Source organism: Marmota monax, unplaced genomic scaffold, assembly GCF_021218885.2.
Source record: "Marmota monax isolate L192 unplaced genomic scaffold, Marmota_monax_Labrador192_F-V1.1 WCK01_AAM20220418_F8-fsc00173, whole genome shotgun sequence".
Lineage (NCBI taxonomy): Eukaryota > Metazoa > Chordata > Mammalia > Rodentia > Sciuridae > Marmota > Marmota monax.
The window spans coordinates 1,128,516-1,272,694 of record NW_026694620.1 but is presented as its reverse complement, the minus strand read 5'-3'; the positions used below and the strand labels follow the sequence as shown (position 1 = coordinate 1,272,694).

Sequence of the window (144,179 nt, the reverse complement as noted above, 5' to 3'; positions counted from 1 at the left end):
AACATCTATCCTGAGAACTGAAGGCTCTGATTTTTCCTAATTTAAAAATTGCATGGGGAGAGTTGAAGATGAGGAAGAAAATTCTGGGCAAAGGGAACAGCACATAGAAAGAAAAGAAGGAATGCAGTACATTAGAGAAGAGAAAAGAGCTCCTTGCACAGAAGCTAATAAATAGAGCACAGGTGGGGCTGGAGAATTAAACCCCTTCCATAGTTCTGGCAAGAGATGATTATGGTGTGGGTTCGTTTCGGTGGTAGAGCTAAAGAGAAGTATACAGATTTGAGCTTACAGTTAAGAGGCTGGATGATAGTTTAGATGTGAGGATTGAGCATAAAATATTCATTGTTTGCCCTTTCCAGGAAAAATTTTCCAGTCTACTGGTTGAAGTAGAGTTATTAGAATTATTAGCATATAAATTATAACTAAAATTATGAAAATGAATAAGAATGTCTGAGGAAGGTTATAAGATTGAAAGAGACAGCCAGGATAGAAACTTGCAGAACTACAGATAAAAAGAAGTGGGAAGGTATAGTTGGATAGGCTGGCAACAAGACTGAGAAGGAATGATTGGAAAAGTTTAGGGAAACCTAGAGAATCCTATGTTATTTAACTGAAAGATCAAGTAAGACAGAAATAAAAAAAATGACAGTAACTAATTGACACAAAAATTACTACATAACTGAGTTTTACAATTTAAATCACTCATCAGGGGGCTGGGGATGTGGCTCAAGAGGTAGCGCGCTCGCCTGGCATGTGTGCGGCCCGGGTTCGATCCTCAGCACCACATACAAACAAAGATGTTGTGTCCGCGGAAAACTAAAATAAATATTTAAAAAAACACAAAAACGTGCAGATTTAAATAAATAAATAAATAAATCGCTCATCAGAACTACAATTTAAAACACAGAATAATCTAGAAAATCAGATTAGTATAATAATTTGAATAAGGTTGATCAAGCATATAGCACTGGCTATATATCTTACTTCTTAGTTAACAATACAAAGGAAAGGTAAAATCAAATTTTGACTTACCACAAGAAAATAAAAAAATGCTTAGAAGGATCTTTGATTCACTGGTCTTTTTGTCCAAGCATTCCTCTAGAAATATTTGCTTCCTTTAAATATGTTTTTACTCAGTTTGGTTCTGAAGAAGTCATGGTCCATCTGTAGAAAGTCTACCTCCACATTCTTCACCTGATAATTGTTCAGTGTGGGTTTTTCCCATGTCCTTCTTCTTGTCCAATTACTCTTCAGGGAGTGGAATGGGTGATTGGCTAAAAGTGTCGTGCAGTATTTTTTTGTTGTTCTTTCTTTCTGACATAAACAACAACAACAAAGGCAACAAAATGATCAAATTTAAAAAGAAAAACCCACAGTCCTGAATAGCTACACATCAGCTTTCAATAATCAAAAATTTGAAAGCCCAGCCAAACAAAGAGTAGATTAAAAAGAAACTTGAATTAACAGAGGGAGGAGAAAATGAGGTTCATTCATCTCAGAGGTCAGAATAATTCATAGGAGAAAGTTTCAGCTACTTGCTCTTCAGTTAAATGGCTTCTTATACTAATTGATTCCTATGTATTAAAAAGTATCCATGAAGTGCTTGCCTCACATACACAAGGCCCTGGGTTCAATCCCCAGCACCATGTGGGTATACACACACACACACACACACACACACACACACAAAGTATCCAAAGTGTGGGGGAAAAGACACACTCATACATTGTTGGTGGGACAGCAAATTGGTGCAGCCAATCTGGAAAGTAGTATGGTGATTCCTTTAAAAACTTGGAATGGAACTACCATTTGACACAGCTATCCCAGTCCTCTATCTATATCCAAAGGACATAAAAATAGCATACTACAGTGATGCAGCCACATCAATGTTTATAGCAGCACAATTCACAATAGCCAAACTGTGGAACCAACCTAGGTGCCCTTCAATAAATGAAGAATAAAGAAATAAAGAAACTGTGGTATGTACACACAATGGAATATTACTCAGCAATAAATTATAAAATAAAATTATAGCATTTGCAGGTAAATGGATGGAATTAGAGAATATCATGCTAAGTGAAGTAAGCCAATCCCAGAAAACCAAAGACTGAATGTTTTCTCTGACAAGTGACAGGGAATGGGATGAGTGGAGGAACTTTGGATTGGCCAAAGGAGAGAGAGGAGAGGAGAGGGCAAGGGAATAGGAAAGATTGTGGAATGAGATGAACATTATTACCCTAAATACATGATGATTGCACAAATGGTGAGACCATACTTTGTGTACAACCAGAGAAGTGAAAAATTGTGCTCCATTTGTGTACAATAATTGAAGCGCTGTCTGTTGTCATGTATAACTGATTAGAACAAATAATTGAAAAAAAATTTAACAAAAGTATTCAAAGGGTTTAAAATAAACTTTCCAATTTGGTGCTCAGAGTAAACTTATGTAATTGGTACTATATTTACAGCCATTTTACAGATTTGAAAGATGAGACTCAAAGGCAAAGTCATTAGCAGGGCAGAGCCAACAGGTGAATTCAGACAAGCACCTGGATCCAATCCCCCTTATTCTTACCACTATGAAAATCATGTCTATCAAAACAATAATACCTAATGACCATTTTAATAGTTTAATAGTTTAGATGGGCAGAACTTTATTTGATTGTGTTACTTTTCTCAGCTGTAGCTACATTGGATATTCTCAGAATGGTAAATAACCACTTTTTATCAATCCTAAAATACTCACTACATTATTTTAACTATAATCAATACATTTCTGGGGATACATACAGAAGTTAATATCCATTCATAAAAGTGGAGGACAAAAAAATGGGTAAAGGACTCAGACTATTCAAATAATTACCATTTGCATTAAGCATATGGAATGAACATTTTCTATGACTTTAATTGTATTCTTTCCTTTGTTGTTAGTGACATTTGTTGTCTGTTCTGCTAAAATCAATGCTAAAACAAAATCCATGAACTGAAAAACACCAAAGATTTAATCTAGTTTAATTCCAGATATTAGTAATAACATTTGTGTTAATGGGTGGAAAAAACAACTAAAATCACATAACACAGACATATACTATTTATAGTTACTAAAGAATAATCTTCTATTTCCATAATTTTAAGGATTTCAGTCTCTAATATGATACTTTTAGAAGTCTGAGACCCACATTGCAAACCTATCATTCATTGGCTTTATCCCAGGAACCAGGCTGCATAAAATCTCCAGGTCTCTGTGCCTCCTTGATAATAGAATGTGGATCTTTCCAATTCTGAGCCTCTGTACATTGATAATTGTGCTGTTCTGTTATAGGATCAGAGTGCTGAAATTCTTCACACTTGGATTCACACACAGCCAGGCCAGATTATGTGAGCCCAGCCCTTTATCAAACTCTTGCTACTCTCTATGAGTCCTTGACCCCACTTCTGCAATTTGCTTTCAGCAGATAAGAGTACTGAATTAATGAAAACTCTGAGACCATTTGGTGGGAGCTTTCTTCCACATGTCTCTATGTCATCTTAATTTCCCAAAGAAAATGTTTTCTAAACTCAACCCCATAGCTCAACCCTTCAATCAGATCCCATCACCTAACCTAAAATCTGGCTCTCCCTGATATCCCACTTAATTTTATTAACTTCTAATATAATCATTTCTCTCTTCCTGCCTTTTTTCAGACATGCCTACTAATTACCTATGAGGAAGTATTTGTCACTGTCTTCCTAAGCTACCTTATCTTAGAAACTAGCTCATTTCACATTCACTGCCCAAATCACCACTGTACTAGTTTCCTAGGGCTACATAACAAAGTGATACAAACTGAGCACCTTGAAACAACAGAAATTTATTCTCTCCCAGTTCCAGAGGCCATAAGTCCAAAGTTGAATTGCATATAGAGCCATTCTCTCTCTCCTGTCTCCTGGTGGTTGCTGGCAATCCTGGGCATCCCTTGGGTTGGCTCCATAATTCTAATTTCTGGGTGGTAATCACAGGGCATCTTATGAGTCATTGAGGTTGCAAAGAGTTTTTCACTCTTACACCCAAGCTGTTGCACCATCCTGACCCATTTCTTTATGCATGTGTGTATGGATTCCTCTATGTTGGTGGCCAAAGGACACCTAGAAAGTTAATTAAGGTGCATAAGGAAATATTAGAACTTCTATTTATACTTCTTTTTCACCAAAGACACTGATGGACTAATGTATAGTACATGGAATGAAAAGCTATTTAGTACAAGAAAAGGTACACACATGTAATGATTTAGATGTGTACTTCTTTAGTTTTGTTAATACTGTCCATCTGTTATCAAAACATGTTTTCATGTAGCTTTAAGAAACAACATAACAGAGTTCCCATTTCCAAAAGTTTTTGCAAATACTTTCCATTACAAGAATTAAAACTTTAAAATTTGTATTACAAAATGTAAGTTTTGCATTTAATAATTGGAAAATTCACATTTTATATATTGAATCTTCTCTTTCTTAACAGGAAAATGCTTCATTTATTTGAGCCACTTTTATATCCTTCAATAAAATGTTTATATTTTACCCTTAAAGTCTCCCATGACTTTTGCAGGATTTATTTCTAGATACCTTTGAGTTTCTATTACTAACTCAATAGGATCTATTTTTAACATATTTCCTAATGAATGTTTGCTTGTATTTAGGAGCAGTATAATTTTATGTTAATTTGAATTTGACTGAACTCTCATTAATTCTAATTTATTTGGAATTTTTAAACAAGAAATTCATATATAAACAATGATAGCTTTATGATTACTGTTTCCAAATTTTTAAAACTCTACCAAAGTGGGATTCCTGGTGCAAGCTTGACTTGTTTTAGTCTGATCCTTGGACTGTTCTTTAATTTAGCATCCAGTTCTTCTCATGGTGCTATATTATCTTTTGTAGTTTGTATTTTTTCACATCGTACCCCTTTCCTCCAAATGGTTTTTTGTTTGTTTCATTTTATTTTGGCTTTTATCTTTTCTTCTTAATCTTTTTTAAGAGACATTGTCTCCCTGTGTTGCCCAGGTTGGCCCCAAACTCCTGGGTTCAAGTGATTCTCCTGCCTCAGCCTCCCAAGAAGCTGGGACCACAGGCACATGCTACAACATCCAGCTTGTCATTACTTTAAGAAGCACACAGCTAAGCTATGCTCAGATTCCTGATTCACAGAAATTGGGAAACGATTATTGTATTTTAAGATGCAAAAGTTTTGGGGTAATTGGTTTGTTCTAAGCTCACTTTCCCAGCACTCCCTCACATCCCATTTCAGAATTAACAGCTTCCAATAAAGGGCTCTTCTCAAATGTCTTTTCTAAACTGAATGTTCATTTTCAGAAGACCTTCTGGAAAGGACTTCTAAAAAGTTTTCCAAAGTCTGTTCATGAAGAATCTTTCCAATCCTTAGGCCACACACAGCTTCCATTCAGAGGGCTCAGCCTTCTCTGATCCTTGGACTTCTCTGATCCCAGGCCAGGCAATTCTGATGGCTGTTTACATTTGAAAAATCACTGCTCTCACTAATGCTGATTCTCATTTTCCCATTCACTTCCCAACTGATCACATGACAAGACTAATAACAAATAGCCACCTCTAAGCACTTTTGGCAACATACACTCTCACATGTACATGGAGGCACATGCATCCAAGAGAGCTACCTATCATACATGTTGTGTTTAACGAGGGTATTTAATATTTAACAAGTACCAAGGGACAGAATTCAAATGCCATAAAAAACTAAGTGGTACTCTCTGTGAGATGAAATGGTCAACAATACAGGATGTGTAATACATAAAATAATATTGCCTGAGTTCATATCCTAGCTCTATCACTCAGAAACTCAGTGTTCCCAGGTAAGTCATTTAACCTTAATGGTCTCTGATTATCCAGCTATACATTTTTTTTTTTATTGTTGGCTGTTCGAAACATTACATAGTTCTTGATATATCATATTTCACACTTTGATTCAAGTGGGTTATGAGCTCCCATTTTTACCCCATATACAGATTGCAGAATCACATCAGTTACACATCCATTGATTTACATATTGCCATACTAGTGTCTGTTGTATTCTGCTTCCTTTCCTATCCTCTACTATCCCCCCTCCCCTCCCCTCCCCTCCCCTCCCCTCTTCTCTCTCTGCTCCCTCTACTGACATTCGTTTGTCCCCCTTATATTATTTTTCCCCTTCCCCTCACTTCCTCTTGTATGTACTTTTGTATAACTCTGAGGGTCTCCTTCCATTTCCATGCATTTTCCCTTCTCTCTCCCTTTCCCTCCCACCTCTCATCCCTGTTTAATGTTAATCTTCTTCTCATGCTCTTCGACCCTACTCTGTTCTTAGTTACTCTCCTTATATCAAAGAAGACATTTGGCATTTGTTTTTTAGGGATTGGCTAGCTTCACTTAGCATAATCTGCTCTAATGCCATCCACTTCCCTGTAAATTCTATAATTTTGTCATTTTTTAATGCAGAGTAATATACCAGACTTCAAACTATACTACAGAGCAATAGTAACAAAAACAGCATGGTACTGGTACCAAAACAGGTGGGTGGACCAATGGTACAGAATAGAGGACACAGAAACCAATCCACAAAACTACAACTACCTTATATTTGATAAAGGGGCTAAAAGCATGCAATGGAGGAAGGATAGCATCTTCAACAAATGGTGCTGGGAAAACTGGAAATCCATATGCAACAAAATGAAACTGAATCCCTATCTCTCGCCATGCACAAAAGTGAATTCAAAATGGATCAAGGAGCTTGATATCAAATCAGAGACACGCCGTCTGATAGAAGAAAAAGTTGGCTACGATCTACATACTGTGGGGTCGGGCTCCAAATTCCTCAATAGGACACCCATAGCACAAAAGTTAATAACTAGAATCAACAAATGGGACTTACTCAAACTAAAAAGTTTTTTCTCAGCAAAAGATACAATAAGAGAGGTAAATAGAGAGCCTACATCCTGGGAACAAATCTTTACTCCTCACACTTCAGATAGAGCCCTAATATCCAGAGTATACAAAGAACTCAAAAAATTAGACAATAAGAGAACAAACAACCCAATCAACAAATGGGCCAAGGACCTGAACAGACACTTCTCAGAGGAGGACATACAATCAATCAACAAGTACATGAAAAAATGCTCACCATCTCTAGCTGTCAGAGAAATGCAAATCAAAACCACCCTAAGATACCATCTCACTCCAGTTAGATTGGCAGCCATTATGAAGTCAAACAACAACAAGTGCTGGCGAGGATGTGGGGAAAAGGGTACACTTGTACATTGCTGGTGGGACTGCAAATTGGTGCAGCCAATTTGGAAAGCAGTATGGAGATTTCTTGGAAAGCTGGGAATGGAGCCACCATTTGACCCAGCTATTCCCCTTCTCGGTCTATTCCCTAAAGACCTAAAAAGAGCATGCTACAGGGACACTGCTACATCGATGTTCATAGCAGCACAATTCACAATAGCTAGACTGTGGAACCAACCTAGATGCTCTTCAATGGATGAATGGATAAAAAAAATGTGGCATTTATCCAGCTATACATTAAAAGGCTGAAAAAAGAAAAATTCTTAACTTTTATGGTGGTTATAAGATTAAATGCAATATTCAATACCAGTGGTTCTCAAATTTGAGCATGCACAAGAATCACCAGGAGGAGTTGTTAAAATGCAGAGGGCTGAACCACATCCTTGGAGTTTCTGATGTGGTAGATCTGGGGAGAGCTGAGAATCTGCAGTGTCGACAAATGCTCAGTTCATTTTGTTGCTGCTGGTTAGTGAACTGCAAGAGTACAAAAGGTACATAGAGTAATGGAATAATGCCTTGCACAGAGTAACTCTCAGTGAATGAAGTTAGTGATTATTCCTAAAGCTTAGTTCTTGCACACTGATTCTCTTCTAACAGTAGGAGGAGCTGTTTTAGTTTTTAAATATTCCAATAAAATGGCACTCTTATTTTGATTCACCTTGACACTCCTGGGGGGAATTAGCAATGAAATTCTTAATGATTTATGCAGAAAAAATGAATTATCTCAAGTATGTCAGTTCCACTAGTTTTATTATTTGAAGCAAAAGAAGTGAGGAAAAAAAATCAGGCTGGAGAATGTGGCTATACCTTAATTAATAAAGATGATACCCAGCATCACCTTTTGGTGCCAGATTGGAGAGAAAGGGTCCTTTTACCATCTTTGCCAATCCCTGCCCAGTTATTTCAGTTGTCAATAAAATTTGTTTTAGGGAGAAGAGCTGATAACAGACAACAGGATTCCATGACTACCTATCATTCAAAGCACTGAGAAGTTTCAGATTCCATTTCTCCTTAAAGTTACCAAAGAAGACTGATGATATAGAAACCCACCTCAGCTGTTGTCCATTGACAATAGCTGGGGCTGTCTTCTGCCTCACCCTACATTTCTTGCTCTTCAAATGTTGAGAATGTTTTTCAACTGTCACTTCTTATTTCCCAAGTAAACTAGCACTTGGGTGACATTTTAGCTCAGGGGAGCTTAATCTCTAACTTCTCTGACTACCTCCCTGGCTCTGCCATTGCTCAGACAGCCTTACCGCCCTCTTACCCTTACTGGGTCAAGACTGGGAAGGGGCCCTTTTGACATAGCCCTCTGCTGTCATCTAGTGGTCAAAGAGTTTCGCTCCCTTGTCTGCCCCATCTCTCCAAGGGCATAGAAGGCACCTGCAGCTTAGCTGCTTCACCTGACAGGATTAGAAACTCTGTCTCCAGGCTACTGAGACATTAAGGAGTGGGCGTGAGTAGACTTTAAGTGTAAGTTAGAAATAAAATATTTTCAAATAAATAACTTTGTCATTATCACATTTCCAATGTGGGATTCATTCTCACCTTGCACAGAGCTCTGAATTTAAATTGTAAACTTTATTGTAAATTCTTTTGACTTATAACTAGACAAGAAGACCAAAATAGTTCCAGTGGCTTTCTACACAAATCAGTTCACAACTTTTCTCACACTAATTTGCCAGGAAGTTTTGTATCCTCAGCTGCATGGGAATGTCCGTGAATGCTAACATTCTTGGTTTGCATCTTCCAATAACAATATGTATTATTTTAATGGCTGTAACATAAATAATACAAGTGGAATTCTTAAAATTTTCTTTATTTGAACTTCAAAGTGTAAGGAAGTTGTACACACATAGATCTGCCACACAGTCTTTATGAACCTCTCATGTTCATCTTGGGCACCTTCTTATAATATTCAGAATGTAGACTTTTAAATAGTGATTGCTCCCACCAAAAATAAATACTCCCAAATTGGGAACCTCATTAAGAAACTACTTTAAAACAGTAGGCAGAAACAAGACAGGCACAGAAAGACAAGTATCACCTTTTCTCACTCATTTGTTGACCATCAAATATGTTGATCTCATAGATGCTAAAGTGAAATGATGCTTACCACAGGCTGGGAAGAGTAGAGGGAAGGGATAGGTGGGGAGGGGTTGATCAACGAGGTCTAACTAAGTTCAGTTAAATAGGAACAAGAAGTTTTGGTGTGCTATTGCATATTAGGGTGACTATAGATAACAATAATGCATTTTACACTTAAAAAAAGCTTTAAAGGGATTTTTATAATATTTATTAGCACAAAGTAACTGTACAAATTAACTTTCTTTTGCAGCATTTTTATACATGCCTATACCATACTTCGATGGTATTCACCCTCCTTATTGCCTTTATCCCTCCTTCCCCTCTGTTTGGTTTCCTTCCCCTTCCCTAATAGTCTTCCTTCTATTTTTCATAATACATTCCCAATTTGGGAGTATTCAATTTTGGTGGGAGCAATCACTACTTACAAATCTACATTTTGAATATTAGAAGTAGGTGCCCAAGATGAACATGAGCTGTTCATAAAATTTTCTAGATTCCCCATTTGAGTGAAATATGTGATTTTTGAGTATGACTTATCTCTATAACATGTTGATCTCCAGTTCCATCCACTTTCCTGCAAATGACATTCTTCTTTAGGAACTAATTCCACTATTAATGGGCATTTAGGCTGAACTTGGCTTCTATGAATAGTGCTACAATAAGCATGGGTATTAATTTTGATTACCTTAGATTATAGCTGGACCATACGACAGTTCTATTTTTCCTTTTTGTTGTTGTTGTTGTATTTGCAGTACTGGGGATTGAACCCAGGGGTTCTCTACCACTGCCTACTTTCCAAGATCTTTGTATTTTGAGACAGGGTCTCACTAAATTATAGATGCTGGTCTAGAAGTTAGTGATCGTCCTGCTGCAAACTCCTGAGCAACTGGGATTAACAGTGTGCGCCACCATGTCCAACTACTTTTTCCACATTGTTTTCCATAGTAGCTGTACTAGTTTACATTCCCACCAACAATGTATAAGGGTTCCTTTCCCCCTGCATCCTTGTTAGCATTTGTTATTTGTCTGATTTCTGGATAATAGCCATTTGGATTGAAGTGAGATGAATTCTCAATGCAGTATTGTTATTTCCCTGATGACTACAGGTATTATGAATTTTTTATATAATTATTGCCCATTTGTACTACCTTTTCAGAATTATCTGTTCAGATCATGTCCAATTAATTCATTGATTGAATTATTAGTTCCTTTTGGTGTTCAATTTTTTTAGTTCTTTATATATCCTGGATAGTAATCCTCTGGTACATGAAGAGCTAGCTAGCAAAAATTTCTCACATTCTGTAGTTTCTCTCTTCATTCTGTTGAGTGTTTCCTTTGCTTTGCAGAAGCTTTTTACTTTGATGTAATCCCATTTGTCAATACTTGCCTGAGTTCTGTAATCCTGTTCAGGAAATCACTGCTTATATCAATATCTTGAAGTGATTCCCCTATGTTTTCATCTAGTATATTCAGAGTTTCAAGTCTAACTTTAAGGTCCTTGGTCCCTTTTGAAGTTTTACACACAGTTAACAGATAGCAATCCAGTTTCAATGTTCTAAATGCAGTTCTCCCAGTACCATTTGCTAAAAAGGTAGTCTTTCCTCCAACATGTTTCTGGCTTCTTTGCCAAGAATCAGACTACTATAGATGTGTGAGGTTATTCCTGGATCTTCTATTCCATTCTATCGATGTATTTTTTTTATGACAATACCACACTGTTTTTGTTACAGTGAGTATTATTTATTTTGAAATCAGGTATTGTGATCCCTCCAGCATTGTTGTTCTTCGTGCTCAGGATTGCTTTGGCTATTTAGGGTCTTTGGTGCATCCATGAGCTTTTTCTTTCCCTCTAATTCTGTGAATAATTAAATTGGATTTTTTATGGGATTTCATTGAAACTGTTTATCACTTTTGATAGAAGGCCATTTTAACAATATCAGTTCTCCCAATTCATAAACACAGGATTTTTTTCCCCATGTCTAGTGCCTTAGGATAAAAAAGATTTTAAAACTCTTCACCATAAAGAAATGCTAAATGTTTGAGAAAATAGGTATGCTTAACTTGATTTAAACATTATACAATATATCCATCTATTCAAATATCACAGAGTACCCTGTTAATAATCTTTGTTTTTATATATCAGCTAAAAATAAATTGAATTTTGAAAGTAATAACTTCTCATAAAAAGAGATCACAAAATATTCAAAAGTAACCCAGATTAACTCAAAACACCACTAAAAATATTCACATATGTACACACAAACCTCCAATCTTTGTAGATATAGTCTATCAAGTTCTAATAGAATATATTTATTTAAAAATCAGAATGGAAGCACACCTGTAATTCCAGTGGCTGGGAGGCTCAGGCAGGAGGATCATGAGTTCAAAGCCAGCCTTAGCAACTTAGAGAGACCCTATCTCAAAAAATAAAAAGGGATGGGGATGCAGCTTAGTGGTTAAGCACCCTTGGGTTCAATACTCAGCACCCCCCCCCAAAAAAAATATAATTGAAATATGTTTATCAGTTCATACGAACTGTCATGGTTTGGATCTGGAATGTCCCCAAAAGTTCATCTGCGGAAGATTTGTTGCTCAGTGTAAGAATGTTCAGATGTGGGGCTTCTGGGAAATGTTTGGATTATGAGGGCTCTGACCACATCAATGGACTAATCCACTCATAGATTCACAGCTGAATGGCCCATTGGGAGGTGATGGAAACTGGAAGAGGTGGCAGCCTGTTGAAGGGAGTGGGTCCTTGGGGGTATCCCTTTGAGGACAATATTTTATCCCTGGCCCCTTTCTCTCACTTTCTGCTTCCTAGCTTCCATGAGGTGAGCAATCTGCTCTGCCATATACTCCACACCATGATGTTCTTCCTCATCGCAAGCTGACAGTGATGGGACCAAACAACTATGCATGAAAACCTTAGAAACTGTGAGCCAAAAGAAATCTTTCCTCCTTTACCCTAGTTTTTCTTAGTTTTTTATCATGCAATAAAAAGCTACTATGATTGAAGCAAAACCAAGAGCTCACCTCCATTTGAGCACAGAGTATAAAACATTATTGTGCATGGGGGGGGTAGTGTTAAAGATACATTTACCCTGGCACTTTTGGGTAAATGAATCTATTTTTAACAAAACTATATGCATTAAATTAGTGACATCAAATGGGGATGATGCTGGGTATGTAGCTCAGTGGTAGAGCACTTGCCTAGCATGTGCAAGGCCCCAGGAATTCATCTCCAGTATCACACACACACACACACACACACACACATAACAAATGGGGGTGATTTTTGTCCCTATTGCCTACACAAGATATCTGACAGTTTAGAGACCTTTTGGTTGTCATTTGGGGAAGGGTGCTACTGACATCCAGTGGGAAGAGACCAGTAAATATTCTACAATGAACAAGAGGCCACAATATAGTATCCAGGCCAAAATAAATAATTTTGCTGAAAATAAGATTTTCAAAGAAGAAATCCAGGATACTTTGTAAAGGAGACATGTTAAAATATTATTTTCAAGCAGAGTATTATTTGTGTTAGATTTCGATATATCTCTTCTATAGCACTATGTCTTACCAAAGCCTTCAATCTTGCCGCAGTCTGGCTGGGCACAATCAGGAGCCACTTGTCAAAAGAAACTAACTTTATTTTTAGAACCACACACGCCAAACAAAACAGCCTCTCAGGAAAAACCCTCAGAGCCTCAACTGCCACCACCAGCTTTCCACAAGCCTCTCTCTCCCACACAAGCTTCTCTCCACCTCCCACAATCCTCCTGCTCTTGAGGCCGATTGGCTGGGTCACGTGGGCGGAGCCAAAAAAGTCCCCCAATGAGCAGCTCCGTGGTCTGAAAGGGCAGGGAAACAGCCCAATGAGCATCACCGCAGAGGAGCCAATCAGCTAGATGTTGCTGGGGCCGAGGAGCCAATCAGCTAGATGTTGCTGGGGCCGCTGTGAGCCAATCATCAGCCAGCAGCTGGAAGTTTGCTGGCAGCTGGAAGTTTGCTGGGGCCCCTTTGGCTGTGGCTCTCAACAACTTTTTGCTCATGAAATCCATGATGTCCTCAGCAGAGTGGATGATGGTCATATTCTGAAATATCCAGTTGATTCAAATCTCTTTGGAATATATTGACAAGGGTAGAAAACCTTAATATGTAACTTTAGGACAAGAAGTAAATGTATACTTTCGTTACATTTTTTTTTCTTTTTTTATTGATTTTTTTTAAAAAAAATAAATGACAGTGGAATGCATTGCAATTCTTATTACATGTATACAGCACCATTTTTCATCTCTGGTTGTAAATAAAGTATGTTGACACCAATTTGTGTTTTCATACATGTACTTTGGATGATGATGTCTTTCACATTCCACCATCCTTGCTAATCCCCTGCCCCCTTCCCTTTTTCTCCCACCCCTATGCCTTATCTAGAATTCATCATTTCCTCCGATGCTCCCCATTCCTACCCCACTAGTCAGCCTCCTAACATCAGAGAAAACATTTAGCATCTGTTGGGGATTGGCTAACGTCACTTAGCATAATCTTCTCCAACGCCATCCATTTACCTGCAAATGCCATGGTTTTATTATCTTTTATTTCTGAGTAAAATTCCATTGTGTATATACGCCACATTTTTTTTTATCCATTCATCCACTGAAGGACATCTAGGTTGGCTCCACAGTTTAGCTGTTGTGAATTGTGCTGCTATCAACATAGATGTGGCTGTGTCCCTGTAGTATGATGTTTTTAAGTCTTTTGGGTATAAACCAAGGAGAGGGATAGCTGGGTCAAATGGTGGTTCCATTCCCAGGAACCTCCATACTGGTTTCCATATTGGCTGCACCAATTTGCAGTCCCACCACATCCTCGCCAACACTTATTGTTTGTCTTCATAATAACTGCCATTCTGACTAAAGTGAGATGATATCTTAGAGTAGTTTTGAACTGCATTTCTCTAATTGCTAGCGAAGATGAACACTTTTTCATTTGATTGATTGACTGTATATCTTCTTCAGAGAAGTGTCTATTCAGGTCCTTGGCCCATTTGTTGATTTTTTTTTTTATGCTTAGCTTTTTGAGTTCTTTACATATCCTAGAGATTAGTGCTCTATCTGATGTGTGAGGGGTAAAGATTTGCTCCCAAGATGTAGGCTCTCTGTTCATCTCACAGATTGTTTCTTTTGCTGAGAAGAAACTTTTTAGTTTGATTCCATCCCTGTGGGAGGCCATCCTCACACGTGATTTGAGTTACCTCCCTGGTTGGGTGAGAGGCACTTTGTCAGAGCTTTCCCCACCCTTCTCCAGGTCCAAGGGTTTGTCTGTGCAGAGGAGTGTCTGGCCACTGCCCTGAAGACCCAATCGTTGCCCCTGACCTTGGGATGCTGCCCCCCTTAATCTTCATGGGATGGGATTTTCCCTGGAATTTTTTGTTCCCCAATAAAAGTCCACTCCTTGGCGTGTTCTCTCTCGCTAGCCTCTTCAGTAAACCTCGCTACCATATTAGGTAGCTGGAGGCTGGAGCTAGGAGAAGCCATCTTGGAGCTGGTTTTAAAGGTAATTAGAGTCTTGTCTCTTTAATTTAAAACTTCCTAGCATTTTGCTCATGATTCGAACCTTCTTTCATGAAGCCAGCGTGGGTCGCTGGCTAGACATCCCATTTATTGATTCTTGGTTTTAATTCTTGTGCTATAGGAATCTTGTTAAGGAAGACGGAGCCTAATCCCACATGATGAAGATTAGGGCCTATTTTTTCTTCTATTAGACGCAGAGTCTCTGATTTAATTCCTAAGTCCTTGATCCACTTTGAGTTTTGTGCCTGGTGAGAGATAGGGTTTAATTTCATTTTGTTGCATATAGATTTCCAGTTTTCCTAGCACCATTTGTTGAAGAGGCTATCTTTTCTCCAATGCATGTTTTTGGCATCTTTATCTAATATAATTGTAGTTTGGGGGGTTAGTGTCTGTGTCCTCTATTCTGTACCTTTGGTCTACCAGTCTGTTTTGGTGCCAATATCATGTTGTTTTTGTTACTATTACTCTGTAATATAGTTTAAGGTCTAGTATAGTGATGCCACCTGCTTCACTCTTCCTGCTAAGGATTGCTTTAGCTATCCTGGGTCTCTTATATTTCCAGATGAATTTCATGATTGCTTTTTCTACTTCTAATGAGGAATGGCATTGGGATTTTGATCGGACTTGCAGTAAATCTGTATAGTGCTTTTGGTAGAATAGTCATTTTGATAATATTAATTCTGCCTATCCAAGAGCAAGGTAGATCTTTCCATCTTCTAAGGTCTTCTTTAATGCAAAATGTTTGATTCTCTTTCTGCTTGGAGTAGAAAGTAAATCATTTCTAAGTCAGTGTTCCATGAGACAGAAGCTCTTGCAAAGATAAAGACAGGCAGACACCTATAAGGTGCTCATCTAGAGCTACTAGTTGAGTTTACAGATAATCATCCTCCAAAATGTGATTTTTACAAGGACAAGATCAGTATATTAAAATGGAAATATGATTAAGAACACACCCCCACCTCCAGCGTCATTAGGTCTTTAAGGGCAGGACTGATTTCTTCCCATTTTTCCTATTCCTTCTCCCAAAATGAAAGTTTTCATTTCCACTCTTTGCTGGGAAGAGAACAGTTTCCTGTCTGTACTGGGTTGAATAGTGTTTGCTCAAGAGTTACCATCCTGTTAGTCAATTCAAACTAGGATGGACTGATTAGGTTACAGCTCTCCTAATCGTTTCACCTGTGAACATTCCTGTATTAACAGGAGCTTTTGCAGCACACCTCACATCTAAACCATAACACACACGCACCATGACAATTCTTACCCCACAAGACAAAGAAACAATGTGGGGGCCATGCCAATCCCCAAGTGTGTCTCCCAAATAAAAATTCAGGGAATAGAGATGTGAAGATGAGTCCAGAGACCACTAGCATTCATTTACTCTGAATCTATGCTACGATTTTTAGTTACCTAGTCCTCAAATGTCTCCACTCTGACAGAGATGCCATGATGATGCTTTAAGTCCGAGTCTATGTTGTCTTTGACACTGTGTACAACAGACCTAAAATGTGTAAGCATTCTGCCTTCTCCATTGTATAGTAACCTGAGTCAATGCCACAATTCCTTTGAAGGAGGTCTGAGGGAATGCTATGTACTTTCCAAGATAATGCAGGGCTCTCTTCTTAGGGACCCAACTTCTTTTTCTTTGAATGGGTTGTAGGCACAAAACATTGGCTCAGATCCAGGAACTGGACAAGGGCTCCTGACCTTTTATTGAGACAGTTTTGAGGCCCTCAACTTCCTGATCCTCCATCATGGATCTAAATGCAAAAACTAGTTACAACCCTATTGATAACAGACATTTGATAGTATGGTCCCCAGGATGCAGTACTCTTTTTACTGTCCTGGTAATTCTACAGGTCACTATCTCCACCCTTCCCACCAAGTTGCCAAGAAAAACATGGCCTGACATTAAAGTAGTCAAAACAGACTTTATTTAGTAACTACTGACATCAGAGAAAAAGGTAAATTTCCCTCTCATTTGTGTAGAGGTTGATTTAGGTGCTTTAAATGGAACAAAAAAAGGAAAAAAGGGGAAATGGAGGCATAGCAGTCAAAGGAGTGAAAAACTACCAAATCACATTGCATATGTAATTAGGACAATTGTGTGTTGGCTGGCAGTTGTTGAAGTTAGGTTTCTATCCTTCAGAGCCTGGAAGATAGAGGCCTTATAACCTTTTGATGATTACATTTAAAGGGAATGGACAGAGAAGCTTCAGAGTTGCATGATATATTTTACTGACAGGAATAGCTTTCTGAGAGGTTTTCTACACCCTACAGTAGCCTTATGCTGCTAGAAGCCACACTGCTTTGGTCAAGTTTCTCTGAGCAGGTGTTTCAACAGAGCTGTTTTATGCCAGAAGTTCTGCACTTCTCCTTGTTCACTACAATAATTATGTCCATATGGTTTCTGATTCTTAATCACTGCTAGCTAAGCTGTTATTCTGGATTTTATTGTCCCGATTGCCATCATGAGCATAGTTCTATAACAGCATTACTTTCCATCAGCTCATAGGACAGCCACCACTAGGTTAGAGTGATGCTGGTGTGCTCTGACTAATTGCTCCTCACTGCTTTGAATTTAGTCATCTACTTTGTTTTCCAGTCTCATACAGTCCACCCACTCAAGCATGCCAAGTTTTCCAAGTCTTTTCATCCTTTGTTCCCTAACAAAACACAGCTTTTCAACATTTATTTGTGGTACTGTAGAATCACATACGAACATTGCTTTTTCCATGCTTGTAGCAGTGTTTTCACACTATTTCCTGGGGTTCTTGCCAGGGTATTAAAAGATGCTGCATGCCAGAAGAGTGCTACCCAACAAACTGGTCCAACTTTATGTTCTTCAGCACCTTATCAAACACCCTCAAAATCCAGTCCTGTGAACATTCTCCAAGCTACCCTGGGTAGATGTGCCTAGGTCCCGTAGCTGCTGAGTGGCACATTATTCCTAATGGCCAGAAAGGGATGTAGAAGCAGATTCTGGAGTCGATCTTACATGAGATACCTAAGACTGCCCTAGAGAACTGAAAGCAGAACACTATTTTCTGATAGCACCCTCTGTGGCTGGAGAAAAATGCTCTTTATTCATGAAGACAATATAGATGATTCTTTACAGCATCCATTATAGCCAGAAACAGGCCATTCTATGGACCTGGTACAGGAAGCAGAGGGTTTCAAGCAGTTAATGCAGTTTCCAAACTAGAGCTCTCTTCTGATGGTACACTGAAATAAACATTCTTTAGTAAACAGGTCGGAGAACTTGATGATCCATTTTCTGACTCTGTGGTACTATGAATTTCTGGTTACCTGTATTATTTTCTTATGTTACCAACCCTTCAGGGATGGCTCTCTTCAAAGTTGTCTTTCTATTCCTCACCAGGACTTTCAAGGAAATCAGCCAGCTCAGTGCACCTTACAACTTCCTTATGTTCAGTCCTTCAGTAGCTAATGTTTTGATCCACTAGGTCCCAGATCTGTTCTCAAGACTTCCTTACTTGGGCTCAGGACCCCAACCTTTTGGCAGTGTCTGTCAGTTAGTGTTAGCTGTGTCTTGCTGTCAGGACCTTTTTGCATTTTAATCTACTGCTTAATACTTGTTGACTCTCAGCTTTTGAGTAGACTCAGAGGTACCATTGCTTCTGAGGTTTCTTTCTTTTGCCCACTAGACACCACCACTTGGGTGAACGTCTCAAATTTAATAAGTCTCAAACTGGATTCCTGATCCTTTCCTGACTTCCTCAAAGTCAACGTCTTCTTCATCTACTTGATAATCTACTTGAGAAAATAATTGCTGATAATTCTATTTTTTTCGTAGCTCAAGGGATAAAAACAAAACAAAAAAACCCAAAACCTTGCAGTCCTTGATCCTTCTCCCACACCCCATTGCCCTAAAATCTCTGCCCTCAGAACATCCAGAATCCAACCACTTTGTACCACATCCCTGACTCAACTTAGCATCTCTTGCCAAATCAAATGCAGTAGCCTCCCAATGGATCTCCCTTCTTCCACCCCTTCAAGTCTTGTTTATTTTCAACCTAGCAGTAAAGTTTTCCTGTTCAGATACGGCAAATGACGTCACACATTTATTCAGAGTCCTCCAATGACCTCTGACCTCACTCATAGTTCATAACAGGTCCATAGGGCCCCTCTGCTATCTCTCTCTGACCCTTCTTCTATTAGCTTCCCCCTTCATGAGTTGGCTCATATCACTAGTCCCATTTGTTCTCAGATATGCACGTGCTTTGCCTCAGGGCCTTTGTACCTGTGTTCCCTCTGCCTATAATTCTGTTTTCCTGTGTGCTCTCACATGAGACCGGGTTGCTCTCACCTGCAACACCCAATCTGACTCCCAGAGTCTTGATGTGCCTTTTTATTTCACCATCTAACACAACATATATTCTATCTAGGTAGGGAGTTTGTTTCACTCTACTTAATAAAAACTCAGAGCAAAATTTTTTGTACAGCATTTTTGAATAATGTACAGTCCCTGGTGCTTAGAACAGTGTTGATGTATATCAGGCACAGAATATAACATCTAAGAACACATGAACGACAATGAAAAGAATTTGGTTCTGATGATTAAATGCTGCTATGGGTGGGCTTCAAGGACTACCTAGTGCCTTAATTTGGGGAAGATAAATTCTAAAGCTAGTGTATTCAGTACCCACAGTCACACATTTTAGGTTGTATTTCTTTTACCAGCTAAATAAAACCTGCATTTTCATGTTTAAAGACCAGAAGTTCCATTTGGGCTTTGCAGGTAGTTTATTCTTACCCTAGCAGATCAGGATGACTTAGTTTTTATTCTTGAATACTTTCAAATTTTCAACTGTGCCACATGTATTACCTACTTATTAAAAAATTAAAGCATAAAAATAATATCTTTTAAAATTAACAGTGCTAACACTAGAGTTAGGGTTTCCCACCAATTTGTAAAGCCTGAGTAAGAATAACTTTAATCTTGTTCAATTATAAACTTAAGTATACATATATTTATGTGAGTTTTTAAATGCAGTCAACAGAAAATGACCAAAAAAATCACCTTTAAAATAATTACATAAAAACATAAGTAGTATAATTGGGCCAAAGAAATTACTCATCATTATATAAGCAAGATAAGTAGTACTCAGTAACTTTTCTTCCAACTATATGACAAAAATATATTAATACATAACAATTAGATAAGATCATCCAAAACAATAATGGTATCATTCTGTCAGTAAAATGACCATAATATTGTGGTTAAAGATGTTACAAGTATATAGTTCAGCAGTAGGGTGTATGCTTAGCATGTGCAAGGCCCCAGTTTGAATCCCAGTCACTGAAAGAATAAATTATACAACAATTGTCACACTGTACATAAACAGGTAAAAATGTTGTATGTGCTAGTGAAAAGTAAATTTCAAAGAAAGAATTATAAAATAGAAAGGGAAGTAAAATTGCAACCCAGGTGAGGGATTCATTTAGCTAGTATTTAAGAAGATAATGCTGTGGTCAGAACAGAGAAGTCAGAAAGTCCCATTATCATGAGTTTTGAGAAATATAACAATGGAATGAAGTGATACCCTGTGTTAAGGTAAAATAGTGGGTTACAAAAACCTGAACTAGACTGAATTAAGATATACTGCAATTTCAAAAACCAAAGTCTGAACCTAAAAACAGCACTACCTCAACAGCTGTCAGGTCAGTCCTGGAAAGGGACCCAGGCTCTACATCTGGGTGAGCACTGAATTTACAGACAGGCCTTGATCAGTGCCACATTATTTAAGCTACCTAATTAGCATCCATATTTTGGTTTCCAGTTATTAAAGGAGAAAATTGTGGTACCTCATAGACTTTTTATTAGCATGTGTACTCTAGGAAGGCACATTGTAGGTATGAAGAAAGAAAATATTATACTGATATTTTATTAATGCAAGAATCCTTTATGCAACTGTGCTAGCAAGTCTTGCAATTAGATAGTTCTATATATGTTGTCTAGATTTGAGATGCTTACAGTTTGAGAACTTGATATGCTTATTTTAAAAAGCAGTTTATTAATTTGCAGGAGTTGTTTAGGTGCCTGGGAAGAAAATCTATTCTTTAAATTTAAAATATTGCCTAAATGTTTAAAACAATCAAATTTATTTTTAAAATTCTAAGAAAATAGATAAATTTGTACATAGTGTTAAATAATTGGGAATAACTTAGTATGTTAAATGTTATAAAGTAAATGAATGATTCCTTTATATTTGTACAAAATAGTTGAGATAAAAATATCAATAAATAAACCTAATTTATGTTTAAAGTCTAAATGTGAGTTAAAACCAGCCCAGGGGCCCATTAACCAATAAAGTGATAAAAAAAATGTGGTATACATTTACATAATAGAGTTTTACTCAAGATTAATGAAAAATGAAATTATGTTATTTGCAGGTAAGTGGATGGAACTGGATACCATCATGCTAAGTGACCAAATTATGCTATGTACATATATGAATATACTACAGTGCATTTCACCTTTATGTAAATCTTTAAGCACCAATTAAAAAATACATATAGATATAGAAAGAAGACCAGTAGAGTAAAGAAAGCAGAACATGAGAAGGAAGGGAGGGAAAGAAAAGTACTTAGGACTGAAGTGGAGTAAATTATATTCCATGCATGTAAAAATAAACCTCAGTATTTTGTATAAGTATATAATGCACTAATAAAAAATTTCCAACTTAAAAAAACATAATTACCTCAATGTTCCTACTTGAAAACTCCCCTTAATACTTAAAAAATAACTAACAATTTAAGTGCCAGGTTTTTACTTTAATTTTAATATGATCCTCTCATTCACTTATCAATACTGAATAACAAAGAATTCATTTCAATACACAAAATGAAGAGTGTGACTTATATTTTCAGCTTCTTAAAGCTTATTAATAATATAAGCATTTCACTTTTCTTAAAGGACAACATTGAGAATTACATATAATTACATATAATAAATAAAAAAATAAGTAAACTTTTACCTTATAAGAATAGCTGATATAAAAATAATTCACCTGAGATAAACTCTCATTTTATGTGATGCTACTTCAAAACAGAAAATGAAAAGTTCATGTTAGCAATATTCAAAATATATTAAGAATAAGCATTTCTAGTTTTCAAAAACTTAATGCCTATTTATATGTTACATGAGAATACAGGATGATATTTTAACAAATCTGAAGCACAATCAGAATAAAATGTTGAGTGACCAACAGAATAAGAATAAAAACAAAAAGCACCCTTAGTGTAAGAATTGTGCTCCTACAAAACATTGTTAGTACTATTAGCAAAGCATTTGGCATATCACTGCTAGTTATATAAAGATCTATCTTCCTACTAGATTACCACAAGATCTCACAGGGTGAAAATTGATAGTCACCCCTCTATTGGAAGAACCATTGCTAGAAACATAGCTGCTAAAAATGTTCATTGAATTAAATTACTCTCAAAATGTTTAATGATGAAAACCAAAATATTAACTTAATATTCCTTGATTTTAAAAGAAAAAAAAACTATTTGAGAAAACCTACAGCCTTTTGTTAAAAATGAGCTGGAAAGAAAATAAATAAAAAGCCGGCAAAGTGAAAGGTAAATGATATTCATAGTGCTTCTCTTTGCTACCAAGTGCTGGGCTCCTTAGGGCTCCAGGCAGAGGTCTGCCTTCTCAGTGACCACTCTGTAAAGCTCAGCCTTTCCTCCACTTTTAGAAGCTGATCATGGATGGAAAATAGGCAGGTTATAGTATTTTTTCCATCTTCTACTTAACAAATGTATTTATTGACTTACTTGTATTGATGCAAAAAAGTTTTGAAATCAGTTAAAGACATTTAAAAATACATACATGGACAAAACTATGATTTGTACACTTGTTACTTGACTCTCCTTTTTTTCCCAACTCACTTATCCTTTCTTTCCAAATAATTAGTTTAGTTAAATATCTACTGCATCAGAGATTGTTACTATGAACAAAGGAAAAACACATTGCTACAAATAATTTAATTTTGACCAAGATATATTCCCTCTGACTACATAAAAACTAAAAAAAAATTAAAATTAAAATAATAATAGTAATAAAGTTAATTCTAATGTCTCAGGAGCAGTTTTTTATATACAATAATAGTAAATGAACACAATAGAGAAGACTATGGTTAGCGTAATATCAATTTTCATTTGCCAAGAAAAAAAATTTTACTTTGCATTGATCGCACGGTCACAAGCATAAAGTTAAAGTGATCAACTCTGTGAAAGAGTAGTTAATGTTCTGTTAGTCATGCTCTATTTTAAAATAACACTTTTTTTTTTTTTAGGGTAGTCAGGTTATTAAACCAAAACTACCTTTTACAGTGACTGCCTCAGAAAATGATATGTAATTTTGTTTCTTATATTGAATGTAAAGTTCAACACTACACATAGTTACAAAATCACATCCCATAAGAAAGGCCTCTGGGTACTTACATAAGTATTAAATAATAGAAAGTTTCTCTTTAAATTTATGGCACCATTTAGCAATGACTTGCTTAGAAAATGCAACATGCTATTTTATCCACAAATGTAAAGATTTTCTTTCAAATGTATCTTGATCGTATGCATTGTGTAGTCATTAGCCAAATATAAAAGTGAGATTCTCAGGTAAATAATCCAAAACTATAGTTTGGTAGCAGGAGGCAACCTACTACCAACTAAGTCTTACAAGAACAACTTAGTTGTGGGTTATAAAATCTAAGCAGAAGCTTGTAAGATGGCTCAGTTAGATTAGTTAGAGGATCTCTGAGATAGCTGGTCAAATAGATATTTGTAGGATTATGTACAGCAACTGCCAAAGCAATAGAAGAAAGTATCAATCATGTACCTTATACTAAAAAAGGAACACTATTTTAAATCAGTTGCTAGAGCCTAAAATTACAGATGTCTTATTACATAAAAGAGCTAGAAGTTTACCAACTCTTACCTACACTAAAGAATTAATAATAACTTCATTATAGGATTTGGCTACTTAAAGTAAATCAGTACCAAATCTTTCTGTTGTTTTCTTTAAGTCTCTGTAATGCATTAATCACACTCCAAATATATTTGTTTTTGCAAAGCACATATTTTCACACATGTAGTTGGAATCTAATGCCAACTATTAGTATTTAAACTATTTTATATCTATAATATCTATAGTCCATACGTGGGTTATATAACTATTTCTAAGATCATATTACCCATACCTTACTTCAACTGTGTCATAGAGTAAATTTCTGGTTCTTACTGAAAAAATTATGTACACTCAACTTCTAATCCTTAATTTAACCCCTAAAGGAGTTTATTTATATTCCACCATGTTTCAAACTGATTTTGAGTTACTACATACATCTATACATTGTTCTACTTAAAACTCTGTAAAGAAGAGAGAGAGAGAGAGAGGTTCAAAACATAGTTTACCAATAGAAATGGTTATCCAACAAATAAGAATACCCAAGAATAAAATTGGGGACGAGGGATGTATCAATGATAGCATTTGCCTAGTATATGTGAGGCCCTAGGTTCAATCCCTAGCACCACAAAATAACAACAAATGTGCTTTTTGCAAGAAAGACAATAAAAAATTATATCTTCCATTAGATATTGGGAAGAAGGTATGGGTTAATTCTTTCACCTCTAGGGGTGTCTGTCATTCTAGCCACAGAGTTTTTTTTAAAAAAAAAAAAAAAAAAAAGCAGATTATTATAATTAGACTCTAGCCATAGTCGTCCTTTAATTATAACTAAAACACCTTTGAAAGAGCAAATAATAATAATAATAATAATTTAAATACCAACTTTTTTCAATTACCTGTGTCTAAAATTGCCAGTTGAAATAAAGTCTCCTTTCCTTTTTTATGATTGATGACTGCCACCTAGTGGATAGACACCACTTCCCTCCATTTCTACAGTGAGGCTTTCTAGGGTTTACCCAAGCTTTTATGGATACCAACCTCCACTGAAAGCTTCTTTTAGAAACTGAAAAGGAGAAGCAAGAAGCTTTCACATTGCCTTATATATGTATATTAGTTATATATTCATTTTTTTAATTTAGAATGGGACATTACATAGCTATGTAATTAGATGGTATGACCTTTAAAAATAAACACAGCTAGTCAAAATAGTTATTCTATCACTATTTCTTTAGAATCTCTTTTTGCAAGTGAGAAATATAGCATACATACTACAGTTCAAAATTCTTCAGATACAAACATGCAAGTTGACTTAATTACATATTAATTTTATTTAAAGTAAAGCAAAACAACAACCACAGCATTTCAATTAAGGAGCACAGGAAAATCGCAATGCCTTCACATTTCTCTAGTTGCCATTCAAATAATAAAGTTTTAATGGCAGAGTTAAATGAAGTGAAGAACAAATAAGTTCAGCAAACAGACTGAGCAATACAGATTCAAAATACTACTCTGTCTTCCTGTGTTCTTTCCCACCAAAGTGTGCTGTTTAAAGTTCCACAGCTATTATCTTCTTCCTCTTGTTCTTTGGTGAGTTCTACAAAAACCTGAATGAAAGGAAATAAATGAATGAAGTACCACACAGCTCCAAGACCTTTTAACAAAATGAGAAATGGGATAAGGCCACATCTAATTATATTAACCAGTATTGAAAGAGGCTTACTGATATTAATACTATTTAAACAAAATAAGTTATCTCCATTAATTACATGCAAAGATGAATGCCTGTTCAAAGGATTAATAAACTGTTGATTAATATGTTAAGTAGCACTGTCATAAAAATAATTATAAATATTTAAATAATTTAAGATATTTTAATATGAAACACCTTTCTTTACCAAACAGAAAAAATTGAGCTATTCAAAATAAGCAAATGGAAATTAGCTTGATTTAACTATTCCATGTTATATACATGTATCAAAATATCACATTGTTCCCCATAAAGGTATACAAATATGATTTGTAAATTAAACTTTTGAAAAAATTGAAAACAATAAGCAAATAATTATAAAGTTCCCTATAACTATACAAAGTTTAAGATTATTCTACAATGATTTTATAATATCACAGTATCTCTTTCTTCAATCTAAACCTAAATAATTGCTATTAGATACTTTGTACTTTAAAATATTTTTTTTAAATTAACTTTAAAGTACCTGTTCCAATGTTGCTTGAGAAAAGCTATATTCCTCAATGGCAAAAGTCTGTTTAGCTATTAAAATATAAAAATAGGATTTTAATTATCAGTATTTTAAAAGGATAAAATGGCAATCACTAGTAAGATAGCTAACAATCTATTTTAAAAACTCATGTAAACAACTCATTTAAAATTGAAGATGTCAAAATCTGTTACTTTCCTTTCAAGTCTTCTTTTCTCTTCAGATGCCAATTCCTCTACAACCTTAAGAACTTAATGTTTATTACTTGTCTTATTTCACCTTTTCTAATCTCCTCTTTCCCTCCTGTATCCCCTTCGTCTTTATTCCTTTCTTGTAATATCTGCTATGTCCCTTTCCCCAACTCCCCTGTAACCTGTTCTTTGCTTCTGGGACTAGATTCTGAATATTAAGAATTTTTTTTTTTTTTGTACCAAGGATTAAGCTCAGGGGCATTTAAAAACTGAGCCACGTCCCCAGTCCTTTTTAAAAATATTTTATTTTGAGACAGGGTCTCACTGAGTTGTTTAGGGCCTCACTAAGTTGCTGAGCATGGCTTTGAACTCGAAATCCTCCTGCCTCAGCCTCCCAAGCTGTTGGGATTACAGGCATGTGCCACCACACCTGGCTCCAGAAGATATTCTATATTTATTTCAGATGCTTTTGCAATCTAATCCAATGCCATGTCTGCTATCATACTGAATTCTTTAATTCTTCCTAAGCAGTTCAGGTTACTTTTTTTTTATTATAAAGAAATCATCAGAAAAACAGAATTTACCTTTATACTCTTAAGGCTAAAAAACATTGATCCATAGATGTTATATAGGGTATAAGAAAACCTTTTATTCAGCATTCACATAATAATAACCACAAAAATCCCATTATTTGTATTGAAAGATATTAATAATAACCCTTATTCATAGGTAATGCTATAAACTAACCTGTGTCTGAACATTTGCCCAATCCAGGGCATTTAACCTCTCTTAACTGCCACCAGCACATATTTTTGTACTTTCACTTATTTTTTAAATGCACAAATTCAATACCAAGTACCTCCAAAGGAAAAAAAAGTTTAAAAATAGACTTTTTTTTGTTTGTTTGCTTTGTTTTCTAAGAATCCAGATTCTTTCAATAACCTTCTTTAAAACTTAGAAGAATGCCCACCCTCTTGCACCATGAATTCTCCTGTCATTTGCTGCTACCACTAGAGTAGGAAGTAAGGATTCAAGAAATACAATGCCGCTGGATGCTGGACAAAACCACTGAGAGACAAGCTAGCTGATCATTTATACAGATGTAATATAATAAACTATGCTGTTTGGTGTCCACTGACAATTCTAAAAGGTTTACATTGTGATAGTTGTTCTACAAAATCCCTAAAGCATTTATATTTATCTATATCTTACATTACATGAATAAAAGATTATGTTCTTATTTGCCATAGTTTCAACAATAGGTTGCCTCCAGTTCTGAACTTTTTAAATAAAATTCTTTCATAATTTGAGAACTACCTTACAAAATTTTAGAATACTACTAACCTTCTTCCAGCTTAGAAAAAGATTGTGAAAGAGACTGAACATCTTCCTTAGGAATTTTATAAGCCAGAATAGAAGAAAAACTGAAAACAAAGATAAAATGCAGAAAAATTTAAAAATTACTACAACTGTGCTCTAATGCTCAAGTTTAAACATTTTTTATATTCAGAATTAAACTCTAATAAGTTTATTTGAAATTTATTTGGATAAAAATTGTTTGAAATGATAAAAGAACTCCATCCATAGTAAAATAATTATCATTACTACCAAGTAAGAACTTTAAAAATTTTAAGTACTATTAAATATTGAAAGACATTACACTGAACAGACATAAAATTCCATCAGATTTTATTAGCCCAGTATTGGTGATAATACAGAAGTATTAATGTGAGATACAGATATAATCAATGACTAAAGATTTTTTGGCTAATCCTTAATATAACCTTTTATGATTATTGCACTATAATGAAATATAACTAAGTTAAAAATATTTTACCTTTCCTGGCGGCTTGCATTTGGAAAAATATACTGAATTTCTCTGTGAAGGCGGTCTATTTCTAGATTTTCTATCCAGTCCTTTAATTTAATTTCCAAAAAGTAGCCTTTTCCAAATTTACTCTTTAAATGTTGTACTGTTCCAATACATCTAAAGTAATTTTTAAAAGAAAGAACAGGGAAAAAAATGGCTTGACAATTTCAAAGAATGATTGCTCACTTAAATCTTTATAATTTTTTTTTTGAATAAAATTACGCTGGAGTACTTTTACATTTACAGGAAATGAAAATGGCAAAGATGCAAATGGCTTTCCAGTTCTCCCAGCACCATTTGTTGAAGACGCTATCCTTTCTCCATTGCATGCTTTTATCACCTTTGTCTAATATAAGGTAGTTGTAATTTTGTGGATTGGTTTCTGTGTCCTCTATTCTGTACCATTGGTCTACCTGCCTATTTTGGTACTAGTACCATGCTGTTTTTGTTACTATTGCTCTGTAGTATAGTTTAAAATCTGGTATCGCTATACCGCCTGATTCACTCTTCCTGCTTAGTATTGCTTTTGCTATTCTGGGTCTTCTGTTTTTCCAGATGAATTTCATGATTGCCTTTTCTATTTCTTCGAGAAATACCGTTGGGATTTTGATTGGCATTGCATTAAACCTGTAGAGTACTTTTGGTAATATCACCATTTTAATGATGTTGGTTCTGCCTATCCATGAACAAGGTATATCTTTCCATCTTCTAAGGTCTTCTTCTATTTCTCTCTTTAGGGTTCTGTAGTTTTCATTGTATAGGTCCTTCACCTCTTTTGTTAGGTTGATTCCCAAGTATTTCATTTTTTTTGAGGATATTGTGAATAGGGTGGTTGTCTTCATTTCCATTTCAGTGGATTTGTCACTGATATACAGGAATGCCTTTGATTTATGCGTGCTGATTTTATATCCTGCCACTTTGCTGAATTCATTTACTAGCTCTAGAAGTTTCTGGGTAGAACCTTTTGGGTCTGCTAGGTATAGGATCATGTCATACGCAAACAGTGCTAATTTAAGTTCCTCTTTTCCTATCTTTATGCCTTTAATTTCTTTCGTCTGTATAATTGCTCCGGCCAGTGTTTCGAGAACTATGTTGAATAGAAGTGGTGAGAGAGGGCATCCCTGTCTTGTTCCAGATTTTAGAGGGAATGCCTTCAGTTTTTCACCGTTTAGAATGATGTTTGCCTGAGGCTTAGCATAGATAGCTTTTACAATGTTGAGATAAGTTCCTGTTATCCCTAATTTTTCTAGTGTTTTGAACATAAAGGGATGCTGTACTTTGTCGAATGCTTTCTCTGCACAAAAGTTAACTCAAAATGGATTAAGGAGCTAGGAATCAAACAAGAAACTCTGCGTCTAATTGAAGAAAAAGTTGGCTCTAATCTCCACCTCATGGGGACGGGCCCCAAATTCCTTAATAGGACACCTGTAGCTCAGAGTTAAAATCAAGAATCAACAAATGGGACTTACTCAAACTAAAGAGTTTTTTCTCAGCAAGAGAAACAATAAGAGAGGTAAATAGGGAGCCTACATCCTGGGAACAAATTTTTACCCCTCACACCTCAGAGAGAGCCCTAATCTCCAGAGTATACAAAGAACTCAAAAAATTGAACAATAAGAAAACAAACAACCCAATCAACAAATGGGCCAAGGATTTGAACAGACACTTCTCAGAGGAGGATATACAATCAATCAGCAAATACATGAAAAAATGCTCACTATCGCTAGCAATCAGAGAAATGCAAATTAAAACCACCCTAAGGTACCATCTCACCCCAGTAAGAAAGGCAGCAATTATGAAGTCAAACAACAACAAGTGCTGGCGAGGATGTAGGGAAAAGGGTACACTGGTGCATTGCTGGTGGGACTGCAAACTGATGTGACCAATTTGGAAATCAGTATGGAGATTCCTCGAAAAGTTGGGAATGGAACCACTATTCGACCCAGCTATTCCCCTTCTTGGACTATTCCCAAAAGACCTAAAAAGAGCATACTACAGGGATACAGCATCATCAATGTTCATAGCAGCAAATTCACAATAGCTAGATTGTGGAACCAACCTAGATGCCCTTCAACAGATGAATGGATTAAAAAAAATGTGGCATGTATACACAATGGAGTATTACTTAGCAATAAAAAACAACAAAATCATGGCATTTGCAGGGAAATGGATGGCATTAGAGCAGATTATGCTAAGTGAAGTTAGCCAATCCCTAAACAAATGCCGAATGTCTTCTTTATATAAGGGGGGTGACTTAAAACAGAGCAGGGAGGAAGAGCATGAGAAGAAGGTTACCATCTAACAGGGATGAGAGGTGGAAGGGAATGGGAGAGAGAGGGGGAATTACACGGAAAAGGGAAGGACACCCGCATTGTTATACAAAAATACATATAAGAGGATGTGAGGCAAAGGGGAGGAAAAAAATAAATATAAAAATAAGAGAGAGTGAGAGAAATGAGTTATGGTAGTTGGGGTAGAGGGAGGGGAGGGGAGGGGGAATAGGAAGGGGATAGGAAGGGCAACAGAATACAACAGACACTTGTTTGGCAGTATGTATAAACGTGGCTGTATAATCAACGTGATTCTGCAATCTGTACACGGGGGAATAATAAGAATTCATACCCCATTTGAAACAAATGTATGATATATGATGTGTCAAGATGAATGTAATGTTTTGAGCAACCAATAAATTTCTGATGCTTAAAAAAATAAATAAATAAAAATAAAAATAAAAAAAGAAAATGGCAAAGATGATAAATACAGCATCCCCTTATCCTTTATCCAGTTTCCGCTCCCATGATATTTTCATGTTATTTCCCATGGTACATTTGTCAAAATCAAGAAATCATATTATTACACTAGCATAAAAACTGAACTCCAGATTTCATTTGGATTTTACCAGTTTTCCACTTCTGTCTGTCTTATTTATGGGATTCTGTTCCACAATGCACTCAACTGTCACATCTCCTTAATCTCCAATGGTCAGTGGCAATTTCTTATTCTTACCTTCTTTTTCATGATTTGGATGGTTTTCACAAGTACTAGTTAGATGTTTTTTGTTAGCATGTCCTTCAGTTTGAATTGCCTGATAATTTTCTCATGATTAGATTAGAATGTGGGGTTTGGGACATAATAGCACACTGTTGAAGTGCCCTTCACATCACATCACATCACATCAGGGGGTATGTGATATCTACACAATATTGCTTTAGTTAAGGTATATGTCAGGTTTCTCAACTGTAAAGTTACTATTTTTCCCTTTCCACATTTTAGTTTTTTAGAAGAGACTAGCTAAATCCAGCCTAAACTTGGGTATGAGATAGTGGAATATTCAGCTCCCCTTTTGCAAAGGGTTAATATCTACATATATTGTTTGGAATCATTCCAAAAGTAAAATTTTCTTCTCTACCCACAGTTACTTATTTAATTATTTATTTATGCATTAACTCATTTATTTTATACTGTGTTATATAATACAATATAATGCCTAACAATTTGTTAAAATAACAAATATCCTAACCTTAAAATAACATTTGAAACTACTGAATAATTGAGCCAATTCCTAATGCAAGTAGCTAGTCATATCTGAAGGAAGATAACATTTCCAACTAATTCTATAGAAAACTGAATCAAAAATTCAAACAAAGAAACATTTTTTTAACATTTAAACTAATGTATCTGACTATATGTTTTTGAAAGAATGACTTTCAAAACCCACCACCCAACTCTCCTTTCCCAAAAGGCCTACTGTGTAAACATGTACCTTAACTGCCCAGACACCATAATAGCCACTCGGTCACAGACAGCTTCTGCCTCCTCCATGTAATGAGTGGTCAGAATTGCAGCCCGCTTTTTGTTTTTAAATGCAGTTCGAATTGCTCGCCTGTTAAATAAAATACAAAGAGGAATATCTTTTAATGAAAATAATGGGTATTTTAATTTAACTATTTGGTTACTTTGGTTAATTAAAACTTATTGAATATCAATTGCTATCGCTATTATTTTCTGCCCAACTATGATGTATTTGAATTTATTTTCTCTTCATTTTGAAAGCTAATCAGATAAAGAGATATTTCATGATTTCAAATGTTCATGTGGGATAAAAGTTTAAGAAACAATTAATTATACAGATAGATGGGGATGGGAATGTGGCTCAAGCGGTAGCGCGCTCGCCTGGCAAGCGTTCGGCCCGGGTTCGATCCTTAGCACCACATACAAACAAAGATGTTGTGTCCGCCGAAAACTACAAAAAAATAAATATTAAAAAACTCTCTCTCTCTCTCTTTAAAAATAAATAAATAAAATAAAGATATTGTGTCCATCTACAACTAAAAAATAAAATAAATTTTTTAAAAAAATTTAAAAAAAAAAAGATCGATGCTTTTTCATGTTTTAAGAAAAGTAACCATAAAATCCAACTTATATTTTATCAATATGGAAATCAAGGTTCAGAGAAGTATTCAACTAATTAGTACTTTAAATTACCAGGCAGAGTTACAACATAAGTTTAAGACAATCGATAACTTAATGTTACATGATTAGGAAAAACCTTTCTACAAACTATTCAAATACCAGAATAGTTTATTTTAATAATTACTCATATGCTTATTTCCATTCTGGAATATATATATTATATATAGTATATATGTCATATATAACATATATAAAATACATATACTATATATACTGTATATATATATATATAATATAGTATACTTCACAAAAAAATAGATAAAATTTTAAAAGAATAAGGTGATCTCTGGAAATCTAAATATTTAGCTATTTTATTATTTACATAGGATTTTAAATCAAGATATACACATAACTATTATTATAACTAAAAGTTACAGTAAAATAAACTGCTTTTTTTCTTCCAGCATCAGGCAGTACAGTGTGTCTCAAGAGTTGTTTGAGTCGTACTCACCACATATGCTGTTTGGCTTTAGGATCCATACCTGTGGATGGTTCATCTAGCAGAGTAATCAGAGGATTCCCCAGCATACTTAGAGCAAAACATAACTAGATGGAAGGAAAAAAAGAGGAGATAGACTGTTAAGGCTTTACTGTGAGGAATTTTATCAAGACAGCCATGAGCATTAAACTATCAATAGATATATCTATTGTTTCATCAAAGTACCTTTCGCTTGATTCCCGCAGGTAGTTTCTTTATAGTTTTTTGAAGATGTTCTTTTAAATCAAGGGCATTTGTTATTCTGAAAAGTGAACAACATCAAATGAGTGTACCAAGATATGAATAAATAAATGTAAATTGTCTGTGATCAGACATTGCTTTCTCTAAAACAGTTAACTCAGTTGGAGCTTAGTATAATTATGTAAGAACAAGAATCTTTAATTTATATCATTTTAAACAAATTAATGTCTTGATAAAATGATTCACTTTAAATGAAAATGTTTCATGACATTCAGAGGTACATTCATTCTATTAGGAAAAGAGCCTTTTATTTTCATAGCTAACACAATTTTGTTAAGAAAACATGAACAAGTATTTATCATTTTCTGTGAAAACAATGATCCACAGAAATGCTTGATAAGGAATTTTTAAAATGTAAAATATAAATCTCCCCAAGTAACAAAAGAAACCTAAGGACATTTTACCGATTTATTATTTCTTTCATGTCACTTGCATTCATTCCTTTCACAGCTCCATAAATTTCAAAATGTTCTTGTAATGTAATATCTGGCCACAGTGGGTTTATCTGAGGACAGTAACCCAAATACTTAATGGAGTCATCATCTTCAGTTGTGTCTGAAGTATAATCTCCTAGAAATACCTACAGAAATACAAACCAATTATTAGGAAGTATTTTTCGGTCAGTATCTATTGTGAGGGAAGTAAGTTGATTATTTCAAATCCCTTCCTATGACCAGAATAATATAAGGTTAGAATTTTATTGCTTTTTTTTAATCTTAATTTTGTTTATTTATTTTTATGTGGTGTTGAGGATCAAACCCAATTTTATTGCTTTTTGATGATGGAAGGACATACATACCTAACCAAGATGAAGGTTAGTGACGAGGACAGAAAGGTGATTACAGTGAATAGCCAGGTAGGAAAGTAAGGCACAATTTTAACTAGGATAACCAGGGGGCTGCATCAGAAGGTAATATTTGAGCTAAAGTGAATTTAGCTGTTCGAATTTGTGGGAGATAAGGTATAGCCAACACAGGAACAGCTCCAGTAAAAACCCAAAGAAAAGAGTATACCTGGGGGCTAGGGTTGTGGCTCAGTGGTAAAGTGCTTGCCTAGCACTCATGAGGCATTGGGCTCAATCCTCAGCATCACATAAAAATAAATAAAATAAAGGTATATTTTAAAAGAGTGTACCTGTTTTTTTCCAGGAAAGCAATGAATTACTTACTGGAGCTGGTGTGAAGTCAGCAAGTGGGGAAGACACAGGAAATAGGAGCAGGAGAGTATTGTGAAGTTTCTACCAAGTGGTGAGTAACTTGCTAATAATCAAAGACTAATCAATGGCAGAGCCAAGACTAGCTCCCTATCTCCTGAAATTAATAAAACTATCTTCCATTAAGTAGATAAATCACTCATGCATGTAAAAATCATAAAAGTAGAAATACCATATATGCATGTCTGCATCTATGTATGAAAATGTTCATCAATTTCATCAAAATCCCAATTTGTCATTAATTATCTTAATTAAAAATAAAAATCCTACTTGACAAATTCCACACCACTGATACATACCTGGCCTGAAGTTGGTTCAATATCACCAACCAGAATATTAATAATTGTACTTTTTCCTGCACCATTTGGACCCAACAATCCCAAGATCTCTCCTACAGGAATTGAAAGAAAAATAATCATCATATTCAAATGAAATGAAATGGAAATTACTCTTCTGGAAAAGATATTTATAGAAAAGTAATTAAATACCAACCTTTTTTCACAGAAAAAGAAACGTATTTAGCTGCCACTTTCTTTACTTTTCTTGAATGAAGAAAATCTTTCTTGTCATCATATTCTTTATATAAATTGCTGACCATAATGGCTGGTTTCTAATAACAAAAACAGGATTCAAAAAGCGAGTTATAAAACAGATATGTGTCATTTCGTTTCATGACAGGCTGCACTATCAGTTATGCCTATATTATAAGAATAAATTGCTAATAAGTATGCATTATGAGTAGTATACAAGTAAACTTCCACTCATGACTGAAATCATGGCTTATTCAAAAGTTAGTTGACAAAAATACTTTTTCCATGAAAAACTTTTTTCAGACTGATACATATTCAAAGAAAAATATTTTTCAGATTAAATTTTATGCATTGGTAACTTACATTTCACATTTAATATGACTTAGGCATAAAGTCTAAATTACCTCCTCACAACACTGGCAACTCATCAGCTCTTTGACCTTTAGTCTCTCAGCCTTGACATCTTCATCTTCATCCTCATTGTTTGGTGGTTCTGGAAACTTCCTAGTTTTGAACTTTGTTGAAAGGGTCCTAAGAATATAAATATAGTAAATTTTCAAATAATTAAGATACTAAGAAATTTTGGCAGTACATTGAGAAAAGATTTTTTTAAGAACATTCACATGAAATCTAAGATTATTTCTGAAAGCTGGAATTACAAGTATATTTTTAAAAAATTTTAAATATTTTTAAAAATAAATTTAAAAAATAAAAGCATATTTTTCATCGATGGCTGGCATTTAAATAATATTATCTACATCACTTCATTTATCTTTTCAACATTATTATTTATGACTAGTATCTGTCAGGTATTCTCCACAAGGAGATAAAAAACATGAACCATTTCCTCAAAGAACTTAGAACTTAGGTATAAAGTGAAATTGCCCACAAAGAGTAGATAAGGGCTGAAGTCAGAACCCACAGAAACCTCACTCTTGTGGGTAGACAGAGGAAGTGCTTACAAAGGAAATTCTGATCAGGAACAGAAGAGGCAAAAAGATGATACCAACGTGGAAAACAGAAAAATATGAGGCAGGGGGAGTCAACAATGTTAAAAGCTTCAGACAAATAAGTTGGGCTGACCAGACAAGACAATGATAAAACCATTAGTTGCCTTACTGGAAATTAAAAAAATATATATCAATGGAGAGGTAAGGGAGAAAACCAGATTGTAGGAAGTTAAGGAGTGAATGGGAGGTCAATACCTGAAGATGAAAGATTTCTGGCTATGAGAGAAAAAAATTCAGAAGTAACCATCCAAACATTATGCTAAGTGTAAAACTGTATACTCAATACTAATTTATTATCTAAATCCTACAATTTAATAAAGGTGCTTTCTGGTGAGTCAGAATTTTCCAACATTAAAATACAGTGCCCACTATGGTGAAAAGTAAATAAATATGAGAGTTAATACATTTAATGTACTTAAGAGAATCATTGGTCTTTTTTGGCTTAAGTTTTTCAAAATTCATTTCATTATTTCTTTTCTTAAAAATGTTTTAAAATGTACTATATAAATATTTAAAATACTAGGCATGCAGTAAGCACAATGGGAAGGACATATGCATCAATTCTAATTATATATATTAATGTTAATTTTGCAAAAATAAGTATAGAAAATTTTTAAAAAAAGAAAAATATGCTAAATGAAAGAAGCTAGACCAACATAGACTAAATATTATATAATTCCTGTTATATAAAAAGTTTGCAACAGGCACACCTCACAGAGACAGAAAGTAGCTTAGTGATTACCTAGGGCTAGAGCCATGAGAGGACAGACAGGAAAGCAATTGTTAATCCCTCAATGGGCCTAAAGATTGTTTTGGGAGTACTAATACTGGAACTGTTTCAAAATTATGTAAATGGTGATGGCTGCATAATTTCATAAACTTAGTAGAAATGTTAAAAACTTAAATACAAAAATTAACTGACCTGAAAAAGGGATCCTTCCTTATTGATCTCCCTCCATGCTTTTTTTCATAGTACTGTAAGAGGAAAATCCATAGTACACACTGCAGATAAGGCTAAAAGAAGAACATGAACAGCTCAGGATTGAATCTGATGAAGTCATTCTTTCTTTTTTTCTTTGCCAACACAACCAAGACCACATGCATCAGGTTCATTAATAGCACCATCCCCAGCAAAAAAAAAAAGCCAGGCTCAGTGACACATGCCTGTAATCCCAGTGGCTTGAGTGTCTCAGGCAGGAGGGTCGCAAGGCACTAAGCAATTCAGTGAGACTCTGTCTCTAAATATAAAAATAGGGCTGGGGATGTGGTTCAGTGGTCGAGTACCCCTGAGTTTTATCTCCAGAACGCCCCACATTTGACTTCCTGTGCACCTTGTTTTTTATGCAACAGGATAAAAACTAAACATAGTTAATTTACAGAGATGGAAATTACATAATACTGAGAAAATGGATTTCTAAAATTCAGGTTTTATGCTGGGCACAGTAGCATATGCCTATAACCCAACATGCCCATAAACCAGCAGCTCTGGAGGTTAAGACAGGAGGATCGCCAAGTTTAGGGCCAGCCTCAGCAACTTAGCAACTTAGTGAGACCTTGTATCAGAATAGAAACCAAAAAGGGCTGGGGATGTAGCTCAGTGGTAAAGTGCCCCTGGGTTAAAATCTCCAGTACACAACAAAAACAAAACAAAAAAAAAAAACAGTTAAAACCAGACAACCACACCATTGTTAGGGTAACAAGCTGACACACAGAAACACTTTTGTTATTTCTTACCATTATAACAGCCACTAAAAGTCTGTCCCATGGATTGTCAGTATTCTCATTTTTTTGTAAATTCTTCCAAGAAACCTAAGACAAAAAAATTTTTAAATGTATATTCTGAACATGTAATATTTGAATTAAAATTAAAAAAAACATATAAGTTAGCTTTTCATATTCATAGGCTATGCTCTATACTTAAACTCTTCCTTGACCCCAAAAATTTCTGAGAGTAGATATAAATTAAACATATTAAACTTAAAAGAGGAGAGGGTAGTAGCGTATAGAATTAACAGCAATTCTAAATCAATAATTCATAATAATTTTTTCTAATAAATGGAAAATTCTTTCAATTATTTAGACTTAATAAAACTAATGTGCTTTTGGAAATTAACACTTTATTTTCTCTCATCCCTTTCTAGTATAATATGCTACTTAATCCTTGAAAAACTCCTAAAAACAAATACTGATTGAAACCACATCTTACTTCAAATTATGTACATTATTTTGAGCATCAAAGAACATGTAATGGGCACAGTCCTTTTCCTCTGACAATTTATATTTAGACATGCTTAAAGATTTCATACTTCATTTCAAATTGCTGTATTAATAACTTAATCAAATAGTAGCAGTTAATTTGATGTATCCTGCTATTTTCAGTACAAAAGCTAAGATTCCAAAGATTAGGCAATATATATATATTTATAGAATTAAAATATTAAAATATCTAAGAGACTTACTTACCTTTATGAAAGATATCAGGCAACCTAGAAGCGGATAGATTGGAACAGCTATGCAAAAGGTATAATGAAAAATAGCTGTAACTGTGTATCCCATAAAGAAAGTTATTTCAGTGATTGCAATACAAGCTAATGCTGTCTGAAGGAAAAAAAAATGAGAAAATAAGTGACAAGGTATTTAAATCTTTCATATAACTTACTTACAGATGGGTGCCTTAGTACATTAACTATGTTTTCAAACCTCTAATAAATCATGGAGCCACGCATGACACTTAGCCAGAAAGCATCAATATGCTGATACCAGTTGTTTGCAGCTGGTATGTTTGCCATACTAGTTGTTAAGTGCTTTTAATATCATCCTTTCATGGAATGGATTATATGGAAGATAAATATACAGGCAAAAAGATGCATCCAGTTCTCTATCTAAATTCTGACATGATTTTTTTTAGTATAATCATGAAAGAATTTATGACTTTTAAATAAGCTGTTACAAAAAATATAAAATGTGACTTACCACTGAATAGATAAATGACCAAAATTCTTTGGTATTTATAATTTTCTTATAAGTGAAAGAAGCAACATAGGTAAACAGAATAACTGATGGAACATAACCAATGAGGCAAAACACCTGCAAATCAGAAATGTTTATGTTTATGTAAAACTACGAATAGCCAGTAATACATACAATGTAAAACACCACAATCATAGTAAAATATTAATAATTATTCTGCTGGGAGCCATTAGCCAAATAGGTATGACAATTTCCTTGCCAGCGTACCCCATGTTGCTGACATTTTGCAGTGACATTGAATGTAGGTGACCTTGCTCAAGGACCAAGGCGGATTAGGGTGTTCCTGGTTTAAGATAATCGTGTTTAGGGCGTTCCCAGTTTAGGTTCCAGGTTTAAGGTTTAAGATTATTCCTGCTGGGAATAGGGCGTATCCTGCTGCCTGAGTTCCCCCTGAGTTCTCACGGGATTCAGACAGTATTTTTTGGGAGACAGATGCCCAGTGGAGGTGGATTTGTGCAGAGAACTGATTTGGGCAGAGAACGTGGATTTCCCCAGAACGTGTGTGTAGAGTGCTGGTGTGAGTTCGGGAATAAAGAATTGCTGTTTGAATCTACAAAGCTGTGAGTGGTTCGTGATTTTGTGCCCAGCATCTGTCTCCCAAAAAATACTGTCTGAATCCCGTGAGAACTCAAGGGGAACTCAGGCAGCAGGATACGCCCTATTCCCAGCAGGAATAATCTTAAACCTTAAACCTGGAACCTAAACTGGGAACACCCTAAACACGATTATCTTAAACCAGGAACACCCTAATCCGCCTTGGTCCTTGAGCAAGGTCACCTACATTCAATGTCACTGCAAAATGTCAGCAACATGGGGTACGCTGGCAAGGAAATTGTCATACCTATTTGGCTAATGGCTCCCAGCATTATTCTTTAAATTTTATTCAACAAATCTTTCCCAAACTGAAAGTGTGTGATTTAAATGAAGAGTTATTATCCATAATTTCTACTAAATCAATAAAAACATGCTTTTAATTTATTGCTAACACTATCCTGAACAATCACTTAAACAGAACACAACTTGCAGTTTTTTATACCAAGTAAAATGTTGTCTTATTTTATTAGAGGGAGTAAATATAGCTGTTTGAAACTTTATTTCACTCACTCAACTATTAGCTACTATTTAATATTGCATTTAATAAATTAACATGTTTTAAGAAAAGCATTATTTTATTTGGCAGACTTATATATAAGGCCACAATGGTCTCTGGTTAAAAAAAAAAATCTTTACTTTTCACCTCAGTGTTTCCCCTTTTTTCTAATAAAAACCATTTAATGAAAAGGTCTATTATCAAGTCATTTACATGTGAACATGAATGCGAATTAAGAGTTTTTCTTTGTATTTTAAGCCATGTTATAAATTATGGAAAAAAAGAGCTTTCTCCTTGTGAAATTATGGTCTGGCATAAGAAAAAACAAGAAAGACACTTTACAGAAGGAATACATTTAAATATTCCAGATTACACAAAGTATGTGGTCTGTGTAAAAAGCCACCTTGATCTTAAAAAATTATTTTAAAATGGTGATAAGTTATTGTTTTTAAAAATCACTTGTAGTAATACAAACTGAATTAATTAAATGTATCATATACAATAATTAAACACTGGTTCCATTTTCTTGTTTAACAAACTAATTTCCACATTACTCAATGCGGTCATGTATATAATTAATTTTTTAAAATAACATTTTATCTATAGGTAGCATGAGAACAACTGATGTTAACTTACCACGGCAAGGAACTTTACAGCATAAAAATATAATTCATAATGAAATGCGAATAAACTTCCTAGCATCAAAAAAAGAATAACAAAAAATAAGGGAATATCAACAATTGCTTGTCCAATCCAATATGCAGATGGCAAAAGCCCTGAAAGTTTAAGTTGAGTATAAGCTTTGATCTAAAAAGGAGAAAAAAAGAAAGTTTTATTGTAATTTCATTTTACAAACAAAAACTAGTAAATTATTATAGAACTCCTAAATTTATATCAAGAGAAAAACTCCATATTCCAGGCCGACAGGTAAGTACTCCTGACATTAAATACTGAGTCCATTTAGCCCTTAATGTGGCTTACTATTTGTGAAATATAATAACTTCAATGAGATTTTTAAGAATCAGAATAAAACAAAGCAAAAGAGGTTATGTCATGGGAGTTATGGCTGTGCAAACAATGAGGAGCCAAAGTACTTACTTCTGAAAATTTGTGGAAATGAATGGAAATCTGTGTAAACAGAAAAAGGAGTCTCATTTTTTAAAACTGACCTTTAATAAAAACACTAACAAACTGCCAAATACCCTCTGGATTTGAATAGAGCTTCAGATTAAATGTTTAACTTAGTACACAGAAAATTTGAGACTCTTACATTAAGATGGTGTAGTATATAACTGTAAGGTGCTATTATAATACATGTAAATAGCATTTTCATGCATGAGAACAGTTTTTCTCTCATGCTCTCATTACTTAAATTTTTTTAGATTTTTTACAAATTCAAATACCTAATAATCTTATTCATTTCTATCATCTATAAAAATATCTATTCTTAATAATTAATATATTATATGAACAGGCCAACGGGTAAGACAAAGGATCCAAGAAATATAAAAATCAGTTAAAGAGGAAAAGGGGATATAACAGCTCAGTGGTAGATGCTTGCTTAGCATTTTTGATGCCATGGGTTCAATCCTCAGAACAAAGAAGAAGAAAAGGGGGAAAATGGACAAATGCTATGTTCAATAAATCAGAAGCAAATTTAAGTATAGGAGTAAATTAAAATATAAATACAAAAAAAGTCAAATACAGTCATTTTGTACAATTCTAACTTTAGTTATTCATTATTTTTGGTTGGAATATAAAAAGGTATATCCACTTTTGAAAATAATTGGTAATTTCTAGTGAAATTAAACATCAGAATACAATCTTTTGGGCATTTATCCTAGAGAAATGAAAATATGTTCATACGAAAACCTGCATGTAAATGTTCACAGCAACTTTATTGATAGGAGTGAAAACTGTTATCATTTCAGATGTGGAATACTAAGCAATTATGAAGGCATGGACTATTGATACACACGCATTTGGTGAACTTCAAAAAGCAATGGGGAGTTATGCTGAGTGAAATAAGCCATTTGAAAAAGAAAACATACTGTGATTCCATTTATACATTCTTGAAATATCAAAATTATAAACATGGGGAACAGACAAATGATTTGACAGAAGCCACAGGGGGAATGCAGGGAAGTGGTATGTGACTAGAAAAGAGCAATAGAAGTACTCTCTGTATTTTGACTTGAACAATGTCAATACTTGTAAAATTTTACTATGTTTTTTTTAGGATGCTACCACTGAGATAAAATGAATAAAGAGTATACAGGATCTCAGTGTATCATATCTTACAAGTGAAATGAATCTATAATTACTAAAAAATTAAAAGTTTAATATTAAGTTGAGTTGGGTACATTGGTTCATGCCTATAATTCCAGCTATTCAGGAGGCTGAGGCAGGAGGATCCTAAATTCCAGGCCAGCCTGGGCAATTTAGTAAGACTCTGTCTCAAAATAAAATAAAAAGGTATAGGGATATGGTTCAGTGGTAGAGCACTTGCCCAGCATGTGCAAGGTCCTAGCTTCAATCTCCAGAACAAAATTTAAGAACCAAAAAACCCCTCAAAGTCAAAGGTCAAATGTTCTCTTTCATAAGTGAAAACCAGAAAGAAAAAAAGAAATAATAAAAGGGGAATCTCATAAAACAGAAGGAAGAACAGTACAGTAGAAGTAGGGAACCAAGGGGGGGGGGGCAAGAGGAAGAACTGGGGAATAAATCTGACCAAATTATGCCATGTGCATGTATTAATATATTACAATGCATTCCAATCTGATATCTAACCAAATGTACCAATTAAATAAATAAGAGATGGAAGACCAATAGGGATGAGGAAGGAAATAAAGGCAGAGAGAAAAGGAGAAAAGATGGAAGGAAAAAGAGATGGTACTGGGTTTAAAATGGAGAAAACTATGTTATATGCATTTAAGAATATGTCAAAATGAACCCCACACAATAGTGGTGTTATTATAACTACAATGCACTAAAAATAAAATCTTTTAAGAAATGTAACTGTCTGGTAAATTTTAGAATGGTTGTAGATTTTATCTTTGTTAACTTTTCTATATTTTCTAGGGAGGGGGAGCATGGGAGGAATAGAGGAATTCTAGATAGAGCAGAGGGGTGGGAGGGAAAGGGAGGAGGCAAAGGATTAGCAAGGATGGTGGAATGTGATATCTATCACATCATTATCCAAAGTACATATATGAAGACACGAGTTGATGTCAACATACTTTATATACAACCAGAAATATGAAAAATTATATTGTATATGTGTAATAAGAATTGTAATGCATTCTGCTGTCATTTATTTTTTTAAAAATCAATAAAATTTTTTAAAAAAATAATAAAGATACATATCATAATATAAAACTTGAATATTGGGACTGGGGTTGTGGCTCAGTGGTAGAGCACTTGCCTGGCATGTGTAAGGCCCTGGGTTTGATCCTCAGCACTGCATATTAATTAATTAATTCAAAGATCCATTTACAACTAAAAAATATTTTAAAAAACTTGAATACTATTTTTTAAATTGCCTAAAGAATCATGTTATATTTATACTAAAGAAATTTACTTTCAATAAAATTTTTATTAAAATTTATTAGACTATATTTTTATTAAATTTTTAAAGATGAGTCTAAACTTATTTGTCATCATAGTCTGTAAACTAATAAACTTGTTTCAAAATTAAGATCATCCATTGAGAGAATAAAAATTTTTATCAGAGAATTAAGATACAATTTCAACACAGAGGAGTTGAGAAATTCAAACAGCCAAAAAAACTACAAAAGATAGGTAGTTGCCTGGTGGACAAAAGAAAAAGGTGGAGAAGAAAGTGAAGAATTCCGAAGAACTTGTGTATACTTAGCAGTTTTTCCCGGGCCCCAGTTATGACAATCAATTTCACCATTTTTTTTCATTTAACAAGAATGAAATGCCTGTGTATTCAACACACTCTACTAAAGGTAAAGAGAGGAAGGGTGGTGTTCCAGTTAGGATCATGAAGATCACAGTCAGTTTTCACATTCACAATGTAAATGAGCTGAGTCAACCTGAGCAACTTACATGAACACTCCCATCTTTGATTTACCGATTTGTAAAGTAGAAAAATAAAACTTAGCTCAAAACTTTATAAAGATTAGAGGATGCAATTTTGAAAGCACAAAGCAAGTACTTAAGTAACAACTATTATCACAATTATTATAATAATAAATTTATTTATTCTTTACTTCTGAAATAATTCTATATAAGATTTGCAACCATACAAATAGGTTAGTTTTGGACAATTCTTATTGGAATACCATACCTGTAATTTTTTAAAAACTGAGTCATACCTTATGATTCTCTGAATTTTCCATGGCAAAATAAGGTGGCATCGCAGTAACAATGATTCCAAGCAAAGCAGCTTGGAAATACAGCTCAATTTTAAAAACTATGTCAGTAATTTCCTGAAAGACATCCACAGAATAAGAAATGGAACTCAGTATCACTTTATACCACCTTAGTACATTCTAAAAGAGTATCACAGAATATCAAAACCTCTGAGGGAACACATTTGGATATCTATCCCAGGCTTAGTCTCTATGAGAGACTGGGTAGTAGGTTTATTAACAGGTGTTAGACTAGTACTAACCCTGATACTAATTCATTAAATAGCTATATGACACTGCACAAATCATTGTACACTATTTTTTTTACCTACAGCACAGAATAATCCAGCATACAAATTAACTTTCACCATGTAATAAAATAATAAGTCTGAAAATAAATTGGCATGTCCACCAGTGGTCCTATGCAATGATAAGAAATATATAAGGATGATCTTTGGTGCTCTTCATTGGTTGTGTGGAATATATGCTAACTGGGATCTTAGGTGCTCCTTTTCCCTTTGGAAAAACTTATCTAAACTCAGCTTTCTATAGAACTAGGAACTTCTCCAAAGCAAGGGAGATTTTAACTTCTACTGATCCCAATGTCCAAGTAGAGTTAACTAACTTTCCCAGACAGTTCAGTAAATAAAGTGCAGATCACACAGGACCAAAGGTGCTATGTCATCCTCCATCCCCAACAAGGCCACTTTCCTATCCACATTGTTTAAGAACATACTCTCATGAGGTAGAGAAGGCACCTTGCACTAGTGCAGGACCCACACTGTGTCTGGCAGATACTGAGGCCCTGGCACCTACTCCCTTGATGTGGAAACAGTGTATCACCCTCTTATTGACCCAAGCCTTCTGAATTTTACCATGTAGCAGTAAAGCTATTTTTTAAATTCATGCCATGTGACACTGCAGAATTTGCCTCAAACTCATATATGTGACAGTGGAAGGGCTGGACAGAATCCACAAACATGTGAACTAAGTAGTTCTACAAGAAGTGGAAATTAATGATTCTATAGTTGGATTCAATCACACAAAACCTGATTAAAGAAGAATTTAGAACATAAGTAAGACATCTATGAAGAGTAACCTTTAAAAAATCCTATGTCTTTCTCTCTGGTTTCAAAAATGGCTATGAGACCATGTTTGATGAAAAAAGTGCAAGATCTTTGGAATAGTTCTATATATATATATATATATATATATATATATATGCAGTAATATATGCAGTAATATCATAAAAACATGTATGATTATTTCAAAATTTTGAATTGTGATTACTTCTATGGAGGAGAGGAGGAAATGAGACTGGGGAGAGATAACATGGAATCTTAACTGTGTATTCAAAGTTGTATTAATTAAAAACAAGCATGATAAGGTATTAACATTTGAAACATTTTGGGTGCAGATATATATGGCTATTCTTTTTTTGTAGGTTTGAAATATTTCACAATTAAAAAAAACCCCACAGGTGAGATTTATAAGTTTGGTGAATTCTATATCATGTATGTGCTGGTGACTTACAAATATTTACTTTCGATTCAGAAATCACTCTAGATTCAGATATTCAAAATGCTTTCTAAAACTTTCTCAGGAAAATGCCACAAGAACAACCAATTTAGTAGGTTAAAAGTGAAATGTTTTTCCATCTCAACAAAACATTTAAAAATCACTCTTCTTCCTGTATTCTCCAAATCAGTGAATACTAGTACCAAGTACCACATTACTGAAAACTGTAAAATGCAAGACTCTCCTTCTCCTCACTTCACAAATGCAACAATAAGCAACAGTGTAAGAAAGTTAGGCCACTTGTTTTTAACATACATCTAGCACTAGAATCTAGAATCTGAAGTCTTTACCTTTCTTCTTCTAAACCCCAAACTCTCCATAGAATCCCTTTTCACTGCAGTGTCAGTGATCATCTAAAAATGAAAATTTTATATTTGTCTACATGTCTAAATATAACAAGAAGAGTAGGCACTGGCATATGCCTATAATCTCTGCAACTGAGGAGGCTGAGGCAGGAAGACCCTAAGTTCAAGGGCAGCATCAGCAATTTAGCAAAACCCTCAGCAACTTAGTGAGCTCTTGCCTCAAAATAAAAAATAAGAAGGACTGGGGATGTGGCTCAATGGTAAAGCACCCCTAGGTTCAATACCTGGTACAAAAAAAAAAAAAAAAAAGAAGAGTACCAAATTAATCTTCAATATGATTTCCAATTTAAAATATCAAAAGGTTATAGCAAATTAAAAGAAGTTTGGGGTATGGATTACCTAGCCATGATCATCTACATAAGTGAATGTGTTATTTCAAGTAAAAAATCTTCGACTTCACAAAGAAACCGGATTGTCATATTTAAAAATGTGTCTTCATCCACAATCCATGTTTTCCTTTCCTTTTGTCACAATGTAAGAGGTGCTTTGCCTCTGTCTACGCTCGCCATCTTAGATCTAATTTTTCTCTATCCCAAATCCTATTCTCATCAGGATACAAATGAACACAAAAGAAATGGAGGAGAAGAGAAGGAAGAAAGAAACAAAGGGAAAGAGTTCCCTGATCCTCCACCAACTGCTTGCTGCTCCACACCCCTGCTCTGCTTCTCTCAACCCTTCACAGGTAAACTCGAAAGTTGTCTCCCCTTGATCATCCTACTTCACATCTCAGTCCTCTATAATTTGGATAACATTCCAACCTTTCACTGCTTTAACCAAGGCCATCAATGATTTCCTTGTTGATAAAGTCACAGATACTTGTTCTTGCCTTGTACCTACCTCATCTGCTATCGATATTGATGAATAGCCCTGGCACTACCAGCACCCATTTCCAAGTAAAAAGTATGGCTGTCATCCTCATTTGCGATAGCTAAATAACCATCAATTCCTGACTTATTTTTCTTTTTGGTAGCACTGGGGATTGCACCCAGGGGCTCACAAATATTAGGCAAGCACTCCACCACCAAGCTACATGCCCTGTCCTTATTTATTTGTTTGTTTTGAGACTGAGTTTTGCTAAGCTGCCCAGGCTGGCCTTGAACTTGGTGATCATTCCTCCTCAGCCTCATAAGTAGATGAAATTACAAACATGCCTGGGTTAAGTCCTAACATTTTCACTTTCTGATCTATTCACATCTCACATAACCAGTATTAGTACCTAATTCAAGCTACTATAATCTCTCACTCAAATTGCTTCCAAAGCCCACTAAATGGTGGGCTCTCACTAGTCTTGACCTTCTACAACATACCCCGTAATATAGCTCAGGCAGTTTTTTAAAGCATTACTCTCTTAAATAATTAATCTTCTTTGTTTAAAGACCTTTTAGTAGCTTCTACAATCTATGTCAGAATGGAGTATAAATTTCTTAAGACAACACTCAAGGCCCTTCTTATCCTGGGACCTGCTAAGTCCTTATTTCATGCCTTATCATTCTTTGTCCCTAAACTGATGTCCCTTAGGACACACAATATATTTCTTGTGTACTTTTGCTTTCACACTTCTCGGTTTTTGAACTTCCTATTACCTCTGTCTAGAATACTATTCCCACTTTAGTTTTCAGGTACCAGTTGCTCTTCAAATCTTCCCTGATTGCTTCACCACCTGATCCCTATCCTATAATCACAATGGTTTGAGCTTAAAATTCTTCCCATAAATGCTACCAAAAACTCTGTCATTAACTATGATATTGTAAAATGTTTGTTCTCTTCCCCCAGTTCCTGAGGCAAAGCTTCTAAAACCCTTATAGACAGGAGCACTATGAGAATATTCTGTTTTAATATTTAATTTTCATCCCGGTTCCTGACATAAAGCTCTTAAATCCTTTGGAATTTTCTGTGTCATAAGAGAATCTTTTATTCTAATAAGGCAGCCTTGGTGAGTTCCTGATAAACCTCAGGATTGAGGCTGATTGCCAGGGCATGGACCATGTGATTACAGGGTTGGAATTTTCAGCCCTACTCCTTATATTTAGGCAGGCAAGAGAGGTTGAAAGTTGACTTGATCACTAGTGGCCAGTGATTTGACTGACAAGGCCTAAGTAATGAAGCTGCCATAGAAATTCAAAAGTAAAGCATCCAATGGCTTGCAAGTTGATGAATATATCCATGTGCCAAGAGGGTGGTACACCCCAACTCTATGGGAACTGTGTATCTCTTGACACAATATCTTAATATCTAAATTCCAAATAAATAATATTTTTAGGTAACCTTAATTTTTCTTCTATAATTAATGTAAAATATAATTATGCTTTATAAAAATATCAGTACCAGCAGGGCACAGTGACGCACACCTGTAATCCCAGCCGCTTGGGAGGCTGAGACAGAAGGATCTTGAGTTCAAAGCCAGCCTCAGCAAAAAGCAAGGTGCTAAGCAACTCAGTGAGACCCTGTCTCTAAATAAAATACAAAATAGGGCTGGAGATGTGGCTGAGTTCAATCCCTGGTACTACTTCCCCTACCCCCCCCAAAAAAACACAAAACAAACAAATATCTACACACACACACACACACACACACACACACATATATCTATGTATATCAGTAGCAAAATAATCTCCTTAATCCTTAAGCAAACTAATCCTGGGACTCTCAAATCTTGATTTAAACCATCCCCTACTTGAGTTTTAAAACTAGGAGATAGCACAGGATAAATTTCTACAAATTTTTGTCTACTATAATTGCTTGGTTTTTAATTTATATTTTATACACACAAACAATACACTTAAGAAATTTTATCTATATATGTGGTTGCTTACTTGAAAGAATGGGGTACTCCAGATCTGGATGGTTTCAGTCACATTTAAATGATAAAGATAGTAGTTACTAATGATATTCATCAATACAGGTAGAGAATAAACCATAGTACTGTTGAAAACAGCTGTAAAAACATAGTCCTATAATTTAAACAAAAAGTTATTGCATACTTTATATAAGTGGATAAATTATTGCTATGTGTCAAGCTTTTCTCACCAAGTAACCTAATTCTAATTAACTGTATAGAATGGATGCTTCAATAAATCATAGAAATAATACTCCATGATAGATACAGATAATAGAGCTGTGAATACAGCTAGGAATGGGCAGATATTTTGATATTTTAAATAAAAATAAAATTCCTTATTCCTTTTCATGTTAATCAGTCATCACAGCATAAAATATATCATAAACAAACAGCCAGTTATTTCTAAAAGTACATTCTAATTTCCAACTAAAGAAGTCAATTTAACAAATAACTAATTTTAGGACTAATTTAATCCTTTATAACTTTTAAATGAGTAACGTTCACATGCATTAATCTTACCTTTTCTGAATACACCACATTTAAAGCTGCACTATGAGGAGCAGCAGAAACATAGTCACTGTCATTAAACATCGTCACCATTATGTTCCGGTAGGCAAAAAAGTTAGTAAGATCACTGATATCTGAGTCTGGTATTAGAAAACAAATAATAAGGAATCAGTTTAAAGAAGAAACAGCCACAGACTTTTAATAACATTGGAAACATCCCTGTCTTTTTAGAGAACTTTTTATCTTTATCAGCTAAGACATGATTAAGAACAGTAACTCTGGAGCCAGTTACTTGGATTCAAACCCCAATTGTACCACTTGCACTATTCTTAAAACAATTTACCGAATGCGCTGGACCTTAATTTCCTTTTTTGTAAAGTAAGGATAAAAAGCATATCAAACCCTCGCGTCCTGTGGTCATAGGAATTAAAGGACTGAAAATAAGCATAGGGCTTAGAACAGAACCTGGCACTTAGTAACTGCAAATTTAACCTATAGCTGCTGCTACAATTATTAAAAATAACAATGAAAAGCTACCTGGAATGCTCATATGAAATATGGTTAAACAGTAAAAATGACAATCTATTTGGCAATTATAGGCAACAAGATAACCTGCTAAGGTTAGAAAGGTATAAGATAGGGTATGGTAGCATTGTTCCCTTTGGAAATTTTGTGTGTTCTGGGCAGCCAGACAAGTTTTATAAATGCCAATTGACTTAACAATGTCAAAATATTCAAATCCATAATCAGCTCTCTATCTACATTCTCTAGGTGGCCTGGAACCAAGGGAAATATTTTAATCCTGTTTAGGGTTTAAATCTATGTTGACATGTCTGATGAATACAGGTAACATCTGCTCTATCATCACAAAAACCAGGATCCAAGGAAGGACAAATGTGACTCTGAGAGAAATTCATATCATTCAAAGCAAAATACAATTTGTAAGTGAATAGTGTAATAAGGTGGATCAGATTCGACACCAAACCGCAAAGTCATACTGAATGGTGTTTGGGGGTATAAAGTGACACTACCTTTACTCCTAACCTAGTGCCTTAATGCAACTCTTCTCTAAAGCTTGTCAGCAGGACTACATGTGTTGCAAAGAGAGCTATGCTGTAACTGAAGTAGCTTCAGTAGTTCCACCTGTGCTTTGCAAGGAGGTAAGAAATCATCCAATGACACAGACAATGCCCAGTGATTCCTAAAGGAAAAAGGTTTTTATTTTGGATCATCAATAGGACCTAGGAAAATACTGGATACATAGGCAAGAAACTCTCAAAATACTAAATGATGATGATGATATAATAATAATGGAAGAATGAAAGAAACAAACCTTGATAAAACTAGAATTTCTAAACATCAGTGAAAATGAACTCAAAAAGAAAGCTAGTAACTGCAATTTACAATTCCCCAAACTTCAAAAAAATCATAATAATGGGGCTTCATGCAGTAGTAGATTTTAGCTACAGAAAATTTATACTAAAATTGAAAACAAGAATTCTAAATGAAAGAAAAAAATTGCAAAACATAACATTTTCTATTTAAGAATAACTGTCTATCCTAAATACATCTTCCCAAGAAAGAATAAAACTTATGTAGTATACTTAGCACCAGATTATATTAGTACATGATTTAAAAAGTAATTTATACTCTTTTGAAGACCCTTAGGACTATGTACACAGGAGATGTTGTAGGAACAACTGATCATACATGAATAAAATTTTGTATTAGGTTGTCATATTTTGAAGATCAGAATCCTATGTCAGTTTCGTTCTTATTTAAGCAACAACGTATACTCATACACTGCTGGTGGGACTGCAAATTGGTGTAGCCAATTTGAAAAGCAGTATGGAGATTCCTTAGAAAGCTGGGAATAGAACCACCATTTGATGAGCTATTCCTCTTCTCGGACTATACCCAAAAGACCTAAAAACAGCATACTACAGGGACACAGCCACATCAATGTTTATAGCAGCACAATTCACAATAGCTAAACTATGGAGCCAACCTAGATGCCCTTCAATGGATGAATGGATAAAAAAAAAATGTGGCATATATACACAATGGATATTACTCAGCACTAAAAAATAATAAGATCATGTCATTTGCAGGGAAATGGATGGCATTAGAGCAGATTATGCTAAGTGAAGTTAGCCAATCCAAAAAAAACCAAATGCCAAATGTCTTCACTGATATAAGGAGGGTGACTCAAAATGGGGAAGAGAGGAAGAGCATGGGAAGAAGATTACCTTTACATAGGGAAGAGAGGTGGGAAGGAAAGGGAGAGAGAAAGGGAATTGCATGGATGGTGGAAGGAGACCTTCATTGTTATACAAAACACATGTATGAAGATGTGAGGGAAAAAAAAAAAAAGAATAGTGTTACCCTAGATTAGGTAGAGAGAAGTGAAGGGAGGGGAGGGGTTGGGGAGATAGGAAGGATAGTAGAATGAAACAGACATTATTATTACTGTGTTTATATATGTGACTGCATAACCAATGTGATTCTGCAACCTGTATACTCAGAAAAATGAGAAATTATATCCCATCTGATTCAAATGTATGATATGTCAAGGTCATTGTACTGTCATGTGTAACTAGTTAAAAATTTAAAAAAACTTTTCATTTTCAACAATTATGAAAGAATACCAACAGCAAATTCAAAAAACTCAACTACAACTACAAATTCAAAAAACTCCCACATATTTATATTTATGATTATTTGTCTTAACTAATTCTTCAAATAGTCCTCAAAGGATTGCTTAACATTCATAAGCAGCATAATACTGTAACTCTTTCTAAAGAAAATTTCATCACTTCTCACCTTTAATTAGTTCACCATGAACTCTGAGGTAAAACACGATACTGAGAACAATGTTGCTACTCTTAAAACAAAACAACAACAACAAAAAAAAAACAAAGGAATTTAATGATCATAAGCGGTATAGACTATTTTTAAAACTTTCAATTTAAAATTTCATTTTAAGTATAATTGTAGTACATCACTCAGCATCTATAAAGTACTTTTATTTCTTGTGGATTCTGTGTAGATCGTGCCTATACCTTAATTATATTTCTAAAATCCAAATCTCAATTGATCCACCCCTCAATTCCCGTTCCCTGGCCAACACACATTCACAGACCTTCACACACTCTCACCAGTGGAATTCTGAAGAAGGAGACTTGTTTTATATTTATGAGGTTTATCTCCAGGTTTTAGGAAATATAAGTCTGGAACAAGTTTGATGGGAACCACAGCATTTTTGAAAGAGTGATGTACAAAAAACATAAAAAGCTGAACTGCAAAAAAAATTAAAAGCAGAAGTAACCTGAAAGAGGAAAAAAAAAAAAAGAAAACAGCTTAAGGTATATTAATATGTAAATCTATTAAAAACTTCTTTAACATTTGTATTGATTTAAACCCCAGATGGTTAAAAATGAATCATTGAAAAAATGAATAAAAGAAAACAAGAACAAAGAAAGAAATCTTTAAAAAAAATTCTACTACCAAAAATTACCTTATGATAATGTTGTAGAGAAAGCTAATATTGAATGAAAAAATTACAAGTTATAAAAGTAGAAGCAAAGAGAGGACCAGAGTCACCCTTAAATTATTATAGGGTATGTAAACCTGTAGTTTTTTTTCCCCACAATATCTTCTGTTTTTATTTATTTATCTATCTATCTATCTATCTATCTATATTTTATGTGGTGCTGAGAGTTGAACCCAGTGCCTCATGCATGCTAGTAGGCAAGCACTCTACCTCTGAGCCACAATCCGAGGCCTAAACCTATAATTTTAATTGTTAAAGAATCTGACATTGCCACAAACATTTATGTTTCTATACTCCTGAAGGAACTACTTCCTGCCCTCTCTCTATCCTATCCATTTACTTTTCATATACTGGCAAAAATATTTAGGTATAAGGAAAAAAAAGTACAATGAAACTTTGATATCTTTTAATTTCCATTCTAATCACAATTTAATCACATTAACTGCTATTGTGTCTCTCAGGTGGCAAAGCAAGATACAATCTACTATAACACCCTCCTACCTGGAAGATGAGCTCCTTCTCTGCAAAGCATCTCTGTCTTAGCTAAGTGTCACTAGTGGCTGGAGAACTTAGATCATCACACTTAAATAAATTTATAATTTATAATTTTTAGATACCTCATAATTGTTTTTTAAAAATCATTCTTAAGTTGTCACAATTCTGCTTTTAAATCCAGCCCTATAAGTTAATAGATATTTTAGATAAGAAAATAATTCATGAGAAAAAAATTCATGATCAAATACTATTTAGAATCTCCAGACTAAACAAAATTAAAGAAAACTTTTTTTTTTAACCAAAGAACATCTCATATGTTCTTATACGCTGATGAACAACTTAGTTGAGCAAATACAAGGCACAATATTTCCTAAATGTACTTGAGCATAGAACCCTGTTTTGAAATGAATGTTTGTGTCCCCTCAAATTTATATGCTGAAGCTCTAGCCCCTGAAGACAGGAACTCTGGAAGGTAATTCAGATTAGATGAAGTCATGAGAGGGTGTGTGCCTTATGACGGAATTAGTGTCTTATTGAAAAAAAAAAAAAAACAGCAAGAATAAGATCATTATGTGTTTGAAATAAGAGAGTTCATGCTAATGTGCTCACTTGCTTATTCTCTCCCCACAACCCCTCCACAAAAAGAAGTCATATGAGCACACAGTGAAATGGTGGCCTTGAAGAGAGTCTTCACCACACTGGCACTCTGTCTGGTCTCAGACATCCAGCCTCTAGAACTGTGAGGAAAAATAAAGTTCTGCTTTTTAAGCCACCCAGTCTAAGGTTTTTAATTATAACAATCTGAGCTAAGACTCTTATTGTTTTCCCAGGGGTATTTCATGAAAGTGGTGTTCAACTTAATAAATGGAAATGTGCTGATTTAAATAAATATTTTCTTTCAGTAACAGTAACAGGAATAAATCAGATACTTAATTGACATTTGCTTATTTTTTCAGTCAAAAAGGCAAATAAGGTCAGCATATTTCAAACACATAATAATCTTATTCTTGATGATTAAGTTTTATTCCTACTACCATTTTGGATCTAACATGATAGAAGTACAGTATATGAAAAAAGTTGATATTATTCCAAATAAGCCAATTTTTAGTACCCTTGAAAGAGGGTGCTGGGAGAGGTTAAAACTAAGCTGAGAAGATCTCATTTTGATCCCAGATCCACCAGTTACATAGCCTTTTTTACATTTCAGTTTCTTTATCTGATATATAACTATAAATCTTTTTACTTTTCCTAATGGGCTCAGTGGTGTACACCTGTAGTCCCAGCACTCATGAGGCTGATGTAAGAGGATTACTTGGGCCTAAGAATTTAAGATTCATTTTACACACAAAAAAACATTTCCTGCTATTTACAAAATAAGCATAAAAATGAACTAATGGACGAAACAAAAATGAAAAACATTTTTGTAAGCTAAAACGGAAGATACAATGACAATAATTCAAAGATTATATAATTACATAGGGTTACTTGTTACTTCCTCATTATTTAGAGGTGACAATAAATGTTAGTGCTAAAAAAAAAAAAAAAAGTAAACCTCTGGGTGTTTTTCAAGAAATTACTGTAAAGTACATTTTTCTTCTCTGAAATTGTAAAATTATTTTAATCTTTCAAAACTATGTCTTACTTACAAATGTCAACATACAAAAACTTAATATTGTAAATCCAATTTGTATCCTTAAACAGACAATTTCTCAGGCAGAAGATTGGTAATCATACTTACACTGATCTCAGTGATTTACTCTCACGCTTCAAGGTAAGAAAATGAAACTTTGCTATTGTAGACACTTGTTGTTTCCAAAGGCTCATGGTGCTCACTAGGGAAGCTTTGGTTTCAGAAAGAATAAGCAAGCTTTGTTCCATTTCATCAAAAGATTTTGAGTCCATTTCTTCCTCTGGTGGTTGCTGTGTAAAAACACTATAATCTATTTGCCAAACAAAAAGAAAATTTTGGTATATTCCTTTAATAAGATGTAAACTCTTTTGAAGCATATCAATTTAAAGAAGCACACATCTGGCAGTAAAATGGAATGCTCTTATATTTCGGCTCTATCTATTAAAGCTAAACATATGTGAATATCTTATTACCCAGGAAGACTCCTTTAGGTATAAATTCAACAGAGGTATATATAGAGGAGGAGTCACCAAAACACATGCAGAAGATTTTTATTAATGCCCTATCAAGAATATCCTAAAACTAGAAAGTAGCCAATGTCTATCAACAAGTGAAGGAACAGTTGTAAATCATGCCTAGCACAAAATGGTGTAAAACAACAAAAGCAAGCAAACAACAGTAAACCATGTGCCATGGCTGACTCTTGCAGAAGTGATACTGAGTAGAAGAACGAGTTCAGAGTTGATTTCAACTTATGAACTTCTCTGATTTCCATAGTTCAAAACTAGACTGTATGCATGCTCATTCTTAAGATCATAGATATTTGAACTATTATGTGAACTTTTCCTTTCCTGACTACAACTTAACATCAAGCCCCCATCAAACCCTTGACTTCTCTCTTTTCTCTTTAACAGTCCTCTTCTGGCTTGGCTTTACTTTGCTATTAGTTTCATACCCAGTTGATAGCCAAAATCTGCCCTTGAAATTCATTTTCAGTCTTTGGAGAGTTATAAATACAGTACTTCAATATCATTTCCTAAAGCTCTGTGTAATTACAGCTGATAATAATCTGATATAACAGACATAATAAACTCAATAATGTGAATGAAGTATGCCATTTGGATTTACTTTTAATATTTACTTGCAATTACATTTAAACATTCTAAATACATTTGGAATAAAAATTTCTTTATGTATTTTATGTTGGAATCCTACCAATTAAATATAATTGTATACTAATTTAATGGCAAGAATAAAATGCCACATAACTGATAATTGTTTATTTTAAATTCAAAAACACATTCAGGAGTTCAAATGTAGAAAGCCACTGATAACTAATGCAAATATTAAATAGTGTATACAAGTTAGAAACTACTTTGGGCAAATATATACATTTTTAAATTTAAACAATAATACAAAAAATGACATTAAATTACATCATACTAATTTTTTATATAATTGTTCAGCATACTAGCATTTATAATATTAATCAAAAAATTTCAGAGGATTTGTTTCATTTTTAGTTATTTCATTCCATTAAGGCCATTAGACTTTCAGTAAAAAAGTTTTATCTGAACTCTTCCACAATTTGTGAAGATAAATAAAAAGAATGCCAACTATATCATTTCAAATGTTCAAAAGAAGGAAAAACTACAAAATCCATATAATAACATTGCACATCACTCTTGGACGTGAACATAAAAACATTCGTAATAGGGAGATGGGAAGATGGCGGCGAATGGAGTGCATCACCCCCATGTACTGCGTCACTGCGTGGGTGAATGACGAGTTAGCATGGCCAAATGCTATCTTGTTAGGAATTTCCAGCAAAATTGGGGTGCACCGAAACCTACAGGAAGGATTTCCATCACCCAAGGATGGGTTACTGGGGCCCAACCGCGAGTGAACTGTCAGCCCGGAGATTCAAGCTGTTTATTCAGCTGCCCACCCTGCTGCTAGAGACTGCGGCGCGATGGGAAACGGTGTCCCTAGAAACGGCGAGCTAGCAACGCAGAGAAACGGTGCTGCAGATTCTGTGGGCTCCTGCTGGCTGTGCCCTCACTGTGCTCCGGGCTGAGTTCTGTGTTTGAGACGGGGAAGGAAGGGGTCCAATCTGTCCTCCACACCGGTCAGCCCACCGAGGAAGCCAGCGGCCACCATCTTGGAGAGCTGACGTCACCATCAACAGTTATCGACAGATTGCAGCTCATTCAGCGATAGAACAGGTCAGGTCTGTGTCATTTAGACCATCTTCCATACAGCGGGGAAATCACATAAAATCTCTCCCTGGCTTTCCGCGTGATTAATAGAGTGAGCGTGAATAGAGGCGTGGGGAAAGGTAAAGGCACCTGACCTCCAACTCCCCCCCTCCCACCAGCAGCGAAAACCAAACCTATCTCGCCAGCTCTCGGAGGAGGGGCTAGTGGAGGGAATCAAAACAATAAGGTGTCGGTTCCCAAAAGCCGCCCTCCACATCCAGGAAACTGCAGGCACAGAGTGTAGCTTGAACTTCTGAGAGGTATCACACTGGGAAAGGCCTGGCTGACAGGAGAAGCCAGGGGACTAGAAACCAGGAATAAACCTAAGCTAACAGGTGTTGAGAGACACGGGGCGGGGGGTGGTGGTGGGGGGAGCGGCCTCACACGATTGTTTCCTACAGCCGGAGGGCAAAATCTTGGCCCGGAAGGCACAGCACCACCTACTGGAAGCGAAGAAAATAGAAGCCGAACAGTGTCCCTTTTTTCTTTTTTTTTAAATTTTTTTAAAATTTTTTTAATTTTAATTTTTTTTCTTTTCTATAATTATATTATTATTTTTTAAATGTAATTTTTATTTTACTGCATTTTATTATTATTTTTTTATTATCATTTCTTTTTCTTTTCTATTCTTTTCTCTTTCTTTCCTCTCTCCCTCTCTCTTTCTTGGTTTGCTTCCTTACCTTTTCTCCATTATTCCTCTTAAGCATGACCACCCATATTACGTACAACTTACTAAATACAAATAGATGAATACTACGAATTGGTCCATAGTCCGCCTAAGCCCTTAACTACCCCCAAGTACTCCTGCCTATTCTCTTGTTAATATCCGCCTGCATTTAACCCCCCAAAGAAGCTAACATATACTAACCTCCATACCATCAAATCGCCCGACCTCAACTTAAAATCCTAAGTTCAAACCTCAATTCTATATATGCCATCAAATTCTGTAGGCCTTTAATGAAACTAATGCATTTACCTTAAATCACAATTAAATCCAACATCTCTAAACATTGTCTCCCAACACAAAGGAGAGATATTGGAACTATAAAAACCAAAACAAATTTAAAGAAGAAAACAGAAACACAGCAGTCAAACAGAGTTGGAAAGTAACGTGAGCACCATGAAAAAACAAGGGAAAAAGGGATTACAAACAATGCAGGACAACTTAAATCCACAGGAGAACCTAGAGGCATCAGAAAAGTGGACAGAGAAAGAACTCAAGGCATACCTAACTCAGATGGAACGGAATCTTAGACAGCAAGTCCAAACAATGAAAGTATACTTTGAAAACGAATAACACAGGCAAATTCAAATGGCAAAGAACGAGCTCTACTAGGAGATAGAGATTTAAAAAAAAAATCAACCAGTAATCCTAGAAATGCAGGAAACCATAAACCAAACTAAAAACTCAAACGAGAATATTATAAATAGACTAGATCAAATAGAAGTCAGAACATCAGATAATGAAGACAAAGTTTATCAACTTGAAAAGAATATAGTCAACACAGAAAGGATGCTAAGAAATCACCAGCAATCTATCCAAGAGATATGGGATGTCATAAAAAAACCAAACCTGAGAGTCGTCGGGATAGAAGAAGGTATAGAGGTTCAAACCAAAGGAATGAACAATCTATTGAATGAAATAATCCTAGAAAACTTCCCAGATATGAAAGATGGAATGGATTGCCAAATCCTGGAAGCCTACAGGACCCCAAACATACAAAACCGTAATAGACCAACTCCAAGACACATAATTATGAAGATATCCAACATACAGAACAAGGAGAGAATATTAAAAGCTACAAGAGAAAGGAGGCAGATTACACTCAGGGGTAAACCAATTAGGTTAACGGCTGATTTTTTATCACAGACGTTGAAAGCAAGAAGATCCTGGTACAATGTATTTCAAACGCTGAAAAATAATGGATTCCAACCAAGAATACTGTATCCAGCAAAATTAAGCTTCAGATTTGACAATGAAATATAAATATTTTACGATAAACAAAAGTTAAAAGAATTCGCAGCCAGAAAACCAGCACTACAAGGCATTTTGAGCAAAACAATACAAGAAGAGGAATTGAAAAACAGCACCCAAAACTAACAGTGGGAGGTAACTCAGTAAAGGGAAGAAAAAAAAGAACCGAAAAGTAAAAATGAGCCATATTAAAATAAATAAATAAATAAGCATGACTGGAAGTACAAACAATATATCAATAGTAACCTTAAGCGTTAATGGCTTAAATTCACCAATCAAGAGACAAAGGCTAGTAACCTGGATTAAAAAAACAAATCCAACAATATGCTGCCTTCAGGAGACTCATATGATAGGAAAAGACATACACAGGTTGAAAGTGAAAGGTTGGGAAAAATCACACCACTCACATGGTCCTCAGAAGCAAGCAGGAGTGGCCATACTCATATCGAATAAAATCAACTTCAAACCTAAGTTAATCAAAAGGGATAAAGAAGGACACTATATACTGTCAAAAGGAACCATCCAACAACAAGACATAACAATTATCAATATGTATGCACCAAACAATGGTGCTGCAATGTTCATAAAACAAACTCTCCTCAAGTTCAAGAGTCAAATAGACCACAACACAATAATTATGGGTGACTTCAACACACCGCTCTCTCCATTGGACAGATCCACCAGACAAAAGCTGAATAAAGAAACTATAGAACTCAATAACACAATCAATAACCTAGACTTAACCGACATTATATAATATATCAACCATCATCAAGTGGATACACGTTCTTCTCAGCAGCACATGGATCCTTCTCAAAGATAGACCATATAGTATGCCATAGGGCAACTCTTAGTAAATGTAAAGGTGTGGAGATAATACCATGCATCTTATCTGATCATAATGGAATGAAACTGGAAATCAATGATAAAAGAAGGAAGGAAAAATCCTGTATCACCTGGAAAATGAAAAATATGTTACTGAATGATCAACGGGTTACAGAAGACATAAAGGAGGAAATCAAAAAATTCTTAGAGATAAATGAAAATATAGACACAACATATCGGAATCTATGGGACACAATGAAAGCAGTTCTAAGAGGTAAATTCATTGCCTGGATTTCATTCCTCAATAAAAGAAAAAAACAACAAATAAATGAACTCACACTTCATCTCAAAACCCTAGAAAAGGAAGAGCAAAACAACAGCAAATGTAGTAGAAGGCAAGAAATAATTAAAATCAGAGCGGAAATCAACGAAATTGAAACAAAAAAAAAAAAAACCACTGAAAAAACTGATAAGACTAAAAGTTGGTTCTTCGAAAAAATAAACAAGATCGACAGACCCTGAGCCATGCTAATGAAGAGAAGAAGAGAGAGAACTCAAATTACTAACATACGGGATGAAAAAGGCAATATCACAACACACACTACAGAAATACAGAAGATAATTAGAAATTATATTGAAACCCTATATTCCAATAAAATAGAAGATAGTGAAGATATCGATAAATTTCTTAAGTTATATGATTTGCCCAGATTGAGTCAGGAAGATACACACAATTTAAACAGACCAATAACAAAGGCGGAAACAGAAGAAGCCATCAAAAGACTACCAACTAAGAAAAGCCCTGGACCGGATGGATATACAGTGGAGTTTTACAAAACCTTCAAAGAAGAATTAATACCAATACTTTTCAAGTTATTTCAAGAAATAGAAAAAGAAGGAGATCTTCCAAATTCATTCTATGAGGCCAACATCACCCTGATCCCGAAACCAGACAAAGACACTTCAAAGAAAGAAAACTACAGACCAATATCTCCAATGAACTTAGATGCAAAAATCCTCAATAAAATCCCGGCGAATCGAATACAAAAGCATATCAAAAAAATTGTGCACCATGATCAAGTAAGATTCATCCCTGGGATGCAAGGCTGGTTCAATATATGGAAATCAATAAATGTTATTCACCACATCAATAGACTTCACGATAAGAACCACATGATCATCTCGATAGATGCAGAAAAAGCATTCGACAAAGTACAACATCCCATTATGTTCAAAACACTAGAAAAACTAGGGATAACAGGAACTTACCTCAACATTGTAAAAGCTATATATGCTAAGCCTCAGGCTAGCATCATTCTGAATGGAGAAAAACTGAAGGAATTCCCTCTAAAATCTGGAACAAGACAGGGATGCCCTCTCTCACCACCTCTATTCAATTTAGTTCTTGAAATACTAGCCAGAGCAATTAGACAGACAAAAGAAATTAAAGGCATAAAAATAGGAAAAGAAGACCTTAAATTATCACTATTTGCGGGTGATATGATACTATATCTAACAGACCCAAAAGGGTCTACAAAGAAACTACTAGAGTTAATAAATGAATTCAGCAAAGTGGCGGGATATAAAATCAGCACGCATAAATCAAAGGCATTCCTGTATATCAGCGACAAAACTTCTGAAATGGAAATGAGGAGAAACACCCCATTCACAATATCCTCAAAAAAAATAAAAATACTTGGGAATCAACCTAACAAAAGAGGTGAAAGATTTATACAATGAAAACTACAGAACCCTAAAGAGAGAAATAGAAGAAGATCTTAGAAGATGGAAAAATATACCCTGTTCATGGATAGGCAGAACTAACATCATCAAAATGGCGATATTACCAAAAGTTCTCTATAGGTTCAATGCAATGACAATCAAAATCCCAACGACATTTCTTGTAGAAATAGATAAAGAAATCATGAAATTCATATGGAAAAACAAAAGACCCAGAATAGCAAAAGCAATTTTAAGCAGGAAGTGTGAGTCAGGTGGTATAGCGATACCAGATTTTGAACTATACTACAGAGCAATAGTAACAAAAACAGCATGGTACTGGTACCAAACCAGGCGGGTGGATCAATGGTACAGAATAGAGGACACAGAGACCAATCCACAAAATTACAACTTTCTTATATTTGATAAAGGGGCTAAAAGCATGCAATGGAGGAAGGATAGTATCTTCAACAAATGGTGCTGGGAAAACTGGAAATCCATATGCAACAAAATGAAACTGAATCCCTTTCTCTCGCCATGCACAAAAGTTAACTCAAAATGGATCAAAGAGCTTGATATCAAATCAGAGACTCTGCGTCTGATAGAAGAAAAAGTTGGCTCCGATCTACATATTGTTGGGTCGGGCTCCAAATTCCTTAATAGGACGCCCATAGCACAAGAGTTAATAACTAGAATCAACAAATGGGACTTACTCAAACTAAAATTTTTTTCTCAGCAAGAGAAACAATAAGAGAGGTAAATAGGGAGCCTACATCCTGGGAACAAATTTTTACTCCTCACACTTCAGATAGAGCCCTAATATCCAGAGTATACAAAGAACTCAAAAAATAAGAAAACAAATAACCCAATCAACAAATGGGCCAAAGACCTGAACAGACACTTCTCAGAGGAGGACATACAGTCATTCAACAAGTACTTGAAAAAATGCTCACCATCTCTAGCAGTCAGAGAAATGCAAATCAAAACCACCCTAAGATACCATCTCACTCCAGTAAGATTGGCAGCCATTATGAAGTCAAACAACAACAAGTGCTGGTGAGGATGTGGGGAAAAGGGTACTCTTGTACATTGCTGGTGGGACTGCAAATTGGGGCGGCCAATTTGGAAAGCAGTATGGAGATTCCTGGGAAAGCTGGGAATGGAACCACCATTTGACCCAGCTATTGCCCTTCTCGGACTATTCCCTGAAGACCTTAAAAGATCGTACTACAGGGATACTGCCACATCGATGTTCATAGCAGCACAATTCACAATAGCTAGACTGTGGAACCAACCCAGATGCCCTTCAGTAGATGAATAGATAAAAAAAAATGTGGCATTTATACACAATGGAGTATTACGCATCACTAAAAAATGACAAAATCATGGAATTTGCAGGGAAATGGATGGCATTAGAGCAGATTATGCTAAGTGAAGCTAGCCAATCCCTAAAAAACAAATGCCAAATGTCTTCTTTGATATAATGAGAGCAACTAAGAACAGAGCAGGGAGGAAGAGCAGAAGGCAAAGATTAAAATTAAACAGAGACATGAGGTGGGAGGGAAAGGGAGAGAAAAGGGAAATTGCATGGAAATGGAAGGAGACCCTCACTGTTATACAAAATTACACATAAGAGGTTATGAGGGGAATGGGAAAAAAAACAAGGAGAGAAATGAATTACATTAGATGGGGTAGAGAGAGCAGATGGGAGGGGAGGGGAGGGGGGATAGTAGAGGATAGGAAAGGTAGCAGAATACAACAGTCGCTAATATGGCATCATGTAAAAATGTGGATGTGTAACCGATGTGATTCTGCAATGCGTATTTGGGGTAAAAATGGGAGTTTATAACCCACTTGAATCTAATGTATGAAATATGATATGTCAAGAGCTTTGTAATGTTTTGAACAACCAATAAAAAAAATAAAAATAAAAACATTCGTAATAAAATACTAGCAAATCATATACAAAAACATTAAAAATACAGTGCACAATGATCAAGTGGGGTTCATTCCAGGGATGCAAGGTTGGTTCAACACATGGAAATCCATAAATGTAATTCCCACATCAATAGACTTAAAGACAAGAATCACATGATTATCTCAATAGATGCAGAGAAAGCATTTAACAAAATATAGCATACATTCATGTTCAAAACACTGGAAGAACTAGGGATAGTAGAAACATACCTTAACATTGTAAAAGCTATATACTTTAAACCAAGGCCAAGATCATTCTAAATGGAGAAAACCTGAAAGCATTCCCTCTAAAACTCAAATAAAACAGTGATGCCCTCTTTCACCACTTCTATTCAATAGTCCTTTAAACTCTAGTCAGAGAAATTAGGCAAAATTGAAGGGATACAAACAGAAAAAAAAAAAAAAGAAAATGAAAAAGAAAAAAAGAGCTCAAACTATCCCTATTTATTGACAACATGATTGTATATTTTGAAGACCCCCCCAAAATGCACTAGATAGCTTCTAGAATTCATAAACAAATTCAGCAAAGTAGCAAGATATAATATAAACACCTATAAATCAATTATATTCCTATATACCAATGATGAATCAGCTGAAAGACAAATTAACAAAATTATCCCACTCACAATAGCCTCAAGATAAAATAAAATAAAATACATGGAAATCAATCTAACAAAAGAGGTAAAAGACCTCTACAATGAAAACTACAGAATACTAAAAAAAGAAATTGAAGACCTTAGTAGATGGAAAGTTCTCACTTGTTCTTGTAGAGGTAGAATGAATATTGTCCAAATGGCCATACTACCAAAAGCATTACACAGATTAATGCAATTCCCATTAAAATTCCAATGATGTTCTTCATAGAAATAGAAAAAGCAGCCTTGAAATTAATTTTGAAAAATAAGAGGCCCAGAATAGCCAAAGCAATCCTTAGCGAGAAGAGCAAGGCAGGAGGCATCATAATACCAGACCTTAAATTATACTAGAGAGCTATACAAACATAAATAGCATCGTACTGACATCAAAACAGACACGAAGACCAATGAAACAGAATAGAAGACACAGAGACAAACCCACATAGATTTAGTTATCTCATCCTGGACAAACACAACATAAGCATACACTGGAGGAAAGATAGCCTATTAAACATATAGTGCTGGGAAAATTGGAAATCCATATGTAGCAGAATGAAATTGAATCCTATCTCTTACCCTGCATAAAACTCAATTTAAAATGGATCAAGGGCCTAAGCATTAGACCAGAGACCCGGCACCTACTAGAAGAAAATGTAGGCCCAACTCTCCATCATGTCAGCTTAGGAACCAACTTCCTCCACAAAACTCCTAAGTGCAAAAAAAGTAAAATCAAGAATCAATAAATGGGATGGCATCAAACTAAGAAGCTTCTTCACAGCAAGGAAATGATCAAGAAAGAACATGAACAGAGAGCCTACAGAATGGAAGAAGATCTTTTCTACCTGCACCTCAGATAGAAGATTAATCTTCAGTACACCAAAAAAATCCAATCAACAAATGGGAAAAGGAACTAAACAGACACCTCACAGAAGAAGAAATACTAATGATCAACAAATATACGAAAAAATGTTCAACTACCCTAGCAATTAGAGAACTGCAAATTAAAACTACATTGAGATTTCATCTCACTCTAGTCATAATGCTCATTAAAAAAGAATTCAAGTAACAATAAATGTTGGTGAGAATGTGGGGGGGGGGGTTGAGTTATACATTGCTGGTGGGATTACAAACTGGTGCAATTACTCTGGAAAGCAGGATAGAGATTCCTTGGAATGGAACCACCATTTGACCCAGTGATCCTATTCCTTAGTATATATCCAAAGGACTTTTTAAAAAGGCATACTGTAGTGACACAGTCACATCAATGTTTAAAGAAGCTCAATTCACACTAACTAAATTATGGAACCAACCTAGGTGTACTTCAACAGAGGAATGGATAAAGAAAATGTGATACATTTATACAATGAAATATTACTACACCATAAAAATGAATGACTTTATGACTTTTGCTGGTAAATATATACATCTGGAGACTATAATGCTAACTGAAATAAGCCAATCCCCAAAAATCAAAGGCTGAATGTTCTCTCTGATATAAGAATGATAATACACAATAAGGCAGTGAGGAACAGAAGTTCACTAGACAAAAGGGAATGAAGGAAAGGGAGAAGGATGGGAATAGGAAAGACAGTGGAATGAATCTGACATAACTTTCCTATGTTCGTGTATGAATACACCACCAGTAAAATGCCACATTGCACACGACCACAAGAAAGGGGTCCTAATTAGAATAGACTTATCCTAATAAGTCTTATTAGAATATACACTCTACTGTCATGTATAGCTGAAAAGAAAAAAAAAGAAAAAAAACTCTTGCTAGTTTCACATTATACTAAGAAAACAATATTCTTTTCCAGATGTTCAAAGGCAAAATATAATTTGATTAACTGCATTAGTGTGACTTCACTGTGTGTCACCCTCCATGGCTCCAGCCAAGGTGGTTCTTTTTTCTCTCAAAGACATTCAACTCATTACTCAGTTAATATCTCTGCAGTAGGAATTTTCTTTATCTGCAAAGTTTGGTCCAAAAATTTTTGCATACCTGATTTGTCATGATATCCAGGCTTCAACTCAAATATCTTCTCAACTAAGTCTTCCTAATGCAATCTAAGTTCACTACTTCCCTCATAACTACTATTACCACCAGTAAATACTTCAATTACTTACCCTTTTCTGTCCTTCCTTCCCTAAAATAGTATAAACTTCACATGCTTATATAATTATTTGCTTTATTAACAATCTACCTGGCTCATTATCTGAAATGTTTTTTTAGTTCTGCTTTTACCTGCTTGGTCAATTTCTGCTTCAACTTCCAGCTTTAAGAATACATCTTCCAAAGTTGTCATGGATACACCATAAGAAATAACACCCAAATCTGAATGAATGTCGAGAGCAGAAAACAAACCTAAAAGAAAACCAATGATATAATGGAATATACTTAAGTATACTATCATGAGTTATTCTAAAATATCATTTAAACATAGAACATGACTAAGTTTACTCAGCTACCACAGCAGTTCTCAAACTTTTGGGTGTCAGGACACTTAAATTGCTATAGACCTCAAAGAAATTTTGTTTATGGGCTACAGGCATTAGATACTTACCATAAGTTAAAACAAAGAATTATTTTATACTACTTAAAATTGAGAATGTTAACTATATTAAAATTGAAACAAATATATAAAAACAAATAATTTAAATATTCATTATAATAAAATAAGAAAAAAATTATATGCTAATATAATTTTATTTTAAAAACTATTTTGGGTTGGGAATGTGGCTCAAGCGGTAGGTAACATGCTCGCCTGACATGTGCGGGGTACTGGGTTCAATCCTCAGCACCACATAAAAATAAAATAAAGATGTTGTGTCCACTGAAAACTGAAAATAAATATTAAGAATTTCTCTCTCTAAAAAAAAAAAAAAAAAAAAAACTATTTTTTCAGGAAAAAAGATCAGTGAAAAGAGGACATTGTCTTCTCCCTTAAATGTATGTCATAGCAGAAGCAGATGGGTTCTTATATGTTTTTACATTCAATCTTCTATGATAGCATACGTCATAATGTCTCTGCAAAACACTATACAGGAGAATCTGAGGGTCAAAAAGGAAAATATCACCTTAGTATTATTAGAAAAAAGGGTTGACTGCATAAAGTGCCTCAAGAGGTCTTCTAGTCCATCCCCTTGGAGTTCCCAGAAGAGACTTTTGAAATAGTGTGATAATTTATTAAAGAAAATCGAGAGGCAACAAAGTGAAAGACATGAGTCCTGGAACCAGTCAGCCTTGGGTTTATAAATAAGCTCCACCACTTTCCATCTGGGTTACTCTGGGCAAGTTCAATAAATCTCTCTGTGCTTCAGTTTCCTTGTTTGTGAAATGGAAGCAACAGCAGTATTAATCTCATGAACTTCTTAAAATATCGGGATGACTAAACAGATTGTAAAAGGCACAGATTGACATCTGACACAGACAAGCTCTATATAAATGTTATTAAAGAATAGGAAATAGGTTTAAAAGGACAGGTTGTTATGCAAAACACACTAAACTGGCACATTTTCATCAATAAAGTTAATTAGTGATTTATTTTGGTTTTAAAAGAAATCAAACTATTATAGAAAATGTTTTTTCTAATTATGAAATGAATACTATGGGAATTTTGTATAACATACCTATATCAGTAAGATACTTTTGGCCATAAAAATGTCTCTTAAACAGAATAAGAAGACTGAGTTTAAGTTCTTTATTATAAAGTTGAAAAATAATGCCTAAATTAAAATAATTATAATGTTAATACTTCATTAAATAATTACCATATCATTCATTATGAAATTAGAAAATGATTTGAGAACATATACAAAGAAATCCACATACACACCATGCACATACATGCACATATGCCTTACTCCCACCCAGGAAGCAAATAAGCAAACTTTGAGCAATTCATTTTTTTCTTGACAATAAAGTAAATATAATTATTTTTATATTTTTCTTACATTAAGTATTTTAAATTAACATTAGTTATGGTTTCCCACATACAGTTTGTAAAACACATACATATGAGCAAGCGCACATAAATTAACATGTAGTATTTCATGATTTCAAAAACAATATAACTTTGGCTACCTGGGAACATGGAAATATTATACAAATAATTAAATAAAAACAGGAAATCAGGAAAAAACTATTCCCAATACAAAATCTCTGTTCAACAAGCAAGAAACTGAGAGAAATACCTGAAAATTTGTCCATGTCTTTGAAAGGCAAGCTGAACATAAGCTGTTGGTCATTCTGTTGTAGTAAAGTAGCCCCAGGGATATGCTGTCTAACCAATGAAGTAAGAGACTCTGTGGCACAATATCTGTCTATGTACATGCTAGAAAACCAAAAGTCACAGTTTTTATGGTTGTTCAATAAACAGCCAAAAATAAAATCTGAAGACTTTAAATTTAGTCTTATAAAAGATAGTTAAGGCACACTATGGCAATCCCTAAAAATAATAACAGTAGATGAAGAGCAAATATAAATAGTAATGTCAATAAAGAATGAATGGTACCTGAGGCGGTAGCCAATCCCCCATTTACTTTTAAGGAAAATTGAAGAACCAACACATTTCAGCATTCCCTGTGATATGACAGCTTTCCTATCTGCAAATAGAGATTTATATTTCAATTACTAAGTTAATAACAGGATTAATAGTTGGCATTTATATATTATAGATTATTATGAGAGACACCCAAGTATTACCTCATTAATCATAACCACCACCTATGAAGAGAGTACTAGATTATTATCACCTATTTTTCAGATGAAAATAGAGGCAGTAAGAAAATACATTGCTTACACATTTCACATAACTATTCCATAACAAAGCCAGTAGTTGCACCCAAGCAGTCAGACTCCAGGGTACACTTTAGAGTAGTCCAAATAGATCAGACTCTTTCTCAAAGGCTTGCTAATATAGGAATTTTCATGGGTTTCCTTTATAACCAAATGCACAAAAAAAGCAACAGCAGTACCAAAAACAAACTATTAGTTTGTTAGACATTTTAAAGAAAAAGATACTGTTGAAGAGATGAATAACATCTAATTTATTTGATGATGCAAGCTGAAAGAGGTTGCTTTCGAATTTCAAACTCCTGAATCTTATCATAGATATTAAAAATGATATGCTAAGCCAGTATGTTTACTATAATAAATCACATGAGAGGCAGAAGGATCACAAGTTCAAGGCCAGCCTTAGCAACTTTGCAAGATCCTATCTCAAATTAAAAAATAAAAAGGCGCTGGGGATGTGGCTCATTCATAAAACAATCCTAGGTTCAATTCCTAGTACCCCTCCAAAACAAACAAACAACAACAACAAAAAAAAAAATTCAAGACAATTTTTCACATGAGTGGCTACCACTCAATGCATACTGTGTGACTCCATGGGAAGGGACTATGCCTGGTTTCCTCCAGACTTGGCCCCATGTAATTTATTCTTTGCTGATTTCACTTTTTATCTTTTTGCTATAGTAAATTATAGCCCTGAATATGACTATATGCTGAGTCCTGTGAGTTATCCTAGAAAATCACTGAACTGAGTGGTCTGAGGAACATCCAACACAGAAATATATAGTTCTTACAGTTTTAAAAACTTTTTTGAATAGAATGTACACAACCACATTATAGCTTCTCTATTTATTCCTCAGGATTTAGGGTTTTTATGTCTATCTCTCTTTTGATCCATGACCTTATCTTTTAAAAATAAAGCAAAAACTCACCAGCAAGAATGTCAGCTTCATCCATGAAGTGAGTACTAAACACTGTCACCCGATTGGCTTTTCTGTATTTTAAAAGATTCCAAACAATATGACGGGAACAAGGGTCCATTCCAGCTGTTGGTTCATCCAGCAATAGTATCTAAATGACAGAGATGCGGAAGAGCAAGAAACTAAAATATTTAAAATTTATGTAGACAATCAAACAGTTCCCATTTTCAAGTTGTTTTCAATTAGTTTTTCACTCATCTTTGGGTTTGTGAAATCTTAAAAAATTATGATAAATACTTTCCTTGACACAAAAGACTAGTGTCTATAATATTTAAAACATTACTGTAACAATCAGGTAAACCAAACAAACAAAAATTAAGTTATACTGCTATTATACTTAATAATTAAATTTGTAGACATAACAATTACTTTTTAGAAAAGTATGACAAAAAATAGCACAAAACAAACACATGCAAAATCAAAGTAGCAGTATAGTGACAAACTAACCTACTCCCTTGATTTTTTCCTATTTTATTATGAACACTTAGAAATGTATAATAAAAGCATAATAAATAACACAACAAAATTTTAATAGCTACAATTCAAGTTTAACAAATACTATTTTAGCCATATTCAGTTTTTTGGTTTTTTTTTTAGATATTGAGTCTCATTCTATTGCGGAGGTTAGTGAACTTATGGGCTAAGTGATTGTCCTGTCTTAGTTTCTTAAGTAACTAGGACCAAAGGCATGAGCCACTATACCCAGACAGTTCTTTTTTAAAAAAATAAAATACTGCAAACATTAATGGAGTCTGTTCTATTCTCCAGTATAATGATACTTAATATCATTCTCATAAACCCATGACAATGCACAGTATTTTGGGTGTGTTTAAACTTTACATAAGATATATCTTTCTACAACCTGCTTTTTATCTAACATAATTTAAAGCAATCTCATTTGTGAAACTAATATTTATTTACCTTTGGATTCCCAAGAACAGCAATTCCTAAAGACAATTTTCTTTTTTGGCCACCACTTAGTTTTTTAGCTGGGTTATCTTTGATAGGCTGCATGTCTAAATCTAGTAAAACCTTTTGCACCTGTGAAAATACAGTATAAATAATGTTATTTTTAAAATCACATCATTTAAATAATTATTAACGTTAGTCTGTATTTTAAGTTTTGAAGTACTATTTTTTAAATTATTAAATATTTGAGTAATATGTTTTTAAATAATTCTAACATCGACATTTAAAATATTTATTGTGGAATTTTGTTTACAATTTTGAAAACAACAAGTAAGATGATTCTTGAAGAAATGATCTGGTTTTACTTTTGCGCATTCCTGGGTAATGGGAAAGGAAAAAGAAGAGATCAGTGCAAAGGTGCTGGGTATGTGGGGGTTGGAGATATGAATGTGGAGAAGAAAAGGGAAAAGAGGCACAGAGATGAGGGGAAAAGAGAAACAAGTGTCCTCGAAATGAAACAGGACTATTTTACACGTATTAAAACATTTACTCCAAATTATGTCTAATTCTTTCTAATAACTTTGTCTACTAGCTTAGGATATTTTTTTTCAGAACAGGTTTTATATTTAGATTCGCAAACATGAGTTTATTGTATCAGTTATTATAAAAGGTTATTAATTTACAGAAAACATAATGAATATTTATACATGAATAATATAACATACTTCTTGTATTATATTGTTGGCTGGTATTCCTTTGATTGAAGCCAAGATAGATAAATTTTCTTCAACTGTCAAAACATCAAAGTGTATATCTAACTGTGGACAAATGCCAATCATTCTTCTTGCTTCAAACATTTCATCTATTTCTGAGACTCTGTGTCCATATATAGATGCAAACCCTAAAAGCAAAATATATATTTAAATTTATCTTAAAAAAAAGAAGTATTAAAAATGCATATGCTTTGATATATCCTAATAACTTAGGTATGTGGTCTCAATAGATAAGAACAAGTATAAATTTGCAAGATACACCACACCCTTATTTCCATATTACTGTAATATGCTTCCACTTATATTTGCCTTCACTTGCAGGTCATATTACATAGTCGAAAGTATAAGGAACTATAAGCTGAACACAAAATACACATATCTACTGGTGCACTAGTTATATTCTAGTAATAATTTTCCTTCATTTTCAGATATTATGTATTCCAGATATAATGCAATAGTGAAAAGATCAAAGAACTAAAAGTTTTATACTACTGTGTGGTCTTGAACAAATTATTTAATGTCTCTGAATCCCAGTTTTTTTTTCCGTCTATAAACTGAATACTAACATATCCCACTTAAGAACTGCTAAATTAATGTGATGATGTATGGAGAACTGTAACAAAAATCATGTATCCTTAAATGAATGTAAGATATTATGACTAACATTGAAAAGTTGTACAATTAAGAATAAAAATAAAACCAAACTAACTATAAAAGTTACACTACATTTAAAAGATTTATAGATTAAACATACTTTGGCCATTCTGTAAAGTAATATGTGCATTTCACTGCCAAGCTATCTGGTTACTGTGGAAACATGGTGCTTCCATATTGAATTCCCACTGCTACATGCCAATCTCACATTCACAGATCAAAACTATACCTTTGAAGTACTGCTCTTAAATTTTTTATTTTAGAAGATGACATTGATATTTATCATTATTTCCTTATGAACTGTTACTATATATTTAGAAATTTGTGTTTATTTTCTCAACCTGAATCAGTCTATAGATCTGACTTAAATTTCAGTTAGTTATGAATTTATCCTCCCTTAAAAATAAAGAATATACATGTATATACCTATAAATGTGATAAAAATAGGTACAAAATTAGATCCTTTTGACTTTATTAAACATGGACTCATTTATAATTTCTATTGAAAAACAAATGTATGTTATAAAGAAAAAGAGAAAACACCTACACAAAAGTGGGTCCTACATCACTTAAAGGGTAAATAATTACAGTATATTGTGATATCTTGGTTAAATACAATGAAGTAAGAAACTTTTTTAAAATTAGAAAACTCTCACCATCAGAAGGGGGGCATAATCCACAGAGAATATTCATCAAGGTACTCTTTCCTGTTCCACTGTGGCCAAGAAGTGCAGTAATCTGACCTTCATAGATGTCAAAGGACAAATCTAGGTTAAGAAGAAAGAAGACTCAAATGTGATTTTTATTTCTGTTCAACTATACAAGGTAATTCATAATACTTGAACAATCTTATAATAAGGCAATAAAGACATATTTAAAATTGCCAGCATATTTCACAGTAAGTTAAACTGCTTCTTTGTTATAATCAAGGGTATAAACAGTAAGAAAAGTAAATAAAAACAAACATTATTTTGTTATATACAGTGATACTTAGGGTGAACACAAATATTGAGAGTTTTTTTGTATACTGACTTTTAAAAATTCCCAAGGGAATGAAACAAAAATTTATCCCTAGAGGTATTTATATACATGTTAAATACACTGGCAGAAAAAAAAAAACACTAGAAATTAACCAAAAGTACAGAAGTGACTAATTAAAACTTAAAAGGTTCAATTTAATGAACAGGTATCGCTGTGAGGAGGTATAGATGACTTCAGGAAAAGAAGGATGGGGATCTAAAACGATGAAGCAGAAACGCGTCGGCCAGCGAATAAGGCTGAAACACAGAACAAAGAGAAAAAGAGCTCATATCCAAATCAGTAACCCAACTTAAAAAGGAAGGGAAACAGCAGACAAAATACATTGTATCTGAAAGTACAGTGTAGGAACTGAGGATGTGGTAAGAAACTCACCACAAGACCATGAATATGATTTCCCTCAGCGGAGCAGAAAGAGACACTGATAAGCTACATACACACACACACATACACACACACATACATGTTGTGTATACACATTAATTCAAATTGAAACAGCTTAATAAAATATCCTATTGAGGTATTATAATTACTTCATAGAAAATTAAAGTCAGGTTAATATTATGTTTATATATAAATAAACCTAGATGAGTTCTATTATCCAGATAAATACAAGGTCCATTATCTGACCATCTTCTTGTGTAAGAAAAAGAAAAAAAAGTAGTAAGTCAATGAGGTATTGTGATACAGTTACAAATCCTCAGAAATCATAGTGCATATTAAATTAGGAAGAAAACTATACATGAGCTGAGCATAGAGGCATAACCACTATGTTTACAGGGTTCACTACCTCTGTTTTGGAAGATTCCCTTCTCTCCCTCAGTTAGGTAGTGAGTGTTTTAAACAGTTATTCCTCCAGCACCACAATAACCCACACACTAGTTTAGAATCTGTCACTCTGAATACTGAAGACAGTAGGCTCCTATGTCCTTTACCTGAGTAACTCTAACTTTGTAACTCAGAATGAATACTGAGTTCCCTTTAGAGACATTATGGTGCGCATCCCAGCCAATGGTTGAGTTTCCCCCAGACATTCTTGGGTTTCAAAATACACTAACACTTGGAACTCACTTACTTCCCTTCATGGAGTTCTGATATGAGAGAGAGATCAGTGAGGCCCAAATGGTTTATAGGACAAACACTATAATCTTCTCTTTAGTTAATACATATAAAACTGTAATACTTTGATTATAAGGAATGAAATTCATTTTTTAGGACAGATAATAGTTTTATTTTTAACAAATTTACTAAGATGTCAATTTATATGCTATGGAGTATTAAAGTACTATTATTAAGGCTCAATCCCTAGGCAAAAAGGCCAGAGTTAGAGCCACATACCTACTGGCACAAAAACTTTTGAGTAGATACATCACACAATTCCCTTCAATCTAGGATCAGAGAAAAATAGTTAGGAATCATCTGCCATGTCTCACTATATATGAAGGACTGGAATCAGGCTCCACTACAGAGCAAAGCCTTTACTTATTCCCAGACAAAGATGTAATAAGGGTCCCCATCTTTGGATTCTCCCCTATACTCAGTAATATGAAAATTCAGTATCACGTATTAGTACAATTTATATTGTTAATCCAAATTGCTTGAAGGATAAAGCTGTCTACCTGAATCATTGCTCCCAGGAATGGCAAAGTAGACAGTTTAAACCAATTATCTTTCTAAGAAAAGGAAAGCTGACCAAAGTATTAAAAAAACATCTGTTTGAAGGCCTTGGAGAGCTAGAGCATAAAAAACTGAGGGGTAAAGATATGAGGAAAGAGCAAGGCTAAAATAACTGCCAATTCTAGTAGGTAACAGGCTGACCAGCGTTTTGAAGACACAGAACTGAGGCAACAAAGAGTGGAACTCTGGAATGCCAAGCATGAGAGAGACTTCAGAAAACCTCTGAGGCTTCTGGTTGGGACCTCAAAGGACTAAACTTAGGTAAAAGGGTAAATGAGAAGCACTCCAGTCATCACAGAGACAAACACCAGGCTTCAAGTCATTTTAGCCCTGACTGGAGAAGATAAAATGAGGTTTCTGGTATCTACAAAGCTGCAGGCCAGAAGCAAAGATAAACACTCTCCAAAGGAGGATCACATCACACAAATATTAAATTATCTGGGTACCTACAATTATCCAAATGCCATGTGTAGCATTCAGTCAAAAATAACCAGAATTCAAGATGAGGCAAAAATCCAATAAAATAGGCAAGCAATAGAAATAGACCTACTGGAGGTACAGATATTGGTGTAATATTACAAAGATTTTAAAATAACTATGCTATCATGTTTACAAGAGAATGTCAGAAAAGACTAGAAACTACAGTGCATGCACGCACACACACACACATACACACACACACACAGAGAAAGATAAGAACCAGAACATTTTTGAAAAAAAAACATAAAATTTTTGAAAGACAATTTATCGTGAGAGTAGACCCAACTAAAGAAAAATTTAGTGAATGACAAAAATCAGAAAATATATCTAAAGCACAAAGAAAAAGAGTAAGCAAATTAGATTGGAGAATAAAAGAAATGGAATAAATAAGAAGCTGTTACATGTACTGATAATCCTAAAGTTAGAGATAAGATAGAACAGAATATTGGGAAAGAAATGGCTAAGAATTTTCTAAAACAAGCTATCAAGTCCTGACTCAAGAGACACTATAAAACCAAAGAAGACTAAATATAAAAAAACAAACGATAAACAACAACAATGAAAAACTGAAAGCCATGTTTGGACTGGGAAAAATGTACATACCAACAACAGAGTAATAATAAAACTGATAGCTCTCTTCATAATCAAAACAATACAAACCAGAAGATGTCAAAATTGTATTAAACATGCTGAATGAAAGTAACTGTCAAGCTTAAAATTATATATTCACAGATATATCCTTTAAAATTGAAAGTGAATAGAAGATTATTTCAAACAAAAATTTAGACATTGTATCACTGGCACATCCATATTAAAGGAAATATTAAAAATGTCTTCATGCAGAAGAAAAATTAGAAGATCAGCTGCAAAAAATAATGAAGATAAATGATATGGTAAATGTAAGTAAATCTAAATGAATTGTCTTGTAAAACAATAGTATTGTTTTTGTTTTAAATATATTTAAGTATAAAAATATATGAAAACAATACTAAATAAGTTGGAACAAAGATAAAAATACAGTTGTGGCCTAATTTGGAGAAAAGTAAAGCATTAATTTATAAGTCAAAGATATCTAACATGTTACGTAATCATTTAAAAAAAAGATGTATAACTAAGAAGCAAACAGGGATAGTGAGAAATAAAATAATAAAAAATTTTCCAGTGCTTCTGGTGCAGCTAACCTGTTAAAGGATGAGAGATTATGGGAAAAAAAGGCATATAAACCCACCTACAGCCACTAAGGCTAATATGAAACCACTATCCGGGACACAAAGAACTTGTCAGCCAAATCAGAGACTCCTTAAGGTATAGCAAAATAGTGGCTGCCTAAACCTTTAAACTTTGGGGTAGTTAAAATGCATAAATAGGTAACTGATTGCATGTTAAGAAACTAGAAGTAGCAAAACAAATTATTAAAACTATGCTGAGATTCCATCTCACTCCAGTCAGAATAGCAATTAAGAAGAATACAAGTAATAACAAATGTTGATGAGGATGTGGAGGAAAAGGCACACTTACACATTGCTGGTGGGGCTGCAAATTGGTGTAACCACTCTGGAAAGCAGTATGGAGACTCCTCAGAAAACTTGGAATGGAACCACCATTTGAACATTTATACCCAAAGGACTTAAAATCAGCATACTACAGTGACATAGCCACATTAATGTTTATAGCGGCTCAATTCACAATAGCTAAGCTATGGAACCAATATAGGTGCTCTTCAACAGATGAATGGATGAAAAAAATGTGATATATATATACACTTATATATACTTAGATATATATACTTATATATACTTACATATATGGCGCATATATATATACTAATATATATATATATATATATATACTTATATACTTATATATATGGCATATATATATATATACTTAGTAGTATTCCATATATATATATATATATATATATATATATATATATATATATGAGACAGACTTAATGACATTTGCTGGTAAATGGATAGATTTGGAAACTATCATGCTAAGTGAAATAAGCCAATTCCCAAAATACCAAAATGTGGAGAGCAGTGATAGAGAATGGGAGAACAGTGTCTGACATTGGGGTCTTTGATGACTTCACGGTTGCGGCATGCCTGGTGTCTGGGAAAGTTTCTGTGCAAAGGTGCAGGATGCCTAGGTGCTGTGGTAATGCCCCCATGAGGAGGCTCTGTGCTAGAGTCCTATAAGCCTCGACCTTGATCTCAGGCACACAGCTCCTGGGAATAAAGAAACTTTCTTGCTAGAGGACCACAATATTTCACCAGCTCCGCTGCTCCTGAACCTACCCTCATAAGAGCAACATTAAACAATGGACTTCATTGAGACCTCCACAAAGCTCCTAACATTGCTCATTACAATTGTAGGATGTAACTGTGGAATAAACTGCATAATGTTGTTAACACTTTCCTGAATACAAAGAAAAATGCTTACATAGTCTTTAATCTGATAATGAGACATATATAAATAAAGATTGTTGGCATAATTCTTTAGACCTGCTTCTCCATCTGAGAGCTGAGCTCCCCCTGACCCCTGTTATCTTCAAAATCTGAGACTGTAGTCTTTATTTTTCTTATCACTCTTCACCCTCACGGGAACCTGCTATATTGGCCTGCTATATTGGCCACTGGTGTGGCACGGAAGGCCAAATGTTCTCTTTGTTATGCAATGCCAACACACAACAAGGGTAGGAGGGGAAGAACAGAAGTTCAGTGGATTAGACAAAGGGGAATGAAGGGAAGGGGGGATGGGAATAGGAAAGACAACGGAATGAATCTAATATAATTTTCCTATGTGCATACATGAACACACCACCAGTGAACTTCACATCATGTACAATCATAAGAATGATATCCTAATCAGAATAAGTTATACTCCATATATATATAATATGTCAAAATACACTCTACTGTCATGTATACCTAAAAGAATAAAAGGAGAAAAAATTAAACATAAAGAAAGCCATAATAAAAAATAATCAAGAATATAAATCAATAAAATGAAAGCAAATTATGATTCAGCAAACCAACAAAACCAAAAACTGACTCCTAGAAAAGATTAATAAAATTATTAAGCACACTGCAAGAAAATTAAAAATGACAAAAAAATTAATAAGCACACTGCAAAAAAAATTTAAAATGACAAAATATACAATGAAAAAGGGATTATGATTACAGATTCCACAGGAATTAGAAAGTTTTTTTTAAAGATTATTAAAAACAACCTCTAACAACCAACTTTGTCAATTTAAATAAAATCATGGAATTCCTTGAAAACAAATTCATTAAAACAGACACAGTAGTGGAAATTCATAAGCTGCTTTTAAAATTTACATGGAAATGTAAAGAACGCAAGATACGATATTAAAAGTTATCAAGACCAAACATAAGGCTACAGCAGTTAAAACAATGTGGAAAAAGGGATAGATAAATATAAGTCAGTGGAAGAAAATAGAGTTCAGAAGCTAAAATACACATGTGTTATTATCTGACTTAATTTTGTAAAACAGCATTAAGATATCATTGATATACAATAAACTGCATATGTAAAAAATGGCAAATTTTGCTAAGCTATCACCATTACCAAGATATTGAATATATCAATCTCCCACAAAAGTCTGAGACCTTCTTTAACACGTCTTCTCCTCTGCCTCTTTCCACCCACTTCTACTCATCTCCAGCAACCACTGATTTGCTTTTCTTTCACTGTAGATTGTTTTTCTATAACTTTGTATAAGTGGAATTATATACCATATGCTCTGTATGTCTGGCTTCTTTCACTTAGTGTACATATTTTGAGGTTCATCAATGTTGTAGCCTGTATTAACAGTCCATTCCTTTTTATTGCTTAACAGTACTTCATTATATGAATATACTACATTTGGTTTATTCAGTCATCTGCTGACAAACATTTGGGTTATACCTAATTTTTGGTTATTACAAATCAATTTGCAATGAACATTAATGTGTAAGCATTTCTATGGACATATGCTTTCATTTCTTTTGGCTAACTATCTAGAAGTGGAATGACTATGTTTAACTTTTCACCAAACTGACAAACTATTTTTCAAACTAGTTTTACAACTTTATATTCCATCTAGCAGTGTTTGAGAGTTTCAGTTCTTCCATATCCTTAGCCATACATGATATTATAAGTCTTTTTAACTTTAATCATTTTAATAGTTATGTGGGGCTGGGGATGTGGCTCAAGCGGTAGCGTGCTCACCTGGCATGCACGGAGCGCTGGGTTTGATCCTCAGCACCACATAAAAATAAAATAAAGATGTTGTGTCCACCGAAAACTAAAAAATTAATATTAAAAAATTCTCTCTCTCTCTTTAGAAAAAAATAGTTATGTGATAATCTCATTGTGATTTAATATGCATAGTTCTAAAGAGTAATGATACTGGACATCATTTCCATATGCTTATTTATTATTCTTTTTCTTCACTGGCAAAAAGTCTGTTCAAATATTCTCTCAATCTATTAACTAGGTTGCCTGCTTTCTTCTTTTTGAGTCTTGAGTCTTTGAAAACCTGGATAAAACCTCTTCATTAGAAATATGATTTACAAATTATTTATTCCAGGTCTATGGTTTGTTTATTCATTCCCTTAATAGTATCTTCAAAGAAAAGATTTTTAATTTCCATTGACCAAATACTAGAAAAGCTACTTACTTCTCAGAGCCTCCACATTTTCACTTTTCTTTCTGTATGTCTTCTGAATACCACTTATTCTGAAAAACATATTTTATATTAAAAATATTTAAAAACTTATAAGTATCTGTGTTTACATATATAATATTCCTACCAATGCTGTCTTATTTTAAAATGTACTTTATGAAATGTGAATTAGGCTGGACATAGTGGTGCATGTCTGTAATTCCAATGAATTGGGAGGCTGAGGCAGGAGGATTAGAAGTTGGAAGTCAGCATCAGCAACTTAGTGACACCCAGTCTAAAAATAAAAAGATAAATAAACAAAAGGGCTGGGGATGTGGCTCAGTAGTTAGGGACCCCAGGTACCAAAAAGAAAAGAAAATTAAACTGGATATATATCTCTAGCAATACAATGTATTTATATATCTCCATATTTAGATAATAATTATTTAAATTTTGCAATACTTTTTGGCCTGCAGGAATACTTTATGTTCATGTATCCAGAAGAATTGGCATTTTTGTGCCAAAATTTGAAAAGGAAATACAAAGGCAGTCATATTTAGTAGGAATAATAGTAATACATACCTTTCTACTAAAACAATGAGTCAAAAAAAGCTGGCAACTATAAAATTATTTTAAAGAAGCTACAAAAGTACAGCACTTGTCTCTATTTTTAAAAATGATTAAATTTTCATGCTAAGTCAACATCTAAAATTAAGTGAAACATCTGATTCAAGCAATTTATGCATTGCTTTTCATCTCTGGTTAAATATGTGTCACTTTAATTAAGTAGGATAAACCAGATGCCATTTCATGCAAGCACTTGTATCAAACTGTCTATAAACGTGATTGTCTTACTCCATTCAAAACATTCATACATAATTGTTTCAAGAATTAATGTTTTTTAAAAATATTTTTTAGTTGTCAATGGATCTTAATTTTATTTATTGATATGTGGTGCTGAGAATCAAACCCAGTGCCTCACACATGCTGGGCAAATGCTCTACCATTGAGCCACAACCCCAGCCCCTCAAGAATTAATGTTTTTAAAATCAGTTTAAATTTCACCTTTGAGAAGGCTGACCACTGACCCATCTTAAGTATTTTAACACTGTTTTTATACATGTTTCTTAAAATTAAAGAAGTATATTTTACTTCATTTTTTTTTCAATTTGTAACTTGTTTTCTTTCTCCTTATTTAAAAAAAAATAAATTTGACTGACATGACAAGTCCAATAATGAATTTCTTTGGTTATTAAATAAAAATAATATCCTATCTTTGATCATGTCATAGAACACTGAAGGTCTATGAACAGGTAACAATTTAATGTTACATTAGACAATGTAACATAAATCAAATTATAGAATTTCTACTGTTTTAGAGTACATAATGGGAAAAGTTTTTAAACACTGAGTTTTATTGCTTTTAAAACTTTCCAATAACAGGGTGCGATAGTAAACACCAGTAATCCCAGCAGCTCAGGAAGCTGAGGAGAGAAGATCATAAGTTCAAAGCCAACCTCAGCAACTTAGTGAGGCCCTAAGCAACTCAGCAAGACCCTGACTCTAAATAAAATATTAAAAAGGGCTGGGGATGTGGCTCAGTGGTTAAGCATCCCTGGGTTCAATCTCTGGTAACATAAACCTTTCCACTGAAATATAAAAATCCAAATCTAGCAATAACTTCATTCTACATGGCTATAAAGCAAATAAAAACTAAAAAGAAAAGCAGCTCTTATTAACACTATGCTTTAAAATCATAAATGTCTACCAAATCCAAGATACCACATATAAAAACATACTTAGGATTTCAGTCTGGCAGCTTCCATCGGCAATTTACACCTAAACTGCCAAAGAGTGAATCATACCTTATGGCTTCTTTGCCTATAAATTCTGAAGAAACAGGCTCAACAATTTCACTAAAACTAATATTCCCATTAACGTTGCCCTCTGACAACTCCTTATAATTTCTTTTGCTCTTTGACCAATATGATGGTTTTAGAAAATACAAAGATGATCTCCGTAAGCCAAATTCCCCTGAAAAACAAAAATTTTAAAAAAAATTATAAGTTATTTCTGAAAAGATTTCAAAATTATAAAAACAGGAAATGAATTATTAATTCATCTAATTTTAATTTTAAAAGCCACATGGGGCTAGCAGTCACCATATAAGACAGGTTGACCCTCTGTCATCAAAAAAGGAAAAAAAAAAACCCACTAAATATCTTGAAAGTAAAATCCAATAATAAACTCATACCTGGAATGACTTGATCAAGATACACAGCCAGAAGGACATAGAATGTACTATTAAGTGCTAGCATGATAAGAGTAATAATTAGAGGATATGGGCCTTCAGTCAAATTAGAAAATAAAGCACCTTCATGAAAATCTTCTAAATGCATGACCTAAAAACAGAAATACCAACTTTATTATTAAAACATGATAAAAACAAGTAAAAGCTAACACTACTCAGCACCACTCATTATATCCAAAGTAACAATAACCAAACTTGGCCTTTTTACAGACTAAATTAGTAATAAGAATTTATAAGGAAAATGAGATTTCACCAAAATATAAATTCATCACAACAATGCTATCAATTATGTTTTTAATGCTGTGCTTTGTAAACTTGGATCTATCAGCTCCTGAGACAACAAATTCTCAAGTAATGACTACCAAATGAAAGAAAAGTGAAGGGTGATGTAACCAGGGCAAACAAAAGAGTTATTTCCCCCAAAAGTCAAATAAATTAAGCATCGGAAGATAAAATTAAGGAATCTAATACTGAAAAGAGAAAAGGTATTTTGATTAACCAATACAATTATTAAAGTATTCTAGCAGATATATGAGACAGAGTAGAAAGAGAAATGTATTGGAAGATGAGGTCGCATTTATGCAGGGGCGCTGCCACCCACAACTAAAACATAAATCTACAATTCCACCTTCCTAAGGAAAGGGGGAACTCAGTTCAGTGGACTTTCGAAATGTGTAACAATACCTCTCTTCTTAGTCTCACAAACCTGAACTTTCTATCCCAAGACGAGTAATACATTATATTAAAAAATTATATATTTTTGTACAATAACCAAATTTATCTTCTATTATATAAAGCCATTTCTTTTAGACTTTTTTCACTTAGAATCTGACTACACCTATAAGGATAAATAAAAATCAAATTTATAAATTAGGTATTATTTAAATGAATGACAATTACATGAAACCTAGGCCAATAAAATCAATTAGGCCTTTTTATTTCACTACTACATTCATGTCAAATTTGTTCTGCTTAATGCACAATTTTCTGCTAAGCATTCTACCATTTCTATATAGTAGCAATAGAGCAATCTAAATTACTTGGAACTTAAACCAATGAATTCTAAGTAATTATACTGAAATAGATTCTTGGAATGTAAACAAAGCAAAAAACGAAGAACTTACAGAACACTTAATTGAAAACTTAAAACTGAAGAAAATATACATAAAACTAGATATAAAATGTACTCAAGTATTCAAATATTATTTCTCATGTTGAAATTTTAAAGTAATTTTATTTTGCAAATCAAATGTAATGTTCATAGTAGTATAAAACATTGGTTGGAACTGGAGAGAAAAGAAGGTATTTGTGAATGCAAGATTATTACCTACCTGTGCAATACCAATCAAAAAAGTACACTGACAGAAAGGACTTAAAAGCCACACTAATGATTTTGGAAAACTTTCCATGAGGACTATTAAAAGGCCAATAAATCCGAAAGCCACAGTGACAAAAAATTCAACTATTCCCACATGTTTTGATTTTTTAAAAAGGGGTGTCAGCATCAAAGCAAAAAATATCTATAAAATATAAATATTAAGGTTAGTTAATGCACTTTCATATACACTGATATGAAAACAAAATTAAATTTGCTTATGAAAGGAGCATTCACACTATCATTGGAAAATATAATTCTAATTTATTAAAGCTATGATATTTAATTTTCATACAGTGATACATATTTTAAAATTTTAATTTGACAAATATTAAAGACTGTATATTATCTGTATTATAGGCAAATGTGAACATATCTACACTATAGAAATCAAAGAAACATGTAAAATATGTAAACAATAAATCAACAAGCTCCTAAATATAAGACCCATTTTTTATTTTTAAACAATGTGTCGGTATAAAACTAGAGACATACTTATGAAAGTACAGGAGAATTTGTAACTTGTCGTTTTAAAAAGTAGAGGTGATAGTCAAAATACTTAACAACTGGTACAGATCAATTTATAACCTGATCAAAGTAGAAGCTGGAACCACTTAAAACAAAAGCTTGTCATTATACCCAGCATTCACCCTATATACCAAATGAATATCAATACTGCTAAAGAGCTATATTTATAAAAACATCTTTTTTTGTTTTCTTCTATTGGTACTAGGGATGAATCCAAAGAGACTCTACAACTATGCTATATCTTCAACTGTTTTTATTTTTTAATTTGAGACAGAGACTCACTAAGTTGCAGAGGCTGGCCTCAAACTTAACAATCCTCCTGCCTCACCCTCCTGAGTCACTGGGATTACAGGTGTGTACTACCACACCTAACTACAAAAACATCTTTGAATAATCATAGCACAAACTACCTTGAAACACAGTTTCATGAAGACAAAGGAATAAAAAGTACAGTACTGGACAATCTTGATCACACATGGTTATATAAAGATTAGAACAGATAAAATCAGAGGAACTATATGTGAACTGTAACATATAAAAACAAGTTAAATTTAAACCTGAGACAATTCTGTATCTTTCCTAAAAACATGGAAGTACAATAATGCTACATAATTTATTATTAAGTAATTTATCAGTAACTTAGTGATAACATATGTTGCTATGAGAAATTGACTATAAGTTAACCAAAGAAAAGCCTTTACTATATTACCAAACATTTTGAACAGTTATTTTCATTTGAAGTTAAAACACTTACAGATGATAATCCATACAGGAAAAAAAGGAGAAATATCACAATGCTGCTACTTTGAGGGAATAATGAAGAGGCTGTTGCAATGACCGCCATGAGAAGAGACATAAGAAAAATCAAACTCATATACAGAAGAACCCAGGAAAGCCTAAAATGAGAATACAAATACATTTATAGCAAATGCAGAGGCTTTAATGCTTAAAACAATTATCTGAAACAAAACTTCACATTTAGCCATTTTATTCTTAAGTCAATTTATTTCCATGTATGTTCATATACTGAAAATTAAAATTCATAACTAAGAATACTGTATTAGTTAAATTAGATGTAAAAAAAATGTACTCTAATGTAGAGGTAAAATGCTGAATATCATTTACAAAACCTAAGAGCTTTAAAAATTAATAGCAATTCACATTTAAATCTAATACTCTCAAAAGTTCAATAGGGCACATTGTCTGATTTTCTTAAGTTTACTAAGTCTATATAATGATTATCTTTATGGAATGTGCTATAATTAAACCTCCAGTGGATTTTGTTACTATAAATAATAAAAGTTCCTTACCAATCAATGATGTAATTATTATATTTATAAAATGTATTATCAACAAGAACAACCCAGTCACTATTTTTACTCAAGATTTCTCTTTAAATCAGAGCTCATTTTATCTTTATTTTTCCCAGTTAGCAGATTATGATTTAACATAGGATATAAAAATCATTGAATTATGGTTAAAAGACAGTTAAATTAATAAAACTGGATCCATTGTTTCAGAGGCAAAACTGAGGTACTTGAGACTGATTTGCCTGAATTCATCCAACTGTTTCCCACAAAATAATTTAATAATCCAACACATCTTAAAAATTAATCGTTTCTAAAGTAACAAGATAGCAAAGAAAATGTTATACACAATAATTCCATTATATAAAGTGTTATAATTATTTCTTAGATTAGGCCTCGTGGAATAAAATTTTGTAAAATAGATGATAGCAACTTACACAGTATTAACCTTCCCCCCAAAATGAGCTTAAAACAAATTTTATTACATAAGTGGGAAGAGTAAGGAAAACATACCTAGATATATTTATAAATATGCATGTGTCTATAAAACTACCATTACATAAAAATGCTGATAAATTAAAGTTCATTTGTAGAAACTTCTTTTTCATTTGTTTCTTTATAAATTATATGTATATTGCCCAATTTAATTCACTCAAATAACTAAAATTTTCCCAGGGGAATTAAAGTCCATCTATTACATATGAATCCTTTAATCATTTAAATTTTAAATCATTTAAACATGTATATCCTATGATACTAAGGGAGGCCCATGACAGGCAATTAATTTCTAACTTTCCAAGATCACATATCTTCTGTGCAATGAAATACAGAGTGAAAAACATGGAACATGCCTCATGAACTAAAACAAAATGTAAAATAAAATTTAAATGTGTTGTCAACATAAGCTTTCCACAATTCCTCTTCCCCTATGTGAAAATAAACAAATTAGTTGCTAAAGCTTATTGACTATTCTGAAATTCTAAGACAAATGCAATCATTTTAAGAAAACAGGATCAGTATCTCATCAAGTTGGGTAAATAAAATAATTCTGAAGATCTGTATGATACTTAATACAACTGTTAAGTATACTAAATAATAAACTTTTAATAACATACCAAAAGGCAGTGTCATGAAGTCCCATTATCTTTAAAAATTCCTTTAACTTTTTTTCTTTTTCGGCTACAATATGAATTGCCAAAAAGTATCCAAAAGGTGAAAATGCTATAACTAGATATATTAAAATTATGCCTCGAGAAAAGGTAACTATTTCTACAATAGCAGTTTCTCCCATGATTACAGCTTTAGTTGACTCCAGCTCCTTCCAAAGAGAAACATTGGTCTTCAACTACAATTAGAAAATGTAAATGCATTAATTTAGTTCTGACAGTTGTTTATAATAAAATGTAACAATTTTAAGTCCAAATTCAGTCAATAACCTCATACAAATAAAATCCTCAAAAAGCTATACAGACTTGAAATAAAACAACTGACCACAATATCAAGATACAAAGTAGAATACTATTTTCAATTCATTCTGGAAGTATATGATAAATTTTAAAGTTTGAAATTGGTACATTTTAATTAAGTAATTTGTCAAAGAAAATAAAATTATGCAATTATTATCTTAAGCAATCATATGCATCTTAACAAAAATATACAACTTCAAAACTGAAGATCTTTAGAAAAAGTATTAGTACCATCACTCCTCATACTAATGTTTAAAAGGGTTCTTTTTCACAGAATGCCTTTCCATTGCTTTAAACTATATATATGAAGTACATATGGATGGGATAATAAAAACTACTTATGACACATGATACTTCTAACACTTAAGCAAATGCTACACTGAGATTTGTCCTGCCAATTCATCTCAGGTGGTCTAGGTTGTAGATGGCTAAAGTCTTTGGCCAGGACACAAGTAAGTGCTACAGCACCATTAATGTGAAATACCCCATAGTTCACTACCTTTACTGTAAACATCTATATTGAATTGGTATAATATTCTCTAATGCATTTATACCATGTTACAAGAGTTTATAAAGCAATTTTACATACATCATCTCATTTGGTTCTTACAACCCAGTCAAGTATTGTGTTAACATTTTACTACACAGCAGTCTAACAACAGAATTACTGTGTAACTCTTGATTCCAATTCTATCACTATTCATGCATACTCTGAACAGACACTGTAGTAAAGATTCCTGACACGCATTTTTGAAGTCATAATACTTTATAGTATAGATTTCAACTAGAAAAAGCAAATAGAAAAACAAAACAGACCCATAATGAATATAGAGGAATGAGATATGATTAATTCTAACAATGAATTGTTTGGGGCTTGTTTTAACTGCTAGGCATTGAACTTAGGGCTTTAAACAGGCTAGGCAAATACTCAACCACTGAGTTACATTCCCAGCCCTAACAATTTGATTTCTAACTAAAAGAACTGCATCATACTGCTATCTAACACACAAAATTTAAGATTTTTTTTTAAATAAATTTCATGTCTAGTTCTTCTGCTAAAATGTAAAATGCTAAATCAGGTCCAAGCCTGTCTTTAGAATAATTCAAACATTTATACACAATCCTAGCAGCAGAAAAATATAGTATTAATGCTCATATTTAGGAGTCAAAAAGCCAAAGCTTGGCCCCGTGCAGTGGCACATGCCTACAATCTCAGCTACTTGGGAGACTAAGGTAAAAGGATTGCATATTCAAAATCAGTTTCATCAACTTAGGCCCTTAGCAACTTAGGAAGACCCTGTCACAAAATAAAAAATAAAATACAAAGGTCTAGGGAATGCAACTCAGTGGTCAAGTGTTCCTGGGATCAATACCTTTTACCAAAAATAATCCCATAATTTGAATTTCTGCTTTGCTGCTGAGTTTTGACAAGTTACTTAATATCCCTATATTTCAGTTTCATATTAAAATCAAGATAATAGCACCAATCTCACAGATTTGTTAAATGCTAAATGGGATAATATTAGAACATAATTCAAAAGTAGTGTTAAATATGACAAATGTTGTTAAATAAAAAATAAAATCTGCAATTATGACTAAAATAATAAAGATAGTCACTTTCTTTAAACTAAGTTATTTGTATTCCAACGAGAGTCTAAAAGCATTTCATAAATATTATCTATGGTCAATAATGATATAACATGAATATATAGTATGCTGAATCCTATGTTTAAAAATATCACATTAAAGTAGCTTCAAAAAGTATTAAATCAGAAAATATAACTTCCACTATATCTGTTTTCTTAAAGAAGTTATTTGCAAGTTATATATTTTATATATTTGGCAGCAATCTGACCAAATTCAATTGTAAAGATTTATGAAGGTATTAATAAAATATGATTTAGTTTTCTGCTATTATCATATTCACCTGTATAATAGCGGCATCTATGGATGCCTGTAAAACAGTGAACCCAGAGGACCAATACTGAGCAGCCTCACACGATTTTGAACAGCCAGCTATAGGGAGAAAAATGTAAGACATAAGATTGTGTTCAACATATGTAAGTGCTTTCTTCTAAAGGTGACATATGGAGAGTTAACAAAGAAACATAATCAATCTCTACAGAACTTAAAAACAATATGCTACTACTGCCCTTCAAAAGCAAATAATCTAGGACTGTTTATTTGAAATGTGGAAATAAAACAGTTACATGTGTTAGGATACTGAATGGTAAGTGAATAAAAATGTAAGGAGAGACATTAAATGTAAACGTAAAAAAAGTAAATATAGTTAAAATAGGTCAACTTTTTTATTTTAAGATAGTCATTCATAATGACTTTGTTTCAGCGCACCTCCAGATACACAGTGAAGTCCAGATTAAGACAATAGAAACAAGAATTTTCTATAAAGTCACAAATTCAGTACTTAGCACAGTGACTTTATTAATGGGAAATCTTAAGGATTTGTACCATAACATGAGCAAAAACAATGACATAGGGAAACAAATACAGATTTACAAAGTCTTATAAGGTATAATTTTGTTTTATACTATAATTGATAAATGTATATATGTACACACATATATATGTATGTACACACACACACACACTTTATGCTACACTTGAGTGTTCCTATATGAACAAATAAGCACAGCTGAAAATACCAATGTTGGAGCCCATCAAATTGTGCATATATATACTGCAAGCAGCAAGGCCATACATTTCTTGTATTTCAATGATAATTTAGGGCTATTTACCTCTTGAATCCATATAAATAGAAGATACTGGAATCACATCAGGAAAAAAGCGAAGTTCATAGGACATGAAGTCTTTGAAAACCACACCTACAAAGTTGCTGGGCTTAGAAAGACTGGATGCTAGCATTTCTTTTTCGTTTGCATATTCTTCTGTAATTATGACTACAAATATTAACAATACAGTTAATTCATGAATTAAAATGGTTTACTATGTTATATTATATCAATTTTATAATTATATTTGATGAATGGAATATTTTATAAGCACATTTGTTTTATTCTCTAACCTCTTAGAAAATGAAGATAATACTAATAATATCAAAGAGTAAAAGAATAATTGAATTTTATTGGCATTAAGTTGTCATAGTATTACATAAACTATCAGTATACTGTGTAAGTTATGAGTACAATAAAGCATAGTAAAAAACAATACGTAGAAAATTTTATGAAGAGATTATTTCTCTAGGAATTGTACTAAACTGTAATACTGAAGAGTTTTGTTGTCATTTCTACTTTTTAAAGTCCACTGACCAGGAGGAGACTTACTCAGACTTTGAAATTTAAAACTTCCAAAAGCAGTAAAATTGTAAAAATGCAGGTCATTTATCTACCTGAAAGTAAAACCAACACATAATTCCTTGATAAATGAAAGGATATTTTTAACTTAAATAATTCTTCTCATGAAGACAGTCCTCTAATCCTTCTCAGAAGTTAGGTATGTATTTTAGTAACTATGATACAACTGTTCTTTGAATAAAAATTGCCACTTAAACCCAATATTTCTTATTCCTTTCTTAGAAGAAATAAATTTTAAATATCTTCTTGCAGTTTTGTTTACAAGTAACTTCAATTCAGAAGCTCCAAAATATGTAGTAAAATGGAAAGAACACAGAATCAGTACATAAATTCATCATTCATTAGCTGTGTGAACACATATAAGTGTTTAAATAACTCTCCAAACTTTACTGTTCTCATCCACCACACCCAGTTAATCACACAGGGTTGCTGTGAAGACCAAGTGAAGTAACAAACATGAAGGTGCTTTGTAAATTATTAAGTATTACTTAAATGTTAATTAACATGATTTTCTAGACTTGTAAACTAGATATGAAACTCCAGAATTGACTTGAATAAAGAGGAAGTTAGTTCAACATCCCATGAGTTGTGTTACCACATATGTGTATATAACTCATTTTCAGATAGTTCTGTTGTTAAAAGATAGAACTTTAAAAGTATGTGTGTGTGTGTATGTATATATATATATTTGTGAATAATGGTATCCCAGTGAATACATAATATACCAACAAGATATGTTTGATAAAAATATTCAATAGCAACAATCTGCAAAAAAAAATGGAGTTATTTGTCTCCTTACTAACTCATGTTGTCTACTCAGTGACATACTCAATATGTGATAATATATACTAGAAGTTGATTACAACTATAATTTAAAAAATGCTGAACTGTTATTTTCTATAGTTCAGCATTTAATTGTTTAATCATTACAGTGTAAAACATTTAGTATAAACATTTCCCTCACTTTCTCCAGTTCTTGCTCTAGGTTCCCTCAAAGCTACTTAAAAACTCACTAGAACCTAGCACAGTGGCCCATGCCTTTAATCACAGTGACTTAGGAACCTGAGGCATGAGGATCTCATGTTTAGAATCCAGCCTCAGCAACTTAGCAACGCCCTAAGCAACTTAGTGAGACTCTGTCTCAAAATAAAAAATAAAAAGGGTGGGGATGTGGCTTGGTGTTAAGTGCCCCAGGTTTCAATCCTAGAAAAAAAAACACCCCCAAACAAAACAACAAAAAGCTCACTACAATGTCATTGCTTACACTATTTCCTACTCCACTTCTTTGTGAGATATAAAACAGATCTAAGTACTTAGCCACAGTCATAGTTTTCAAAATGAAGTGCTTATTCAGTTATACCATATACCTCCATAAACAGGCATGGCAATCTGAAAATATTACTGCTTTATGTATTTCTAGCTTCTCAATTATGAGTCAGAATCAAAGTAAAATATTACTTCTAATCTTTTATGTTATACAAATATTCTTAAATTATTTTACAAATGCTAAGAATTCAATTTAAAATATGAAAATACATAAAATACATATCACCAATAATGTTTCACAAGAAACATAAGGCAGTAGAATTATTTTTGTAACAATATACTTGTTGGAAGAATACATCTCTAAGAGTTTAAAGAATGCTAGTAAAGCAAGCCAATAAATATTGAATCCACTTTATGTCATAGAATACATATATAAGATCACAATACCATCAGGAAGGTGGTCAGTAGACACTCTCTGCATGATGTTGCTTGTAATATTAGTCACTGGAGTATATCCAAGAATTAGATTAGAAAGGATAGATTTATCCATAGGATTAAGTTCTATATCAGGCACTTCTTCATATTTCTTATTTGGATGCATCATGCTTATTAATATTAACCAAAATAAAAAAAATAATGGAAAAAGTATTTCCTATAATAAAAGAAACAAAGCATTATAAAATATAACACTGGCAGCAAAAAACTTCAAGATCTGTATGCACATAATATAAACAAGAAAAAACATGAAGAATTTGGTAATCCCTTCTTCTGTACAAAAAGAAAAAGCAGTTCTATACCAAAAGAATTACTATATTGAGCATCTCAACAAATCCAGTAGACATAGTAGGTGATTTTTCTTTTACATTCAGTTTTGCTGAAATATTTTAAAACTCAAGTCACATAATAAATTAAAGTGATACAAATGCAATATTTAACTATCTTAGGTCACTGATATAAAATATAATAAATTATTTACTCATAATTTTAAGTACTTACCAAACATCCCTATAAGAATCACCACAAAAATGTCTTTGATTCTGAATTACAAATCATACTTTAATAAAGCCTAAATTTATACTACTAAAATTATACTCAAATTTTATGGTCAGCTTTAACAGGCATGAACTATTATTTCACCTTTCTGTTTAATTGTTCTTCTAGTTTCAGAAGAAGACATTTCCACCCTTTCAAATTATTACTAAATGGTTAGCTAGAGTTCTTTCTTTCTTTTAGCAAAAGTAATGCATGCTGCAGTACAAAGCTGTGACATAATTTTAGTATGTTAGGGCAATTCAATCTAGAGTGTATAAAATGCAAGGGTGTGGAGAATAATATTGTGGAATAATGTTCTGCAAAGTTATCTGTGAAAAAGTAGTTTGTGAATGTTGAGAAATGCACTTAAGTTCAAAATTAAGGACTGATGTTAGAAATTAAATTTAATAATAATGTTTCATATTTAGGAGCACTAGGTAATTCAGTTTTTCTTTTATGGCTTTTACTTTACAAGCAAATGCAGACAGCAAAAAGAAATTATAATAAAAATGTATCCAGCAAAATTATCTCTTAAAAATGGCAAATATCAAAACAAAATAAACTACTGTTGAGAGCCACAGTCGAAGGGGCCCCAGCAAACTTCCAGGCCAGCAAACTTCCAGCTGCCAGCTGATGATTGGCTCACAGCGGCCCCAGCAACATCTAGCTGATTGGCTCCTCTGCCGTGATGCTCATTGGGCTGTTTCCCTGCCCTTTCAGACCACGGAGCTGCTCATTGGGGGACTTTTTTGGCTCCGCCCACGTGACCCAGCCAATCGGCCTCAAGAGCAGGAGGATTGTAGGAGGTGGGGAGAGGCTTGTGTGGGAGACAGAGGCTTGTGGGAAGCCGGTGGTGGCAGTTGGGGCTCTGAGGATTTTTCCTGAGAGGCTGTGTTGTTTGGCATGTGTGGTTCTAAAAATAAAGTTAGTTTCTTTTGACAAGTGGCTCCTGATTGTGCCACACACTTCTGCAACTATAACTACTACATCCAGCCAGACTGGGCATTTGGTGGCTCGCATGGGGAGTGACTGAGGGTAAGTGAAACTGCTCGCCCCTGAGGGCAGGACGAGAGGATGGGTAGCCATTTTAAGATTCCTCTTTTATTTTGCTTCACTTTTGTTTTAAGTTGCCTGTCCCTGGAGATGAGTGAGACGGAAGAAAAACCGCTCACATCTGAGGAAAAACATTTACGTCTGAGGAACAGATAGGGATAACAAGGCATAAGAAAGAGTATTTTAACTTACCTGAACACTACTTTTTTTAGTCCTGCATTTAATTAGATAATTCTTCAATAGAAGTGTTCTGGTCTGTCTCCAAACTCCCACCTCCCTAATTGCAGTGGCCATGTTTTCTGGTCAAGCCTATTAACAGAAAAAACAAATAAGCAAGCAAACCTTGGAACCACACAGTAAAGCATAAGTCTTTTTTTATTTTTATTTTTTTTATATTGCTGGGGATTGAACCCAGGGCCTTGTGTATGTAAGGCAAGCACTCTACCAACTGAGCTATATCCTCAGCACACAAGTCATTTTTAATGGCAAAAACAGGTGATTTCAGTCCCAAGTAAAATGAAGTTAAGCATATTTTAAGCTGTCCCTCCTACCTGGAAAGAATACATAAAGCAGCAATTTGAGGATGGTCAAAAGTAAACAGTAAGTAGCACCAGGAATGACCAGAAATTGAAATACCACCAAACAAACCAGCAGGGAGCTTACCACTTTTTCTCCTTGTAATCCTCCAAAATGAACACTGAAGTGAGCACCATGCCACAGAGCAAGTTCCAGAAGGAGAAATGGGAAAATTTAGTCTTAATGATAAAAGAAAAAGCAGAAATACCAAGTTTTTTTTGTTGTTGTTGTTCTTTTCTGCCTTTGCCTATGTCCCATCCCCAAGTAATACCATGGTAGCAGTGCCAGAATGCACTAATGAAAGCTAATGAGCCAAAACTCTGAGGCAGTGGAACCTTCATCTCCATGTGCAGCTATGGTTCCCAGAGAGCTGGGGCAATTCCCATTCTTTTCTTCTCTACCTCTTGTCACTAAGCCCTGGATGTAGTAGTTATAGTTGCAGAAGTGTGTGGCACAATGAGACTTTCTGTGTGGAGAATGCAAAGAGAAGCTATGGGAAAAAAAGTAGCAGAGAGGTCAAATAAAAGAAAAGCTGAAGAAAGCACCCAAAAAAGTTGTTTTTTACATTAACTCCCAAGCTGGGCATACATGGTTCCCATCCTATGTGCGTTAACAAAGACTAGAGGAACTGAACTGACAAAGACCAGTCACTGGGAGGCACACACAGGACAGATCCAAACCACACTGCAAACGTTTTATAAACTAAACTGAAATAACCATCACCGTTCAAAGACTATGAGTGGAGACTTACTACCTGAACCTAACTGGGTTGACAGCTACTAAAATAAAAGATCAACATTCCCCATAGTGAGATGGTCAAGGATCTCCACCCCTTGGGAGATGAAGGAAAAAAAAAAGGGGGGGACTCCTTAAAATTAAGGAAATCAAATCTCTCAGGGCCAACCTAGTCTCAGTCTTACAGGGTTAACAGACACATCAGAAAACTAGGAATTAAAAATGTAGGCCATCTTCAAGGCCATTGAATTAAGATAAAACCGGGAGTCTGGGGTTGGGAAGTCAGGAGGTCAGCTCAGTCTTCTGAGACTATGTGGTCAGCAGAAATACCAAGAAGCCAGAGCTGACAAAGTCACTAAAATCAAAAGCACTGGAACAAGACAATGGTCTGTCTGCCCTATTCTGAAAATAATATTAGGGACTTTCCCAGGTGCACCTCCAGGTGGTAAGGGGCAAATGCAAGCATAAAATAAAGTAACCCAGTTACTTTTGCTCTATTAGCATAGTAAAAAGTACACCCCATACTGGGGTTGTGGCTCAGTGGTAAGCACTTGCCTAGTGCATATGAGGCACCTGGGTTCAATTCTCAGCATCACATAAATAAACAAACAAACAAAAAAAAATCACACCCAAGGTAGAGACTTAAGATGGTAGATATGTGTCACATGAAGAAGCATGATGAAGAAGAGCACAAGTGCAATCACCTCTATATGTGATGACACAGAGACCAGGACCCTGTCTACTACATAGATGCCATAAAAGCTGTATACATTTGTCCACTAAATTAGCCTGGGATTTATCCCATGTCATCTCCTTTGTGCTGAGCATAAGAATAGAATCTCAAAAGAAGAAATACAAATAGCCAAAAAATACATGAAAAAATGTTCAACATCTCTAGCAATCAGGGAGATGCAAATCAAATCTACAGTGAGATTTTATCTTACCATAGTCAGAATGGTAATCATCAAGAATAAAAATAATGGTAATTACAGGTGAAAATATGGGTAAAAGGGTCATATATTGTTGGTTGGACTAAAAATTGGTACAATCACTTTGGAAAGCAGTTTAGAGATTCCTCAAAAGACTAAAAATAGAACTACCATATGACCCAGCTAGCCCACTCCTTGGTATTTATCCTAAAGAACTAAAATCAGGATACCAACCAGCAGTACAATCCACAAAATTCAAGTTATGGAACCAGCCTAGGTAACTGTCATTAGACAAATGGATAAAGAAATTATATATGTGTATATATATATATATATATATATATATATATATATATATATATATATATATATACAGTGAATTACACTCAGTCATAAAGAAGAATGAAATTGTCATTTTCTTATAAACAGATGGAACTGAAGAAAGCCAGGATCAAAAAGTCAAGGGTCAAAGTTTTCTCTCATATATGGAAGTTAGGAAAAAAAGGGGGAGACCCAAAACGAGAAGGGAGGTCAAGAGGTAGAAAGATAGGAAGGGAGGAAAAGGGGAATAAATGGGGAATCATGTTGACCAAATTATATTATATGTATGTATAAATGTATCACAATGTGTGGGAATTTTATATATAACTAAAATGCACCAATTTAAAAAATGAATAAACAGACTACCAATAGAGCAAAGGAAAGGGACCAAGGGAAAGGAGGAGAGGAGGCAATGAGGACGTACAAGACTGAAATAGAGCACAGTATAAATTCAGATTGAACCCCACTTTTATGTATAATTCACTAATAAAACTATAATACACTAATAAAAACAGAAAAAAAAATGAATAAAGAGCCTTGTTCCTGTCCCAGGTGCGCCTTTTTCTGATTTTTCTGATGGACAACATAAGAACACACCCTGCCAACTGCAACAGGATTAAACAAAGCCCACAGTTCAAACAAATCAAAATATCTTGGCAAATGATGTATGTATATAAGAACAACTATAAGAAAAACAACAGGTGCCAATGTCAAAATGATGCAGATTTGGAAATTATCTAGTAAAAACTTTAAGTACCTAACAAGTGCTTTGGTAAGAAATGGTAAACACTCTTGAAAAAAACCGAATAGAAAATCTCAAGAAAGAAATGGAAGCAAAACCAAATGGAAATTTTAGAACAGAAAAACACAGTAAAAAATAAATAATACTCATGAAGTGGGTTCAAAAACAGAATGGAGGTTAAAAAAAAATAGTGAACTTAAAAACTGATCAATAAAAAACTCCCACTTTGAAGTTGGATGCCATGACACACATCGCAGCTACCCAGGAGGGTGAGGAAGGACAAGCTGAAGGCCAGCCTGGGTAACCCTGTCTCAAAATAAAATTAAATTAAATAAAAAGAAGAGCTGGAGATATAGTTAAGTGTTATACCACTTGCCTAGCAAGCAAGTTCAATTCCCAGTTCCAGAGAGAGAGAGAGAGAGAGATAGAAGGAAGGAAGGGTATAGGGAGACAGGAAAAGCAAAGGAGGGGAGGGGTCTGAGAGAAGGGAAGACCCAATCTGAACATCAAAGAGAAAATAAGATTTTTTTTAATATTTATTTTTTAGCTTTTAGGTGGACACAATATCTTTATTTTACATTTATATGGTGATGAGGATCAAACCCAGTGCCTTGTGCATGCTAGGCAAGCACTCTACCACTGAGCCACAACCCCAGCCCCAGAAAATAAGATTTTTAAAAAATTAACATAGTTCTTTGAATAAAGAACTATGAAACAATATCAAGAAAATCTAAATTTCATATAAGCATAGTTACAGAAGAAAATGGTAATGCTAAAAACAGAAATAAAGAATTAATCTGAAAATGTCCCAAATTTGGCAAGAGATATCAAACTGCAGGTTTCAAGATGCTTGGTGAATCCCAAAAAGGTCAACTGAAGAAAATCCATGCATATACACATTACAATCAAACTGCTCAAAATTAAAGACAATGAAAATTCTTGAGAGCAGTCAGAGAATGATATAGCCTACCTATAAGAGAATAATGATCTAATGAGAGTAGATTTCCTATAAGAAATTACAGAAAACTGAAATACTCATACACTCATACAGCTTGGCAGTTCCTTGAAAAGTTGTATGAGCCTCAAGTTCAGTCCTAGGTATATATTCCAAAGAACTCAAAATAGGAATTCAAAGGAGTATATGTTCACACATGTTCATAGCAGCATCACACATAGTAGCAAAAAGGTAGAAATGGTCCAAATACCTATCGACAGATAAATGGATAAATTGTGACATATAAGCTGGGCATGGTAGCACATGTATATAATCCCAGCAGCTTGGGAGGCTGAGGCAGGAGAATGACAATTTGGAGGCTAACCTCAGCAACTTAGCAAGGCCTTAAGCAACTTAGAGAGACCCTACCTCAAAATGAAAAATAGAAAGGACTAGGGATGTGGTTCAGTGTTAGAGCCCCTGGGTTCAATCCCCAGTACCAAAAATTAAAAATTTGTGACAAATATACATAATTAAATATTATTCAGTCACCAAGGAATGAAGTACTGATATATGCAATCATGTAGATGAACCTCCAAAATATTATGTTAAGTCAAAAGGTCAGACAAAAATATCAAATATTATACAATTTCCATTTATGTGAAATTTCTAGAATAGAAAAATCCATAGAATAGAAAAATCCATAGAATAGAAAAATCCATGGTGGTTGCCGGAAACTAGGGAAGAAGAGAATGGGAAAAAAACTGCTTAATTGGTGAGGGGTTTTACTTTGGTTTGGTATAAATAAATTTCACCTCAAAAAATTATTTTTAAAAAACAAAACTTTAGGGGCTGGGGTTGTGGCTCAGCAGTAGAGCGCTCATCTAGTATGTGTAAGGCCCTGGGTTTGATCCTCAGCACCACATAAAAATATATAAAATAAAGGTATTGTGTCCAACTACAACTAAAAAATAAATATTTTTTTAAAAAAACTTTATGATCTAAATCACTATCCTATCCAAAGTCCTATCCTTCTTCTAGTGTATGTTTACCCTGTCTGAAGGCCTTTGGAACTCTTTCTGCCCATGGAACTCTTTTGGAGATATCTCAATTCTTCAAAGTGGTTTCATCATAGGTTGACTCAAAAGAGAAGTGGCCAGAGTCTTAACTACAATCTCCATGGTCCCTATTCTAATTTGCCCACTCTAGGAACCCAGCATCTCTGCATACCAAGAGGTGTTGAAAGGGCACCTTGGGGGAAATATAAAAAAGTCCTGTAAAACCTTCTTCCACAGCAATTAGTACTGCCTTGTTTTATATTAACCTACCTAATGGATGCCGATGATATGATTCCTCTCCAAAACAAGGACAATCTGTTCCAATTTTGTTGGCTGTCTCTACCTAGACAAAAAAGCAAGCAACTTTTTAGAGTTTTTCTTCTCTAAAAAAGTAAATATATGCAATTAAAGTTGGCTTATTTATATGCCCAGAAGACTAGAAAGATATTTTTTAAGTTAACAATGGAATTATAGAAAACTTTTGCTTTATTTATGCTTTTTTCTATTTTTTTCAATATGTACCCTGTAATAAAAATGTGATTAAAGAATTCAACATATTATAAAATACTAAATGAGGAAATTAAAAACAACAAAACAAAGGCAGTTAAGAGTGGACTGATAACCATCTCTAGGCCAAAAAAAGAGAGAAAAGAAGGAAGAAAAACCACAAACATGATTTGCTACAATACAAACACAGAAACACTAACCAATGCAGCATGAACATTCTAGAGTTGACTGCCAAAACATATTGATTTAGTAGATACTACTGAATTATTAATTCAAATTGAATGCTAAATGCTTAAATTTTCATGTTTAGGTAATAGATCCCTCATAGAATAGCTGATGGAGTCATAATATTTTTACTTCCCTGAGAACTGTTCTCTGAACTTGAGGTTGAGTTGCCAATGGCCTTGTCTGAAGCTCATGAATCTGAAGTAGGTTCACAAGAGCCTTTTAAAACAGAACTAAATTTGACTCCCCACACACCGGACCCACTCACTACTACCTCCTCTACTTCTACCACTACTCTTGATCTACAATGGTCAGAGTTTCCCCAGCAGTATGGAAAATGAAGAGAACACTGAGGTAAACATACATTGCGTCATTAAAACTTTCTCCTGATGGGCAATACTACGCTCAAAACTTGATTTTTATTCCTTGAGATATATGAAATGTCCCATTTTCTCCCCAGTATATTTGCATTTTCACTAAGCCTCTACAATCAAATTATACTTCTTGCAACCAAAAGCATTTTAACCAATATAAAAGGCACCAAAATCAATAAACGCAGAAACTAATGGTAATGTTTGAAGTGGTACAGTATAGTGGTTAAGAATGTGACTTCTGGCTAGGCCAAGTGGTGATCCAGGAGGCTAAGGCAGGAAGATTGAAAATATGAGGCCAGCCTCAGCAATTTAGTGAGACCCTTTCTCAAAATGAGAAAATCTGAAAAATGGGCTGAGGGTGTAGCTGAGAGATAGAGCACCCTGGATTCCATTCCAGTACTGAAAAGAAAAAGAAAGGAGAGAGAGAGAGAGAGAGAGAGAGAGAGAGAGAGAGAGAGGAAGAAGAAGAAAAAAAAGAGAATAACTTCTAGAGCCAAAATGACTAAATTTGAATCCTGCCTTTGCCACTTCTAGCTGTGAGACCCTGGATAAGTTATTTAACTTTTTTTGTGCCTCAGTTTTGTCATCTGTAAAATAGAGTAATAACAATGCCCACTTCTCTGGGTTGTTAAAATGACTAAAAGAACTAACACATATAAAACCCAAAATGGTACCTGGAAGATGGCAAGTAATTATACATATTGATCACTACTATACCTAAAAACAGAATAACTAATATCTACAAAGGAATAATAGAGAGTATCATATTCATGAAAAAAAGAGTAATGCAATCAAGGAAAAATTAAAGAATGGAAAATGAAATAACAAAAGAAAGTTCAAAATACATAGTCTTGATTTTTAAAAATCTATAAAATAGTCCCATCATTAGTTCTGGCCCATTCAAAGCAATGTTTTTTCTTAAAAATCTTCCCTCTTAAAAAAAATCAGTCACTTGTCTAATGTTACCATATCTCTGTAAAATATTTCTAATTAATAAAACAAATAACAACACAGCACTGAGAAGGCACTAAAACTTTGTAGAATAAACAATCCCATTGTTGTATAGTAAGTAAGATAGCCTTTAAATTTTAATTCATTTTTACATGTACAGACCCAATTTAAAAACTGTGAGGAATGAATTAAGATTACAGCCTGTAAAATAAAGAAACTGAGTCATCCTGATGTTCAGATTCATCCTGGTAAGAGATGTGATCAATCACCTTCTTAGCATCCTTGATAGATTTTCAGAAAGGCTCTTAGCTCAAAATATGTTCTCTAACTTCAAAAGATGACTGTTTGAGGTCACTTCTGGTCCACCCAAGCAGAGCTAATTACCATTCCTTTGTTCTACCTCTACACAGAATACATATAATTGCAGTTACTATACTGTATCCCCTGTATTCACTTACATGTCTTAATCTTGAATTTATCCATGAGCTCCCTAATGAAAAAGACTGTCTTGTTTGTATTTGCTTCTCTACCACCAATAGTAATATTATAGCCAATATTTTCTCACTGCAAATTACTTTATCAAGACTTCCTCAGAGTCCTTACAGCTCAAGGGCCTACAAATTAAGATGGAGGAGGACGCAAGGGCTAAACCCAGCCCATAAGCTGGTTTGTACAACCCATGAGTTAACAGTGTTTCTACATTTTTAAATAGCAGGGAAAAATTCAAAGAAATCTGTATTTACCTTGTGACAGGTAAACATTATATGAAATTCAAATTTCAGTATCTATAAATATAACCTTATTGGAATACAATCATGATCCTTAATTTATATACTGTGGTTGCTTCTGTTACAAGAGCAGAGGTAAATTACTGAGACACACACAATACCGTCTGCAAAAGCTAAAATTTTTACTATCTGATTCTTTTTTTTTTTAAGAGAGAGAGAGAGAATTTTAAAATATTTTTTATTGTTTAATTTTCGGCGGACACAACATCTTTATTTTTTGTATGTGATGCTGAGGATCGAACCCAGCGCCGCGCGCATGCCAGGCAAGCGCACTACCACTTGAGCCACATCCCCAGCCCCTACTATCTGATTCTTACCAGAAAAAGTTTGCTACTTCCTATCATAGTTTAAAGAAGGCAGAAGGAGAAGAAAGGAGAAAAGCGTCATGCTCATTTAACATTTAATAAGAGACTTATACATTGAAAGTTTTAGGGCAAAAACAGGGAGACATTTGTCATGACTTTGCTAGATAGATAATATTTAGAATTGATTGTAGAATAAACAATCCCACTGTTACATAGCAGGAAGATAACCTTTAAAATTTTATTTTTACATGTACAGACCCAATTTTAAAAACTGTGAGGAATGAATTAAAATTATAGCCTATAAAATAAAGAAACTGAGTCATCCTGATGTTCAGATTCATCCTGGTAAGAGATGTGATCAATCACCTTCTTAGCATCCTTGATAGATTTTCAGAAAGTTTTATTCTATCTTTGCAGGATAGATAATATTTAGAAAAAAACTGAAGCAGAATTTCCAGGCAGAGAAAAAGCCGTGGAAAAGCTAGATTTCCCAAAGGGATTGACTTATGTAAAGAAGAGAGATACCTGCAATATGGCAGAGGCATAAGGCAAAATGAAATGGGGCAAATGGAACTGGTATATGCCCTTGATGACACTGGGAAGACAGACACTGGAAATGGATTGTAATTGGGTATGCAAAATGAGACGCCTTTATTTTGTGCACCCACAGCCAGCACCCTCTATTTCCTCTGTTGCACTTTTACACTTAAGGGTAATTGTTTTAATTTCCTAGAAATCATATTTCACTCATCCATTCACAAGCCCAATCTTCAAACCTCCTAAACTTCTATTGGTTGCATCATTCCCAGATTATAACTTTGATTTTTACTACATTGAGAAAACAGAAGCAATCAAAAGAAATTTCCCAAATCTCTCACTATTCTTTCTATCCACTTAACCTACATCTGTGCCTGAAGGAATATTATATATTTTAACAATGTGCCATCTCAGCCTAAATTGAAGACTGTTTTCATTAGAACTCTGAACCACAAAAGCTTAAATGCAATCTGGTATTAGCTACTTTTGAATTAAGATTTATTTATTGGAAGGAGAGGTTAAGAAGCTATCTGCCACATGACTTTAGAGAAATTCCTACCCAGTTGCATTACTGGCTTCTCAATTTATAAAATAAGCCCTTTAACTTAACAGGCCTGCTACATTACTGGCTTCTCAGTTTACAAAATAAGTCCTTGAACTTAACAGGAGATACATTATAAATGCTTTCTTCTCTAATGTTTGAAAATTTATGAAGGTAGTGTGAAAATAAAACAAAAACTAATTGTTGATAAAATTCATCGTGAATTTTATAAGTGTTCCTTGTTGAAGGAATTAACTTTCAATAGCATTCATATGACAAGTCATCTCATAACTTTTCTTATATATAATAAATTCCTAAAAGCTTGTGCTTAAAACTATTTTTAATCCAATTAACTCACCCACTCATAAAGATTATGATTTAGTAGAATATTATGAAACTCTTTTATATAATCACTCTCTCAAACTCAAGGATGGAGATTATAAATTGTATTTATCTTGGTATTCTTGACACAAAGAATAGTACATGGAATATAAACGACACTCACAAGTTTGTAACTTATTAATTAATAAGTTTGGTCTTATCTTGAATGCAAAATTTCCCTGTATTAAACCCCCTTTGAAGTTTTACTCCTTCAACAGCACAGGCACTTACACAGCAAACATTCAAGGATCAATGTCTCTTTAAGTCTGATTTTAACGCAAATTCGCCCAAAGTCCTAGCTGCACTAATAATGTTCTCTCCTATGGAATCTTCCCTAACAATATATAAGATCGATCTCTGGACAGACATAAAATACAGTAAATAAAGCACCAGAATTAAGAGTCAGACATCCCTAAACTGATCGGAGCTGAGGCTCTACCTTTTTTACTAGCTGGGAACTCCCACGTCTGCAAATCTGGTCTAGACACCTCCAACCTCACAGAAGACCCAAGGAGGTGTACCTGAGCCTGGCTGAGAGCTGGCGTCCGACAAATACTCTTCTCCCCTTAGAAATTCCTCAACTACAAGTTCACGCGGATATGTTTGATTTTTGCAGACTTGTTTTTCAAAACGCGAGTTCAAGCCTCGAGCCCGGGGGAAGCCGTGCCCGCGCCGCCGAGCGTCTCGCCAGCCCGACGCCCGCAGCCCTCCCGGCTCCGCGGCCACCGAGACGTGTCCGCGCCAGGAGCCGCTCTTGGTGTCTCGGGGGTCAGGGTGCTCACCTCACCCGGTGCAGGAGAGAGAACTCGGCATTTTCTCACCCCAATTCCCTTCAACACACTTGACTCCCGCCCCCCAAGGAAAGCGAGTGCTGGCCATCCAGCTCCTGCGAGGGAGACCGACTTCGACATTTTTCCTTCTCCCTAAAGACGGACTGATGATGGAGATGGCCCACATCACGGCGTCGCGGTGATCCCGGGACCCGACCCGGTCCCCAGTGTCCCCGGGAGCGCCAGGGACGTCCACACGCCCGCATCCCGGGGGCTCCGCGGCACCCACTACGCAGGCAAGCAGCGCTCGCTCGGACGTGCGGGGGGTCTGCGGCGTCCCTCCGCTCGCCGCTCCTGCCCGCACCCACTCCGCAGACCCCGAGTCCAGCCCTCACGCCACTGACCCTCCGCCGCCGCGCCCCCCGCTCCACCTCCGGCCTCTCTCACCGACAGGCCTACAGCGCCCCGGCCTTCGGCCGGCTCCTCACCTCAGGGCCGCAGCCGCAGAGCCGACAGGCCCCGACACGCTCAGTCTGTGGAGACCGCGCGAGTGACGGAGCTAGGAAATGTGTGTGAGGGCGCGGCCACGGCTGCGAGAGCGCGCCCCCGGCGCTCGGTCCCGCGCGCCCGCGAGGGTCCCTAGTGGTGTCCAAGCCACGCCCCGCCTTCTGCAGAGCGCACCTGAGGGCGGGCTTCAGAGAGGACGAGGCGGGGCCGACGCGCGCGCTCCCGGCGCACGCAGGGCACCTGGGGGCGGAGCCCCGAGGGGCGGGACAAGCGGGGCGCGCCGCCGCCGACAGTGCACGCGCCTGTCCGCAGGTGCCGGATCCCCGCGAGCCCCGCCACCTGATTAGCCCTCGGGCTCTCGGCGCCTTTGCGGACCTCTGGCTGCCAGATATTGGCGAAAACTACGCGCTCCCAGTCGGGGCTCGGGTTTGAGTAGCAGCCCTGAGGCCTCCTAGCGGGTGACCTTGAACCCCCGCCCTCACATCCTCCTCCCTGGCCACTTCTAGTTTAGCGATCCTTTCTTACCCGTGACCTCTTCTCCCGGGACAGTGCTTTTGAGTCCCTATGAAGTCCCTACTGCCTCCCGCCCGCGTCCTCATTTCCATAATTCCTGCCTTAGCACCAGGAGCTAAGTAGCACATCCAAAGGTTGAGGTTGCTTTTAGAACCTGAAGTGCCCTCATCCATGTCTGGGAATGCTGCGGATTTTGGTTTTCCCAAAGGGCACGAATATGGCATCTGTCGGAGACTGCATACCACGCTTATTTTTGCTAAAAAAAAAAAAAAAAAAAAAAGCAGTTTGGTGATTGGAGTTTCATTACCTAAAGTGGCCTAAATGGTGGTCAAAAGGTTTTTTTTTTTTCCCCCGGAGGGAAAGGAAAGTTTAGAACACCAGCATTTCTTGTCCATAATTCCTTGTAGTTATTTTTAAAGACTTCAAATGCTGTGAATCTGTGTACATTGTACGCGTTATCTTGTTTTTTCTACTTCTTAAGTCTAAACCGTGTCTCTTCAACATTCATTCTGCTAAGTTTAAAAAAAAAAATTGAGGAGTCAAGATTATTTTACTTATCTTGCCCAATATGTACTAAAAGAAAATTCAGAGAGGCTCAACAAGACACATGATGATATACTTTGTCAAAATGTGATCTATTTTGTCTCTCTGAAACATCTAAGACATTTTTGTTACAAATTCAAAAGAATGCATTGGCAATGGTGTAAGATATTTGGGCAAGTAAATAAACGTAAGCCAAAGATAAAATAAGTTGGGCTGCAGTTGTGGCTCAATGGTAGTGTGCTTGCCTTGATATGTGGAGCACTGGATCCGATCCTCGGATCGAATAAAAATAAAATAAAATAAAGATATTGTATCCATCAACAACAACAACAAAATTTAAAAAAAAAAAAGAAGAAGAAGAAGTGAAAAAATGTTACTGAACTCTCCCAATTCTCCAATGGTACTTTTCATTACTAGGCTTAACTTGGCCTGAATTCTGAAATCTACCCATCATTTCTACCACTATTCCAGGCATGTGTTTCTTGAGTTTCTTATTCTATCAGATACTCAGGAATGACTTGTGATGGCAACTTTAGTCTGATTTTCATTGCTGTTACTAGTATTATTATTGCTACTATTGTTTATGTTGCAGCAAAAAGAATTTCAAGTATTTGGTCCTTTGTGTTTTCTCCAAACAGAAAAAATAGTCAAGGAGATTGATATTTGAAGAATGTAAAGCCAAATTTAATATTTAAAATTCAACAACCCAACAAGTGTTTAGAAAGTGTCTGGTAGTCTTCTTTGATAATAACTCCAACTTTTCAGGTGAACAAAAAAATGTTTTTAAAAAAGTAAATCAATAATTATTCTGAGAGATCAAATGATGGTAACTAACAGCATCAATCTGGGCATGGTGGCACACACCTCCAGTACCAGCCCTCAGGAGGCTGAGGCAGGACTATTTCTTGAGCTTAGGAGTTCTCTTTCATTCATTCCGTCTTCTTACACTTCAATTTGCTTCAAGATGAAATGACCAAAACCCAATTCTTTTTCTAAAATGATCATCCCTGATCAAATTATCTCACTCTCCTCTAACAGCTCACATGCTACCATCCTGTTTACATCACTTTATTTATGTGCTATATCTCTTCAATTAAATTGTAAATAGCCTGAATTTTTCCATATACAAATTTAATTTCCAGGTCTTATGCATTATAGCATATAGTAAATGCTGATGATACTACTAATGAGAAAAAAAATATGTACAAGAAAGATTATGCAAATATTACTGCTATTATACCCCCCAAAAAAATTTTACTACTCACTCTACAAAATCTACCTAGTCATAGAGAACATGTTAAATTCTTCTTATAGAATGATTGTCAACATTAAGACAGTAATCAGGTTGTAAGAATAATAAAAAAAATGCTAAAGACCTTTTAATTAAAAAATTCTACCAAATAATGCATGGGCGATGATATATTGTAGTGTCTCTTTGAAAAGGTACCTGTCAGATGGCTGATATCTTGTAAACAAGTTAGCCACATAATCTCAATCTAAATTTCCATAGCTACCGAGTTTTAGTATTAAATAAGCAGCTGGAGAGAAGATGTTTCTTTCTGGTTTTCTGTATCTAGGAAATAGATGCCATCCTGCTTGGTTGTCATGGTGGCAACCCAAATCCCCACATCTCATTAGTAGATGTTTTAAGCAAATAAATCACACGGGGATACACAGATCATAGGAGTTATAGCTTGAGATTTAACAAGTTGCCTCACGGTACAAAATTAATAGTGAAATGGAATTTTGACAGTATTTAATGTGGATAAAGAGAATAAAGATTGTTACCTAAAACATAAAACTGCAAACCAAACTCCCACTGGTAAACAATAGGTTTCACTTTTTTTTTTTTCCTTGCTAAATACCAAATGGATTTGCTAGGCCATTATTGCCAAAATTAAAAGCAAAATTGCTAAAATCATTACAATAACTTTTTCTCATGTTCTTAGTACATTATTTCCCATGACTAAAATATACTGAAAATTATATGCTCCACTTTTAAATATGGTCTGATTAAACACTATTATTACTTGTTTTTAAACACTTACCATTTCTATATGCAAAGAAAGGTGCCAAGAAAAGTCATGTGGTCTCTAAATTCAGGGCTTAAAGTAGGTATAATTTCAAAGAATTTCAAATTGGTACCTTGGTCTAGGAAGAGGCAGCATAAATAAAGAACTACAGACTTGGCTGAAAGTAAAAGGGAATCGAGCACCTTTAACACTAGAATTCCAAACTACCACAAAAGCAAATGTGGCTGAAATTGTAATTAAATAGCTTAGGGAATGTTTAATGTTGGGTAAAGGGTGGAGAAGGGAATAACTTCTGATGGTAACTTTAGTTTAATTGTCATTGCTATTACTAATATTATTATTACCATTGTTTATTTTGCAGCAAAAAGAATTTAAACTATATTATCCCTGTGTTTCTCTAAACAGAGAAATTAGTCAAGGAGACTGATATTTGAAGAATGTAAAGCTATATTTAACATTTAATATTTAAAACTCAACCACCCAGCTGGATGTACTGGTGCACACCTGTAATCCCAGGGGCTCAGGAAGATCAAAAGTTCAAACCCAGCCTCAATAAAAAATAAAAAGGGGCTGAGGATGTGGTTCAGTGATTAAGTGTTCCTAGGTTCAATCCTCAGTACCAAAAAAAAAAAAAAAACAAAAAACTCAACCACCCAACAAGATTCTTGCTAAGTAAGAACACTGACTTTCCAGGTAAACCAAAAAAAAAAAAAAAAAAAAAGGAAAAGAAATCAATAATTATTCTGAGATACCTAGTAATAGTACCTAAAAGCATCATGCAGGGCATGGTAACACACACCAGTAGTCCTAGCACCCAGGAGGCTGAGACAGGAAGATTTCTTAAGTCCATGATTTTAAGACAAACCTGAACAACAAAGTAAGACTCCATCCCAAAAACAAACAAAGCATCGAACAAAGGAAGTTTTTTGTTGTTGTTGATTTTGGTACTGAGGATTTTTGTTGTTGTTGTTGTTGTTTTTGGTACTGAGGATTGAACCTAGGGACACTTGGGATTACAGGTGTGCACCACTACACCCAGCTGGGTGGTTGAGTTTTAAATATTAAATGTTAAATTGATATTTGTTTGACTCTTAAATTATATGGTACAAATTATGAAATGCTATAGAGAAATAGTGAAAGCAAAATTTACCTAGTAACTTCAAGAGGAAAAGATGAGGAGATGGGTTTAATTAGAGTGACACTGTATAAGAAGGCAGAGAGAAGTAAACTTGCATGATTTTTTTTAAAGTATAACTTCTCATTCTTCTAATTGTACATGATATAGAACTACACCAGTCGTGTAATTGTATATGCACATAGGGTAAAAATGTCCAATTCATTCTACTATCTTTCCTGCTCCATACTCTGTCCCCTCCCTTCACTCCCCTCTGTCTAATCCAAAGTATCTCTATTCTTCCCTACTCCTTCCCCCGCATTGTAAATTAGCATTTGCATATCAGAGCCTTTGGTTTTGGGGGACTGGCTTATTAAGCTTAGCATGATATTCTCCAGTTCCATCCACTTACCTGAAAATGCCATAATTCCATTCTTCTTTAAGGCTGAGTAATATTCCACTGTGTATATACACCACATTTTCTTTATCTATTTATCTGTTGAAGGGCACCTACGTTGGTTCCATGGTTTAGCTCTTGTGAGTTGAGCTGCTAAAATTTTGATGTGGCTGTATCAGTCACTGAGGCATTATGATTTTAAGTCCTTTGAGTATGGACTGAGGAGTAGGATGGCTGGGTCAAGTGGTGGTTCCATTCCAAGTTTTCTGAGGAATCTCCATACTGCTTTCCTTAATAGTTGCACCAATTTCCATCAGCAATGTATCAGTGTGCCTTTTTCCCCACACCCTCACCAACACTTATTGTTGCTTTTATTTTTGATAATGGTCATTCTGACTAGAGTGAGATGAAATCTTAGTGTAGTTTTGATTTGCATTTCCCTAAATACTAGAGATGTTGAACACTTTTTCATATACTTGTTGATCAATTGTATTTCTTCTTCTGTGCAGTGTCTATTCAGTTCCTTAGCCCATTTATTGATTGGGTTGGGTTTTTTGTTGTTGTTGTTGTTTGGCATAGGTTTTTATCAACACAAAGTTAACAGTTAACTGAGAGCATAAGTTAAAGGATAAGGAAAGACATGAGTCAATTTCTGTTTTCTTTCCTACTCTGGGAAAGGAAATGGACTTTAAATTAGTAAAGGTGAAACAACACAGAAAGAGAACTGAAACTCGAGTTAGACAAGGAGGTAGTAAGAGAACACATATCTGTTTCAAATAAGTTCTTGTTTCCAGGCACAAATTACACCGCACAGCTATCTACAGGTAACCTAAGAACCATTGCTGGTAAGTTCTGAGAAAATGCAAAAACTGAAAAAGACCATGGATCACTTGCTTTTAAAAAATGATTAATATATAGACACTGAAAACTTTAGAACAGAAAATTAAAATCATAGCATACATAATTAGTCTGGTGGTCACTAGGAACCAGACAAACTAAAAATGCCAAAATAGGATAAATTCTAGTTTATCCATATCAAAAACGTTTTGGTTTCTGCCAAGATGAATGGCATTAATAATGCATCACTGGCAGCAGGCAATTATACCTCTGACTTCCATTTGAAAATCCTATCCTCACCTTGCCTCTTTCTTCTCATTCCTTACCACTATTCTCCGAAAGCTCACATGTCCCTAGAATAAGCAGAAAAATGATCAACCAAAATGTCCATATCCTAGTCCCAGGAACCCCCACAGTTATTTACAGTTAACCTAAGATCTGCTGCTGAGAAACTGTGAAAACTGAAAAAGACAAGAATCACTTACTTTTAAAAAAATGAGAAGATGTTGTCTTATGGGGGCGGGGGGGGGGAAGGAATTAACTTTAGAGCAGGAATGAGGTGGCTATTGGCTGACCTTAAAACAAGGAGATGAGGATGCGAGGGCTGTAGTTCAGTGGTGGAGTTCTTGCCTAGCATGTGTGAGGCACTGGGTTTGAGCCTCAGCCCTGCATGTAAATACAATAAAGGTCCATCGATAAGTTTAAAAAAAAAAATAGGGAGATTAGCCACAATTTTTCTGGTGGACCCAGTATAAACATAAGGGTCCCTAAAAGTGGAAGAGGAAAGTGGAAAAGATGCTAATTCAGCTCACCTTCTTAGAAACTAATCAAACTAACCTTAATCAGCAGATCAGGACATTGAGAAGAAACTGCCACAACCTGAACTTCAAGTAATCCTGTTTTTTAAGGTTATCCCCAAAGAAGAGGAGGCCAGAATGTTTCAGAGTAAGAGCTCAACCCACCACTGTTGGTAATCAAGATGAGCAGGGAAAACGGAGGCCTCTAGAAGTTGGAAAAGAAACAGCCCCTCTCCCATAGCCTCCAGTAAAGAACAGAGCCTGCTGATGCCCTTGGAGAAACCCATGTGTTAGACTTCTGACTTTCAAAACTGTAAGGTAATGCTGTTTTAAATCACTAAAATTGTGGAAATTCATCAGGACAGCAATAGAAAACGAATACACTTCTTTATTTAATTGCATTCTCTGTATTGTAGCGCTATGATTTTTTTTTTACCATCCAAATATCATTTATTTTCGTCTCTTTCCCTAGGTAAGCAACACAATACCATAGAAAGAACAACGAACTATTATTTAAATATTGTGGGTTTTGAAACTTAGTAACTGATGTGTCTCCAATTTTACATGTCCTCCAGTTTCGTCAATTGTTAGTTTTCTAATTTGTAAAAAACAGCCTTGTAAAATATCTGCCCTCTCTGACTGGGATGCTTCAAATAATTAAAGAGATGACGTGCGTGAAATATAAAATCCAGTTATTCAGGAAAGAATATGCGCTACACACTGCTCAGTATGTTTTATTTGTAGTCTTTATTTAATCTCTTTAATGACATGTCAGTGATATACTATTTTTATTTTTCCACCCCTGAGGTAGAGACAAGTTAATACTCTGAAAACTAATTAAAAAGCATTAGAGGTCACTAATCAATGGACATCATTGTAAGGATGGCCTTAGCCTAAGTAACTCCATTTTATTTTTTTATTAAACTTTATTTTATGTATTTTATTATTTTATGTGGTGCTGAGTATCAAACCCAGGGCCTTGCACATGCTAGGCGAGCACTCTACCACTGAGCCACAATCCCAGCCCCAAGCAACTCCATTTTAAAATAAACCTGCGGTCTCTTCAGGCACAAGTCCACAGAGCCAACCAATATGTCATAAGTCATAGCCTGATAAAAGAAGTCACTTTCTACAACACTGATAAAAGTCAGAGTGAAGTCACTTGATATAAAAATGTCATTTGCCTTAACCCTAATAAGAGTCAGAAGGGTAATACCAGGGCAGAAATCACCAGACCACAGGCCCTGACTCTAAGATGTGAGATGCCACTAAGAAACCTGGTAACAGCTGATAGGGGCTAAAAGGGTGAGCAGAAGCCCCAAAATTTAGTATAAATGATGGAACAAATGAACAGACATTCAGCCAGCCTATACTGATGCACACATGCCTGATGAGGACCTGGATTGACATCCCTACTCTTCTCATCATCTGCCTGGTCCTCGGCATCATCCTCACCACCCTCAAACTCTACAGCAGCCTCTTGACCCTGTTGAGAACGGTAACTTCTCTTTACAACTGTCTTCTCAGCCAGTCATCAGCTCCCTACCAGAATCTGAAGCCTCTATCAGTTCCTGAGCTGGACGCTGCTGTCTGAGTGAGTGTGCATCTGCTGGACTTAAGACCTAAGACTTAAGACTTTAAATCTACCACTTAAGCTTAGCATGCAGAGAGAATGTCTGTACTAAGTCTGTCATGATTAAGAATGTTTGCAGTGCTTAGAGTTAACTTAGAATTGTTTGCTTTGAAAAGATTATGTCTGTTGCAGTGCCCAGCATTAAGGATTGTCATCTCTTGATTAAGAACCTATAGAGTGAAATTGAATTGAGTGGTTTTGAGTGAATAAAGCATTGAAAAGGGCATTAGTGCCTGAACATTCTTTCTCTCTCTCCCCTTGACTGCAGATGTCACAATTTTGCCCATCACGACAATCATTCAGGAAGTCAATATACAATGAAGAAAAACATTTTTCTACCAATAAACTCCTGGAAATATCTTTTTTTTTTTCACTGAAGCATTGCTGATACTTTCAATATCTGTACCTTGTACATTTCCTTTATAGTTACTCTCTTCATTAATCTGTCCATTCATTCTATAAATATCAGTGAAGTCCGTATCATATGTCAGATACCATCCTAAGCATTTGAGATGGAATAGTGGATGACGCAAATGTGGCACCAACTCAGCTGTTAAGTCAGTGTAGACTGTCGTGAGGGCTGTAAGATAGACAAGCAGTGACAATGAAATGTGGTCACTAGCATCACAGGATATGATTTGTAGGAAGACATGAGTGGCTCATCTAATGCCACTCTAAGAGGGGAGGGTCAGGCAGAGGAACTCATAAGATCTGAAGGCTAAGCAGGAGTTAGGCAAAAGAGGAGAGAACATTCTGGAAGAATACTCGTGACTTCAGTGTTTCGGCCTCATCCTTATGTACACTGCCTTTTCTCAGTTCTCTGTCTCTTAACCTCAAGTAGATCCTGCTTCAAGATTCATTACTGAAATATAATTTGATGTTAGTTCCTGATTTGAAACTCTCAAATACTTTATAATTAATAAGCCCCTTACCCATACCCCATTTATTATCAGATCTCATGTTTTATTAATACACTAATCAGTCAATATTGTTGCTTTAGACCACTTTAATTCCTTTCCAGTTAGAATATAGACCTCCTTAATTAGTTAACCATAATATAAATAAGAAGTGAAAAATAAACACACAAATGTTTTCTGTAGACTTCATTCCTGTGGTTACCTTCTTTTGCCACTAGATGGTACTTGTATACCTGGGAGACACAAATGCTGATTAGGTTTACCTTTCTGGAAACTCACTTGACAATCAGAAGATCAGGAGATTACGAAAAAAAACTGCCCAATCTAAACTTGTAAGTGATCCTAGTCCTCAAGTTTATCCTTAAAAATTAACACCATTCTTTTTCTTTTGATAAATATGACAGCAAGAACTTTAAAATCAAATTACCTTTAAATTCCTGCCCACTTGTACCACCCCGCTCCCACCCATGCTTAATTTTTTATTTATTTTAATTTTCAATATCACCATCTTTCTAAAATCCTAGAAAAATGGGAATGGAACTGCTGGTTCTTTCTTGGAGGGCTTCTGCCTTCCCAGCTCCTTATCTAAGCATGATGCCCCTTTCTCCTTCCCCTCCAGCACCATCCCCTCCCTTGTTACTTCGGAAATCCCAATCTTTCTTTCTTTCTTTTTTTTTTAACTGGGGATTGAACCTAGGGGCATTTAACCACTGAGCCACATCCCCAGCCCTTTTTTATTTTTTTTATTTTGAGACAGGGTCTCACTAAGTTGCTTAGGGCCTCACTAAGCTGCCGAGGCTGGCTTTGAACCTGGGATCCTCCTGCTTCTATTCAATCATTCCTCAAGGCACATTTCAACTAGCAATTCTACCCCCAAGTTTTCACTGACTTTACAACCACTATAAAAGTCTTTCATTCTTTTAATAACCTTAATAATTTGTTGAATAATAAATGTAACATGCATTATTCTTAAAAACTATATATATATATATATATATATATATATATATATATATATATATATCACTATAGCACTTAAAGACTTTCTACCTTATTATTTATGAACCTTGTTCAATATTTGTACTATGTAATGTTTGCCTCTTGTGGGCAGAGACTATTTTAGTCACCCATATATCCTGAAATATTAAACACAGTAATATTTATTGAACTGATTTTAATTGTAATACCCATAAGGCTACTGCCCCAAACTCTTAAGAAGCAAAAAATGAGATGATGATTCTTAGTGATATTCTCTTGTATAATTTGGATGAAATTCAATTAGCTACACATGTGAAACCAAATTATCTTTCTGCAGAAGATGTCAATCATGGCTTGCAACTCCTGCTTCTTCCAGTATGTATCTATAGTGGACATAGTACAAGTATTTTAAAATACAAAGCTGAGCTTGAAATAGAGAAAGCAAAGACTTCAGATACCATAAATGAAGAAGAAACAAATTCAAAGTCACACTAGTAGGTGACAGAAGCTGAGATTTTATCCCCACTTAGGAGCAAAAGATGTCATCCTAAAGGCACTTCTGAGGAGCTGTCACTAACATTCCTGCATGAAGTAGGACCCTACAGAGGCCTTAACTTTTTGAAGCCTCAGGAAATTGCTGAGAAGCTGATCTTCTAACCCAATAGTCTAGGTCAAGTGGAGATGGAGTGATGGTTGCATGAAAATTGAAAGCTTCAACCAGTAGAAGTCCAATTTTATACTATCATTCAATAATAGAATCCCAAGATTAAAAACAGAGAAACTGCCAGGCCCCTGCAGAAGCAGTATAAAAAATCCTCCATGAGAATATTTGTACAACTCAGGACACAAATGAATGCCACAGAGTAAATCACTTTCATTAAAGAAATAAAATTTGCAGACCATATAAGGAAACAATTCATCATAAGGCAGAGTAAGCAGACACACACACACACACACAAAAAAAAAAAAAAAAAAAAACAGAAAAATCTGTGCTCCCCAAATCTATCTTTTAATAACTTGAGTTAATAAAACAATCTGAAAATGACTACCAAAAAAAATTCATAAAATGATTAAAAGCAAAAAAAGGAATAAAAATTAAAGGACAAGATAAGGTGAAAAATATAGAAACATTTTAAAAAGAGTGTTGATTCATCAGTAGTCTTCACAAATATTTATTAAACATCTACAAAGTTCTAAAACTGTTCTAGGCACTAGAGATAAAAGGATGAGTAAGACACAAAAATTTTCTACTATCATTTGATTTTCACATTAGAATTTTATTTTCTAGAATATTATTTATAAATAAAATAATAATGATATGAAAATAAAATTATTTTCAATAGAAAATAAAATAAAAGCTCAACAGATGATTTAGACAGATGGAATAGATACAACGGAAGAGATAATTGCCAAACTGGAAAACATATCTGAGGAAATCACCCATAGTATAGCAAAGATGATTTAAAAATGGAGAGTAGAAAAGTGAAGTTATCTTATTTCCCTAAGGGTTTAATAAGAAGATCCAACACATATTTAATAGGCAATCCCACTGAAACAGAATAAATAAGGGAGGAGAGGCACTCTTCAAAGAGAAAATGACAGAGAATTCCTCCAAAATAAAGACATGACCAATGGAAAAATACAATATATCCCTAACAGGATAAACTTTTTAATAAAGAAGTCAATATCTAGATACTTGTATTTAAAACTAAAGAGCACCAAAAACAAGGAAAATGCTACAGCTGAAAAATAAGGAATACCCATGAGAAAACAAAAATAAGACAAGAGAAATCTTGCCAGGAAAAATAAAGATTGAAATAAAATTTTAAAGGCTCTCTGAAAATTCTATTCTCAGCTAAATCGTCATTCAAAGTGAGAATGAATAGAAGACATTTTCAGACAAAAACCAATAGAGTTAACCATTCACAGATTTAGGCTGATAGAACTACAGACAGATATACTTTAGAGAAAGAGAGGAATTGAGCTGGGTGTGATGGCAATGCCAGTAATTCCAGCTACTAGGGATTCTAAGGAAGGAGGATCCCAGGTTCAAGGTCAGCTTGAACAACTTTGGAAGACCTTGTCTCAAAATAAGGAATAAAAAAAGGACTGGGGATGTAACTCAGTTGTAAAGTTTCCATTCATTCCCTGGTAACAAAAAATAAAAAGCAGGGGTATTGGGTGACGGGGGAAAGAAACAAGGTATAAGGAGAAATGAAGAAACTGATTAAAATGTTGGGGAAACCAAGCATATTTCTTGCTAACATACCACAAAAAAGGTAGAGATATAAGACTTGTAAATGTGTAAAAGAAGAAGCGAAGAAAGGACCAAAGGACAAACAAGGATTAAAAATTTTAAGAAGTAATATTTTAAAAATAAGTCAGACTTGAAGAATACCTTTTCCTTTATTTCAGGGTTGTACAACTGATTATTTTTTAGTTGCTTCCTCACATAAGTTTGTTATTTGCTGTATGCAATACTGGGTTAGAAAGGTTTCTAAAGTCACACCCAACTATTAAAACAACAGTATTTCACCTACCAGTAATGTCTGTCAAAGTCACTGGAAATGAGGAGAAATATTAGAAGCATGTATTTGTCTTTTTCTTTTTAATTTTTTGTTTGTTCTTTTTTAGTTACACATGACAGTAGAATGTATTTTGACATATTATACATACGTGGAGTATAACTTCCCATGTATAACTTGCACATGATGTGGAGATCTTTGCCTTTCTTGATCCAAATTTTCAAAGCTTAAAAAATTACCACCAATTCTCAGAGCTTTAAAAATCAGCTATGCTTTCTTTTATATATGTGCATTTCAATTTGGTGCCTTTGTACCTAATTTTAATAATTTTATATATATCTGGGGAAAAGTTACTTTATATGCCACCAATTCAAATATTCATATTTATAATATTCATAACTATGCCAAAATCACAAGGTAATATTTTTGTTACTTAAATAGAAAAAAAGTTTTAATGATATAACAAGCAAGAAATTTCAGAAAAAAGAAATTTTAATTGAACTCCACAAATGGTCATTCAGCTTCTATTGTGATATGTACAGGGCAATTTACTAGAGGTTTTAAAATTGAAACAGTATCCCTGCCCTCAAGAAACTCAAATGAGGGCTGGGGATGTGGCTCAAGCGGTAGCGCGCTTGCCTGGCATGCGTGCAGCCCGGGTTCGATTCTCAGCACCACATACAAACAAAGAAGTTGTGTCTGCCGAAAACTAAAAAATAAATATTAAAAAATTAAAAAAAAAAAGAAACTCAAATGATAGGGAGATATGTGTGTGTGTAGCCAACTATAAAACAGTGTGGCATCAGCAGATCCTACATCTGGCTGGACATCAGGATTGTGCAAGCAGTTCTCATTTGTATATGTATTGCTAGTGACTGTCAGAACCTATCTGAGAAGAGTAAAAAAGAATCTCTAGGTTATGGAATCTGGAAATCTACAGATTTTAAAGGGCTTCCACATGATTTCTGATTTTGGCCGGATTTGAGAACCACTATGATAAATATTATATTATTAGTCCTTAGTAGAAAGGGTCGTGGGTTACTTTATAGCAGTATTTTTCATGACCCTAATTTTGAAGGAAAGGGGTATGACATGAGCACATTTTCTTGGAGAATAAACCTAATGAGGATAAACTGGCAAATTAGGACATTAATATAAAAAGAGCCCTGTCATGACAGAGGACTATTGAATGCATTTGATGCAAAGAGGAAACGGTGGTACTCAACATCCAAGATGTTGTGTGTGTGTGGAGGGAAGGACTAGTGAATACAGGATAGTAGCCTTTATAATTGGGCCATAAGACCATGTCTGATCCTTTTACTTTCTCTCCATTCCCAGCACAGTCTGAGGGCTGATGCCCAAGAGCTGCTGTTAAATTTGAAATTTTAATTTAAAAAAAAGAAAGAAAATCATATCTGTGCACATTTGTTTCCTAGATAGCTGAACACTTTGAAGTCACTGCAGTATTTTTTTGCCATATTTTTATGTCATTTTCTATAAAAACAGTCTACTAGTCAGATGGTTAGTGTTCTAAGTGGGACTACCCGCATTATCAGTTTTTTTGGCGTGTAGATTTTTATTTTCTTCAAAGAATTTTTATTTTTCAAATTTATTTTTATGTTGTTTGATATTGTTATTAAAATAACTTAGTTATTATTTTACAAACTGAGGGCTGGGTTTGTGGCTGAGCTGGGGTTGTGGCTCAGCGGTAGAGCACTCGCCTAGCATGTGCGCGCCCTGGGTTGGATCCTCAGCACCACATAAAATAAATAAATAAAGGTATTGTGTCTAACTGCAACTAAAAAATAAATATTAAAAAAAAAGAAAGAAAAAGAAAACAAACTGAGAGGGGGAAAATATAAAGAAACATTTTAATTCTCTATGTTCTGATACATGTGATGCAGCCTGTTATTTAGAAAAAGCTAATGGATGTGTTAAATACAAGTAGATGTATTGACCCCAAAATGTGCAACAATTCAAACACAACTAATATTTATTTCTTACTCAGACAGTTCAGAGGAATGTCCTGAGTGTTTATTGCCTAATTGGGAGACAGATGTTTAAAAAGCACAAAGACAAGGACAGGATTTTTTTTAACTACTAGCTTACAGGCTTTTTGTAAGCAATGGCTATGTGGCTGTTCCTAGACCTCAAGGACATATTGTTCTTAGCTGTGTAGCTCTTCCCAGCAATATCTCCAGAGAGAAGAGAGAACTCAGATCTTTAATAACAGTGGTCATGTTCTTTTTATTTAATATTTAGGAGAAATCAACCTTTCAAGGTATCTAAACCTGGCACTTGATAGAACTGTAATTTATTTTTTATTTTAAAATTTGTGGCGGCAGAGTGGGCGGGGTCGGCGGGTACTGGGTACTGAACCCAGGCCCTCACACATGCTGGGCAAGTATTCTGACACTGAGTTACATTACCACTCAGGGATTTGTAATTGAAAAAAATTTATTTTTTTAACTCTATTGCTGTTTGTCTTAAAAATTCTGGATATTTATATTCCCCACCAATTGTCCATTTTATCTAAATTAACTAATGCACTACCATAGACTTGTACAATATATTGTCAGATAATTATTTTAAATTTCAGTAGATTTCTAGCTACATCCATTTATTTCTTGAATTATAGTTCAGCTAACTAGTTGTTTATCTTATCTGTTAATGTTATCAATGAAAAATAATTGGATTTATTTATAAATTTTTCTGCATAGATATTTGGAGTATTGAGTTTTGCCTTTGTATTCAAACTGTTTAACAATAGTGGAAAAGTGATGTGCTTTCTAAGCACTCATTATTTAAAATTCGTTCCTTTGCCTTCACATATGATTCATACTTTAGCTTGGAACAGAATTCATGGGTAACATCTCTTACCCTGACAACTTTGTAGATACATACCCACACCCACACACACTCACTCACACAGAGTTTTTATTTTCTGAGCCATTTGGGAGTAAGTTGCATATATCATACTCTTTTGTCCCCTAAATACTGTGGTTATTTTCTAAGGACAATAGTAGTCTTGTCAACCAAGAATAAAATCAGCATGGTCGAGAGAAGAAAGAAAATCATTTATTTGGGAACAGTTAGGATTGCAACCTGGGAGACACTGATGTAAGTACCTTGAATTGTGCTCCAAGGCTCAGAGAAAATGGTGATTTTATTCAAAAATAAAAGCACAAGAGAGTTGGTAGTTAAATCCTCTATTTGTCAAGGACACGTTAAATGGTCCTATAAGAAAGAATGGGGTGCAGTCTCAGTCTCTGGGTAGTTTAGTGGAAGGGGCCCATTGTATAGTAGATCAGCACAGGCTAGCCAACAATGTTTTAGAAGAAAGTCAGCTTGCAGTGGACATGTCTGTAGCCCTGTTTAAAAGTTCAGCTTACAGGTGGACATGGGTAAAGAAAAGAGGGACTGTAACATACCATGTCCTGGAATGCCCCCTTTCTCTTTCCAGAAACCTAGCCAAATTAAGGGAACACTGAGAGCAAGCCTGGGCCAGGATGTTCAGATACATATTATCTTGAAGGACACTGACTTTTCCTCATGCACACGGGGAACTATGGCAAGCTAATGTTATCTTTGGAAAGTTGCTTTGTGCTAGGACGGTTGCTCCTTGGAGTGCTGGTCAGACAAGCAAATTAAGCAAGCTAATGATGCTGTCACTGCTTCTGCAGCCTAATATGTAAAATTCCTCTCTCAGTGGTGACAGGGGTGGAACTGAGGCTCTGTGGAAAGGACATGTATCACTTACTTGTCCAGCTAGTCACCACTGGACAAAATACCAGGAGGGAGAAGAGGCACTACTTGGCAAAGCACAGTGAGGGATGGAGGCACTTCTCTCCCTCAGTCTGTTACTACCGGGCCTTCCTCACAAGCATTTCTTAATAAAGCCTTATGCCTCATCTGTTATCTCCAGGTATTTTCTTTGGTCTCTCTGCAACCTAGCCCACTGGCCTGGCACAACCGGGCTGCCGATGTGACAATGTGTGTAGAACCTGATCCAAAAAATTTGGCCTCCTGACTCTGTTTAAAGTGCCCTGAGCCAATGCTACCCCATTTGATCTCCTTTTCTGACAGTCTCCAACACATATAATTATTAATTTGCTTATTTTCAATCTCTTCTATGAGAATATAGTTCCATAATGGCAGGAACTACTTCTTTCTTGATAATTGCTATTTTGCCCAGAATGCAGAATATTACTTTCATTTACAGAATGGAGATAGAAAAACCTTTTCTGTAAAAGGTTAGTGATACTGTATTTAAGGCTTTGCAGGCCAAAAGGAAAAATCAAGAAACTTAAATAACAAGAGAGAAAACAAGTTTCCTCATTTTTAAGATTGTTGGAATTCAATATATAATGACACTTGAATATTTCTTTTTTTTTTCTTGGCAATTCTGCTGAGCTAGATTAGAGGGAAGCTAAGAAGAGTAGACAACAAGGGTTTGGAAGCAGAAAATAGCCCAAAAAGTCGTTCTTCAGGGGAGAAGACAAGAAGGAGGGATACCAGAGAGAAGCTGTTGATAGCGGCCCCACAACATCTCCAGATCTAAGCAGGTACTGAAGGGTTCTCCTGGGACCAAGCTGACTTCAGAATGCTTTGAGTCAGTGGAAGTCTGGGATGGGGGATTTAGGAAAGAATTAAAATGTGTAAATGAAAGAGAAAAGGCAAAACGTGTGAAGATTAGACCTGACCGCTAGAGCAACCACTCAACTCTACTATCGAATTCATCCACAGACAGTACATGCTGCATTCCAATCAAATCTTATTCCTGGACACTGAAATATGAATTTTGAATAGTTTTCATGTGCCACAAAACAACATTTTTTTCTTCACCACGAAAAATGCAAACACCAATTTTAGCCAGTGGGTTTTACAAAAGGATCTGGGCTGGATCCAACCCTTGGACAGCAGTTGTTTGTCAATCCACATAATAGATGCTCCAATGGAAGGAAGGAATCCAGGAAGTGCTAGAGGAAAATGTTTTTCTAAACTTGTAAAATTGTGAGTTATATACAAATAGACATTGAATATGTGAAAATTTTTGTTTAGTTCTTTGAGTAGTGGGGGAATCATTAGGATATTGTTAGGGAGGAGTTCAGGGATACCAAAATGGCCGAGGCAGAGTGCATGAAAAATGGTGCTAGAAGGACAAGACAGGGAGGTGTATCATGTCCCTGTTTTCTGTTTACAGTAAGTCCTGTTACCATGACAACTCCCCCCACGGGTTCAGTATTCTAAAATAACCAATGGGGGTAAAGTGGACAGTGTTCTAATTAGGGATTCTAAAGTAACCAGTGGGGAAAACTGGATAGTGCCCTAATAAGGTATCATAAGGTAACCAACGGGAGCAAATGGGGTAAGGTCTTCAATCAGGTCCACATAGGAAAAAGACTGCTTCACAGCTCAGCATGTAAGATAAGAATTCTTAAACATCATGGCCTTGAGGCCACCTTTTCCACCACTCCACTCTACCTTACAAGGTTCTACTTTCACCTTCACCTTTGATAAATATGTGCTTTGCTTGGACTTCTATGTGCCTTGCTCAATTCTTTGTTGGGGACACCAAGGACCTGGACCCCAACAATAATAATTTTACAAATACTTTTTAAAAAACTTTAAATAACACACACACACACACACACACACACACACACACACACACCAGGCATGCTGATGTAAATTTACTAATAAATGCAAAATTGGCCAATGTTCACAGGGTAATGATCAGTTATATTCTAGAGACAAGACTCACTGCCTTACCACAACTTTTTTACAACTTGCAAAGTTGTAAAACCTTTCAAAGTCATGGAGAGGCTCAAGACCCTCCATTAACAGCAACATTAGAAAAACTGGGACCACTCACCAGGCTTCTCAATTACAAAATCAAGCTTGATGAAATCATAAGCTGGTTGCAGAATATCAAACTGATATCTTATTGCTGCTTTACAGGGAATGCTAAAAATGATTTGCATCAGTTAGTTTATAAAATGTCATGACATCTCAATAATATGATGAACATAGAAACATCCCAGCACCTGTACCAGAAGAATACCTCTTGTATAGTCCTTAGAAGATGAAAAGACCTCCCATGTTTTTGGATAAGCAGAATTAATATTATCTAAATGGCCACACTACCAAAAGCAACATGAAGATTCCCATCCAAAACCATGACATTCTTTATAGGACTAGAAAAAAAAATTCTAAAACTCATTTTGGGAAAATAAAAGACTCACAGTAACCAAAGTAATCCTGAGCAAGAAGAGTGATGCTGGAGACATCACAATGCCTAATCTCAAATTATACTGCAGAGCTAGAGTAACAAAAACAGCATGACATTGACACCCCAAACAGGTACAAAGACCAGTGGAATAGAATAGAAGACACAGAGACAAATCCACGTACTTACAGCCATGTGATACTTGACAAAGGTTCCAAAAATGCACATTGGAGAAAAGATAGCCTTTTAAACAAATATGCTGGGAAAACTGGATGTCTATTAGTAGATGAATGAAACCAGTTCCCTATCTCTTGCCTTGCACAAACATCAAATAAAAATGGATCGAAGACTGAAGAATTAGACCCCAAACTTTGCAATTGTAAAAAGAAAACATAGGGTCAATACTCCATCATATTGGTATAGGATCAGCTTCCTTAACAAGACCCCTAAAGCTCAAGAAATAAAGCCAAGAATCAATAAGTGAGATGGCCATCAAACTTAAAAGCTTCTGCATAGCAAAGGAGACAATTAAAATCATGGATGTTGTTAGGGAGGAGTTCATGGAGAATCAATAGGATGGAAGAAAATCTTTGCCAGCTGCTCCTCTGACAGGGGATTAATACCCAAAATATATAAAGAACTCAAAAAAACTTAACATCCCCCAAACAAATAACCTAATCCATAAATGGACAAAAGAACTAAAGAGAAGTCTCTCAAAAGAAGAAATACAGTGGCCAACAAATATATGAAAAACATTCAACATCTCTAGCAATCAGGGAAATGTAAATCAAAACTCTACTAAGATTTCATCTCACTCTAACCAGAATGGCAATTATCAAGAACACAAACAATAATAAATGCTGGCAAGTATGTGGGGAAAATGGTAAACTCATACATTGTTGATGGAACTGCAAATTAGTACAACCACTCTGGAAAGCAGAATGGAGATTCCTCAAAAAAAAAAAAAAAAAAAAAACCAACTAGGAATGGAACCTTCATATGACCTAGGTTTTGTACTCCTTGATATTTATCTAAAAGAACTAAAATCAGAATACTATAATGATACACCCACTTCACTGTGTATAGCAGTACAATTCACAAGAGCCAAGTTATGCAATCAGCCTGGATGTCCATGACCAGATGAATTAAGAAACTGTGATACACACACACACACATACACACACACACAAAATGGAGTTTTACTCAGCCACAAAGAAGAATGAAATTATGGCATCTGCCAGTAAATAGGTGTAAATGAAGAACATCAGGCTAAGTGAAATAAGCCAGACTTAGAAAAGGAAGGGTCAAATGTTTCTCTCAAATACAGAAGCTAGAGAGAAACAAGGGAAAGAAGGTGGATGAGGAGGGCTGATTGGATATCATAAAGATACAGGGACTATCAGAGGAGTAGAAGATCCAGAGGGAGGAAGAAGGGATTGAAAAGGGGAAGAAATGGAGAATGAATTTGACAAAATAGCATTAGGTGCATAAATAATACAGCACACAGAATTTCACCTTCATGTGTGTGTGGAAAGCACCAACCAAGGATGGGTAAATGGATGAGCAAGGGGAGGACCATTAGAGTAGAAGGAATTGTGGAAGGGAAGAGAACAGAGACTAAAATGAAGAGGGTCAGATTCCAAGCATGTATGATTTTGTCAAAATGAATCGAGCTATTATAAAAAAATATGATGCTGTAATGCACTTCCTGTGTGAGCCCAGCAAACTTTATGCAGGGTCAGAAATAATAAAATGTCTTTCAAGATACAGATTTGATTAATAGTCCCAACACATAGTGTGATGTAATCCTGAGGACTACATCTCTCTCTCTCTCTCTCTCTCTCTCTCTCTCTCAGTTTCTTTATCTGTAAAATGATGATGATAATAGTAACTATTTTATAGGACTGTTATAAGAATTAAATGAGGTAATTCAAGTGACAGGCTTAGATAGAGCCTAGCACAAACTAATCACCCAATATTATTATTATTTGTCCTTTGGATCAGGGCCTACTAACCTTTAATTTGTCAAAGGCTTGTCAACATACATATTGTTCTGGCCAGTCTTGATAAAGCGGAGTTTACTGTTTTAATATCACAGTTGTATATTATTAGAGAAAGTTCCCTCTTGGGGGTGGGGGATGAGGTAGGACCAAAGGAATAAAAAAATAGTTAAGAAGGAGACACAAAGGAAGAACTAGGGGGAAAATATTTGATTCAGAAGTTCCGCATACTTTTCCAAGCCTGTCACTCCCCAAGTCAGCCTCTCTTCCAGCCCTATAACTGAATTCCTGGGAAATCTGCAAATCTACCTGTGCACTGATAATTAACCCCCAAATAAATAGATTAAACACAGAGAGATATGATATCTTGGGGAACCTATAATTTAGGGAAACTTCCAGCACTATCTATTGATAGGATAATGAAGACCAGTCAGGAGTCTGAGACTGACCAGAACACCAGAAACAGTCTTGAGATCACTGCACTGATATCATTCCTACCTATCTTTCCATAATCACCCCTCACCAAGTTTCCTTTAAAGGAAGAACTGAGAATCCCAAATCCACGTCTCTCAGTCTTGAAGTAACCTGCATTCTCCCTCGAATGAGTACTCCTTGCTTTACCTCCAAAGCAGACCCTCTCCTGAGATTGTCCCTATTCTTCCTTGACTTTGTATTTATTTTCCTAAATAAACCTCTGTCTATGCCTGACTGGCAAGTGCTGAAATTCTTTTCTGTCACATATGCCAAGAACCCCACTGATCCTGAATCAAATTCTCCCTTCTCTCTGGGAACTCCTTGGACCTTTATTTGGAGACAACCTCTGTTCTCTTGACAGGGAGATACCAGTATATTCAGTTCTCTGTGTCCTGGGTAATGTGTAGTGATATGGAATTGGCATAGTTTGCCTAGGGTATCCTCTGTTGCTATCAATCAGAGGGGATACATTTTGGTCAACAGAAAGAGGAAGAACACCATCTACCTGAACTTCTGAAGGAATCAACATGTTCTTTGAATTATACACAAGCCTTTTCTAAAATTATCCATCAAAAGTATGCAAACTTTATTTCCCAGTGTGCATTCAGCTTTATTAAATGCTAATATAAGGAAATATCATTTCCTATAAGACTTGGCATGTTTCAGACTACATTGGACACCAAGGAAGAATTCAATTTGAAACTAATTTCGTTGTAAATAAATTATGCACATTTGATCACACCTTCTCTTTTTAGGTATAAACTGAGATATTAAAGAAATTAGAATTGTATACTTACACTTCTAAACTGAGCAAAAAAAAAGTCAAGAATTTTTTTAGAGCCATAGAGGTATTTTTTTCTGAAATATAACATTTTTCCATATGAAGAACTGGCATTTTTATTCCATACCCTACCCGCTCATCACTGCCTAAATTATCATTCCAATTCCTCAACTCAGTGGTTTGTTGGTTTTTTTTTTCTTTCTTTCTATTTATGGTAGATGAAAACCAGCATAGAGGCCATAAAAATAACATTAAGATGCAAACTCAAAGACCATAAGAAAAACATTGTGGTCTAAGGACATTTCTGCCTGGATTTTCCATAAAACAAAAGTCTGTTAAGACCGACTTTTGAAATGTCTTTTGTTTGACATTGGATTGCCCTCTTTTGCCATTTGGTCAGTACAGGTGAATTTAATTTCCTCCTTTTTTTGTTCTGTTATCAACTCTGCAGGCCCCTCTTCTACAGAAAGTCAATCAGCTTTCAGAGGACCTAGTAAGAGAGAATGGCCTTTGAAATGCCAGAACGGGGAAAACAGCTTGAGAATGTTATGAGGCAAGACAGACTGACAAGAAAGATATTTTCATCTCCGCACACTTGGTGCCAACTCAGGGCAAAGTTAGCAAAACAGTGCGTGATGTGCTGTAAAGTAATACTGAATGGAACAACAGGTGAGTCCAGAATGAAGTAAGAATGGAAAAGTGAGTCAGATCCAAAATCACTCCATTGTGAATTTGTCCTCACGATAATTGTCAATGGCATTGATTGGCAAATCTCTGTTACTATCTCACAGTAAAAGAATTAATGCTATAAACATCTGCATTTTGTGGAGAGTACAGTAATTGTACTGTGCTCTTAGTATTTGGTACAAAACTCGGTGGGGAAGTGGAATCCAGTTCTTAATTCCAATCTATCTTAACAGCCACATATTTCTATTGGAAACTAAAGGATAACAAACTATTGTGCATGAAACATCAATTTAGGGTGCTTATTAAGAAAAAGAGTGTTTGTTAGCAAGAGTCTTATTAAAAATCACAATGAAGTTACTACGGGAGAGCGTATTTTCTGTTTCTGTGGCAATTTTTCTAGATTACTTTTTTCTAATGAACATCATTCTGACCAAAATAAGCAAGTGCTTTAAATTGGAGGGAACACATGGACTGGGGATACACCTCAGCGGTAGGGCACCTGCTTAGCATACCAGGGCTCTGGGTCCATTTATCTAGCACCTTAAAATAATTGGAGGGAGCCCATGTCAATTGATTATTATCATTTGATTATTGATTCTGTTTTTACAGGACTATCTGAAGGTTTTGGGACTATCTCAAGTTTTTAATTCTTACATTTTCATTTTCATAAATGTAAAAATAAAGATGATAAAATGTTTGAAAGTGTTTTTTTAAAAAAACCTGTTTGGGTTTGCTTTTTATTTATTTTGCTTTGGGAGTCCTGACTGGGAGCATCAAGATACAGTGGTATATTCAGGGAGTGATGCTACAAAAGCTGAATATTTTGATGAAACAAATTTTAGCAGTGGTGCACACCTGTAAGCCCAGTTACTTGAGAGGTTGAGGTAGGAGGATCCCCCTTTCCAGCCTAGTCTTCACAACTTAGGGAGATTCCATCACAAAACAAAAGAATAGAAAGGGCTGGGGATATAACTCAGTGGTAGAGTACTCCTGAGTTCAATCCCTAGTACCACAGAAAGAATATATGTTTGAGTGTGTGTGCACATGTGTGTGTATAGAGAGAGAGGAGAGAGAGAGAGAGAGAGAGAGAGAGAGAGAGAGAGAGAGAGAGAAAATTGGTGAGGGTCCAAGGCCAGAGGGCTCCATATGTATCGTTGGAGTAGTTTATATTGAAAACACCTTTCTTAAAAACTTTCTTGAAAGTGATATGTAAATAGGTGTCAAACTTTTGACATGTTTATATAAGCCTGCTTAGGCTTTCATAACAAAATATCATAGACTGGATTGGGGTGGGGGTGCTTAAACAGAAACTTATTTCTCGAAGTTCTGGAGGCTGGGAGCCCAAGATCGGAGTGCCAGAGGATTTGATTCCCAATGAGGGATTTCTTCCTGTCTTGTAGGTGGGTGCCTTCTTGCTGTATCTTCACTGGGCATTGCTGGGGAGGAGAGGGAGAAATGTTATTTCTCATTTGGTAAGTCTACAGTCTCATTAGATTCAGGCCCCACCCTTTTAACCTAATCGCCTAATGATCCCATCTCCAGATACAAGTCACATTGAGGGTTAAATCTCCAATATATGATTTTGGTGGAGGAAGGCAACACAATTCACTCCATAGCAACGTTCAGAGCCTTTGACCCATCATTCAACTTCTAGCAATTTATCCCACGTGTGCGGCATGAGGTGCAGGTGGGAGTGAAGGAAGGTAACTGGAGTGTGGCTCCAAATGGAAGCTTACGTATATTCATCATTATGATCATGTTGTTGTTATTACTTTGAGAGCTGGAGCCTTGCTATGTTGCCCAGGCTGTTCTCCAATGCCTGAGCGTAATTGATCCTCCTGCCTCAGCCTTCCAAGTAGCTGGGACTACATGTGTGTCACTGTCCCCGGCCATATTTTGTATCTATAATTCAAAGTAGAGAAACAAACACAATGTTCAAAAAATACTCATGATTGAGTGCATCGTGATACAAAAGAGACAGAAAATTAGATAACCAATAAAACTGTTCCTTTTTAGTTTTTCTTTTACCAGGGGAAGATGCATATAGTATATTTTTAAACACAAATAAACTGATTTATGTACTGTGATATCAACTATGTAAAACAAATGTATAGATACCTAGAGAAAAGCTTTAAGGAATATGTAATAAAATATTAGTGTTGATTATGTCTGGGTATCAGGATTATATATTTTTTTTCAAATTTTCTATAAAAGGAATATAGTATGTTAAGAATACAAAAATATTTTTCAAAGTAAACTAACATGTAAATGTGGGGTACAGCCAAGACAAGAGGGAGAAATGCTTATTATCTAGGAAACCTACTGGGTATCATAAGGGTAAGATGAAATAAAGAATTTTATCATAACATGTCAGGTAAATAAATTTGGGTTTCCTTGTACTTTTAAACTCTGTTTTCCTATAAGCCACAAAGGGGCTTCCTTCTTTAATATGCCCAGAGATAAAATGTTAGAGTTAGAAAATTAAGGAGGAATGTTTCTGTTTCCTCCTAGTGGATTAGTTGAATGATAATATGTAAATCTAACCTAATCTTTCAGGTGGACCTGCTGAATGGAGCACACAAACAGCCACTTTTTATTTCGCATCCATCATTTTATTATGATTTGCCTTATTTCCAACAGAGGGATCCTCAAGTGTTCTAGATAACCCAGTTCAATTTCAGGCATCAGTGAAAATAACAATGAATGGATCTTACGTGACTAAAGAAAGCTCCTTCCTACTCTCTACCTTTAATTTCCATGAAAATAAATCCACTCTTGTTGCAAAACAATTCTGCCTGATACTTAAATACAACTTATGTTATTGTGCTGGTTTCTCTTTCAGATTACACCCTCCTTCTCATCTTCTCTAGTCCTTCTGTATGAACATATTTAGAAAACAAGTTATCAGTATTTGCAGGTGCAAGAGATATTTACAAGTATCTCATTTAAGCTGTAACTTTATAAGATTTAATAAGCAGTTTTTCTACTTTATTATTTAGTTATGAATCTTCTAGTGATGAATTATGTATGTTGACTTATTCCTAAACAGACATATAACAGAGACCTATTATGAGAGGGCCCTAAACTCAAGAGTTTGTAATTGTAATTTACCTTTCCATATCTCTATATAGTCAGCTAGCATTTTTTTTTTCCTGTTGTTGAATATTTAACGAAGTCAGTGCCAAAAAAGTCAGTAGTTTATCATTGGATCCAGGTTAACATAGTTAATAAAGGATTTTTCCATCTCATTTTCTCTAAATTTTCCATTTTCTCATTTCTCTCACTTTTATGGTTCAGGGCATAGTGTTGCAGAGGTTAGGGGGAAATCATAGAGTACACAGCTGTGGGAAGGTTCAGGTCTGTTTACAACCTCAGGTGTCTGCTGTCATCCATTGAGACATTAAGAGAGTATCATCCGTCACTTGGTGTCATGATTCTGCCCTGTGCCCCTGCTATCATCTGCTGAGACTTACTCATCAATCATCTGGTCTGTCATTTACAGACTGCCAGTTCATGAAGCACAACCTGTGCTCTTTTCATTCCATACAGGTTGGTGGACCTTCTTCCCTGCACCAGTTTGATGCCTTTTCCTGACAATAGGGTGTGCCCTGGTGCCATGTTGGAGTCAAGGAAGACACAGGCAGTGACCTTGGACCCTCTCTGCTCAGATTCCATAATGGCAGTATTCTTTGACACTCGCATATTGCTGGGTGGGAAATCTTCTGTAATCAGTTTGCCACATCCTTGAACTTCCCCTGTAATTGATGTGAGTCCTTTCTACTCTCAAGATTCCCAAGCCCAGAACATTATCATTATAATCCTCTCAGAAGCAAGTTATGGGGAAGACAGGAGAAAGCACCCTTCAAGGGCTCCCTCAAAGACACACCTTCTCCCTCAGTTTGGAGTGGGAAGCAATCAAGCTGAAGGTGGAGGACAAACAACTCTGACTATTCTCTATCTCCTATTTATTATTTATTCCATTTTTAAATTCAGAGACATTTGGAATTCCAGATGCTATTAGCTTTTGGAAAAATGAGGTCTGAAAACTAAATTTCTAGGTTTTCAAAAATATTTTCTTAGGAGGTAGCAATGCAGCTTGGTGGTAGAACACTTGCCTAGCACTTAGGTGTAGATGGACACAATACCTTTATTTTATTTATTTATTTTTATGTGGTGTTGAGGATCAAACCCAGTGACTCACCTGTGCAAGGCAAGCACTCTACCACTGAGCTATAGCCCCAGCCCAGAACATCTTATTTGTATATTTCAAGAGCTTATTTTAGAGACCAAATGCCATGAAATGGACTTTTCCATCTCTATACTCAGTACATTTAGTTTCATACTGTAACTGAGAGGGGATAGAAACAACCTCAATAAGTAAACTTTTATCTCTGGACCCAAGACCCCAATTCATTTGTTCAACCTATATTTATTGAGCACCTGATAGGTGCCAGGCGCTGTTCTAAACACTGAAACACATATTTCAAAGGAGAGAAATGCAGCTTAACACTATATTTATAAATTGAAACATTTTTAATCAGTGGTGACCTAGATCTATGTTGTACTAGCTTAGTTCATCAGTGGGTGACAACTGGTAAAATGTTCTCAGGTGGAGGTAGGCAAGGACTATGGATGTTTCACCTTCAGAAGGAAATCATGAACTAGGTACAAAGGCAGAATCCCATTCGATTTCTATATCCACATCAGGTAAATTAGTGTAACAAATCCAACTCAGGCAAAGCCAGAGATTAATGAGCTAAAATCACACACACACAAAAAGAAAGAAACAAACAAAAACTCAAGCCAGTCATAAACTTAAGGTGAAACCAATGCATAAGGAAGTTTGAGATCCAAAGAAAGTTGAAATTGGCATAATTCTCCAAGTTTGGATTTCAGTGTCCACCAAAACATCTCTATGGTGTGTCAGTGGACTTGAGCATGAATATTATGCAGTGATAACCTCTTTTGGTTTTTGCACTTTGAAAACAGTTATAAGCAATGCTATTTCAGGAACAAATTAAGTAATACCTAGTGCAGTTAGGTATTAAGGTATTAAGTTCCAAAGCATGTATATTTCTCTTTATGTTTTGTTTGGCTATGATCTATTCGCATGGTCTCAACTATTACCTCAATCAAAACAAATCACAGTCAGTAATACCAGTAACTCAAAAGGCTGAGTCAGGAAGATTGTAAGCTCAAGGCCAATGTGGGATCCTGCCTCAAAAAATAGAAAGAGCTAGTTGATGCCTGTCAATAAATGAATGGACCAAGAAAATGTGATATAGATACACAATGGAGTTTTACTTGGCTTTAAAGAAGAATGTAACTATGGTATTTGCCAGTAAATGGATTAAATTGGAGTTAAGTAAGCCAGATCCAGAAAGTCTTTTCTCTCATATGTGGAAGCTAGAACAAAATGAGGGGACAAAAGGAATGTGGAGGGTAGAATAACATAAAGATAAAGGAAAATCAGTGGAATAGAAGGAGGTCAAGTGGGAGGGAGGAAAGATGGGAAAAGGGAGGAAAATCAGAATGAATTTAACAAAATCATGCTACATGCACTCTTAAATATACCACAGTGAATTCCACCTTTAGGTACATCTAGAAAGCACCAATCAAAACCAAATACATAAACGTGTGAGAGGAAGATGAGTAGAGTAGATGAAGGACCATAGGGAACAGGAGAGGCGGGAAAGGCCAGGGCACCGAAGACTGAAATGGAGTACATCAAACTCCATGCATGTACAATTTTGTCAAAATGCATCCAACTATTATGAGTAACTATAATGCACTAATAAAAGAAAAATGAATACAGTATTCAATTAAAAAAAATAGAAAGGGTCGGGGATGGAGCTCAGCAGTAGTCTACTTGCCTAGAATGTGTGAGGCCCTGGGTTTGGTCCCCATCACATGCTGGGGGAAAAAAGACAATCATACATCTGTAATCTTTAAAACCCAGCCCAAATAAATGCCTGGACATGTCTTCCAAATACTAATGATGCATTATTAACCAGTTTCCCCCACTTTTCTCCCTGTTTGTTTTGCAGTGCTGGGATCTAACCCAGGACTGTGTACATGCCAATCAAGTGCTCCACCACTGAGTTACGCCCCCTGCTCCCCCTGATTGTTTGATATTTCAAACAGAAATCACCACTTTCCTGGTCATTCTTTATCACCAGTGATTTCTCTCTCTCTCTCTTTACAGCACTACCCATCACTACCACCCCTGGCCAAGTCACCAGAATTCAAAACGATGGTAGAAGGGCTAGCCAAACATTTTTTTTTTAAATTACCCACAATGTAGATGATAATGCATTAGATATACACTAGTTTCCTATATTACATATGTAAAATGTATATTGAATAAAATATATATTAATTGCCATTAGATGCATACTAGCCTACCCTAGTATAAATCAGTTTCATATAACAAGTGTAAAACCTTTGTAGAAATCCATCATCTGGCTTTTATCTGAGTTCCATAAATAACAAGACTGCTATATAAATAGTTGTTTGTAAAAAAACACTTGTTTTATATAAACACATACCCACACTTCCACTAAAAATACATAAATTTCCCTACTGACTCTTTCCTATAGTTTTGGATGTGGTAGATTATAATTTCACATCATATTAACACAAACACAAGAAAACAGTTTACAAATAAAGTCTGAAATTGATTTTAACACTTTGCATAGAAATTCCATTTGTACTTGGTCATGCCATCCTCTGCTAGGGGAAGGAGGTTAAGTGTGCTGTGAAATCTAAAGGGCTGAGATTAGTGGAAACCAGACTAGTTTCCTGGAACACCTGTGCTGAATGTAGAAGAGCGTGTCCAGGGCAGAGAGCACCAACAGACTCCATGGTTCAGTCAGGAAGGAAGAATCAGAAACCATACTAGCTCCATACTTGGTCACAGCCTAGAGCAGCACTGCCCCCTGTGGGTGGTTATAAGAGGGCTTGTCAGGATTTGTGGAGCTAGAGACCATGAATTCCTGAAGCTGAGACAGCCCAGCTGTATTGATTGTCTGATGTGTTTGGTTGAAGGGAGGAGTCGCCTGGCCACATTAGCATCTGTAGTAAAATAAATGAGTTCCTCTAAGGTCTATGTTTGGTCCATGGCTGCGACTGCAAATTCCTGGGTGAACCATCACAGTGCTACCTGGGAGATATACTAATGGCCCCGGACTTGAGAAATTCATAATCACAAAATGATTTTGAGCATCTAAGCCACAGAAAACTACCAACCACATTGCTTGCAGGTATCATAGATGACCAGGTAGACCATCCTACCTATGCCCAGGGCTACAAAGGATTTGCCTTCACAATGGTTCTCAGAGTAGGTTGAGCCAACCCACATTCCAAGTTTCATAGTTGTTAAGTCTAGGACCTGATAAATGTGACTACTCTATTTCTGAGTCCCGTACATCCCATCCCTGTAGTGGATCACGGTTTCAAATTGGGCCACACCATTTCCTCTGTACTTCCCTTCTGTTCACAAGTAAGAACAAGAAATATTGTTTGCCAGAAGTATCTTGATTCAATTCAATTTGATTCATTCATATTTTCAACAAATATTTAGTAAATGTTGTCTCATCATCCTAAATTTGGAATGCCTATACAACCTAAGTATAGTATATAACATATATGATAATGTAATAATATTAATTTATATAATATATAAGCTGTATATTATGATTTTTAATCTATTTTTTTTCAATATTTTATTCTTTAGTTATAGTTGGACTCAATACCTTTATTTTATTTATTTATTTTTATGTGGTGCTGGGGATCGAATCCAGGACCTCATATGTGCTAGGCGAGTGCTCTACCTCTGAGCTACAATCCCAGCCCCTCTAATCTATTTTAATGCACCTGTGTCAATTTCATTGAAATATTCACAGAATCGAAAACTTGGAACTTGCTAAAGATTCAGCAGACAGACATACAGACATACACACAAACACAATACACAATTCCTGTGAAGGAGAGAGAAAAATAAACAAGACAAAAAGTAAAACACGAAATTTGCTTTTACCCTATTGGAAGGAGGAAAAAAATTCAGCCGAGAAGGGTGATGCTATAGTCTGAATACTTGCCTTCCAATTTTTAAAATTTTTAAGTTTTCTTGTAGTACTGGGGATTGAACCCAGGGGCACTCTACCACTGGGTTGCATCCTCAGCCCTTTTAGTTTTTGAGACAGTCTCACTGAGTTGCCCAGGCTGGCCTCAAATTTGTGTACCTCCTGCTTCAGCTTCCTGAGGTTGCTAGGATAACAGGTGTGCACCACTGTACCCACAAATTCAAGTTGTTACAACTTAATCTTCACTGTGGTGGTATTGAGAAGAATCTCCTTCGGGGAAGTGATTACATCTTGAAGGGTTCTACCCTCGTGATGGATCAGTGCCTTATAAAAGTGGTGGACCGGGGCTGTGGGTATGTAGCCCAGTTGTAGAGCACTTTCTTAGCATGCAAACTGCCCTGGGTTCAATGTTCAATTCCCAGAACAAAACAAAACACACACACACACACGCACACACACACGCATGCACACACACATGCACGCACACACACATGCACGCACACACACACACACACACGAGGGCGGGGGAGAAGGAGAGAAAAGAAAAATTGCTGGATAGAACTAGTTGAGGCTCTTTTGCTCCCCACTCTTCCACAGGTGAGAACACAAGAGTCTTCCCCTTTGTCCCTACCCCCTTCTGCCATGAGAAGAGGCTGATGATGGAACAGGGCCTCATGGAACCTTAGCAGCATTTGGATCTTGAAACCCTAACCTCCAGAACAGTGAGAGATAAATTTCCATTATATAGAGTTAACCTGTCTGTGGAATTTTCTTAGAACAAAGGGACAAAGACAAGGGATAGAGCATGTTGGGGAAGCAGGAGTCTAAATTTTGGATGGGATAGCTAAGGAAGGTGTAATTAAAAGTGAGTGCAGACCTGGAGGAGGCGAGGGAGCCTGCTGCTGTGTGGATTTCAGGGGACGACATTCCCAGCAGGCTGAACAGTAATTGTGAAGGTCCTGGAAGGTGCACATCTGTTTTGCTCCAGGAACAGCAAGCGGGGAAGAGGGACTGGGAAGTATTGAGTGATGGAAAGAATGAGAATGAGGTCAGACAGGTAATGAAGTGGGGGCAAGATAGGGCTTTGTATCAGACCCCTCTCGAACTGCACCTCACACGCTATCGGCCATCCTTTTACTCCAGCCACTACCTGGGCAACAGCTACACAGGTACAATACCATAGCACCTCTCTCTGGCTTCTCAACACCTGCCACCACCAATACATGGAATACCTGCATGAACCCACAGCCCTGTGCATGCCAGAAGTCTTTATGGAGGATGAGAACCACCAGTTAAATACTTCCTTCTATCCTTAGAAGGACAATTATATGGAGATAAACAGTGCACTATTATAGTATACTATAATTACAGTATCCTTTTATTATAACTAAGTGCTTCAGGCAGCTAACTTTATAAAGAAAAGAGGTTTATTTAGCTCACAGTTCTAGAAGTTGAAAATCCAAGATTGGGTGGCCCATTAATGTGTCCTCTGGTGAAGGGCCTAATAGTGTATGTCACCTTGGCAAGAGTGTGGGCAGGAGCAAGAGGTCACCAGAGAGGAAGGTGGAGAGAGATTCAGAAGTGAGGCTCAGGCTTTTGTAACAATTTGCTCTCTCAAGAACTCAATCCAAGAGACCAGCATTCCCATCTGAATGCAGCACCCCCAATGACTTAAGCACCTCCACTACCACCTTGAAGATCAAGCCACCAACACAAGAAAGCTTGGGGGGCAAACCACCCCCAAATCATAGCACACACAGAGCTTGTCAAGTCTCCTCAGAGGAATCCAGCTCCAATTTTCCCCCTCAGTTCAATGATACCCACTTGGGTTTCCTTTCCTCTCTCTTCGTTTCACTTTTCAAACCATCCTGATTTGGGGATGATTTTCAACAACAAAATCTGCACACAGCTTTTATTCCAGGATCTTCTGTGGAAGTGACTACTTGAAGGTTAGGGAAGGACTCTGGTTTTGACTCAGAGTGAGATGGAAGCCTTTGCAGAACTTTTGCACAGACATGAGCTCCTTGGTTTCTACTTGGAAAGGATGATTCTGGTCTACTGGTTTGAAAACAGACAGACCGCCTTCCAAAGGGAAAATCAGCAAGACCAGTGAAGCAGTCGAAATGATCCAAATGAGAGATGATTATGATGATGATGATGATGCCTTGGACCAAGATGGCGGCTGTGGAGGTGGCTGTAAGTGTCAATTCTGGATCAGTGTTAAAGGTGAAGCCTGTAGAATTGTCCATGCCTAGGATATGGGTTAGTGCTATAGAGTGAATGTGTACCCTCAAAATTCCTAAGATGAAACTCTGATTTCAGTGTGGGCATGGTATGAGGAGATGGGGTCTTTGGGAAGCGATTATGTTATGATAACGGAGTCCTCATGAGTGGATTAATGCCCTTGAGGAGCTGGGGCCAGAGTTCCCCTCTTGTCATCTGAGGATACAATGAGAAAATGACTATCGAGAGCCAGGAACTGAGTCCTCACCAGACACTGAATCTGAAGGTACATTGATCTTGGACTTCCAGTCTCTAGAACTGGAAGAAACAAATGTCTATGGTTTATGCTGAGAGCCATTGCCAAATAGGAATGACGCATGGCAATTTCTTTGTCAGCCTACCCCATGTTGCTTAGAGGAAGGACTCTCCATGGTGGAAATGGGCTTGCCTTTGGACCCAGGTCATTTGCAGTGACATTGCATGTATGTTTGAGTAAGGTGACCCTGCTCAAGGACCAGGGTAGATCTGGGTTTAGGGAGGATCCTGCTGGATTAGGGTGGGTCCACGTTTAGGGTGTATCCTGCTGGGAATAGGGAGTATCCTGCTCCTTGGGTTTAGGGCGGTTCCAGGTTTAAGGTGGACCCTGCTGGGAATAGGGTGTATCCTGCTGCCTCAAGCACCCGCCTGCTCCTTGAGTTCCCATTGAGTTCTCATGGGATTCAGAGAGTATTTGGGATGCAGAGCCCAGTGGAAGTGTGGATTTTGCCCAGAACGTGCGTGTAGAGTGCCGGTGACAGTTCAGGAATAAAGAATTGCTGTTTGAATCTACAAGGCTGTGAGTGGCTCATGATTTTGTGCCCAGCCAGACTGCGGCAGGTTTAAGCCACTGAGTCTGTGGAATTTTGTTGTAGCATCCTGAGTGGACTAAGACTCTATATTATATTCTCAAAGCACACTTTGCGTTATTGTCATTGGGCATTATTTTAATGATAGTGAAATAGGCTGGGGCCTGGACAAAACGAGACAGAAATTCCTTAAGTAACAAAGTGCTTGAGTTGTCTTTCAAGAAAAGCCTCCAGAAGCTACTCGAGGACAGTTTGAAACTGGTTTCTCAAGAATGGACATGCACAGAAGAAACCAGTTCCTCTGGTCAATGACCTTTTGACACCACGTGCTCAAAATTCCCTTCACAAGAACATGAGACCTCCCCCCGTCAAAAAAGAAACATGCACTTTATAAAGAGGTATAATAACTGTCTACACCCAGGTAAGAAAACTGTATCTCAACACCCGCTGCCCACCATTCAATCAGTAAGCACTTTCTGTCCTCTCCTTCTCTGTCAATTTCCCTGCTATCAACCTACTGGAAGGCAAACTTGAGCTCTGTTTTCCAGCTCATGGCCCCTTTTCCAGTCATCTTGCAATAAAGTTCTCTCTTTTTGCCAAAACTGGTGTCATGGTTTTGGCTTCTCTGGGAATCAGATAGCGACCCCTTGGTTGCTATCAGCAATTTGAAAACTATTTTAATAAGAGTTTTTTTTCCTTTCCTACAGACGTCAAGTTTTCAATATAAGGTTGAAATTATAGAATCTAAAACTTAATTTCATCCTGGAGGGAAGGCCCAGCAAAATGATGAGGACAGTGGGAATATTCCCTCCTGTGATTTGGTTTTATACAAATGCAAGATGTACCCAGAAAAAAAAAATTCTCTGCTAGGAACTATTAGCCAAGTAGGTATGACAATTTCCTTGCCAGCGTACGCCACGTTGCTGACATTTGCAGTGACATTGAATGTAGGTGACCTTGCTCAAGGACCAAGGCAGATTAGGGTATTCCCGGTTTAAGATAATTGGGTTTAGGGCGTTCCAGGTTTAAGATTATTCCTCCTGGGAATAGGGCGTATCCTGCTGCCTGAGTTCCCCTTGAGTTCTCACGGGATTTAGACAGTATTTTTTGGGAGACAGATGCCCAGTGGAGGTGATTTTGGGCAGAGAACGTGGATTTGGGCAGAGAACGTGGATTTCCCCAGGACGTGATTGTAGACGGCTGGTGTGAGTTTGGGAATAAAGAGTTGCTGTTTGAATCTACAAGCTGTGTGGTGGCTCGTGATTGTGTGCCCAGCCAGACTGCGGCATTTGTGCCCAGCCAGACTGCGGCAATTCTCCTTATAGTGAAAAAGTCTATGCCCTTGCCAATACAAAGGATTTCTCAAGCAAAGCATGTATTAGCACAAGGTCATGTGATCTCTGCTCCAAAGGGAGGTTGAGGTTGCACTACTCGTTTTCCTTATTCACCAGGTATGGGCCAGCCTGAAGGTCATGTAGGGAGTAAAGGATCTCTCTCCAATACTACTGTTGCCTGGTCAGTTTTTTACTTTAATCAAAGAAGAAAGGATAAAAAAGTAAATATGAAACGTGCATTACAAAGAAAAGAAGAAATGGTTTTACAAAATCAGAGTGGATGTTCTTAAATAAAACAAGGGACATAGGCAAGATAAGACCAAGGAACCAAGCTCCAAGACTCACTGTATCCAAGGTGACTTTGCTAATTTTCCGCAACAATAAGTTATGCTTTCTGGTTCTGTTGGTCATGCCAATCTGAATATCTGATCAGTGCATCTCCAGGACTTTTATACTTGTTTAAGCATTTAAATATCAAATAAAGCTGTACCAAGTCCCTGCATTTGAATCTCAGCAAACCTAACTAGCTAAGAAAAATCACTTCAATCTAATAAAAATGAGTCACATCTGAATCACATCAGAATATGACTTAATTTTTTAATTGATTAAATGTCAGGCACATCCTTAATTTGCTAAATCAGCTTTCACATGCATAATTGGAGTAATCTGTTGAATAACGTTTCTTTAAGGCAAGGGAATACATTGAATTAATTAAAAGGAAAATGTCACTTGATGAGAATGTCTCAAAAATGTCTCCTTGTGTAGGTACTGAGTCAAATAATCAGCTTAGTAAGACTTCACAGTTGGAGAACATACTCATAATTTAAAAATGACTATGATTATGTAATTAAGCAATGTCAGTCCATGATACTTGCCCTATTGAGAGAAAATTATGCTTGCTGACACTAAAACAGTCTCTGGTCTTATTCTGTTCTATGACCTTAGGGAATTTTTCTAGCTGATGTTTGCTTCAGTTTATTTTGATCTTAGATGGGTAATTCATTAGGTGCCGCAGTCTGGCTGGGAACAATCAGGAGCCACTTGTCAAAAGAAACTAACTTTATTTTTAGAACCACACATGCCAAACAAAACAGCCTCTCAGGAAAAACCCTCAGAGCCTCAACTGCCACCACTGGCTTTCCACAAGCCTCTCTCTCCCACACAAGCTTCTCTCCACCTCCCACAATCCTCCTGCTCTTGAGGCCGATTGGCTGGGTCATGTGGGCGGAGCCAAAAAAGTCCCGCAATGAGCAGTTCCGTGGTCTGAAAGGGCAGGGAAACAGCCCAATGAGCATCACCGCAGAGGAGCCAATCAGCTAGATGTTGCTGGGGCCGAGGAGCCAATCAGCTAGATGTTGCTGGGGCCGCTGTGAGCCAATCATCAGCCGGCAGCTGGAAGTTTGCTGGGGCCCCTTCGGCTGTGGCTCTCAACATCTCCCCCTCTCTGTTTAAACAACAAGCATGTGGCTTAGGGACCGTGCCTGCCTTAGGTTGTCCAATAGTACATATGGTCCTTAGGTTGGTACCATTGCAATTGGATCTTACCCGTCACTGACTACCGGTCCAGTATACAGCCACACCTGTGGAGAGGTCTTTGTACCAGCGGGGGGGTGAGGTTCTTTGCCTCACCTCTGTTGGCCCCCAAATTTTAGCTGGACGATCATGACAAGCAGAAGGGAGGAAGATACACCAAGCCAATTGACGGCTCCTTTTGGAAAAATTGTACCACCAATGACATCATCAGCAAAAATACCCCAACACTACCACAAGTCGCTGCACCAACAGATAGTTCACAATGCATACAGGTGAGCTCACAATGTGTCCAGGCAAGTTCTGCAAGCAGTTCAGTGATGGCTATTGTAGAAGCTGTAGATTGGTTTTATCTTTGACTTCACCAGCACTGGGATGAAGATAGGAATTCTGGCAATAATGGCTAAAGAAAAAATTATGTAACATTACAGAAGGCACTAAAAGAAAACAATTTTCTTAACAATTTACATTGTCTTCACCGGCACTGGGATGAAGATAGGAATTCTGGCAATAATGGCTAAAGAAAAAATTATGTAACATTACAGAAGGCACTAAAAGAAAACAATTTTCTTAACAATTTACATTATCTTTAAGAGAATTATTAAATATAATGAAAAGGAAAGGTGAAAGTAAACAAACAGATCTGTTAACCTTCTTTTTTGTTTACATATTAAAACAATCCTCAACAGTTGTTTACCCAATTTAAATTAAACCATATAAATCACGTGAAAAAAAAATATTTGGATCCATTTTATCATGAGCGCTCATCATATATGATATATGGACATACGTACATTCAAACATATAACACAAAACACAAGTGTGCACACATAATATAATACATACAACACATAACATTATAGTAAAGGCCTTATAACTTTTTACAGGTGAAATCTCCATTGCAATGTTTAAAAACTGTATAGTCAAAAAATAGAACTGATCAGCAAAACATTAACCTAGGTCTGTATGAGCTCAAAAAACAAAATAGAACTTCATGATATGGCAAAGGGCAATAATAAAATAGATATTGAAAAAAGCATCCTGGTTCTGTTGCAGATGTAAGAATAGCCAAACTGGAGTTTTGGATATCAGTTGTTATGGATTTGAGCCAAATCATCTTCTTTATGGTCTGTAGAAATCGCTTTAGTTAATCTTTCTGGAATCCAAATCGGCTGCTGTTCTCCCTGTGGAAACACATAAACAGACCCCCGACTCCAGACAATCACTGGGTCAGGACCTTGGTTAATCTCTCTGGAATCCAAATCGGCTGCTGTTCTCCCTGTGGAAACACACAAACAGACCCCCGACTCCAGACAATTACTGGGTCAGGACCTTTCCATTGTCCTGTTAGAATATCCTTCCAAAGTACCTTGGGCTTATGCACAGTTTTTGGACACATATGCCTTTCCGCAGCACTAAGTCCTGATGAATCCAAATTTAAAAAGTTTAGAGTAAAAAGGGTTATTTTAAGTTTATCTTTGGGGAATATATACCCCTTCCCAATTCCTTCTTTTTGCTTTAATAAGTACATTTTAATAGTTTGATGAGCTCTTTCAACTATGCCTTGTCCCTGTGGATTGTATGGGATTCCTGTTATATGAGTAATGCCAAATGTTGAGCAAAATTGTTTAAAAGAGGTAGAAGTATAACCAGGGGCATTATCTGTTTTTAACTGTTTTGGAACACCCACAGTGGCAAAATTTTGTAAGCAATGAGCTATAACATCTTTAGTTTTTTCTCCGGCATGAAGGGAGCCCATCAAAAATCCAGAAGAAGTATCAACTGTAACATGCAAATATTTTAATTTTCCAAATTCTGGCAAGTGTGTGACATCCATCTGCCAAATATGGTTAG

The 144,179-nt window shown here is 35.4% G+C and overlaps 1 protein-coding gene and 1 long non-coding RNA gene across 6 annotated transcripts; one reads left to right on the top strand and one right to left on the bottom strand.

Moving 5' to 3' along the window:
- Window positions 1–25,240: 25,240 nt before the first annotated feature.
- Window positions 25,241–105,987, bottom strand: Abca5 (ATP binding cassette subfamily A member 5). Of its 5 annotated transcripts, none has more exons than XM_046422680.2 (41): window positions 105,792–105,987; window positions 100,236–100,308; window positions 95,334–95,367; window positions 94,863–94,979; window positions 93,033–93,237; window positions 90,744–90,905; window positions 89,915–90,003; window positions 87,637–87,866; window positions 85,969–86,110; window positions 84,643–84,831; window positions 83,255–83,402; window positions 82,866–83,034; window positions 81,016–81,074; window positions 73,790–73,900; window positions 72,432–72,607; window positions 71,719–71,838; window positions 70,750–70,888; window positions 69,540–69,630; window positions 69,220–69,359; window positions 67,271–67,390; window positions 55,745–55,946; window positions 53,117–53,286; window positions 49,971–50,098; window positions 49,426–49,563; window positions 44,634–44,747; window positions 40,930–41,100; window positions 39,147–39,260; window positions 38,637–38,771; window positions 37,908–37,982; window positions 37,096–37,187; window positions 35,568–35,694; window positions 35,126–35,243; window positions 34,933–35,024; window positions 33,825–34,000; window positions 33,346–33,421; window positions 33,133–33,227; window positions 31,972–32,091; window positions 28,176–28,325; window positions 27,683–27,762; window positions 26,145–26,200; window positions 25,241–25,535 (listed from the first exon to the last, which is right to left on the bottom strand). In XM_046422680.2, the coding sequence occupies exons 4-41, from the start codon at window positions 94,962–94,964 to the stop codon at window positions 25,428–25,430; spliced, it is 4,929 nt and encodes a 1,642-aa protein (XP_046278636.1). In that variant the 5' UTR covers window positions 94,965–94,979; window positions 95,334–95,367; window positions 100,236–100,308; window positions 105,792–105,987; the 3' UTR covers window positions 25,241–25,427. The 5 variants fall into 5 exon arrangements, with proteins under 5 accessions (XP_046278636.1, XP_046278633.1, XP_046278634.1 ...); XM_046422677.2 differs by having other exon boundaries at window positions 105,833–105,987; XM_046422678.2 differs by lacking the exon at window positions 95,334–95,367.
- A 7,298-nt stretch (window positions 105,988–113,285) lies between these two features.
- On the top strand, window positions 113,286–131,076 carry LOC124078056 (uncharacterized). The gene is made up of 4 exons (XR_006846801.2): window positions 113,286–113,679; window positions 122,556–122,703; window positions 128,074–128,291; window positions 130,866–131,076. It is a non-coding gene; the product is annotated as an uncharacterized LOC124078056 (long non-coding RNA).
- Window positions 131,077–144,179: the final 13,103 nt, after the last annotated feature.

Excerpts from the sequence above, each read along its gene's own strand:
- Abca5 (XM_046422680.2), bottom strand. The coding sequence starts at position 94,964 with ATGGCCACTGCAATTAGGGAGGTGGGAGTTTGGAGACAGACCAGAACA. Across the intron at positions 50,099-53,116 it reads CCTTCTTCAGAATTCCACTG|ACTCAGATATCAGTGATCTT; the intron begins GTGAGAGTGTGT and ends TTCTAATACCAG. Across the intron at positions 33,422-33,824 it reads ATGAAAGAAATAATAAATCG|AATAACAAATGCCCTTGATT; the intron begins GTAAAATGTCCT and ends TTCACTTTTCAG.